Genomic DNA, 144179 nt, shown 5'->3' on the forward strand with positions numbered 1-144179 from the left:
AAATTTATACTGTGTATATATATATAAAATATAGTCTTTTGTTTGAACATCTCAACTGCCCAACACTGTGGCCTTTAATTTCAAAAGGGGGAACTATACAAAAATGAGGGGGTTAGTTAGACAAAAGTTAAAAGGTACAGTGACTAAAGTGAAATCCCTGCAAGCTGCATGGGCCCTTTTTAAAGACACCATAATAGAGGCCCAACTTCAATGTATACCCCAAATTAAGAAAAACAGTAAAAGAACTAAAAAAGAGCCACCGTGGCTTAACAACCATGTAAAAGAAGCAGTGAGAGATAAAAAGACTTCCTTTAAAAAGTGGAAGTCAAATCCTAGTGAGGCAAATAGAAAGGAGCACAAACACTGCCAACTTAAGTGCAAGAGTGTAATAAGAAAAGCCAAAGAGGAGTTTGAAGAACGGCTAGCCAAAAACTCCAAAGGTAATAACAAAATGTTTTTTAAGTACATCAGAAGCAGGAAGCCTGCTAAATAACCAGTGGGGCCCCTTGATGATCAAAATTCAAAAGGAGCGCTTAAAGATGATAAAGTCATTGCGGAGAAACTAAATGGATTCTTTGCTTCAGTCTTCACGGCTGAGGATGTTAGGGAGATTCCCAAACCTGAGCTGGCTTTTGTAGGTGACAAATCTGAGGAACTGTCACAGATTGAAGTGTCACTAGAGGAGGTTTTGGAATTAATTGATAAACTCAACATTAACAAGTCACTGGGACCAGATGGCATTCACCCAAGAGTTCTGAAAGAACTCAAATGTGAAGTTGCGGAACTATTAACTAAGGTTTGTAACCTGTCCTTTAAATCGGCTTCGGTACCCAATGACTGGAAGTTAGCTAATGTAACGCCAATATTTAAAAAGGGCTCTAGGGGTGATCCCGGCAAATACAGACCGGTAAGTCTAACGTCGGTACCGGGCAAATTAGTTGAAACAATAGTAAAGAATAAAATTGTCAGACTCATAGAAAAACACAAACTCTTGAGCAGTAGTCAACATGGTTTCTGTAAAGGGAAATCGTGTCTTACTAATCTATTAGAGTTCTTTGAAGGGGTCAACAAACATGTGGACAAGGGGGATCCGGTGGACATAGTGTACTTAGATTTCCAGAAAGCCTTTGACAAGGTCCCTCACCAAAGGCTCTTACGTAAATTAAGCTGTCATGGGATAAAAGGAAAGGTCCTTTCATGGATTGAGAACTGGTTAATGGACAGGGAACAAAGGGTAGCAATTAATGGTAAATTCTCAGAATGGAGAGGGGTAACTAGTGGTGTTCCCCAAGGGTCAGTCCTAGGACCAATCCTATTCAATTTATTCATAAATGATCTGGAGAAAGGGGTAAACAGTGAGGTGGCAAAGTTTGCAGATGATACTAAACTACTCAAGATAGTTAAGACCAAAGCAGATTGTGAAGAACTTCAAAAAGATCTCACAAAACTAAGTGATTGGGCAACAAAATGGCAAATGAAATTTAATGTGGATAAATGTAAAGTAATGCACATTGGAAAAAATAACCCCAACTATACATACAACATGATGGGGGCTAATTTAGCTACGAGTCAGGAAAAAGATCTTGGAGTTATCATGGATAGTTCTCTGAAGATGTCCACGCAGTGTGCAGAGGTGGTCAAAAAAGCAAACAGGATGTTAGGAATCATTAAAAAGGGGATAGAGAATAAGACTGAGAATATATTATTGCCCTTATATAAATCCATGGTACGCCCACATCTCGAATACTGTGTACAGATGTGGTCTCCTCACCTCAAAAAAGATATTCTAGCACTAGAAAAGGTTCAGAAAAGAGCAACTAAAATGATTAGGGGTTTAGAGAGGGTCCCATATGAGGAAAGATTAAAGAGGCTAGGACTCTTCAGTTTGGAAAAGAGAAGACTAAGGGGGGACATGATAGAGGTATATAAAATCATGAGTGATGTTGAGAAAGTGGATAAGGAAAAGTTATTTACTTATTCCCATAATACAAGAACTAGGGGTCACCAAATGAAATTAATAGGCAGCAGGTTTAAAACAAATAAAAGGAAGTTCTTCTTCACGCAGCACACAGTCAACTTGTGGAACTCCTTACCTGAGGAGGTTGTGAAGGCTAGGACTATAACAATGTTTAAAAGGGGACTGGATAAATTCATGGTGGCTAAGTCCATAAATGGCTATTAGCCAGGATGGGTAAGAATGGTGTCCCTAGCCCCTGTTCGTCAGAGGATGGAGATGGATGGCAGGAGAGAGATCACTTGATCATTGCCTGTTAGGTTCACTCCCTCAGGGGCACCTGGCATTGGCCACTGTCGGTAGACAGATACTGGGCTAGATGGACCTTTGGTCTGACCCGGTACGGCCTTTCTTATGTTCTTATGTTCTTATGTTTGGTGAACAAAAATTCCCTGGAACCTAACTTTCCCTATTTACATTAATTCTTATGGGGAAATTGGATTCACTTAACAAGTAGCATTTTTCAGGAACATAACTACAACATTAAGTGAAGAGTTACTGTACTTGCCACCATTTAACTCATGTCCTTTTGCTAATAAACTTGTTTCACTTTGAATCTAAACTAACTCAGTGCTGTGTTTGAGTGGAAGTAATTGTTAACTCCAGTTAATGTAGCAAGCTGCTGGGCATGGGCTCTTTAAAGGAGCGAACAAACATTATTATTTATCTGAGTGGTCCAGGAGAGGGCTGGACACTTCAAGGAACACCGCTCTGGGGAAATTCGGGGCTGGGCATGTGTTGGGGTCACTTGGCTAGTAGTAAGCAAGGCTTGAGGAGACCAGAACATGGCTGAGGTGTGACAAGCAGGCTGCTGGAGGCAGAATTGCTTATCACACAGACACTCAGTGTGTGCTTGTACACTGATAGTGAGCTACAGCAGCAGAGCATCTCAAGGCACTTCAGGGTTACAGGAGTAGAGCTGACACAACCTCTCACTGGGCTGGGTTGTGCCCTCAAATGTGACAATAGCTAGCAGAAAAAAATTTCAAAGGATTTTCTAGAACATCTAAACGTTACCCTAGGTCTTCCTCTGTTCTCCAGCCATCATAGCTGGTTCTTGCAAACTTTCAACACTTTTCTGACTAAGGGGTTTGGTTGGGTTCTACCCCATTTAACTTGGCAAAGAATGGCACTTCTACTAACTGTGAAAAATAGCCACTAAAAAGGTGTGAGTAGCACCCCTAAGCTACTGTAGCTCTAGAACAAAAGACTCATGGATGTGGTTTGTTGGGATAGTACAAACCTTGTGAACACCTATAAATCAAAAGAAATTGTAGAAGGTCCTTGGAATAAACTTTCTTTGTCTTAAGGACAACCTGGACCTGAATCAGGACTATTATTCAGAGGCTGTTCTTCAACATCTGGCACCAGCAGCCTGAAACAAGGTGAGTGGAAATAATGAGAGTTCATAATTTGACTGAGTGCCCATCTCATTTTAAAAGAAACACCTTCAGCTGATTGTTCTTTCACTAAACTGCCACCAAGCTGTCTGAACAGAAGATGCCCTGTCAGCATTTCAGCTGTTTCTGTCCAAAATCACTATTTCCAAAACTATCGGAAATGACTCAAGGAACATGATATTATGAGGTTTGTCTAGACTACAATTTCTAGTCAGATCGTAAGTAACACGATTGCAAATGTTAATATGGACCCCTGCAAATCTTTATTCACAAACATTTTTTTCCTTTTCATGGCTCACCCTAGGACTCAGCCATGATAAGGTACAGATGTTGGGGAGTGTCTACATTATAATCATGTTAGTTAACTTGAGTTAACTAGAAATCAGATAACTCAAATTATCATCCCAAAAAATCCTCCTTTCCTTAACAATTATTGTTATACTTCAGCTTACTGTGCACCGTGGAAATGAGCACCAAAACATTAACACATGGATCTAAGGGAGGGAACAATCATTCTGCGTTGGCCAGAAGAAGCCGCTACTGTACTCTGCTGCAGCCCTCTAAACTGATTGGCAGCATCTGCCTTTCAAGGTCTTGGCAAAATGATTTGTTCTAACATACTATGAAGCACAGAGGCACCATCAGAAAACTCACTCTGACTAAGTTTAGCTCATGTATTGATGACTGCATTCATTTCAAATATACCTTATTGGCCTTACGTCCTTTTACAGGCAACTTAACCTTTTGAAGATTATTAACAAGAAACAAAGATAGAGCTCACCATTTCGAATGTAATTAAGTGGTCTATAATGAAGTTCTAGCAGCTCTGAGGAATATATGAACCACCACCTGTGAAGCAGACCTATGCCTCTCCCAGCTTGGGAAAGCCAGGAAAGAATAACTGTGTCCACTGCTAATGGAAATTATCAACCCCTCTTCCAGGGAGGTTACCCTGACAACTCCATTGACAGCACAATAGTCTGCTCTATCCTCTAAAAGCTAATGTAACACAGAAAACTTATTCAGCTATCCTCCCATCTTCAACCTCCCGTTCCTAGACATAATCATTGGGAATGCAATGCAACCAAGCTCCAGCATGTGACACCTGCTGATGTCCTGGGTCCCTCACCAGCATCCTTCAGTCTGGGATAGAATTAACGCCTCGTGGCAACTGACAGAGGACATAGCTCAGTGCTCATACTGGCTGGCCCCTTTGACACAATCAGCCACAAGCTATTGCCGACTCATTTACGTTACTTAGCTGTAGCAGACAGCACAGCACTGCTCCGGCTCCACTAATTCCTCCTCTGGTCTTTCAAAATCTGAGTCCCCACCCTCCAACCACCATCTCATCTCTTTCAGATACCCTAGCTCTCTGTCACAGGGGGGCTGGCCCCTTTATGAGGTGTTAAGGCCCCATTTTCTTTTTCTTCTTGTCTTTTATGATGAAGCAGATTCACTTGCTGAGTCTATGACGCAGGCACTGGACTCTGTAGATAATTCAAGTCTTTCACCTTTCCCAGCATTCTTAAAAAATTGCAAGTTGACTTTTTTATTGGGCCCCATTTGCCTGGGGCTCTTACTAGGTATTGCAGTGAAAACGTTTAAACTTTATATTTTTCATATCTACCCCCTTTCGACGGTATACATTGGCACCTCCCAGGAGATAATCTGCTGTTTCTTGGACTTTGCACGTCCCATGTAATCCATCTTTATGTTTGTTTATTAGAAACAAATGACTATTTAAACCACACTGGCCAGCTAAACTTTTCAATAGAGCCACTTCATTCTTTCTGTCGGGGCCTTGGAGTATATCAGCATTTTCAACTCAAGGCATATTTCACCGAATCTTTCTCCTGTTGTTTCTTTTGCCCATATTTCCTGCCCTTCCTCTCTTAACTCATTTTTAATTAGATTTTAAAACGCCACTTTACTTAAAGGGATCTCTACGTCAACTTGCTCATGTTTGACAGTGCTTTTCCCATTTTGTCTGCCAGCTCATTGCCTGCTACCCCTGCATATGCTGGGATCCATGCTGTTCCGATGATTACACCCAATTGCGTTAATTCTGTTGGTAACAGTAATATTTCATTCAGCATATCATTGCTGCTTGCTGAAATGCAAGGCCCTGTCTGCCTGCAATCGGCTTTTTTAAGGCGAATGAGCCCATTTCAGCCCACCGGTAAGTGACTAACTGCCTAGGTGGCTGGTTGGCAACCAATTGCTTAACAAGTCCGTGGACTGGCTAAAAGGCTACCAGAGTGCACTTGGAGAAAGGTGTGCTGAGGGAGTGGAGCTCCCAGGGAAAGGGGCTTAGGGAGGGACCTTGCGGCAGGAGCCCCAGTCAGAGAGGAGCTGTGTAGTGCTGGGGGAAGAGCTGCAGTCAGGAGGAAGGCCCTGAAGAAGGCCTGGCTCTAGGGAAGGAAGTGAGGCGGGTAAGGGCCTGGGCATGGGATTGATACACTCAGGTGGGACTGATAAACACAGATGGAGCCTGCTTCCCTGCTAAGATCCCAGGGTGAAGGGCTGTCTTGTGTTTCTGGGGAACTTTATTAGTAAGTCAGATGCTCAGAAGGGGGCTCTGTTCAATGCATGAAAGTCCTGGTGAACTTACTGATGACCCACTTTGGGCAAACGAAGGGGAGGGCACAGCTGCAGCACCACAAGGGGCGCATAGGGATGGAATGTGCCTCTTACACTCCTCCGCCATCCCGCCTTCCCATGGTCTCCAGTCCATCCACCTTTCAGTTCCCTCCTCCCAGCCATCTCCTCAGTCGCCTCTGCTAAGCTAGTTGATGAATGGCTCCATTCCACTATCAAGCCCTTTCCCCCCGCCTCAAGGCGAAGTCTGTCCCACTAACCCCCACCTCTGGCTCACTCCTAACATCTAGTTCCTATGCTCTTGCTCTGCGTATTCCCTCCGTTGGCCCTGCTGTGTTCCTTGCCAAAGAGCAGTGCTTTTCTGCTCTCATTCACTCCCATGCTCACAACCCTGGTCAGCAGTTTTCAGCCTGTAGACTAGCAGTTCTCAGCCCCATTGTAATGGGGTCGCCAGGGCTGGTGTTAGACTTGCTGGGGCCCAGGGCCAAAGCCCAAGCCCGAGCCCCACTGCCTGGGGCTGAAGCCCAAGCCTGAGGACTTTAGCCTTTGGTGGTGGGCTCAGGGTTACAGACCCCCTGCCTGAGGCTGAAGCCTTTGGGCTATGGCTTTCCCCTCCTCCACCCAGAGTTGTGGGGCTTTGACTCTGACCCCCCTGCCCAGGGCGGTGGAGTTGGGTTGACTCAGGCTTCGGTTCCCCCATCTTGGGGTCTTGTAGTAATTTTTGTTGTCAGAAAGGGGTCACGGTGCAGTGAAGTTTGAGAACCCCTGAACTAGACAGATAAGGTCATCACTTAGCTAGGCAAGTTTTCCCCACTGCTAAAGAAACTCTAACATCCCTGTCAATTTTCCCAAAGGTCATTAACAAATCATTCCCACCTTTGAGAGAGTTTTAATGGCAGCCACACAGAAACGAAAATCCTTTGATAAAGGGATGATTCTACCCATTATCTGCATCATCATCCCATGCATGAAATGTAGCCAGTCTCAAAGAAAGACCAAGTCCCCACGCAACCTAGGGACTTGCCCTTAACTGTGAAAAACGAGTGATATTGACTTGATTGAAGCTATGAAAAGCTCACAGAACAAACAGAAAAGGACTGAGCGAAGTAGCAAACTTCCTTCTTTCTCACTGGGACATCTTGTGGGATTCCCTACAGCTCAGTATTTTAATATGGAAGGTCACTCTTTGGGGACTTCTGTTTTCCTGTGTTGTTTTCTGTCCTGACCTCTCATTTCCCTTTGCTAGTGTCTTTATCCATGGGCAAACCCCATATTATCTGTCTCATGCCCTGGGCCTCTGCCTGTTTCAAAGGGTGAGTTACAGGAGAGGATGAGGAAAGGGAAAAGATCCCTTCTCCACATAAGATGAGGAAATATCCCCCCCCCCCCAAGAAATAACATCTGGAATATAATTAGAGGAATGTTTGCCATTGCTGTCGGTTTCCTTTATTGTAGCATAACCTTAGCTCATGCAGAGGAAAATAGCACCACCTACTGGTCAATGAATTTATAGTGGTTAAACTTTTAAGGACAGGTATCAGAGGGGTAGCCGTGTTAGTCTGGATCTTTAAAAGCAGCAAAGAATCCTGTGGCACCTTATAGGCTAACAGACATATTGGAGCATGAGCTTTCGTGGGTGAATACCCACTTCATCAGATGCATGTCACAAAGTGGGTATTCACCCAGGAAAACTCATGCTCCAATGTGTCTGTTAGTCTAGAAGGTGCCACAGGACTCTTTGCTGCTTTTAAGGACAGGTTATCTTCCTTCAGCTGCTTTGCAGATTCATGAATATGGAAGGTCCAAGCAGGATGCAAAGTGTACTCTTGTTTACTGGCCTCATTTGTATTGTGAAACTGCTTAACCAGCCCTGTGGTATGTGTGAGAGATCGATCAGTGATTGGGTCATGAAATGATTACGCAGCAAAGATTGATCTTTAATGTGTCGTGTTGGCACATTTTTTGCATTCTTGTCAGACTGTCAATGGGAGCTTTGAGTGTGCAAGGAATGCAGGCCCAGGCCCATTTGATATATCCAGTCTATATAGATATGGAGATAGAAAATGGGCCTGATCCTGCATTGCACTCTATGGCTATGTATAGGCGTCCTAAAGTGAATATAAATGTGATTTACACCCACTTCAAGGCTCCGTTGCATTGTCAGAACTGTATAAAGTCATCTTAGTGTAAATCAGAATCAGGTTCTTTATCTCTCTTTCTGTCTCTAGCTGGAGACGTAGTGTGTGTGAAACATTGATGTGTAAAACAGGCCCAGTTCTGCATTCCTTGCACGTGCAGAGCTCCCATGCACAAGCCAATGGCTGATATATCTGGACAGACGGATATATACTCATACATACAGACGTGCATTTGGGTATGCGATGCTTTATTAACAATGACTGATCTCTCTCCTTTTAGAAATATATCCACACCCGTACATACACTTCTGGATACGGGATGTCACTGGGAGTGGCTGCAAGCTGAGGGTGTTGCCTGGCCAACAGTATGTAGATGACACAGTTCCCACCTCTCGTGCCTGTGTGACAGAAGTGGTGTATTTACTTTGCCCTCCCAGTATCTACCCACCTTACTCACAGGAATAGTCCCACTGGAGTCAATAGGATTACTTGTGTGAGTAAGGTCAGAAGCATTTGGCACACAGTTACAAACTGGGAATTGCTAAGGTAATGAGGAGGGAAAACGAATACTCTAAACTGAACATTGGTCTATGCTAAAAAAGCACTTGCTCTCTTTGGAAAAAACCCTGATCGTTAGCTCTTCAAGTTTGCAGTGTGTTGTGAGTTATTGCGGGTCCACTAATGCAAAGATCTAACCAACTAGGTGGGACATAAAATAATGCATTTAAAGTTCCACACTCCATGCATGTTAGCCAAGTGAAACACGGAGAATAACTGATCTGATCAGTCCGTATATAAAACTCAGCGATTGACTGGAAATTAGTTGCCACTGGAGGTCCCTTCCAGCCCAACATTTCTATGATTTTAATTTGTTAACAAATGCTTTACACTTCTTGGAGAAGGGACGTATACTGCCTCTATTAATGGTTCAGACCCTAACACTGCAGTCCGGATTTAGACTCTCCTGTCTCTGGGTTTCCAGTTTTAATAATAACAACTGAAAGGAATAGTCGGACACCAAAGCCAATTAAAACCCTGCCTGCGGGCCAGATTCAGCCCTGCTGGCTTAGGGAGGTGCAAACTGCAAGTGAATCTGACTCTGTGTCTCCTGGACACTGCAGTAGGCAGTGTTTCCTTAAGAAAAGACCCCTTTACTCTATTCCTGCACAGTAACTCTCCAGCTGGTATGAATTCAATCCAAACCAAAGTATTTTAATGCCATTTGCCAACACAAATGCTGTGGTGTTGACCTAAAACAGGCCTTAGATTTCCAACATTCATCCGTGCAATTAAAATGGTATTCCATCCGTTCCTTTAGAAGCTTATTCTAAAGGTTGGGCTTGAGTCTGAGATGCCCGGTGAGCAAGGGCGTGTGTCCTGGGGGAGAAAACCAGCCTGCGTGGCTGGATGCACATGTGCGAGGTTCAGAGAGGACTTTCAAGATGCAGCAGTGAAGTGTGTTACTCCCAGGAGCTCAGTATTTGGCCCAACATGTTGAATACGAAACAAGGTACCTAGGAGAAAGTTTTCCAGTAAATAACGTGACTTTTCGGAAAAGCGGCGCAGCCAAATATTTCACATTCATAAGGCTCAGTCCAAAAATCTGTTCTGAGTGGATCAGGCTCTGTTGCCTTCAAATGAGGACAGTTCTACATTAGTGAATAATTCAGCAGGACATCAGGGTTACTTATCAATAGGTTCCCTAGTTCTGAGCAGGGGTGGAAAGGAGGAGACATATCCCACGCTGGGACTTTGGGTCAGTACTGATGTAAGGCTCAACTAGAGGGACAGTGTATAACTGTGCTGCCTCAGGGCTGACCGGGAACTCTGAGAGTCAGAGAGTTGCCCTCGTTGCTCCAGGAGAGAGGGGGGAACACAGAAGTAATCTATCAACCTAGTATCTGCTACTGATTTCTTCCTCTCATGACCAGGGCTGGCTGGTGCATGGGCAGAGGCCTGTCTACTCTCCACCCACAGGAGTCACTACCGTTGCTCTCCCCCATGCTTCTCCCCACAGTAAAGGTGAAAGGGACTGTCTTATACAGCCCTTGTACAGGTGCATAAGCTGATTCACTGTTGCATTCTTACAGGGAAGAGCACCTTCTGAACCACCAATTTTTCTCTGGGTCTTTCTTCGAGATCCCCCATCTAAAAGCAGATGAGGGCCAATCCACCTTAATGTGCAGGATGTAGGTAGCCACCATGATTTTGTTTTCTATATACCTACACCTATAACAGCCTAGAAGGCTGCTGTCATGTTGGGAGGGCGGGGGCAGAACAGTCCCAGCCTATTACAGACCCAGGACAAACAATGTGCTGCCTTGTGAAGACTTGTTTTTGTTCTTTCTTCTTTTGTTGTTTCCGTAACCTCAAATAACATTGAGAATGAAGGTGTAAGTTTGCTCTTTGTGCGGGGAAAGCTTGCCACAACCTGACAAGATCAATGCCCATCGTGTCTGTGATGCCATATACATTTTACTGTCTTTGGTTGATCTCTTTCCCTCTAGAGAGACATGCACGGATGGATCTATATTTGTCTCTGGGGATGCCACTGTGGGAGACCACAGGATGATGTCGGGTGTGTTGCCATCGGTATGTATATGATGTGTATTTCTACCTCTCCTCTGACAGTCATGTATAATTGATGGGTAATTCTAGCCCTGGCTGGCAGTCTCTGCGAAATGAGATGATGATTGTGATCTAGTTCAAGTATCCACCCAGCACCACCATAATTAGAGCGCTTCAGAAAAGTAAGGCAAAATATTTCACATTTTTGAAAATTTCCCCTTCCCCATATTCAAAATTTTGGATTTTTTCAGATTTCAATTTCAATCAGCTCAAGAGTCAGTTAAAAGACAGGGGAGGAGGGGAGGATTCCTCCCAAATATAATTGAAAATGTTCCTGATTAAAAAAACAACCCCTCAACAAGTGAAAAATGGGGGCGGATTGCAACCCCAATCGGCATTAAATCACTCTCTGATGGGTGGCGCAGCAGAGAAGTCCAGTGTTTGGTGGGCTCGGACTGCATGTGCCTCTCACTCCCAGAGGCGCTCTCCCTGGAGCAGGCTAGGAGTGTGCTTGTGTCATAACTATAAAGGGAAGGGAACAGCCCTCCTGCGTACAATACTATAAAATCCCTCCTGGCCAGAGACACCAAAATCCTTTTACCTGTAAAGGGTTAAGAAGCTCAGATAACCTGGCTGACACCTGACCCAAAGGACCAATAAGGGGACAAGATACTTTCAAATCTTGGTGGGGGGAAGGCTTTTGTTTTTGTGCTCTTTGTTTTGGGGGTTGTTCGCTCTTGGGACTAAGAGGGACCAAACATCAATCCATGCTCTCCAAATCTTTCTGAACAAGTCTCTCATATTTCAAACTTGTAAGTAACAGCCAGGCAAGGTGTGCTAGTTTTATCTTTGTTGCCTCAACTTGTAAATGTTCCTTTTGCTAGAGGGTTTACCTCTGTTTGCTGTAACCTTGAACCTAAGGCTAGAGGGGGTTCCTCTGGGCTCTTTGAATCTGATTACCCTGTAAAGTTATTTTCCATCTTGATTTTACAGAGATGATTGTTACCTTTCTTTCTTTAATTAAACGCCTTCTTTTAAAGAACCGGATTGAATTTTCCTTGTTTTAAGATCCAAGGGGGTTGGATCTGGACTCACCAGGAATTGGTGGGGGGGAAAGGAAGGGGAATGGTTAATTTCTCCCTGTTTTAAGATCCAAGAGTTTGGATCGGTGTTCACCAGGAAATTGGTGGAGAAGTCTCTCAAGGCTAGCCAGGGAAGGGTTATAGTACTTGGGAGGGAGATATTCTGAGGGGGAGGTAGACAACGTTTCCCAAATGACTCATAAATAATTTGGGTGGTGGCAGCAAAACCAGATCTAAGCTGGTAGTTAAGCTTAGAGGATATCATGCAGGTCCCCACATCTGTACCCTAGAGTTCAGAGTGGGGAAGGAACCTTAACAACTTGTGAAGCTTCCATAGCTGCTGACTGTTCTTTCACCTTTCATTGAATTGAGGAATTCACCTTTCACTGCATTAGTTTAAAGAATTAATCACCCCAGACCCATCGAATAGCCTTTTTCTTCACCTTTTATTTTTTCACAAAAAAAGTTCCATCAAACACAGCTGCTGTTGAAAGTAATATAAATAATTTGCTGCATTGTAAGAGCTGGCTTTATTAAACTAGGGCAAACCATGAAATGTGATATCTTCTACTTTGCTGGATACTATGAAATTTGTCCATGATTTACATAGGACCCCAATGCTTAGCAGAGAAGTGGAGTTTTAATTCCCGAACTATAGCAGGGCAAGTGGCAGGTTTATCTTTCAACAGGGATTACTTAGGGTTTCCCCATGATTGTTCCTGACATGTCACTCATCATATTACAAGCTAATTGTCTGAAGGGGAAAAAAATACCAGGGATAATGGAGAACGTGATATAATTCTCCTCTCTTCTCCCCTGAATAAATCTATCCTACGTTTAGAAGGTGTGTAGGTTAAAAGGCTGCCTTGACAGGCTATCAACAGCCTTACCACATCATATAACAACAGTGAACTTTAAATCTGCCAATTCAGCTACCTTTGAAACTCACAGAGAACCCCAATCCTAATATAAAATCTCCGACAGGTTCACATCTGGGTTCTGTAATTGTCATCTGAAAACAAACAGAGGTATAAATGATAGAGTGACTGGTCATCTCATTGGAATCCTATTACCCCAGCACAGCCTTTTCCAATAATTAAATAATATTGTATTTCTCTCAATATGATCTAGGCCTAAAAAACGTTTATGTTCAGCTTTTAAATTGTATTTTCATAGCCAATTTATTTTGTTTTTAAATATGCTCCTGTGTTCTTGGTTTTTTCCATTTTATTTACTACACCCTGAGTAGGGCTCTGATTTCTCCACGTCCCACCATGATTATGAGCAGAGCTGTTTGCCAGGGATTTGAAATTTGGCGGACTATTCCCCCTGGGCTTATGAACTCACTGTTGTTCGCCTGTTAGTTTGGGGGAGATTAAAAGCAAACTTGAAAGCTGCCAAGAATCACACCCAGCTGCTGATGAACTCTGGAATTCCAACTGCTGTGAGCACGGTAACTAAGCAGAGCTATTCCCTGCATTGCAGAAGAGAGAGAAATGTAATGCTCGGAATGAGATCACCAGGTCAAAATCGTGCTCTGATGGAGTTTCTCCCCCTGCTGCCCCACACTGTCTGTCTGAGGAACAGAGGAGGATTAAGCAGTGGGGCTGCAGTCGTTTATACTGAACTGAGCAAACAGAACTGGCTGCAAATCACTGAATGTTTTTAAGGGACTTGGAGAGGGTTTTTTTTTCTCTCTTTACACATTTGCGTGGATTCAGTGCTTGTGTATGGCAGCAGGTTGACAGGCCTGGAGATTGCTGGCTGCTAGCAGGAATGGCAATAGCAGTTTCCATACAAGCTTCCCCCTTATGTACCTCAACTATCTATTGAGGCAGGGATAGTCACCACAGTCTATTTGGCCCTTGCTCCTCTGTGCTGGGTGCCACCAATGTGCTAATTATGATGGTTGGTGGCTTTTGTAATGCAGACACTGGCTCACCAAGCAGGCATCTGATGGTGCCAGCTTCTGGTCTTGCTGGATTAGGACTGTAAAGCGTATAATTTACTGCCACTCCTTGGAGCCATCTGATACCCCCACCCCCCAAGCTCTGTCACATTTGAAAAACTTTTCAAGTGTCCTTAGACAACCTGAATCTTGAGTTCAAGTAGAAAGAGAAAGACTAAGTGGGGTTCTAGCCTGTTTGTGCCATTCTGGGAGGCAGAAGGCGTGTTATCCAGGATTCCTCCACTGACTTCCTTCTCTTTGTGGTGACCTTTGCTGTGCCTCAGGGTGGATGTTACTCTGCCGCTTGTGAACCCAGCTTCAAGTGCTGCTTGGAGAGTGGTGATGGTGAGGACGGCGATTATGTTAAATGCGCCTTTAGATCTGGGTGCTGATATTTCTGCAACGTTCCCACTCTGGGAGCTAGTGAGAGAGGAAGATCCCTCCCACCAAACACCCCAGTCCACCTTCTTGCTTGTGAGGAGAGAGGGTGAGAGAACTTGGCTGGGTTGCGTTACATTTAAATGATTTTAGGTTAGCTGCTCAGGGATAGATTGTAAACGTCAAGCAAGCACATAGTTCACTCCGCAGGCCAAACACAGCCGAATTGCTGTGTGATTTCTGCAGTGCAGGAAAACCAGAATCAGTCTTTGAATGTTAACTAAGGATGAGACTGAAGTCAGTGGAATTACTTCCGTGAGTAAATGCTCACTGACATGAGGGAAGGTTGCTCAACCTACTCTGAAAAGGTTAGCTGCAAGGATGGCATTGAAATATCTTCAGTTCCTTCTAGACTATGTGTCCCTCATATAGGCTGTATTTGGGTGCTCTCTAGTGGACAGTAAAAGTAATCAAGTGGAAAGCTCTGTTAATGTCCATTTTCTCTAAGCCAACTGATCCACTATCTTAGCTGCATTTCTAATGTCTGCACTGTTTATGTGCTATTTAGGATGGCTAAATTCCAGCTGACCTGCATACAGCACATGGAGAGGATGACAGAGGGGCATAAAACTGCCTTTCATGTGAGCTTGACCTTCTTATACAACCTCCCTCCCCCCACCTCAAAAAAATCATTTCTCCTCTCCCAAATGAAATCAACCAACCAGTTTGAGTTTTTTCTCTCCCTCGTCCCTATTGATGCCCTGCTGCAATGCCGGCTGCTGCTCTGCTGAAATGGACCAGGCCGCCTCCTTCCACTCTGCTCCCTGTCTCCCTCCTGCCTGAAAAAAGCCAGCTGCTCCCTCTGATCTGTCCTGACCTTCCCATTTCCTTGCCAGGTGGGAGGAGGAGAGAAAGATAGGGGGGACATTGTAGAGCCCACACCCCATTTTCCCTTTTGTCCCTCTTCAGAAGGTCCCAGGGTAAAATATTTTAACAGGTGAGTCAAAATTTGTAAGTCCAAAATGTTGATAGAGTTGTAGTAATCGGCTAGATTTCCAAAAGTTCCTCAGTGTTACCTGGGGTAATTCTGGAGATCGCTGTCTGTCCAGTAGTCCACTCTGTTAGAATCCAAAACAGTTCAGAGATACAGGATCGATCCTTGGATCCATTTGTATAGATTCTTATACCATCTTTCCATGGAAATCAATCTGGCAGGTGTTTTTATTCACAGCATAGGCTCTTCCTTTGTTGATTAAATGCAAAGAGTCTGTGAATTTCCATTGTCAAAGACAGTGACCCATGCTTTGAAGTTAACATTCTTGTACATTTCCAAGGCTCCAATCTCCTGTGATGGGTAAACATAATGTAAACACAATGTGATGGCCAGAAACAATCTTTTTTTAGTTTTCATGAAGTTTACACATCCAGTACATTCACTTCTTGACACTAACACACACTTTAATCTAGGGATATCTAAAAACCGGGTATACATAATGTAATGCAATAGTAAACGACAGGTTCTAGATAAGTGAAGACAATACCATTATTTCTTTGATATCCACACATAAATGAATTGGTCCACAGATACAGAACACTTAACATTTATTTGATATTCATCCACAAGTGAATTAGTCTATGACTTTGATCTGAGCTGGCCTGTAAGCATTACACCTATGTCTCAGCTGGACACTGACAGATACATAAGTGGAATCTCTCTGGCTCACTTGTGGATTAATATTGATAAAATAGGTGTTAGCATTTTAAAAAGTGTTTAGCCTCCACTGAGTGCCTGTGAGATGGTGCCTGCATTAATCTTGTCATATCCGTGGTTTTCAGTGTAATGTAGTTTTTGAGCAGTTGTTTTGTGAGCCTCTGCATGGCTGGTTTTACCATGAGGTGAACTGAGGTGGCTGCCTCTGGTGCCAGACTGGGGGCGGGGGGTGCCACTAAGACCCAGAGTGTAGAAAATTGTGTCTGCTGCTGGTGCATATGTATTCTCTCTGCTCTAGATGCACAGAGATGGTGGAATGCTGTGCTGGAGGAGGGAGGGCACAAGAGACATAACAGGCAGGCAGAAGAAAAGGTGAGAGGGAATAACAGAAAGCAGCAGGAGCTGCAGGGAGAGAGAGGAGGAGGAACCTCCTATGTACCTCTCTAGCACCCCTAGGAGCCTGGACTGATTAACACCAGCTTCTCAGGGAGCTTCCTGATTCCTGCTGCTTCCCTGAAGCCACTTGAGGAGAACAGGCAGTCAATGAAGTAGTAGGAGCCAGATATCTTCCCTCACTCAGGCCCTGCTATCAGCCTGCTTATTTGTTCCCTTCATTGAGAGTTGAGAGCCACTATAGCTGGCACAGAGCAACAGTCATGAGTGAAAGAAGAAAATGACCCTCTGGGGCAGCATTCAGAAAAAAAAAGAAAGCAAAGGAAGCTTTTCAATCTCAGCAGGAAGGAGCTCTCCTGAGATACATAGACACAAATGTTCACGGTTAGCCTTCCGTCCCCAGTGAGGATGTGAGTGGTGAGGAGATGCCTGATCTTCCAATTAGTCAGAGTGCAGGTGACCTGGCAGCTACTGCAGCATCCATATCTCCATCTCAAATGGATGTAACCATGCACATTCCTGAAGAAAAGTGTAGATCAGAGAAGAGTGTGGTGGAGGCACAAGAAACAGCTGCTGCTGAGTTTAGTTCCTTAAGTCTAGATGATCCAGGACTGTGGACCTACTTGAGCAGTAGCCTGAGGGACTTCCTTGTACTGCATGGGCCACAGCAAGTGAAAAACTTCATGTTCCCCAAAGACAATGAAAATAGAAGTTTCTATCCAACACATTACTGGCGTAAAATCCCTAATGGTGACAAAGTGGAGAGGCCATGGCTTATGTACTCAAAAACCCAGAATGCTGCATAGTGTTTTTGTTGCAAACTCTTCCAGTCTAATGTTCCAGCCACATTGGGTTCTACAGGAACAAAGAGCTAGAAAAATCTGACTTGAAATCTGGCATGCCATGAGACGGCAGCAAATCACCAGAGAGCATTCCATAGGTGGAAAGAGCTTGAGATGAGACTAAGGTTAAAGGCCACCATAGATGATCAGCATCAAGAGAAGATTGCATCAGAGTCTCTTTACTGGCAAAATGTTCTGAAAAGGCTCATTGCCATTGTGAGAATGCTTGCTACCCAAAACCTAGCACTGCGTGGCACTTCAGATCAGCTGCATGTGCCAAACAATGGAAACGTCCTTAATATTGTGGAGCTGATGGCTGAGTTTGATGCTGTGCTCCAGGAGCATCTAAGAAGAGTCACCTTCCAAGAAATGTACACACACCACTACCTGGGAAAAAACATTCAAAATGAGATCAAAGAGTTACTGGCAAGAAAAGTCAAAGAGAAGATTGTGGCAGATCTGAAGTCAGCAACATATTACTCTGTTATTCTGGACTGCACACCTGACATCAGCCATACGGAACAAATGACTTTAATGGTGCATTTTGTAACAACTTCAGAACCTAGTGAAAATATCTCTGCAATGGTGACTGTCAGAGAGCATTTTCTAAAATTTATTGACATTGATGATACTACAGGAGCTGGTATGACAAATGTGCTTCTTAAAAAGCTGGAAGATACGGGAACTGTGATAGCTGACATGAGAGGTCAGGGCTACGATAATGGTGCCAACATGAGAGGAAAGAACAGAGGAGTGCAGACACGGATCCAAGAGTTAAACCCTCAAGCTTTTTTTGTCCCATGCAGTTCTCATTCATTGAACTTGGTGGTCAGTGATGCAGCATCAGCTTCTAGTGAGGCTGCTGAATTTTTTAATGTAATTCAAAGCATCTACGTATTTTTCTCTGCATCAATTCATTGATGGCAAATTTTGAAGCAACATCTGGGAACATCCTCTCTGACACTGAAACTACTGAGTGTCACACGATGGGAAAGTTGAGTGGAGGCGATAAAGCCCATCAAACACCAAATTGGGAAGATAGATGGTGCTATAGTTGCCATTATGGAGGATAATGTTATGACAGGAACTGTGTGTGGAAGAACAGTGGCTGAGCTAAATGGAATCAGCAGAAACATACATAACTTCAAATTTCTGTGTGGCTTAGTGTTGTCGCATGACATACTGTTTGAAATAAATGTTGTAAGCAAGAGACTCCAAGTTGTTGACCTTGATATATCTGGAACAATGGAATAACTGGACAAAGCAAGTCATACCTATAGTCTTACCGGTCAGATGAGGGATTTCAAAACGTTCTGAAGAGTGCACAGAAGTTGGCAGAGGAACTTCACACTGAAGCTATTTTCCTACCCATTGAGGAATACAAGAGTCACCGAAGAAGAAGACATTTTGATTACGAGGCACGGGATAATCCCATAAGAGACCCCAAACAACAATTCAAAGTTGAATTCTTTAACCAGGTGCTAGATTGTGCAATACAGTCAGTTGAAGAACGTTTCATGCAGCTCAAGGAACACAGCAATATATTTGGGATGTTGTATGATATTCCAAAACTTCTTACTATACCTGAAGAAGACCTACACCAGCAATGCAGGGCACTAGAGACAGTGTGTTGACACATGATGACATGCGTTATATTGATGTGAGTGATTTAGGTGATGAACTGAAAGCCCTTTCAAGATACATTTCAGCAAGATCAACTCCAAAGGCTGTTCTGGAATATATGTGCACAGATAAGATGACCACCCTCTTGCCAAATGCTTTTGTTGCTCTGCGCATACTTCTAACACTTCCTGTAACAGTTGCCAGTGGAGAATGCAGCTTCTCGAAGCTGAAGTTAATAAAAACACATCTACGCTCCACAATGACACAGGAGAGGCTGGTCGGCCTTGCAACCATCTCAATAGCTGGTGATTGGCATAAGGAAAGGCAGTACTGCAGTGTGAGTTAAGAAATGTAATTATTTTGGTTTTTTTTAAAGAAGCTCTCAGGCCAAACCTAAGGCCTACCCTGTAAATAAACCAATGTGAAATGTTAAATCTCTGGAGTGGGATTGATTTATCCCAGAACCCCTCAATGCCAGAGGGAGAAACACTGAGCCCTGATGTGACAAAAGAGATGTGTTGTCACACTGCTTATTGGGAAGTCTAGTGTATGAATGTATTTGGTTTAGTTTAATAGGTGGGTGTAAGGAAAATCAAGCAGGAAAGCAAGAGAATGGCTTGAGGTTAGCCATATCTCAGCAAACACTTGAAGGTCATTAAGAGACAACGCCAGGACAGGAAAAGTCCTGGGAATGCAGAACAACAAAAGGACTACAGTACAGTAACTCCTTGCTTAACGTTGTAGTTATGTTCCTGAAAAATGTGACTTTAAGTGAAATGATGTTAAGCGAATCCAATTTCCCCATAAGAATTAATGTAAACAGAGGGGGTTAGGTTCCAGGGAAATTTTTTTCACCAAACAAAAAACTATACACAGTATAAGTTTTAAACAAACAATTTAATACAGTTCACAGCTGTGATGATTGTGAAGCTTGGTTGAGGTGATGAAGTTAGAGGGTGGAAGAGGGTGGGATATTTCCCAGGGAATGCCTTGCTGCTAAATGATGAACTAGCACTCGGCTGAGCCCTCAAAGGTTAACACATTGTTGTTAATGTAGCCTCTCACACAAGGCAGCACAAACACAAGGGAGGGGAGACAGCATAGCAGACAGAGACAGACACACACCTTGTGTGTGTGGGAGAGAGAGAGATGCACACTGCCCCTTTAAGTAAGCTGACCCACTCTTAAGTGCATTGTCTTTTTAAGTGGATCAGGAAGTTAAGACAGCAGCTGCTGCCCCAAGCTCTCTCTGTCTCTCTCCATCCATGTCCCCACCCTGCTCTATATGGAGAAAGGGTAAGCGGGGTGTAGGAGCAGGGGGAGGGGGACACCCTGACATTAGCTCCTCCCCGCCCCCCGCAGGAGGCTCGGGAAGCAGCTCCAAGGCAGAGGGCAGGAGCAGCACATAGTAGTGGGGAGAGGGACAGCAGAACTGCCTGGCAATTGATAGCCTGCTGGGCAGCTGCTGCACAGGGAACTTAGGGGAGTGGGGAGCTGATGGGGGGGCTTCTGGTCCACCCTGGTTCCAAGCCCCCACCAGCTAGCTCCAATGGGCTGCTCTTCCTGCAAGCAGTGGACAAAGCGATAGGCGGCTGCCAAACGACTTAGAAGAGAGCATTGCACAACTTTAAACGAGCATGTTCCCTATTGGTCAGCAACATAACAACAAAACAACGTTAACTAGGACGACTTTGAGTGAGGAGTTACTGTAGTTTCAAAAGGGACACTGTCTCTCTCAATGCGGGTAGTTGTTTAGGGGAACCAGACTAAGATGCAAGCACCTGCTGGGGTATATGAAGAAGTGAGGCCTGTTTAGGTTACTACCAGGAAGATTGTAGGTAATATGTAATACTGTTGTGCAAAAAAAAAAAGGCAAATATCATTCTGGAATGTTTGTAAGCAAGACATGAGAAGTAATTCTTCCACTCTTCTCAGCACTGATAAGGCCTCAGATGGAGTACTGTGACCAGTTCTGAGCACCGCACTTTGGGAAAGATGTGGAGAAACTGGAGAATGTCTGAAGGAGAGCAACAAAAATGATCATAGGTCTGGAAAACATGACCTATGAGGAAAGATTGAAAAAATTGGGTTTTGTTTAATCTGGAGAAGAGAAGACTGAGGGGGGACAGGATAACATTATTCAGATAAGTAAAAGGGTGCTATAAACAGGAGGATACTATGGGGTGCTGGAACAATTTTTATAGTGGGGGCACTGAGAGCGATTGAACCAAACTATAAACCTTGTTATAAACCACTTCAAGCCAGGCGGTGTGGCAGCACCCATACCTCCAGCACCAATGGGATGACACTTTGTTTTCTTTAACAACTGTGGATAGGACAAGAAGAAATTAGCTTAAATTGTGGCAAGGGAGATTTAGGTTAGACTTGAGGAAAAACGTCTTAGCTATAAAGGTAGTAAAGCACTAGAACAAATTACCTGGAATCTCTGTCACTGGATGTTTTTAAGAACCGGTTAGTCAAACACCTGTCAGGGATGGTCTTGATAATATGTAATGTTACCTCAGTGCAGGAGACTGGACTAGATGACCTATCAAGGTCCCTTCCAGTCCTACATTTCTAAAGCCATGTGTGTGGACTTATTTTACAATTCTTGTTTCTCTAGATGCTTTGCACTGATAAACAAACAATACCTGGTTTAAGAAGACAGTTTGGTTATTATATGCACCACTGGTCACAGACTCCCGAAGTGAAGAATCACAGTCGGACCTGCTGGGTAAGAACAGTTCATACCACAGGGTATTGTAACCCAGGGTCCAGCTCAGGAGTGGGTGAAGCGCAGAATTCCACCTCAGAGAAGGCACGAAGCCAAGAGGGGGTGCACCCACAAAGGTGCAACTAGCCCTGTACCCATGATGCTAATCTGCATATTTGTATAGAATCATAAACCTCAATTTAAAAAAACAGAAGCTGCGGGTGGATTTAGTGCTGGTGAAAGGTGTCAGATTGACAGGCAATGGGAGGGAACAATGTCACTTGCAGGACAGCAGCCTGCTAACCTTTCCACACACATTGCTCTACCAGTATGTCTCCAACCTGACTGGTAGGGACTCAGCCTCTTGGGGCAGCAGGGAGATTTCAAGGCAGATCAACACTAAAAATGCTGCATTGGTGCAGCTGCATGGATGCAGATGTGCTGCTGTAGGCTTAAATGAACTTGCTCCTATGCTGACAGGAAAGCTTCTACCATCGAGGTGGTTAATCCACCTCCCAGAGAGCTGGTAGCTATGCTGACAGGAGAAGATCTCCCGTCGACATAGTATTATCTGCACAGGACGTTAGGTCAGTATAACTATATTGTTCACGCGTGTGGATTTTTCACATCCCTGAGCAGGAGAGAGGTTTAGGGTGAGGTGGGGAATAGGGGGTGGGCGGGGAGCTTGGGGTGTGCAGGGCTGCCATGATGGGGAGAGGTGCCTCTCCCCTGGCCCCAGACCTGGAGCTGCTGCGGTGGGGAAAGATGCTCTTCCCCAGCCCCAGGGCTGCTGCGGGGAAGAGAGGGCTGGGGGGAGTCCTCTCTCCCCACCACAGCCCCGGGGCAGCTGCACCCTAAACACCTCATCTCCAGCCCCACCTCAGAGCCCATACCCCCAGTCGGAGCCCTCACCCCTCCGCACCCCAACCCTCTGCTCCAGTCCTGAGCCTCCTTCTGCACCCTCATCCCTGGCCCCACCCCAAGACCACACCCCCAGCTCGAGCCCTCACTCCCTAACTCCAACCCTCTGCCTCAGCCCTGAGCCTCCTCCCTCATGCTGAACCCTTCATCCCTGGCCCCTCCCCAAGCCCGTAACCCCAGCTGGAGTCCTCACCCCCCAACTCCAACCCTCTGCCCAGTCCTGAGCCCCCTCCCACACTCTGAACTCCTTGGCCCACCCTCGCCACACATCACCTCCATACTGGTGCACATAACAAAATTCATTCTGCAGATGGATGGAAAAAAAATAGAGGGAACATTGCCTGGGAACAGGGGCGGCTCTAGCTTTTTTGCCACCCCAAGCCCGGCAGTCAGGCAGCCTTCGGCGGCTTGCCTGCGGGAGGTCCCCGGTCCCGCGGCTTCGGCTTACCCGCTGCCGAATTGCTCCCGAATCTGTGGGACCAGTGGACCTCCTGCAGGTGCACCGCTGAAGGCTGCTTGACTGCTGCCCTTGCAGGGACCAGCAGGGCGCCCCCTCCCCCGTGGCTTGCCGCCCCAGGCACGTGCTTGGAGCACTGGTGCCTGGAGCTGCCGCTGCCTGGGAATAGTTGCTTATATGTATAGTATGTGTGACTCTCATGGTTTTTTTTTTTTTTGGAGGGAGTGGGGAAGGATGTATGTGTGGTTGGTGTGTTTCTTTGAAAGTGAGACAGTAACGGCTTGATCCTGAAAACATTGACATCCGTTACTAACTTTATTGCCTCGCCAGTATGTATAAGTTTGCAAAATCAGGCCTCAAGTTTTAATAACATATTTTGGGGTTTATTTCATTTCTACAGAAGAACAAAGACTCACCGTACAGTTTGTATTTTCATGAGTTCAGCTACTACTGGTGCCAAGCAAAAGTGCATCTAGGTCAGGATCAAAGTGCTCCTTTTGTGCTGAACTGCAAATAGTTTCAACAGGGCTGAATCACCTGTGCGGGCAATATTCTGCAGCTCATCAGAGGGCAAAGGTGGGGGCATGAAGCCTTCAGTGACAAATCTATTGAGAACAATTCTGACACATTTTAGTTAGTGGATTCTTTTATTAAAGGTAATGACACTGGGTGGCACTATTACTAAGTTTTGTAAAGGCATGCGAGGCAACTAGTTAAAGTACAAAGCGAACAGATGAGCAGCCTAGTTCAGCTTGTGACATGGGAATACTGACAGTTATCCCATTGTCTGGTGAATACTTCCAATATACCAAGACCAAACACAAGCGAGAGGAATTTGTAGAGCAATCCTTTGAACAGCCCACAGCTAAGCTGTAGTCGTGGCCGAGTGGTTAAGGCGATGGACTAGAAATCCATTGGGGTCTCCCCGCGCAGGTTCGAATCCTGCCGACTACGGGTTTCTTTTGGCTCGTTTTCCCGCCTGTAATTTAAGCGAACGCCCCCGTGGGGCAGAGCAGCCGGAAAACAGGCCGGGGGAGCGGGGCCAGCCCAGCACGGAGTCTCCGCGCCGCAGCCGGCTCCTAGCAGGGGAGCGGTCTCGGGGCTCTGCCCGGGCCGGGGCGGCAGGATGCAGGAGGGCGCGGCGCCGGCCGTGCTGGTCACCAGCAGGTGAGGGGCCCGCGGGGCGGGGCACTGTCCCCGGGTCTGCAGCGCCTCGGGGCCAGCGGCCGCTTCCTCCGCCGGGGCGCCTCGCTCCTGCGGCCGCAGCCCCCGCTGGGACACGGCCCCGGGGGGCTGCGGCCTGCGCGGGATCTGCCCCGGCTCCCACCCACCCTGCCGGGGGCTGCAGCGCCCCCATGCTGGAGCCTCCCCCAGGGCGCCCCGCCGGAGCGCTGCCTGCAGCCGCCTCTGTGCCGCCGCGCTGGGGCCTCGGCCGGGCCTGGCTGCCGGGCGCCTCCGGGGAGCCGCGGGCGCCCTGCCGTGCGGGGTGCGTGGGGTTAGGCAGCACTAGCAGGAATCGGCTGGAGCCCTTTCCACCGCCGCCAAGGGGGCACCGGGCAGAGGTGGGGGATGAGCTGAAGGAGATCTGACCGCCCAGCAGGGCTGAATTACCTTCCTCCCCCTGGACATCTACCAGGCCAGCTCCCTGCTCTTGAGCCTTTCCCTTTCCCGGAGAGAAGGGAGGTTGTTAGGCCCTTTGCTGGGATCCAAAGTTACGGGACAAACTCTTGAGCAGCAAAGGTTTCCGCGCTGACACTTGGGTTTTGGGCTCTGCAAGTGGGAAACCCAGAACTGTGGCAACAATCCATCATTTTCTGTGTGCAGCAGGAGGGACTCCCTTTTCATTAGCCTGCCTCTGAATAGCTGTACAGCCAGGCGCAATTTTCTGCAAAAGCCTGTTATGATGCTGGATGGCAATGCCAGCACTGCCTTCTTAGTCAGTGTAAATTAAGCCATTTTAATTTCTGTCCTGCTAGAAATTCTGGATGTGAGATTACAAGTGAAAAATGTGTGGTTTCTCTGCAAGTGTTTGAGGTTCTCTGCGGCTGTAGAGTACAGCTATTTACTGCTATAGAGTAGTGTATAAATTCATTAACATGATTTATTTATAAGCATGGAGCTGGAAAGGGCACAGGCTGCTTTATGGTCGTCTTTGTGGCCGTAGGTAATGCACCTAAAACCATTCTACAAATGTGTGATTAGACAAATAATATTCTGAAAGTGAACATTGCTCACTCTTCAGTAAGAGCCTAATCCTGCCAGGTGCTGAGGGCATTTGGCTGCTTCTCAGTCAAGAGGATAATAATAATAATAATGAATAATATAAATCTAATTTCTTGTTATAAGAAAAGTTTAGAATTTGTAGAATGCAGCAAAAATTGCTGAGTTCCTAAAATTGTGGGATTGGCACGTTTGTTTGCATGCTTGTTGGAGAATGAGTATGTTTCAAGGTACCAATATGTACAAAGTACAGTAGAAATACCATCTTTTTGTTCTGCGTTTGGACAGCACCTCCCACAGTGTGATCCTGATCCATGAGCAGGTATCCTTGTTGCAACCATACAAATAATAAATAAATCTTGAAAATTATGTATAGGAAAAAATCTGCATGTGCTTTTGATAGTACCCATTATCAGATGTGCATATTAGCAGCCTTCATCTTTATTTCTGTTTATATTCTACTGTAAGCTTGGTGATATTTAACTAGGCTGCATGCCTAGCAGCTTGAGCACTGGTCTGGGGGGAGGCCAGAGTTGTGTCAGTATGAAGAACATTATATGTGGTTATATCGTGTCCTACAAAGTCTGGGCAGGATAAAGTGGACGATATATTGGTGCGTATAGACCCCTGACAAGTCTGTGTGGGGGACCAAGGTCTGGTGCATCCCTTGTCCCATAACAAATGATGCCCCTGTTTACTACTCTGAGTAGTAACACTGATGTCAATGGAATGACTCATGGTAAAGTTTAAGCATTTCTCTAACGTTGCAGGTTCAGGGCCTTGGATTGTAAACTTTTCTGGGCAGGGATCGTCTCTTACTCAGTGTAATCATAGAAGGCCGAGCATGGTGGGGCCTCTGGGGGCTACCAAAATTCAATTAATAACAATACTGATAGATCCAAAACGTCCTAGGGACATTCATTTTGAACGTAGGCAATTCAAAAACTCTAAAAGTCGCGTCAGATAATGCATCTTCCTGAATTTCCCTGCCACTTCTTGTGGTTTTAGGACCACAATTTCCTAATTAAAAATAAATAAATAAATAAAATTATCTCTGCTGTTACTGTGGGAGAGGATTGCCCAAATAACAGGGAAACTGCACGTGGGAAACAATGACGATGAAACTGACCACACACAAAGTGCTGTCAAAGGCACAAAGTCAACAAACTGCAAACAAAAATATCATTTCCCTCTCTAAACTCTTTCAGTTATAGTAATCTTAGCTGTTAAAAAGCCCAAAAATCAGTGTGATTTTTTTTTTGGGTGGATAGTCCTTTAAGAAATCTGATTCAGTAACTCTTGTAGTTAAACTAGTGTTTTGAACCCAATACATTTGAAGTCAGTTGCTATCTTCATATACAAGAGTGTTGACAAGCTGCTAGATTTCATTCTAGACAAAAGGGTTGTTCCATGGACTGAGGAAGCTGGAATAATAGTGAATGGTTTGTCAGTACATTTTCCTTTTCTTATTGTTGGGGGTGGGGAGAGGGAGAACAGATTGCTTTATGAATCTGCAATATAGAGATGTGTGTAAGGATTTGCTACCAGAAACAGGAACTTAGTCAAAACTACCAGCCTGCTGAAGTGTTGACTAATTCTTACTGCCGCAATCTGAGTGAGTAAGCATTTGGGGAGTGTTGTCTCTAACGTAAATCTATATTTAAAACAAAACAGATTTTACTGTCAGATGTCCCTTACTCAGCATTGTTGGCTGCCACTGCTGGAGAAGACACTCCAAATAACAGCCGTAATTTATATGTGAGTGAAGCAATCTTGTGTGCAAACATATAAGCAGTATGGGCAAAATTCTGTTTTCTTACATCAGGACAACCCTGGTAAAGTCAATGAACCAGTGTAACTGAGAACAGAATTTGGCTTGATTTTAAAATGAGTCTCTACCAGTGTTCAGAGAAAGAAAAGGGAATTTGGACAAGACAGAATACCACATAAAGCATATAACATTAGTTACCTAGGGTGGTGAAATCCTGGCCTCAATGAAGTCAGTGAGGCTAGGATCATGTTCCTTTTCAACACAATCTGCAAAGAAGGGTGGGTGAGAAATTGGGCTAGTGTGCTTGTTTGTTTTTTTATGATTTATAAAGAAACCTCAGGTTTTTTTGTTTAAAAAAAATCAACTTGGTTTTTACATTAGAAATTATGTCTTGTCTTCTCGGTATCAGTATCTAAAGATACAGTATCTAACTCATCAGTATCTAAAGAACTAGTTCTATTATGACATCACATAAAAGCACACAGGGAAACCTGACATGTTGAGAGGGGGAGGGATTTATGGTTAGATTATTTAAAACTATTTGCTTTCTGTTTTTTTTAAGCACATTTAAAACTGAAATACCTAAGTACTGTACACAACCTTACATTAAGAACATTTTGACACTAAAATATTGTTAATTTTTTTATATTAAACGTTCTTAATTTATTTTGGCAAACTGAGATAAAGCTGCTCATCGTCTCATTAACATAGCTTTCTTTTGCCTATGACATGATCCCTTGTTCATTAACTTTTAGGACGGTGGGTAATCTTTCACTGTACACTCTTATCTGAAATATCATTACTGCTGCCATCTGGGTCTTTGCCTACGTAGCATTTACTTGGTAAAATACTTCTCTGTATAATACCTATGCTTTTCTTTTGTTTTTTAAAGTTACATTGGAAAACTAATCATGCTATTTCTAGCATCAACTTTGGATGCTTACACTCATGGTATTGCTGGTTTCTGTACAGCACTTTGGCATAATTGAAAAGTGTTATCAAAATGATTTTCAAATGTAGGGCCAGATCCTCAGCTGATGTACATTGGTATATCTCTATGGCAGTCAAGGAAGCTACAGCAATTTACACCAGCTGAGGATGTGCTCCATGTATTTTTTTTTTAATGCATTGTGCATACACTTAGTGATACAGCACATACGCATCTAGCCATTCTTTTTTTCCCTTCTGAATTACAGTGACTTACTTAGGGCTTGTTTAGATTTGAAAAACTACAGTAGCAGAGCTTAAGCACTTCAGTGTAGACTCTCACTACAGCAGTGGTCCTCACACTTTTTCCATTGTGCCCCCCCATACACACACCTATAACGGAACCTGTCTGCCCCCATTCCCCCAAGCTGCAGCTGGGAGCAGGGCTAGAGCCGGGGCCAGAGCTGTGGCTGGGGCCGGAGCTTGGGCAGAGCGGGGCTGAGTGGTTCTCCCTCCCTGGCCTTTGTGGAGGCTGGCCCTGGCCCCGCCATCCTCCCCCCTCTCTCCCACCCAATGTTTCTCTGCACCCCGCTAGGGAGGTGCGTGCCCCACAGTTTGGGGACCACTGCACTACAGCGATGGGAGGGATTCTCCCATTGGCATAGTTAATCCACCTCCCCAAGAGGCAGCAGCTAGGTCAACAGAAGAAGTCTTCCATCGACCTAGCACTGTCTACACTAGGGGTTAGGTTGGCTTAACTGTGTCGCTGGGGCTGTTTGGATTTTTCACACTTCTGAGCAACGTAGCTGGGTTGACTTAACATTTGAGTGTAACCTGGCCTTAGAATTATTGCATGTTGACCTACACGTAGGTACAGCTTTTCTGGGGCTATCCAAACAGCCGGAACGTAGCACCCTGGTGTATGCTCTGGAATTTGTAATGTTAAGGAAAATACTGTACTGCACTATTTAGTGTACTACTCTTCCCCCTAAACCTCCCTCCATTAATCCTTAACCATACTCCACAAAGATCTCCACAAGGATCTCGAGAGCTCTATCATATTCACATTAGAGAAAGGAAGCTGATTGGCTAGGGCACTTATCTGGGGCTCAGGACATCCAAATTCAATTCCCTTCTCTGCCACAGACTTCATGTGTGACCTGGGCAAGTCACTTTGTCTCTCTGTGCCTCCCTAAGGATAAAATGGGGAGAATATCTCCTAGGGGTGTTGGGAGGGTATAGACTGAGAGGCACGCAGATACTACGTTAATGGGGCCATATGAGTACCTAAAGTAAATAACTGTCTGTTACTTAATCTGTCTAAAATATCTTACACTTGCCTTTCATCCTAATGGCTAGGAGATCAAAGTACACATTGGTATTGACCTACCACTGAAAGGTAGACACATCTGAGGTAGCAACTGTTTAACTAAGCACGGCAACAATGTACAATGATTAGAACAGGAAGAGGAACGATACTCTTATTGGAAAGTGAATTGGAACGTCTTTTATGTCAGGTGCATGCCTGGTATCCTCACTGCTCCTATTTGCATTTGAAAAAGGTGCCGTGGTAACTCAAGATGGTCACTGTGGTTCTATTTGGAAGGCGAGTTTCTTTTACCTGGGAATAAACAACTTATATTAATAATATCTAGCATCAGCCCAGCTGAAGTTTGAATCAGTTTCTGATTAGCTGGTAGTTCTCAATGCTCTTCTTCATCTCAGCTGCCTAGTTCACTTCATGAGCTACTGCACGATTCCAGTGATCTGAAGAAACCTCTGAAGCACGTAAATCGATCAGTGTAATAAGAGGGAGGGAGACACTTGGAAAGAAGCAAAAAGAACTATAAAATGTGACCTGTTTCCAAACACATGGCCATACTTAAAACAGAGGCCAAGTTTGCAAGTCCCAGACACAGCTGTTGTTTTAAAACCTACCAAGCAATGTGTAATCCAGTTCTTCTGCAGGCCCAAGCTCGATCAAAACACTAACTTGTCAGTAGGTCTGGCTTTCTGATTTGTGGACCCCATGTAAAGACACGGCCCCAAGCTGTCAGAAAGGGAATGGGCTGGCTGACGAACTGCACAGTTGAGGCTTCGTCTTCATTGCTGAAAGGGAGGTGTGTGTGTGTCTGGTCTACACTAGAAAATTAGATCAACTCAGCGTGAAGAATCCACATAACCACATCCAAGCCAACCTAACCCTTGGTGTAGACAGTGCTAGGCTGACGGAAGAATTTTTCTGTTGACCTAATTACTGCCTTTCGGAGAGTGGATTAAATACAGTGAGGGGAAAATCCTTCCCATCACTGGAGTGAGTGTCTACACTGAAGCGGTACCGCGGTGCAGCTGCACAATTTAAAGTGTAGACATAGCTTGGGTGTGTGTTTTACAGTGAGATAGCTATTGTGCAATAGTTATGTCACTGAAAAATCTTAGTAGAGACAAGGCACAAGTTTGACTGCCAGGTAGCTAGGTGAGGTCAGCGCTGTACTCCCCACCCGTGGTTGACCTTCCCTAGTTGCCATGGTAAAACTACAGTGCTTTGCCTCCATAGCTGGTGCACGTTAGTTATCCCATGATAACAACACACCTTTTTTTATCTGTAAAGACAAAACCTTAGAATCTGATTCTCTCTTTGGCTCTCAAGCACATGTTCACATTGTGTCTCAGGCTTTCCCTGCTTTCAAGCAGATGCCTGTTTTTTCTCTCCGTGTTCCTTATTCCCTCCTTACTCAGGCAGAACTCTCCAGGTGAAATCCTGGCCCCTTGAAGTTAGTGGCAAAGCTCCCATCAACTTCAGTAAGGCCAGGATTTAACCTTCAGCTGTTACTGTGGACTTTGCCTGAGGACTGAGTGTTGCATAGGTCTTGTGAATTTTAGCCAGATGCAGCTCTGCTTATACCTCGAGGTATAAAATCCAGGGCTCCTATTCTCCTGCCCCAGAATATGAGTAACTTTCACTGTAGTTGTAGAATAAATATAAAATTAGAGAATGAAAGTTAGCTCAAGTTGGTTAAAGGAATATGTGTTATAAAGAAAGGCCATGAAAGTAATGAGTTATAAGGCGAGAAGGAATGAAGTAGGGAGGATGTCTGGTTCAAAGAATCACTAATGAAAAAAGGGGAAATTTCTAAAAAGAAGGGCTCTGACTGATAGGGATCACTGCAGAGGCTTTAAATAAGACAAAGAGAATTTGTTGTAAAAAGAGCCATAGTGGGCTTTCCCACCCCACATACCAGTGTTATCTAAGAACTGTTGGTGAGCAAGAAGAGGGGAAGAAATAGGGAGGGAAGGGCTGAGGAAGAAACACTGTTGTAAATCTTGCCTGGATTAAGACTGGAAATAAAAGTGAACTGTCTCGAATTGGTTTTTAGCTGAAGTCAGTAATTGGCAATGACATCGCCTGTTTGTTAAGGGGTATAAAAAGTAAACTCTTAAAAGGTTCATTACTACCGCCTGCTTGACCATGTTGGGTCTAAGCACCACTGGGCTTAGCTCTTTTGTAAGTATCTTGATCAAATTCTTATAAATGTTTTGCTACTGTTTGGATGCAGTAAATTGCATATTAATTTTTGCTTATTATTTGGGCTTTTTATGCCTGTTTAGAGCAATTGGCCTTTGGATCCAATAAAGGAATTTATGGTTAAATTAGTGTCATGATAATATCCTGCATAAATAATAAATAATTTCAACAGTAGTCAGTGGAAGTTATGTGTATACCAGAGAGGAGGATCAGGCCTGGAGATCCACTCCTGTAATTCACCGTGGCAACAAACAACCTTTGCAGCAATAATAATTTTGGTTGCTTTGGCCCCCGTGGTGTTTGTAAAGAAAAAGTGTTCTAAGATATCTGAGGGTTCAAAGCCGGCAATGACACTTTAGCCAAAGAGGCTGAGGCTGATGGTCCTTTCTCCATCTCATCTGTGAGTGGGGCATGCAGAAGGTGAGCAAATGGCAGGTAGTTCATTTGTGCACATTTAGGCAATGTGGCCGTGAAAATCGGTAGACCTGTTTGTAGTGATTTGAATGCTATGAAAAGTGGTTTTGCTTTGGTTAATAGGTGTTGCTGTTCCTTGCAAAGGGTGCATACATTTTAAATAAGAAACAGAATAATACAAGGTACAATAGAAGGAATTTCTCAGCAGAACAGAGGATGATTAACCTTTTTACAGATAACCTCAAATAGTATAAAGTGGAAATTTACATTTAATATATATTTAAATGGGACTTAGGTGCTTCTGAAATGGGAGTTAGATGCTGACCTGCATCTTTACGCACCTAAATACCTTTGAAAATATGACCCTTAGGCTAAAATCCTGTGGAGGTTCGCAACCTATTGGAGAAGTTTATTTTGGCTGCAGCAAATTTAAAGTTTGCGATTAAAAATGAATGCAAAATACTTTTCAGTCTTGATGCTGAATTGTATAGGTTTTGCAGTCTATCTTGTTAAGCTTAGTATAGTCAGTGCTACTTTAAATACTTATATATTACATAAGCAACATTTGTTATTTCTTTCATAGCATAGTTGATGGTGTCATATTTTCACTAAATAGCAATGGTTTAAGGACTAAATTTAATTTCAGCTCCAAAGCCTATTAAAATGGAAGTCTTTTCATTGAATTCAGTGGACCTTTGATCAAGTGTTCTTTGAGGCAATCAGTAAAGGTGTTTGTGTCAGTGCTGACTATATTTGAACCGACTTTTTGTTTCTGTTTGTAGGCAAGTTCAGAATGCTCACACAGGGATAGATTTGTCAGTGCCAAAGTACCAGGAAATCCGTGGGAAGATGATGTCCGGCCATGTGGAATATCACATTGTAGCTGTTACCCGACTGGCTGCATTCAAATCAGCAAAACATAAACCTGAAGATGTGGTTCAGTTTATGGTAAGTAGTTAATCAATGCTGTGTTTGATAAAGAAATCTTTTGGTTTTTTTCCCCCTCTGTCAGCGTTCATTATTCTTATACTGTTGTAACACTACATGTTTGATCATATTCATAATCTTTAGTATGACAGTATAGTCTGGGCTGTTACAGAAATAACAAAACTTTGCAATACTTTGCTAGATACGCTGGAGGGTAGGGATAGGATACAGAGGGACCTAGACAAATTAGAGGATTGGGCCAAAAGAAATCTAATGAGGTTCAGCAAGGACAAGTGCGGAGTCCTGCACTTAAGACGGAAGAATCCCATGCACTGCTACAGACTAGGGACCGAATGGGTAGGCAGCAGTTCTGCAGAAAAGGACCTAGGGGTTACAGTGGACGAGAAGCTGAATATGAGTCAACAGTGTGCCCTTGTTATCAAGAAGGCTAATGGCATTTTGGGCTGTCTAAGTAGGGGCATTGCCAGCAGATCGAGGGATGTGATCATTCCCCTCTATTTGGCATTGGTGAGGCCTCATCTGGAGTACTGTGTCCAGTTTTGGGCCCCACACTACAAAAAGAATGTGGAAAAATTGGAAAGAGTCCAGCGGAGGGCAACAAAAATGATTAAGGGGCTGAAGCACATGACTTATGAGGAGAGGCTGAGGGAACTGGGATTGTTTAGTCTGCAGAAGAGAAGAATGAGGGGGGATTTGATAGCTTCTTTCAACTACCTGAGAGGGGGTTCCAAAGAGGATGGATCTAGACTGTTCTCAGTGGTAGCAGATGACAGAATAAGAAGTAATGGTCTCAAGTTGCAGTGGGGAAGGTTTAGGTTGGATATTAGGAACAACTTTTTCACTAGGAGGGTGGTGAAGCACTGGAATGGGTTACCGAGGGAGGTGGTAGAATCTCCTTCCTTAGAGGTTTTTAAGGTCAGGCTTGACGAAGCCCTGGCTGGGATGATTTAGTTGGGGATTGGTCCTGCTTTGAGCAGGGGGTTGGACTAGATGACCTCCTGAGGTCCCTTCCAACCCTGATATTCTATGATTCTATGATCTATAATTGTGCTTTTCAGCCAAACATTTCAAAGCACTTTACAAAAGTAGATGAATATTATCTCCACATAAGTCATGGAGCACAGAGATTTCCCATCTTATCTTCAACATCTTCTGAGGCTACCTATGCTCCCCAAGCTATTCTTGCTAAGTAATAATGTGATTTCTTGAATTTAATATGTACCCTACGGTGAGATTGGTCTAATTCCCTGTTTATTGTTAGTCATCCTGGCATTTCACCCTTCCTGGGGAAGTCATAAAGTAAACCTGATTTATAGGAATGGAATTTTATCCTATGAAATATGTTTTCCTCAGTTGTCCCTGACTTTGTTGGAAAATAGTTTGAGCATGTGGAAGTAATTTTAAACCTTGAGTTTGTAGGGTGGTAGGGTATGTGCTTCACATTGGTTTACTGTTGTTATTTGTATTACCATAGCACCTTGGACATAGTCGTAGACTAGGACTCCATTGTGCTAGATACTGTACAGACACAGAACAAAAAGATGGTTCCTGCTCCACGGAGCTGACAATCTAAGTATAGGACAGGCAGAGGAGTAAGATGAAACATTATGGGTCAGCATGACAGGCAGTGGTCTCGGCACACCAGCAGTCTAACCATTGTCAAGTTTTTTTGTAGACATCATGGCAAAGAAGAGTTTTGAGAAGGTTTTGAAGAAGGATAATGAGGTGGCTTTGTACATGTTTGTGAGGAGCGCCTCCCAAACATCTGACCAGAGGGAAGGCGGAGAGAGTTGTAGGAGGGGATGGTGGAAAAGGAGTGAGCCAAAGGGCAGGAGAAGGTCACATTGTATATTGTCAGTTTTCTCTTGGCAGAAAATGTTAAGATCCCGTGAGAGGGAGAAGTAGAGGCTGGAGGAGGGAAGGGTTTGAGAAGTGAGTCAAAGGCGTGAACAGCAGCTGGGATTGCAGGTGTGATATTCAGTTGAGTTGGAGAAGTAGAGTTGCATAGTTCAGAAGATGGCAGAACTGAAAGAGACGAATGAATTAGTCATGGAGGAAGTCAACTGGTTTCAGGATTTCTGCCAGAGACGCTCTGCAGCACGAGAGCAGGAGCAGAGGAAACAGATGTCGGGTTGGCAGGGAAAACCCTTTTGTAACGCTGATACACCCTGGTTGTCGGCGGGCGGGATCGAACCTGGGATCTCTGGAGCTTAAATGCATGAGCCTCTACTTCTATGATGAGATAACTGGCTCTGTGGATATGGGGAAAGCAGTGGACGTGACATATCTGGATTTTAGCAAAGCTTTTGATACGGTCTCCCACAGTATTCTCGCCAGCAAGTTAAAAAAGTATGGATTGGATGAATAGACTATAAGGTGGATAGAAAGCTGGCTAGATTGTCGGGCTCAACAGGTAGTGATCAACGGCTTGATGTCTAGTTGGCAGCTGGTATCAAGCGGAGTACCCCAGGAGTTGGTCCTGGGGCTGGTTTTGTTCAACATCTTTATTAATGATCTGGATGATGGGATGGATTGCACCCTCAGCAAGTTCGCAGATGACACTAGGCTGAGGGGAGAGGTAGCTATGCTGGAGGGTAGGGATAGGGTTCAGAGTGACCTAGACAAATTAGAGGATTGGGTCAAAAGAAATCTGATGAGGTTCAACAAGGACAAGTGCAGAGTCCTGCACTTAAGACGAAAGAATCCCATGCGTAGCTACAGGCTGGGGACCGACTGGCTAAACAGCAGTTCTGCAGAAAGTGACCTGGGGATTACAGTGGATGAGAAGGTGGATATGACTCAGCAGTGTGCCCTTGTGCCAAGAAGGCTAATGGCATATTGGGCTGCATTAGTAGGAGCATTGCCAGCGGATTGAGGGAAGTGATTATTCCCCTCTATTCAGCACTGGTGAGGTCACATCTGGAGTATTGCGTCCATCTTTGGGCTCCCCACTACAGAAAGGATATGGACAAATTGGAAAGTCCAACAGAGGACAACAAAATTGATCAGGGGGCTGGGGCACATGATTTACGAGGAGAGGCTGAGGGAACTGGGCTTGTTTAATCTGCAGAAGAGAAGAGTGAGGGGGGATTTAATAGCAGCCTTCAACTACCTGAAGGAGGGTTCCAAAGAGGATGGAGCTCAGCTGTTCTCAGTGGTGGCAGATGACAGAACAAGGAGCATTGGTTTCAATTTGCAGTGGGGGAGTTCTAGGTTGGATATTAGGAAACACTATTTCATTGGAAGGGTGGTGAAGCACTGGAATGGGTTACCTAGGGAGGTGGTGCAATCTCCATCCTTAGAGGTTTTTAAGGTCTGGCTTGACAAAGCCCTGGCTGGGATGATTTCTTTGGGATTGGGCCTGCTTTGAGCAGGGGGTTGGACTACATTGACCTCCTGAGGCCTCTTCCAATCCTAATCTTCTATGATTCTACTGCATGAGCTAAAAGTCATATAGCTGTTAGCTAAGGCTGTAGAGCAGACTCATTAATCTCTCTCTCTAAGTGGTCTTGGTGCCATTAGAGGGGACAGAACACCACACCCAGGAGGTGTGTGGGTTACACTTGCAATGGGAGAGAGAGGCAAAAGACTCAAGGGTGGAGGAGAGTGAAGCATGGAGAGAATCGATAACAATATCAGTGGAAGAGACTAGGGAGGGAGGGCTGAGAGCAAATGAGAAGTCATCAACGCTGATAGACTGGAAGGCACAGAAAGGCTGAGTGGCCGGGCGTGAGGGAAAGGGCTGATGGGAGATGTTGAAAGAGATTAGGTGATGGTCAGAGAGGTGGACCTTAGCGAAAGAGGGCAGAGACTGGTAAAGACTATGTTGAGTGAAGAGCCCTTTTTGTGAGTGAGAGAGAGCTGAACAAGAACTACAGGTCAAATTAAGAGGTGTGGGCGAGGAAACATACAGATAGGGGGTTGGATGGCTCATCAGCATGGGGTTGAAGTCACCAAGGATGAGTGTGGGAGATTGTGAGGAGAGGGGGAGAGCGAGAGAGAGAGAGCAAGGAATCAAAATCTGAGAAGAAGGCTGACGGCGAGGAGTTGGGCAATGGTAGATGACAGTGACATGGAGGGGGGAGAAACAGTGAGAAAGGGGAAGAGAGAAGGTTTGGAAGCAGCAGAAACAGGAGAGGAGAAGCCCTACATTCCCACCACCATCTGATGTAAGGTGGGGCCTGTGAGAGAAGAAGAGGCCTCTATAAGAGAGTGCAGCTGCAGTGTCAGATGGAGGGGTGCAAGTCTCTGTGAGAACCAAGAACTGGAGGGAGAGAGATATGAAGAGATAGTGGATGGTTGTGATTTTTTTAGCGATGGAATGGGCAACGGGGTGGAGGTGGCGGCGGCATGCATAACAGAGATGTCAGTTTTCCGTCATATCCATGGGAGATCATATTGAATTAAGTTTAAGTATCTTTGGGGTCCATTGTAGTAAATGAATGGCTTATGTATTATTGTGGGCCAGGTTTGTATGTAACCTCTCAAAGGGAGAGATGTGAGACCTGGGGTTCTATATGGAACAATGTGCCAGACAAGAATGAACTTTTGGAACAAAAATTAAGTGGTTTTCCTGGGGAATATCTAGGGGGAGGTGAATGCAAATTCCCCACCTCCAATTATGCAAACCCCCAGCTTTTTGAAGCTACATCATGGGGAGGAGGCTGTTATCTTCTGATCACAGCTCCATGAGGGCAAGATCAAAGACCCAAGCTATATAAATGAAAGACTGAACTATTCATGGTAGTTCTGGTTCTGAATCTGAGACAGTTATGAACTTATCACCCAGTTGTGGGTTTTGAAGGAATGATATCTACCAGAGCCCGAGGCAGGAGTTGGGGTGACCTCTGATAAGCTTTTTAGCATGTTTGCAGGTTCTTTTATTGTTTTTAATATGTTTTCTCTGTAATGCTTCCACCTTAACAATAAATGTACTTGCTTAGAAAGAACTCTAACTGCAGGAAGTACACTGCTTTGAAGAGAAAGCAAAGCGCAGACACTGGCCTGTTTTGGCAGTGTGGCTTGCTGGGAATATCATATTGTAGGCAGTGAACTGCGCATCCTTGTAAAACCCCTGGTTGGGAGGGAGAGATATGCGGGTCTCTGCTCAAGACAGAAGCAGTCAGCCTAGAGTGGGTCCTTCAGAGGACCACAGAGGGATTGGTGCAGATGCCCTGAACTGTGACAGTGGGGTAACAGTTTTTTATTGACTTGTTCTACAAGATATACTGTGTGCATATAATCAAAAGACCTATTTCACTTACAAACGTGAAATACTCTAGCCCTGCCATTTCTTTGATTTGAACAATATAGCTTTACCTATTAACCTGCAGTTTGCATGTGTGTGCGTTTGCATAGCATTTGGTATCAGTACATTTAAAATGCAGTGTTCATATTGAGTATCAGCACGAACAGTTCGCTTCCAAGATGAGTCTTCAAATCAGAGTCTTTGTGAATCTGAAGTTATTTAAACACTTCCATTTGTAAAGCACTGCAGATTGTAGTGTGGGCTGTAGATAAGCATTAACCTTGGGGTCACACTTGCTAAACTAAAGAAAAACTCAGCTGTGTTTCCTTTTAAAGTTCGGAATGTTCTCAGTATATAGAAACAATGGAGTTGCTTTATTTTTAAAACTGAATCGTAGCTGCCATTGAGAAGGTAAAGCTTAATTATTGCACACAAACTGCTATTTTCTGGGACGGTGATACACCGGCTTCTCTTATCTCAAATGTGTTTCTAGTGCTCACACCTGGTCTTTTCAGAAGTAAGTCCTCCACTGCCCACTCTCTTTTTAGAACGCACCCAGCCATTGACGTTTTGTGTTATGTATCAGCCTAATACTCAGTGTAATTACTTATTAGTTCACAATTTAATTTGCTGATGAAGTTTATTAAATGCTAAAATAACCCTGCCCTTACTGTCTTGTTCTCTTACATACAAAATGCAGCTTTATTATGTGTGCACCACACACACTAATACAGGGGTCGGCAACCTTTCAGAAGTGGTGGGACGAGTCTTCATTTATTCACTCTAATTTAAGGTTTTGCGTGCCAGTCATACATTTTAATGTTTTTAGATGGTCTCTTTCTATAACTCTATAACTAAACTATTGGTGTATGTAAAGTAAATAAGGTTTTTAAAATATTTAAGAAGCTTAATTTAAAATTAAATTAAAATGCAGAGCCCCCTGGACCGGTGGCCAGGACCTGGATAGTGTGAGTGCCACTGAAAATCAGCTCACGTGCCGCCTTCGGCACGCATGCCCCTGCACTAATCGTTCTCTGTCTCTCTCTCTGTATGTATATTTTATCTGTGCATGCATGCAAATTTTGGCCTAAAGATCTCCTTGTGACTTGGTATCCCATCTGTGAATGGGGGATAATATTTCCCCACTTTAGAGGGATGTTATGAAGATAAGTTCATCGTTTGTGGAGCACTCAAATACTAGGTGATAAATGCAGCTGAAAAGCCCCTGGGGTAATAAAACAATTCCACACTCAGTGCAGCAGTTGGTTGGTGTGCAGTAAATAAGACGTGGGGCCACATGTTGCTGAAAAGAAATATTGAGCCTCATCCTATTTGCACTTAATGAGGCAGGATGGAAAATATAGCATGTGAACATGTAACTGTATCATAATACTGAGGCACAAGATTGCAGGGACAACCTTAATTACATCTTAACTTCTTATCTTTTGAGTGCTTGACTTTGCAACCTGGGACTGAAATCTCTGTCAAAAGAGATTGTTTGTTTGTTTTCTCTTGTGTCCTTTCAAAGGCTGCAATTGTTTCAATTCAAAGGCCACAATGCCAGGCCTCCATTTCCCTGTAGTATGAAGAAGTGCTTTTTAAAAATGGAAAACACAGTTCAAATGTGCATACTGTAAAATACTATAAAATGAAGAGTAGTACTCAGAAAGCTGTTGGGCAGTGAGCTAAGGATACACCATGTCTTCTGCACTCTGAAATCCTTGTGAACAAAAAGCACAAGAGCATGAGTTTGGGACAAGGGCTTTGTTGTGGTGTGTGCCTGTCCTCTAGTGCCCTCTGCTGACCTAATGAGGCCCTGCAGGCACTCCCTGCTTCAGGGCCCCTTAACAACTCCACACCCCTAAAGGGGGATGTAAGACAAAATTCCCCTGACTGGGGTACTACTTTATTAAAGCCAAATAACCTTGAAATAAGGTCTGTCCCCGTGGGATCGGGCTGCCCAGCCCTCCTCCTTCTTGGGGCTTGTAGTTTCAGTCCTGGGCTCTCTGGCCAGAAGTCTCTCCCTTTGGGCTCAGGGTTGCACAGCCCCCCTCCTTGTGGCCTGTGGTCTCTGGGAGTTCCTCTGTTTTGGAGAGGTGGTTTCTCTGAGAACAATTCCCTGAAACTGAGCCCTGAAGGCCTTTTATCAGGCCCAAATGCATTTTATTCAATTAACTGCCCACACAGGCTCTTTAAATTAGCTTCTCACAGTAGCGGGGACCGGGGGGCGGTACTTAACTTCACATACATCTTGATGACTTCACTGGGATTCCTCATGTGTATCACTTGTAGGGTTGGAGCCAAAGTTTCAGTCTCCACCTTGAACTTCCGGGCAGTTTTCTGACTCTTCCAGCTATTTCAGCATGTTTTTATTCCTGATAAATGTATTTATGTGTTTCTAGCAACAAAATCCTTCTTCCTAAAGTGCATGCTGTCTTTTCAGAATGAATGTTGTAAATAGGACCCCTGTCATGCAAATACGTTTTTGCTTAGTTTTATTCACATGAGTAGTCTCTTTGAAGTTGATTAGCCAGAGTCTTAGATGGTGTGAATTAGTATAATTCTATTTAAGCCAGTTATGCCAGTTTACACCATCTGAGAATCTGGCCAAAGGATACTACTCGCATGAGTAAAGTTAAGCACTTGTATAAGTGTTTGCAGAATCGGGGCCTAGAAGAATCATAGGTAATAGGAAAAAATCATTTGAACCACATATTACAGATTCATAGTATTGATTTTTATTTATTTGCTAGAATAAAAAAAGATATTTAATTATGAGTTTGGTACATGATAGACTATTCCAGCAGAGGGCACTTAACCACTGTCTCAGATTATTTTGTATGGTGTAATAACATGCAGACTTTCAGGTAGCAAATTAATATGCTTGGGATAGAGTATTTAGTACATTCTGTGTGCTGTATTGCACATTATGGTTGGTTGTTGTGGGAAGCCCACAGGGATTTTCAGTGGTTTAATTAGTAACATTGTACAAGGGTGCACATTTGCTCTAAATTCAATAGTGTAATTAAACACAAATTGAGATTTATGAAAAATGTGTACATTTGGTTTGCATAGGAAGATTGACATTGTCTGGGGTGAAGAGAAAAAAAGTAATTAAGTTTTTTTTTGTCTCATCCCAATGCTCAGTTTTGAATTTGAGTATAATATTGGGGGGGGGCAGTTCTGTGAATTAGTTGCTCTTTCATATTAGTTTAATAAATTAACTTGCTACTCATTACAATTAATTCTACATTTGACATATTGTGCACATCATTGAAGAGCAATATCTGTTCTTGTGGAGAAGAAACAAGGAAACTTCTGTCCCTACTCTGTCTATACTGCAGAACCTATGCCACAGCCCCCAGTGTAGATGCAACATATGCCAACAGAAGGAGGAGTTCTGCCGGTAAAGTGTAACCCTTCTACCAGCGGCCTTAGGCAGCAACAAGGGACAGGTCCTTATTTTAGGGGATTCTCTGCAGTTTCTTAATTTTTGGCTCGAATGTCCACCAAGTGATCACTACCTATAACCATTCTGAGTACCTTTGCTAGGCAAATCTGTACCCGCTTGCAAGCACAGACGTTTAAACAAACAAACTTCATTGTGGGGGAGGGGAGGGTGTGGAGGAGAAAAGGGAAAGGCTAGGTTGACTGGGACAAATATTTACAATTTCTCACCTTCCACCACCATTTACCCCAGGGTGCATAAGTCACCGTCACAAACAATTGGACCCTGAATGACTGATGCAGTTTGTTCTGCCTTCCAGCCTCCCACTCTCAGTTCATGGTTCCCCAGCTTCCACACTTACCGTTTGTGATTCCAAGAGTTCAGGAAAATCAGAATCCCTGTTTTGTAGACAGCTCTGGGGCTCTACCAGCCCTCCTGCTTTATTGATTTCAGCACCTAGGACAGGCAGACCTCACCCGAGTCGCTAAGCTGACACAGACTGTTGCTACAAATTCCTCTGCTCTCGCTTTAGTGCACTCTGTTGCTCTCACTCTGCTGCTAGAAGCTGTGACCTGTGGGTGAAACCAACTGCTGCTTTTCTTTGCCTACCGGGTGCTATGGCTGGGACCAGCTCCAACTTTGCTTTGGCTGCTTCTCAGATGACCAGAACTGCGGCTGGGCTCTGGCCTCTGCTTGCCACTGGTAGGAACCTTTGGTGGGCTCTGCTCACATAAGGCAATGATGGGTCTTAGCACAGCAATTTCAGATACAAGGGTTTCAGTGCTTTTAAGAATCCATCAGAGTCCCTACCACCTAACAAGGTGTTCCCAGCACAGCATGTCCAGCCTTTGTACTTCTATCCCCTGGGTCTGTCTGTCCCTGGCCTCTTACCCCACCCCGGAAAACATTCGTTTAATCAGGGTGATTCCTACCCAGTCATTTTCCAGGCTTTGTGCAGGTGGGGTCCCAACAGGGTAATCTCAAAAATTATGGGCCCCAAGTACAAAACTTGGATCAAATTATACCCCTGTGTCCACAAACTACCTGTTTATATGTAAATGAGATACTATCGCAGTTGACACCCCTTGCTGTCCAGCAGATGAGGTATTGCCTTACTCAGTCTTCTTTTTCGGTCTGAAGTAAATGTAGAGCAACAACTATCGTTTTACATTAAGATGGTTAAGCCAGATAATGGTGTCTGCAGTAGCAGAGTGTATTGCTGTGATGCCTCCTTTGTATTTGTGGGTATTGAGTTGTTGTATGTTCCATGGTCTTTTCTGTGTGACCACAGTCGCATGCTGGAGAGTCTTTAATTTTCCATTTGTGCAGCAAGTATCTGCCATGGTTTGTGTGGATATGGTTTAGGGTTACCCAAGAGCTTCATGGGAGACCAAAGCCAAGGATCTTCCGCACCGGGTCTTTCACAAGGTGTTTATTTGTGACTTCCTGGGAACGTCATTCGGCTTTCCAGGCTTCATCAGGGTTGAAGTTGCATTGTTGAAGGTTAAATGCCTGGGTCCAAAAGGGCTTACGTGACTTCAGGCGGTGGTGAGGGATATTGTTAAGGTCCCAGTGGATGGGAAGATGTTAGTTTTCTATGATCCACTGGAATTCCCAAAGGGTTGCGACATTGCGGTGAATGGTTGGGGGAGCAATGTGTGACAGCACTGGCACCCATGGTGTTGGGTCGACTTGAGGGTTTCAGTGATGCACTACATTGCAGTGTTCAGTTGGACATCAACAAGTTGAGTATGGCTACTTTTGGTCCATACCGGTGCATAGTACTAAGGACCATCGCTGATGTCCATGACACTGATGCTCCTCAGCTTGTGCTTGCCACTTTCTTGACCAGGTTGACCCTTGGTCTTCGCCACTCAGTGAGCTCCCCTTGCTCTTCAGCAGATGGCATCAGAGAGCTCACTCAATTACCTCCCTTCTCTCATAGGCTTCAGGCCACAGAGTTTACAATAGGAACACCACCTCCCCAAGCAGCTGATAGGCGCCCTCCTCTGTTGGTATAGCTGCATCTACTCTGGTAAGCTAGAGGGTGGGGTTTTCTACATACCCTCTGACTGACATAACTATGCCGGTATAAATTTTAAGTGTAGACCAGGCCTCTCTCTCACACTCACATGATTTTGGAAGGGATTCTGGTATGAAACCCTCTCCTGCACGCTTGCGGCACTTACAGGGTGACCAGACACCAAGTGTGAAAAATTGGGACGGGGTGGGGGGTAATAGGAGCCTATATAAGAAAAAGACCCAAAAATCGGGACATTTGGTCACCCTAGACACTTAGCTAAGGATTAATGTGTAGTGATTCCAGAATACCAGTGTGGCCATTCCTTCTTCCTTTCACTTCTCTGCTGATGCTATTTATCGAAAGGAGTATCCTTCTGTCCTTGGTACCTCTAGTACCTGGGTGCTCTTGTGCATTTAGATCCCATCTACAGACCTGCCCCTGCAGTGCTCATAGGAAGTGAGTCTAAAATCCTATTCAGTCACTCCTCTGGGCTTCCTGGTGTATTCTGTCAACTCTTCTTGTCTTGTTTAGATTACATGTTCTTTGGGGTAGGACTAGTAGGGTTTCATTATTCAGCACCAAGCACATTGTGAGCACTATTCAAATAATAAATAATAATATAAAACTTTTTAAACTCACCATCCTGCTGGATGATTGTTCCAAGCTGCAGCATAATATTAACCTGAGGTTGTTATTACATAAGTGTCCTTGGTAAATCTCAGTTTTGGTTCCTTTCTGCTTCTGTGCTTTGCTTCTGCGGACTTTCTTTTATCCTGGTGCCAGTTACAAATGTTTCATCCTCCTTCCTGTACCCTGAGGCATGGAGCCTGATTCTCCTCTCATTTATTCCAATGTAAATTGAGAGTCAGTCCTTTGAAGTCATTGGAGTTACATGGGTGTAGAACTAGTAATAAATTGCAGGAGAATGAGGTGCAAAGGGGTTGGACTGCAGAAGAGGAGCTGGTGAATAATTGCTAGACAAGTACAGCATTACTTTTTTTAGTTACTTCAAACTCTCTAATTGCATCTATTCACATAGATTCATAGATATTTTTTTTAAGGCCAAAAGGGGCCATTATAACCATCTACCCTGACCTCTTGCATAACCATTCACCCATTCATTCCTGCATCAAGCCCATAATTTCTCTTTGAATTAGAGCATATCTTTTAGAAAGAATTCTTGTCTTGAATTAAACACTTCAAGTGATGAAGAATCCATCAGATCACTAGATAAGTTGTTCCAGTCATTAATTACCATCACTGTAAAAAATATATGTCTTATTTCTAGTCCGGCTTCCAAGCATTGGCTCTTGTGATGCCTTTTCTGCTAAATTAAAGAGCCCTCTACCACCTGAGATCTTCTCCCTATGTAGGTACTTAACAGACTCATAGATTCTAAGGCCAAAATAGACCATGGTGATCATCTAGTCTGACCTCCCGTGTAGCACAGGCCATAGAACTTCCCTCAAATAATTCCTAGAGCAGATTTTTTAGAAAAACATCCAGTCGTGATTTAAAAATTGTCAGTGATGGAGAATCCACCACGACCCTTGGTAAATTGTTCCAATGGTCAGTTACTCCTACTGTTAAAAAATTACATCTTATTTCCAGTCAGAATTTGTCTGGCTTCAACTTCCAGTCATTGGATCATGTTTAAACCTTTCTTTGCTAGATTGAGGAGCCCATTATTAAATATTTGTTCCTCATGTAGATACTTACAGACTGTAATCAAGGGACTCCTTAATTGTCTATTTTGTTATGCTAAATCGATTGAGCTCTTTGAGTCTGTCACTATAAGACATGTTTTCTAATCCTTTTATTGTTCTTTTGGCTCTTCTTTGAACTCTCTCTAATGTATCAACATCCTTCTTGTATTGTGAGCACCAGAACTGGGCACAGTATTCCAGCAGCAGCGATCACACCAGTGCCAAATACAGAGGTAAAGTAACCTCTCTGCTCCAACTTGTGATTCCTACTTACGTATTCCACGATTGCATTAGCCATTTCGTCCATAGCGTCGTACTGGGAGCTCATGTTCACTTGATGACCCCCAAATCTTTTTTCAGAGTCATTGCTTCCCAATAGAGGTAGTGACAAGTTCTGAGGTTCTGTGCTGGTTATCAGGTACATTAGCAAATGCGGAAGACACTCAGGCACCAACAGCATAGAGCAGCTACCTACCAAATCTGCCTTAAAGAGAAGCAGCAATCTGGGAATAAGATCCCTGCAGCTTTTTCCATTAGAATGCTAGCCTGGAGAGGTTCCTGCTTCCTGACCTCTCTCAGGGCAGGCAGCAAAGAGTCGGTTTGTAGCTGAATATTAGGGGCCTGTGCTTTCAAAGAAGAATCTCTCGAGTTCTGATCCTCGATGTGTGCAACTAGCTGATGCCCATGCTGTCTGACTGAATACTGTGCTGGATTTTTATTTCATTACAGTAGGGGATCACAGTGATGCTGTGTGGTGAACTACAAAGATGACAAGCTGACACCAGGCCAGATGGAAAGCTTTTTGGTACTGCATATTTTACACTGAGGCATCCAGGGGAAATGTTTCATGGAGCAGAACTCCCTGCATGTTTGCGGTCTGTTCATAAACTAATCCAACATGCATGTTTCATTACAGGTCTCTAAGAAGTACAGTGAGATTGACGAGTTTTACCAAAAGCTGATTGCCCACTACCCAGAGGCATCTCTTCCACCATTACCCAGGAAAGCTCTGTTTGTCGGGGAATCTGATATCCGAGAACGAAGAGTGGTGTTCAATGACATCATGAGGCTCATCGCCAAAGATTTGGAACTAGCAACAAGTCCTGAATTACTGGAATTCTTAGGTAACTAAAATAATTATATTACGCGCACACAATACACACACACACACACACACACACACAAACCTGTTAAAACGATATTAAGTCAAGCACTCAAAAGTTAGAAAATACTAGAATTAAGGTCTCCTGTGCAACCTTAATTCAGTCCCCCTTGTGCATATGCATTATGGTACAATCTTTAATGACATGATCACATGCTATTTTTTCCTTGCCTCATTGCACAGGATGGGCCTGCTCTGGAGATGAATGAGGGCTGTGTATCGAAGGAAGCTATTGTCTATAGATCTTGCTTTATTTGTTGCTGACGTTGGAAGATGTGTAGTGGAAGAAGCAGGGGACTGCAAGAAAAGAAAGGATGGTCTCATGATTCAGGCAGTTGAATGCTGTCCTGGAGAATTGGATTTTGCTCCTGCCCCTGCCGCAGGGTTCCTGTGTGATCGGGACAAGCCACTTAAAGCAGTCTTTTCACAAGTGGTCACTAATTGTGTGCTCCTCATTTTCTGGATGCCTGACTTGAGATACTGAGGTCTGATTTGCAGAAATGGAGAGCACTCACAGCTGCAACTGAAGTCAATGGGAGCTGTGCCATGAACATATAAAATGCTGTATAATGCTCTGAAAAACCGAGCCCTAGGCATCTCAGATTGGGCATCCAATATTAGTGAATGCTTTTGACTCTGATCTCTCTGTGCCTCAGTTCCCCATCTGTAAACGGAGGATAATACACCCACTTTCCTCGCAGAGGTGTTGTGAAAATCAATTAATTAATGTTTGTGAAGCACATGGATTCTACAGCGATAAATGCCATAGGAAAGCCCATGAGGAAATTAATAATTCTGTCTTCATGGTAGGATTTGAATAGTGTGCAATAAATAAGGTCTGGGAACACACACTGAACAATGAGGAGAAAAGACAATATTGAATAGCTGCTCACTAAATGAATGAAGCAGAGGGTCTTGTGGAAAAAATAGGATGTGACCAAATAATTAAAGCCTGTATCATAATGCATACTCATAAGGGGTTGCACAGGTAATCTTAATTCTGGCATTTGACATTGCAACCTTAATAATCTTATAACACAGTATTTTTGTGTGTAATTTTCTAGGTTTTTTTAAAAAGCAAACTGGAAAAAATTAATTCCATCATGTGGCATCAGATTGACACCCACTTGGATTATCGGAAGAGTTGGAACCTTTACATCCACTGCACAGACATTTTCCACTTGAGCTAACAGAGTAACTGATAGCAGTAGTAGGCCCTTATCCTCTGGACCAGCACTAGAGGGGGATGCAACACTTTGGCAGAGGCGTTCACAGATATTTTCTGGCAGCAGAGGAATGATGAGACTTGGGAAGTTTGGGCTGTGTATGTCAGCGTCTCTGCGTATCTGTGTGTTCTCATTGGTACATCTTGAAGTAAATTAATTACCATATTATATATAACAAATTCCCACAGAGTTTTAAAACTGCATCTGAGTAGCCTATTGTGAAAATGGAATAAATAAAATAATGAATAAATAAAATCCACCATTCTACTGTTTCTCCCACGTGCTCCCAGAGATGTCTTGCGTACCCCCAGGAGTATGTGTACCACAGTTTGGGAACCTCTGTTCTAGTGGGCACAGTCTCTTCTACCCATTTTAGATTTTTATTTATATGTGCGAATTGAAGAATTGCACCACATACTTATCTCAACTTCATTTTTCATGCAGTCCAGGATTGTACTTTTAGTTTTCACTCTCTGATGGGGTTTGACCTGAGAGCAGCCCAGATATGTTAAGTCAGTATCAAATATTTCAGATCTAGAGGTGCATAATGGCATGTGAGCGGATAGAGGGAACTAACTCTGCCGTCCAGATGGCTGGATATAGTTGACAATAGCTGATTGTAAAGCTAGGAACACATTCTCCAAGCCTAACTATTGGGAACAAGTGGAAGAAATTGACAAAGAAAAGTATGGCTGTGAGTTTAAATTGGCATGCTCAATTCTTGATGCATTGTTGTTTTTCGCAGGGACAAAATCTACTAGTGTCATTGACTTGAAAGGTAAAAATGTTCCTGAGGAGGAGGAGGAAGATGAAGAAAATGAAGAGTTAGATTTCTTCAAAGAGGAGAGGACATCCGACATAATCCCTCGGTTTGGGTTAGTAAAAGATCAAGATGCCAAAAAAGAGGAGGAAGAGGAGGAAGAAGATGTAGATCCTCTTGGCATAATCAGGTATGACTATTTCCTCTGTTTATGCCATTTTACGTAGAGTATATGGGCCAGGTTTCACTTACACTATTGAAGTGGGAGTTGCAACAGTATAAACCCAGTGTGGAAGCATTTTTATTATGGTGTCCACGTGTGGGCTTTCCCGTTCTTCTTCCTGACTCCGAAGAGCTCATATGCGCCTGAGCATAAGCAACAGTATCTGGAGACTCTGAATAATTAAATCAAGACCTAATTAGGTAAACAAACCTAGATACCTACTTATCTTGTAATTCTAAGGCAATTATTTTCTTTATTTAAATCTGAAATCCCTCACTAATTCCCAAAACCACTTCTAAATTGCAACAGAAACCCTGCGGCTAAATTGGCTTACCTCTGTCGCCAGGATTGTCAGCAGTGCCCAACTTGAGATAATTTAAAGGATCTTCAAAAAAAACAGGAGTACTTGTGGCACCTTAAAGACTAACAAATTTATTTTAGCATGAGCTTTCGTGAGCTAAAGCTCACTTCTTCGGATGCATAGAATGGAACACACAGACAGGAGATATTTAGACATACAGAGAACATGAAAAGGTGGAAGTATGCATACAATCAGAAAATGCTAAGCACCCTCCTCTGAAAATCATGCTCTTTTAAGGTGCATCAAGTCAGACACCCAAAATCACCAGTTACTTCTGAAAATCTTGGCTTAGGACTTTAATACTGCTCTGAACTGGTTCCTCTCTAGGATGGCGACATGGTATGGACCGTTCCTTTTACTTCTCGCACTTAAATCTGAAAGTGATTTAACCTAAGGTCATTCCCAAGCCTGGGTCTCCCACGCTGCAGTCGGGCCAAGCAGAAATGTTTAATTCTGGAAGCATGTTTTAGAGCTCATTGCCACTATTAGAACAAGTTGCAATTACTAACTTTCAGACATTGTTCTTTTTACTTAATGTATTTCATTTCTTGCTTGTCATTAGAATATTTTAACTTTTACTCATTTAGCAATTGAACAGGTTCTTTGCCAAGTATCCAAATTATTTCTTGTTTTTTTTTTTAAAGATGGATTTTAAAAAAATGGTTAAATTACTGTTTACAGTGAGACTCTAGGTATAGCAATACTTCCCACAAAATGATCCTCAGCTGGTGAACTTACAAAAGAAGCTACAAAAGAAGCTGTCCTTTTTTGGATAGGAAAATGATCTTTTGAGTTAGAAAATGTATTGTTGGATTTCCCACTTATACCAAAGATAAGCTGCAAAGAATTCACAGTGCCAAAACAAACAAAAAGTTTGCTTTTCTGTTCTGCGGTGGTTTGACATGCATCTAAATGTCTGAATCTTTGGATCTCTTTAGTGTATTGAGAGATGACCAGATCTGGCACTTAATCCCCATTTAGCTTCCTGTTCAACACTTCCTAACAAAGTAACATTCTTGCTAAAATCAGTGGAGTTTTGTCTAAGTAAGAGCAAATAAGGCACTTAAAAATATGTACTCAGCTACAGTGGGAATCTCTGTATTGTCGATGAATTTTTTTTTAAAATCAAATGCTTTGAACAGTAAACTCAAGTTTGACAGGTGGCTGTTCTGGCATCCAGCTAATCTTGTTCTTTTTCTTTTAAAATGTTGTGCACAAAGCACCAATATTAAGGGTGTTACAAAAGCCAGAAATTTAAAGTTGAAATGATCCGCCTGAATCTGATCTTATGCTGCTGCTGCACTGGTGTAACTCCCCCAGCTTCAGAGGAAGTAACTCCCATTTGATACCAAGGAAATGGAGATCAGAACCAGGCCTCATGTCTTGAGCAGCTCCTTTTGTGCCTGCACTACTGATCTTGTGCTATAGATCTTTATTTATTATTTATTTGTATTACTGTGGTATTTAGAAGCCCAGGACCCCATTGTGCGTAGCGCTGTACAAAAACATAAATAGGTGCTGAACCCTGGCTTCAGGCACTCTGCCATAATTAAATTTCACAGTAACATCTCAAGTAAAATGGCCTGGTTTTTACCACTATAAAATATATAAATACCAGCCAGTTACTCCCCTCCCCCACAGAAATAACATCTGTACATGTTGATAGCCTGTAGATACACCTTTTACAATCTCCCACTGTTCTGGGTCTCCTGTGAATGAACTATGTAAGGTCCAGAAAGAAAACCCAGTTCCTGAGATGAAGGCAGATCTTTAGCCTTAACTCTGGAGTTTTCTGCCCTTTGTCGGTTGTAATGTTTTATCTGCACATGTGAATGTAAAGGCCCAGTTGGCTCTGGAGCAGTTATGATCTATAGTGTAAATGTACAAGTTACTTTTTCAGAGGTGGATTTTGCAAACTTCCTAGATAACACTGGCTTCTTCATATATTAGGGGAAATTATCATAGAACTGGAAGGGACCTTGAAAACTGTTATCATGTCCCCTCTCAGTCTTCTCTTCTCCATACTAAATAAACACAGTTTTTTCAATCTTCACTCACAGGTCATGTTTTCTAGATCTTTAATCATTTTTGTTGCTCTTCTCTGGACTTTCTCCAATGTGTCCACATCTTTCCTGAAATGTGGCACACAGAACTGGACACAATACTCCAGTTGAGGCCTAATCAGCGCAGAGTAGAGTGGAAGAATTATGTCTCGTGTCTTGCTTACAACACTCATGCTAATACATCCCAGAATGATGTTTGCTTTTTTTGCAACAGTGTTACACTGTTGACTCATAGTTAGCTTGTGATCCACTATGACCCCCCCAGATCCCTTTTTGCAGTACTCCTTCCTAGGCAGTCATTTCCCATTTTGTATGTGTGCAACTGATTTGTTTCTTCACAAGTGGAGTACTTTGCATTTGTTCTTATTGAATTTCATCCTATTTACTTCAGACCATTACTCCTGTTTGTCCAGATCATTTTGAATTTTAATCCTATCCTCCAAAGCACTTGCAACCCCTCCCAGCTTGGTATAGTCCACAAACTTTATAAGTGTACTCTCTATGCCATTATCTAAATCATTGAGGAAGATATTGAACAGAACCGGACCCAGAACTGATCTCTGCGGGACCTCACTCATTATGCCCTTGCAGCATAACTGTGAACCACTGTTAACTACTCTCTGGGAACAATTTTCTAACCAGTTATGCACCCACTTTATGGTAGCTCCATCTAGGTTGCATTTCCCTAGTTTGTTTATGAGAAAGTCATGCAAGACAGTATCAAAAGCCTTACTAAAGTCAAGATATACCACATCTACTGCTTCCCCCCATCTGCAAGGCTTGTTACCCTGTCCAAGAAAGCTGTCAGGTTGGTTTGACATGATATGTTTTTGACAAAACCATGCTGAGTGTTATTTATTATCTTCTAGATGTTTGCAAATTGATTGCTTAATTATTTGCTCCATTATCTTTCTGGGTAAAGAAGTTAAGCTGATGGGTCTGTAATTCCCCAGATTGTCCTTATTTACCTTTTTATAGATGGGCACTATATTTGCCCTTTTCCAGTTTTCTGGAAAATGTCTTCCATGACATTTCAAAGATAATTGCTAATCACATCTTGTTTTTTATTTATTGAATAGAACAGAGGCTTGAGTACCATAAACTCTGTCAATATACCTGCCACGAAGGAGCAGAAAAAGCCTAGGTTACAAGCAAGCAGCTCAAACCATCCTAAAAGTGTTAAACTATGTCTAGACCTCAGAAACACTCCCCCTTGCATTCTCCCCCCTCTCCCTCGCCCCGTGAATTCAGTTGTATTTGGTCCTATGTTAGCAGTTTGTTATGTGTCTTTGGTAGGGTGACCATATTTTCCCAAAGGGAAAATCGGACACCCCCAGGCTGGCCCAAGCCCTCCCTGAGGTCACCCAGCCCCAATGCTCTTGGGCTGGCCCAAGCCATCCCTCAGCCTGCATGTGAACCCCCCCATCTGATCCCCCCTACTTACCCACCTGCGACTCCCCAACCTGGTCCAAGCACCCAACTGCCTGCCTGTGATCCCCCTGTCATCCTCTCCACCCTCCTGGGACTGGTTTGACCCCCACTTCTCCCCTGTGCAGGGCTGGTGGTCCGAGCCCCTCCACCACCTGCCTGCAGGGCTGGTGGTCTGAGCCACTCCTCCCCCCCGCCCGCATTGCCTGCCTGCGCATGGGGCTGCCGGAGGACCCCTTGTCCCCCTGCATGTGGGGCAGGCTGGCCAGCCCGATCCGCTCTTCCTAGCCCTCCCTCCAGTGCCGGGCTGGCATTGTCATGATCCCCCATTCCTCCACTCCCCACTAGGGCTCCCACGTGCGAGGTGAAACGCTGCTCACAGCCCGCTCCCACTGCCCCCTCTGCCCGGGGGAGCAGAGAGCACAGCAGGTGCATGGAGGAGGGAGGGCACGCCCGGCCCTGGCTTCTCCCCCATGCAAGGTGGGAGCTGATGGCAGCACAGCAGGTGCAGCAGCAGGAACAGGGGGAGTGGTGGAGTCTGGGCTGCTCTTGGCCGTGCTGTCACTGCCCATCCCTGGCACTGCCTCTGGAGAAGGCTGCAAGTGAGATTCCGTCATGGGCGTGAGCTGGCGAGAGCAAAGGGTGGCGGCAGGGCCGCTTGCTGCCCCCCACTGCTGGCTCCGTGCTGCGATCCCAGCAAATACAGGACAATTGGCCCATATTTAACAAAAAGTCAGGCTATCTGGAAGAATGCTTAAATACGAGACTGTCCCGTTAAAAACAGGACATCTGGTCACCCTAGTCTTTGGGCCGTGGATAGCAATGTGTATGATCTCTCCTCTGAATCCAGTTGAACTCTCCCACATCAGCAACGACCCTGCTGCTCTGTCCCATTCTCTTCTGCCAGGGCACTATCATTAGGAACTGGGGCCCAGGCAGCAAGGAAAGGGGAAGGCCCATGTTACAAGGTGGTTGTTTAAATGTACTTTGGACAAGAAAAACAAGCAAAGGAGAACGCCGTTCAAATGCTGTATTTTCCTAGCGTGCAGTTGTAGGGCAGCCTGTACATCCAGGCACACAGCTGTGAAGCCTTTAGAGTTCTAAACAGGCAGATCTTTATTTGCTGTCAGTTGTTGAGTCACCAGTGAAGGTCGCAAACCATGCTTGGACATCACCGCTGCCAAGTGACACAAATATTTGTGCTGTTTCCAATCCAGTTGCTGTCGGAACTGCAACTTACAAACCCCATTAAACAACCCTTCCGTTCCTCCTGTCCATTCCGTCCTCTTGTGAAACATTTTAGGGCAACAACCTGAAGAGATTTTCAAATTGGAGATAGTGGCTTGGTGCCATAGCTCTTTTTTTTTTTTAAACTGCGGCGTGTGTATTGCTGATCCGGAGAGGGGCTGAGCCACTCCCCTTTAAGCCAGCTTCCTTTGGCTTTATTTGGAGCCTCAGTTCTCAGCCTCATGAGATCAGTTCTAAAAAATCTTTGATTAAATGTTTTTTTGGATAGGCTCCCCTGCTGTTTTTAAACATCGGGCATAGCATTTCTGTTCCCTTTCAAACCTAGTAGATAGGAGGAGCATGGGAGAGGTGCTCTCATTCCTCTAGGAATTTTATTGCTGTAGTTTATCTGTATGTCTGTTGATACAGATTGATCTGTATTTTAACTGTGTTCATTTCTTGGATACCCCCTAGATTCAGATCCCGTCATGGGCTTCCCCTTTCCGTCTGCATCAAAACTGAGGACCTTAAAGGCTTTGCACAGCCTGACTCCCACCTGTTTCATCACCTTCTGTTCCTTGTTTGTCTTTCTTTGCTACATAACTTTTTGCCCCCATTATGGACTCCTCCCACTGTTTGTTTCCCTGTCGCCTCCTGGGCCTGGATCCCACTCCCTGATGCGGGCTGTCATTCTTGTACATTGTCCCTGCTTTAAGACACTTTGTCCTAGAGACCGATAAACCCTCTGGGGGAGGATAGTGTAGATATTGTAGAAGTATCTAAGTTGGAGTTTGTTGCAATAGGTATCTCTGCTTTTGAAAAGATTGCCATGAGATCTTCAGTGGATCCTATTCCTTGTTTTTAATATTTGAAACAATAAAATTTGCCACACAGTTTCTGTGTGTATAAGGGTGGGGGGTGGGAAGATTATTTAAAAACAAACAAGCAAATCCTGCTTTAGAGCAAAACAGAGTTGAGCTAATAAGCCACATGCTAAACCCCATGGCGCCCTCACTCCACTTCTGGCACTGCTTCGTCACTCAATGATTGCTGCAAGAGTCAGAAAGGGATTTTTCCTGTCCAAGCAGAGCATGATGTAATTGGTGTGGAGTGCTATACAGGGAGACTGGATGGCTCAGGGAGTGGGTAATGGGTTATAGATAGGGCCCTACCAAATTTACGTCTCTGAAAAATGCATCATAGACTGTGAAAGCTGGTTTCCCCCATGAAAGCGGGTCTTTTGTGTGCTTTTACTCTGTACTCTACAGATTTCACAGGGGAAAGCAGTGTTTCTCAAATAAGGGGTGCTGACCCAAAAGGGAGTTGTAGGGGGCGTGGGGTCGCAAGGTTATTTTAGGGGGGGGTGGTATTACCATCCTTACTTCTGTGCTGTTTTCAGAGCTGGGGGGCTGGAGAATGGCAGCTGCTGACTGAGGGCCCAGCTCTACAGGCTGCAGTGCAGAAGTAAAGGTGGCAACCCCATACCCTGCCATCCTTACTTCTGTGCTGCTGCTGGCAGTGGCTCTGCCTTCAGAGCTGGCAGTTCCGCCGCCAGCAGCAGCGCAGAAGTAAGGGTGGCAGTACTGCAACCCCGCCTACAATAACCTTGCGACCCTCCCCCCACAACTCCTTTTTGGGTCAGGACCTCTACAATTACAACACCATGACATTTCAGATTTAAATAGCTGAAATCACGACATTAACAATTTAAAAAATCCTATGACTGTGAAATTGACCAGAGGGGACCCTGAATTTGGTAGGGCCCTAGTTATAGAACCTTTCCTCTGTGGGTCCTCTCAATCAGAAGAACCAACCATCATCTATAACTCATGCTCCCTGTAATGGTTTCTTCCTCAGTATAAATATTCTCCCTGAAGGTCACAGCTCAAGACTGGTTAGGCACTTGGATTTGAATTTGGGAGTTCCTGACTCCCACTCCCATGTTCCATCCACTGCTGCTCATTCAGGATATCAAATTTGGCAGCCAAATGCAAAAAGAAAAATAGTGAATAGGCATTCTGAATTGGATGCCAGAGCTCTCAAATTGGCATTGAGGTGCTAACCATGTAGCAAAATGTCTGCTCTATGATAATTTAGGAACCTAAAATTGGTCTCTGTGTATTCCTTTTTTTTCAGATATAATTAATGGCTTTCCTATTCCTGGAACAAATTTCAGTTTTTCCTCTGTCAGTGAGGGACCAATATCGGAGCAAGCTTTTAGTGAGGGCACATTCTGCTGCTGCATGTGCATCTCTTGAGCTATTGTTAAATTTCTGGTTATAAAAAATCATCTGGTCATTATTTCCCAGGCTCTGGGGAGAATTGCTGTTGTAGTCTTAAGCAGTTGCCATATTTTAGCACAGTGGTATGTGCATTTCATAGATGGATAGAGTTATTCCAAATTTATGTATATAATTAAAGTTTGTAAAGCACTTCAAGATCCTTTGGGAAGGAATTTAAGTAAATTATTTTTAGTATGCTTCATTTTCCTTCTGATTAGACCCCAGAATATATTTGGTAGTGCTTATAAATAGGTTATATAAACACCAAAATTACTTTCTCATCCCAGAGGATTACAAAGAGCTATGCAAGTTTAAACGGCACTCTGTATAGCGTGATCTCTTCATCCAGAATAAAAATGCAGCTACTTCTGGGGTAAAACTCAGTGATTGTTTACTACTTTATAGCACCACCACACTGCAGCCTAGAAAAATTAGTGGAGAATACCTTATCCAAGGGAAATGCTGGGAGAATTGTAGGTAGATGTAATAGAAGTATCTAAGTTGGAATTTGCTGCAGTAGGTACCTCTGCTTTTGAAAAAATTGCCATGAGATCTTCAGTGGATCCTATTCCTTGTTTGTAATATTTTAATATATAAAACAATAAAATTTGCCACCCACTTTGTGTATAAAAGAATTGCAGAGAACCAAATAATACCAGTTAATAAAACTGCAATAATATTGCTACTAGTTTGAACAGACTGTTAAATAATTTCTATAATCTTTTTGGCAAACCTCTCTGTTGTTTTCCCTCATTCTATGGTTCTTTCTTCTTATTTAACAATAATATAGAGAGTCACCTGTAGCCATGTAGAACAAAACATAACATGAAAGTCAAGCAGAAGCTACAGAAAACAGCCTTGCAAGCATAGAGAACAAGTCTTAGGCTAAGTGATGTAAATATGTAGAAAGCAGCAGATTCCTTAAAAACTGTGCAGGGTAATTTCACAGCTAAACAAAATCCAAAGTCCCTTTATACTCCAGCTTTGTTATGAGAGCCAAGCATGATGTAATTGGGCAGCTTTTAGACATACTTTGTCTCATGGGCTTTAGCATAATGGGTTGACTCAAGCCCTCAATTAGAATTAAAAAAAAAAAAGCATTATCTCATTGATTAGCCTGATGTCTGTACTGAGCCACAGGAAATGTTTAATCAATAGATCTAGGGAACTGCTTTGTAGCTGAGACAAATTGCTAATAGGGGATGAATTTCAGTTACCTGTTTTCTATTTAATGAGTTTAAATGAATCATTTGCTTTGAAAGAAGCCTGTTTGTGGGAAAGCAACAAAGAATCCTGTGGCACCTTATAGACTAACAGACGTTTTGCAGCATGAGCTTTCGTGGGTGAATACCCACTTCTTCGGATACTTCGGATGTTTGTGGGAGTGAATGTTCCTTCAGTTTAAATACCTGTGGCAAATCTTGCATCTCCATCCATCTGAATCAGTGGTCCCCAACCTTTTTGACTGGCAGGCGCCAGCCGAAGGACCACTGCGGCGGTGATGCCTCTCGATGACGCCGCTTGCCGTCGACAAGCGACGTCATTGAGAGGCGTTGCTGCCGAAATTCGGGAGCGACGCCTCTCGATGACGTCACTTGTCGGCGGCAAGCGTCGTCATTGAGAGGTGTCGCCACCAAAATGCCGCTGAAATTCGGCAGCATTTCGGTGGGTGCTCTCCCGGGGGCCAGGACGCGGCCGCATTAAGATGGCGCCCACGGGCACGGCGTTGGGGACCACTGATCTGAACAATTAAGCGCCCAACCCAACAGACTGAACCTTGGTTCTATGTCTCCATTGGTTGGTTCTATGTGATGTTGTTGCAAAAAAAGCAAACATGATTCTGGGATGCATTAACAGGTGTGTTGTGAGCAAGACATGAGAAGTCATTCTTTTGCTCTACTCTGTGCTGGTTAGGCCTCAACTGGAGTATTGTGTCCAGTTCTAGGCACCGCATTTCAAGAAAGATGGAGAAATTGGAGAGGGTCCAGAGAAGAGGAACAAGAATGATTAAAGGTCTTTAGAACATCACCTATGCAGGAAGGCTGAAAGAATTGGGTTTGTTTAGTCTGGAAAAGAGAAGACTGAGAGGGGACATGATAGCAGGTTTCAGGTATCTAAAAGGGTGTCATAAGGAGGAGGGAGAAAACTTGTTCACCTTAGCCTCTAAGGATAGAACAAGAAGCAATGGGCTTAAACTGCAGCAAGGGAGGTTTAGGTTGGACATTAGGAAAAGTTTCCTAACTGTCAGGGTGGTTAAACACTGGAATAAATTGCCTAGGGAGGTTGTGGAATCTCCATCTCTGGAGATATTTAAGAGTAGGTTAGATGAATGTCTATCCGGGATGGTCTAGACAGTATTTGGTCCTGCCATGAGGGCAGGGGACTGGACTGAGTGCAGGGCAGGGGACTGGACTCTATGACCTCTCGAGGTCCCTTCCAGTCCTAGAATCTATTAATCCTGTCCCAACATACCTGCTACAAAGATATTTACCCTATTTTTAAGGACCAAAGAATTGGCCATTGCAAAATGATTTTTGGGAGCAAACCATAAAACATGTCCAGAAGTGCCATTAATTGTCTGGTATAACTATACAGTTATTAGCTGGTGCAAGTTAAAGCAGTCTAGGATCAGATTCTCCTGTGGTAATTGGATTGATCTGTAGTCTGGTAACACACTATGGAATTTTTCACATCTAGACTGCCAGCTCAAGGAGGAAGAATGGCCTTGTAAAAGTACAGAATTTAAAGTACAGATCTGGGAATTGGCAAATGTAGGTTCTGCTCCTGGATCTGGCACAGGGTGATCTTGGGTAAGTCATTTAACAGCTGTATGCCTTGGTTTCCCAATGGGAAAACAGAGGTTAATACTTACTTTGTAGGTGGGTTTGTGAGCTGAATTCAGCTCTGCCAAAAGCTTTGAGATCCTGTAATGGAAGGCACTCTAGAAATGCAAAATCAACTCCAGGCTGTTATTAACGATGATGAAGGGCATTGAAGTTCATGGGAATCTTTCCATTAACTTCAGTGGGTTTTTGGAATAACCTCCAAATGCTTTTTCATGTTGAGCGGAATATCTACAACGAACGGCCAGCCTCTGTCCAGATCCTAGTAGACGGGAGTGACTGTCATCGAAAACTCCTGCAGCCATGACTAACCCCCCCCCGTGGCAGTCTCAGGAGAGAGGACAAGGACTGATCATGTGTGAAGCAAGTTCAGGGTTGAGGAAGCTTGCCTAGTAGCAGGCTGTGCTAGATGCCCTCCTGTGACAGGACGGGACTCACCACTGCGGCGCCTCCTGCTGGCTGTCCTGGAGATCAGCTGTGTACCCCAGTGCGCCCTCTTCTGGTGATGTCTCACCACCATTGCTTCTGCTCCAGAGACCCATGTCACTCCCAGGACCGCAGCGTCTTGTTCAGGACACAGCCCTCCGGCTGTGCCACACTCTGTGTTCCCTCCCCGTTTCAGGGGACAGTATCGCAGGCCCTCAGTCCAGCCACTTCCTCAGTGGCAAGTGGGAGTTGGGACCCAGGCCTGCCCACTACTCCAGGTCCTGGCCCAGGGACCCTGCAGATGGCCGTTACTTGCAGAGCCCCCTGCAACTGCTCAGTAGATTTCCCTGGGCCACTTCCCCACAGCCGCAGCATTCCCTTTGCCCTTGCCTCAGGGCCTCAGCCTGCAAATGTCTGCAGCCCACCAGGAGCTGCCTTTAGCTCTCTGGGTCTCTGCCTGCAGCACTGCTCTGTCCAGGGTGCTTGCTGCCTTCAGCCTGTAAGGGAGCTAGTCCACCTCTCTCCTCAAGCTCCGGGGAGTGACTGAAAGTTCTCTGTTCTGCAGCCCTTCTTATATGGGCCAGCCCATCCCTGATTGGCTGCTTCTCGCAGCTCCTCTCGGATTGGCTGCCTCCTGTGCAGCCTCCCAAGGGCTCTATTAACCCCTTAGAGCCCAGTGTGCGGCAGGCACCCCATCACACTTTCTAATAGTTCAAGATGTTTCGTGGGCACTAAAAGGAAAAATAAGTACATAAATGAAAAAGCCTGCAGGTGGAATTTTAAGGCTTTTATTCTAACATTTGATTAACTATAGCTGGGAATATAAGTAGGACTTAAGTAGGACTTAAGATAAGAAGCAGTGGACCAAGTGCACAGATTGAAATCATTTGCTAAAATCCCTCACATAAATAACTAAATTCTTGAAACAACAGTCCATTTATTTGAATCTGTACTAGGTTTTCTATCTCCAGTGCTGCTTTCCCTCGCAACTCTGCTGTTAGCCAAACATGGTAGCTAAACTGGTTGGAGCAGCCAAGTAGAGAGATGATTTCCAAACCGATTCTGTGCTCTCCTTTGTTGAAACTGCAAATATTTTTGTTGGGAATAATGTTTACTTAGGAGAGTCTTGAAAGCTTCCTTGAACACACAGCACTGCCTCTTGACCTCACAATAACTTTACAAGATTATCTCAATCCATTTGCTAAAGAGGTCTTGTTTTTCAATTCTGTGACAGGTTTGTTGCTCGGCTATACTTTTTGCATGAGCCAGACCTGAGCGTAATGAGCTTGTCATAGAAGTTCTTGTTCGAGTACCACTTGAAAATGAGGTTTAAGCTCCTAAATCAGTTAGGCATTGTAATGCTGAGCACAAGTAAGGCCTAGATACCTTTTAAGAATCTAGGCCTTGAGGTCCAAATCCAGCTCCCACTGAGTCTTTCCATTTATTTCAAGGGCAATTAGATTTGACCCTCTATTGTTATTATTTATTACTTGTATTCCAGTAATACTTAGAGGCCCCACTGTGCTAGGCTCTGTACAAATATTATAAACAAGCAGTCCCTTCCCAAAAGAGTTTATGAATTAAGTAGAGAGGCAAGGTGGTCCAGTGTGTGCTGGGGGCACTAACCTGGGACTCTGGAGAACTGGTTTTAGAGCTGGATGGAGAAAGATATTTCCATTTCATAGAGGATTTTGCTATTTTATATTTACAAAAAAAATTACATTCTCAGCAAAAGGGGATGGATGTGGGGTCCCTGACTTGCGGGCAATCTGCTCCAGAGCTGCAGACCTGGTCAGCCTGGGCTCCTCAGTCTGGGCTGCTGAGAAGCCAGGCAAGCAAGCTAGCAGGAAACCAGCCAGCTTCCCATAAGAACCTTGGCTGGTTTCTAGAGAAACTTTGTCTGAATCAAACCATCTCTGTTGAATGTTTTGATTTCAGTAGGCCATTCCACTGAAAAACTGCATAGTTAGTATTTTTCCAACCAGTTCTAAATGGTTTCAATTCTCTGCTCTGTCACAGACTTCCTTTGTGACTGTGGGCAAGTCACTGAGCCCCTCTGTACCTCAGTTCTTGTCATGGGGTGTGCACCCCACACAAGCCTAAAGGAGTTAAGGTGGATAGTTGGGCCAATTAATTGCCTAGGCTGCACCTGGAGGAGGAGCCATGGGGCAAGGACTAATTACAGATGAGGCTTATCTGCACAGGAAGAGGAGGGGCCTGTATAAAACCCAGCGGCTGAGGGCAGATGGGAGCTGCAGAGAGTGAGGCTGTGGTCACTTTCAGGGTTAGAGAGAAGGCAAGGTAGGAAATAGCCCAGTGATACAGCAGTGAGGTTCAGGACTGTGCAGACCTTGGCTGCTTGTTGTAGGGTCTCTGGGCTGGAACCCAGTGTAAAGAGTGGGCCTGGGTTCCCGAAGTGGCACCATTAAGTGGGGGGGGGTGAATGAGAAAGCTGCCTAGGTCAGTGGGCCCCAAGACACTTTGGTATCCTAGAAAGGAAGGACTACAGTGACTTGGCCAGAGAGCCAAGCCACAGAGCGGGTGAAGCCGAGCCCTGAGAGAGTGAGACCCAGGGAGAGTGACAGAGTCCAACTGCAAGAAAGGGCATCGGCCTGGCAGAGCTAATCCCAAGACATGACCAGAAGGAGGTGCTACAGCTGTGAGTAGGGCACCCTCTGACCGTTCCCCATGTGTAAAATGGGAACAGTACGTTCCTACCTCCCAGGGATGCTCTGAGGATAAATACATCAAAGGCTGAGGCACTCAGATGCTATGATAATGGGGTCAGATGAGGAGGTAAGCTAGATAGAAGTGGTAATTATTTACATTTATGCGGGGAAGTTTGAATTTTGATCAGAAACACTTCAGCTTACGGATCTGGATATGGAAATTTTGTTGATTTTTAGCAGAAGTTCATATAATTTACCCTGAATTACTGACATGGCAAGAATAACCGCTAAAGCAAAAACTAAATGGTGTATTTGTTTTTTACATCTTTGCTCTTTTTGTCATCAGTATTTATTCCAGATAAGGTTGGTTCATTACATCAGGGTAGAATAATTATGTACTTTCTTTACTGCACAGTGCCTTTCGTCCAAAGGATTGCCAGGCATTTTATGATCATTAGTTAATTTATAGCACTGCTGTGAGTAACAGTAGACAAACATTATTGGGCCAGATTCTCCACTGATGTAAATTTGCATTGGCTGTACTGGCTGGGCACCAAGTTACACCAGCTGTGGATCTGGCCCATTATCTCGGTTTTGCAGGTGAGTAAACTGAGGCACTGAAAAGTCAAACTACTTGCCCAGGTTCACACACTGAGGGCTTGGCTACACTGGAGAGTTGCAGCGCTGGTGGAGGCTTTCCAGCGCTGCAACTTAGTAACTGTCCACACCTGCAAGGCATATCCCTGGCTGCAGCGCTGGCTGTACACCTGGTCTGCTTGGGGTGTAACGAGTGCAGCGCTGGTGATGCAGCGCTGCTCGTCAAGTGTGGCCACACACCAGCGCTGTTATTGGCCTCCAGGGTATTAGGAGATATCCCAGAATGCTTTTAATTAAATTACTCTCTTTGTTTTGTTATGCAGCCTCTCTTTGTTTTGTTGTGAACTCGGGGCTCCGGGAGCCGCTTATCTTAAAAACAAACACAGCTCCTGTTTGCTGTGATCAGTCTGTACCTGACTGTGAACAATCAAGTGAGATAACCCACTACCTTGCTGTGAATGAGGCAGGCAGGGGGATGAATGTCCACAGCTAGTGTTTGCTTGAGGAGAGAAACAGTACGGCGGGGATGAGGGGGAGAAAGGGAGTCTGTTGGAGCAGCTGCTTATCTGGTCTGCAGGCTATTTGCAGTTAAGAGTGAATGAGGGGTGAAGGAAATGTTCAGATTTTGCAAGGCAGGGAGCTGACACACAGTGTCGGCTCCAAAAATCCACACTCTCTCTCTCCCCCTCTTCCTGTCACACTCCACCCCACCCCCCTCTTTTGAAAAGCACGTTGCTGCCACTTGAATGCTGGGATAGCTGCCCATAATGCACCGCTCCCAACAGTGCTGCAAATGCTGCAAATGTGGCCACACTGCAGCGCTGGTAGCTGTGAGTGTGGCCACACACCAGCGCTTTCCCTACACAGCTGTACGAACACAGCTGTAACTCCCAGCGCTGCACACCTGCAAGTGTAGCCGAGCCCTGAGTCAGCAACAAGGAGCTCTTCCTGAGCAGGCCCACACACCGCCGCAGGCCTCTTTCCACCTCACTCCCCAATGGAGAGATTGCTTGGGATTCAAATGCTTATGGTTTGTATCTGTGGGTCCATGAAAACCTATTTGTGCTCCCTGTCACACACACATGCTTCCTGTTGGATCTACTCCCTTCCCCACCCCCACCAAATCCTTATCCCCAAATGAAGGAAAGGGGGAGGGGAGAGCCTGCAGTGAGAGACCGTAGCACACCATCAGTTAGCTATGTGGGAGCAAGGGGAAAATCCTGTAATAAATCATATAGCTGAATCAGACGCATGTTGTATAAAATAATGATTCTCTGGGCATATGGAACCATAGAGGCCTTGCTGATCTGATCTGTCTCCAGTCTCTGCAAAGTGCTGCTGGAATAGTAAGTGTTACTGCACATTATCTGATCCTGCGGAGGTTATTGTCGATAGAAAATATGTTTAGAAATTGTGTTTTAGGAACTGTGCCATGAAAAACAGGCATAGCATAAAATACAACCTACAGCTGTTCCTTTCTGATGTGTTAAACAAAACTCTGTGTGGGCTCTGTTGGAGCTAAGATGGAAATTTTTTGCTTTTCCCTTCCCAGAGTGTGACTTCTTCCTATCCAGATTTATTATTTGATTATACAGTAGGAATTGATCTATAGAGAGGACAATAAATCTATTCTGACTTTGAGAGGTTAATTACGAACTATAGTGTGGATATTCATTTTTCTTTTTGAAAGCAGTGATGATTACTATATATGCCCTTTTTAACCGTGGTTTTGATCTTTTCACGTTAAACTGAGACTCCTGTCTGGGACTTGATGGCTCTCAGCCATCAGGAAAGGGATACGGAGCCCAGTATGGTAACGTTGTGTGTTTCAAGCTAGCCCAGGCCCAGTGACAGATATTCATTACAAAGCACCGTAGCAGGTTACACACTTAGCAGAAGAGAGGCCAAGGGGTGGCTGAAGCAGACTGCTAAAGTGGTCCATTCTGGTTAGCACTGAGAAGGCTGGTGGAGCAGTATGGGAAGTTTGTACTGTCTGTGCCAATGAGGTATCTATTCAATGAATGAATAAGACAGTCTCTGGGTCTGTCCTTTGAGTGTTTTACAACCATGCTAAATTAACTTTAAAAATACTAGTCTGCTTTGGAAAGCACCAATAATATATTGCAGCTGGAGCACACAGCACACCTGGGAGGTAGTTCATGCTATTGTTATTGTAGAGGTGAGTAACAGTCACCAAGATAGTGACCTGTCCAAGATCTCACAGGAGTCCGTGGTGGAGCTGGGGGTCTGATGACTAGACAGACATTTTGAGACTATTGTGTTATGTTCTGTCAAGGGGTTGAAGGTTGGGTTCAGACTTCAGATGCACTTAGGCCTGAGTTCAACAAAATGCTTAACTCTAAGCATGTGCTTAAGTGCTTTGCTGAACAGGAATGAACTTAAATACATATTCAAAGGCCTTAATGCTGGTGAAGACTGGGCCCTCTTGTACATGTCATTCACTTTGTAATAAAAGTTGCTGTTTGCAGCACTCTGTCATCAGTACTAACCCTTCTGTGGAGGCATTGATGGTGCCTCACTCATTACCTGGAGAAAATGTGGGCGCAGTGGCCAAGTGGAGAGAGGAAGCAAGGAGGCTAGTCTAGTAGCAGCAGTCCTGGCTGGAGAATGCAGTACTGCCATAACCCATTACATTGTGGAGCACTGACATTTGGGTCTCATTCTTAAGGCTTGTCTACACAGGGTATTCATGGGGAAATTAGTGTGAAATAGCTAGGATGTGAATTTAAAGCACAGTGGATTTTCCAACTAAGTCTCCATGTGGACACTCATTCCACACTTAGTGCCTTTGTGCAGTTTAGGTTGAATTATTTAAAGGCCTGATCTTGCCAGGTGCAGAGGGCAATCAGAATTTCACCAAATAGGGTCCTATGACTCTATCTAGCAGCCAATTATCCAACGATTGTGATTCCATATACAAACCTCATGTGCCCATGTCCTGAAATTATTTACATGCAAAATGCAAAGGTTTGTGGGTTGAGAAATCAGAACACTTAGTGTCGGGGTCATGAATATATGAATGTAATTCTAAAAGCAATGAGTCAGTGAGTTGTGTTGACTATTTCAATCCTTTCCTATGCCAAGAGAGGAAAATGATAAGCTGTCCTCCCTGCATGGGCAGAGTTAAGGAGGGTGGATGTGTCGACTTATCTCTGTATTTCCTCAGTTTTGAACATGTGAGGGAGACTTTTTCCCCTCTGACATGAATTGGTGCATCTATACATGCAATCTTAATTAAATCTTGTGTGTGAGAAATAGAATTTTATTCTTGCATTGGTTTCATTCATGACATTAGGGGCCCACATACAAATTATTTCTAGGATCCATTGCACGGATATTAATTTTTTTAAGTTCTCACTTTTGAAAAGCTATTAAATACACATTACAAAAGCAGCTTGTTCAGATGATCTCTTGGCTGGCAGGGAGCCAGTAGTTGGTGACCAACCACCAGTGTGTGCTGTTCTGTCTACATTCATGCCATCACTTAGCTCCTACAGTGTTCCGGTGTGTCTTGCTTTATTTTGTTTCCTGCAGAGCCATTACTGGGTTTTGGCAATTGGTTCATTTTATCTAGTGGCACAGCAGGCAAAACAACAAAGAAGAAAACTGACCCATCTGAAAAGTATGTAGTTGAGGCGAGGGCAGGGAAGACTAGTCTAAGCCAGGTGCTTCCTGGGGCCATATCATCAACTAGTCATGGTATTATACCTTTTAAATGGTGTAATTTTGTCCACATATGCTACCTAGCTGTTGCTGGAATTTGCCCACTGCCTTAGTAACCAGCATATGTTTTGCTAATAACAATGTACTGAGATGCGGTGTAACCGGGGAAGTTTTAGACTGGAGCATCCCTTGTACTTTGCCAGAGGTCTCTTAGGATGGGGGTGGGACTGTGTATATACCAGGCCCAGAGGAGTGGATATCTTGAGACCAGACATGCCAAACCCACAAAAAACCTGCAGAAATTGGACTTGGTTTTGGCTTAATTGGCTTGTGAGTGGCTTGTTGGATAGTTTTTGGCTTGTAGCTTGTTTGGCTTGTAGCTTGTTGCTTGTTGCTTCTTTTTTTTTGATCAGCTCCCGACAAGCAGGGGAAATGGGGGGCAAGGAGGGGCAAGAGGGGGAGAGAGTCAGGGGTGCACAGTGGGCCCACCACAGTCCCAGACTGCACGCCGGGGGGGGAATCTAGTCAGATAGAGTGTTGGGGTTCTTAGGAATTGGCTTGTTTTGGCCTTGTTTTGAAATGGGATTTGCTTTATTTTTGGCTTATTGTGAAAGTCGGGGTGCTTATTTACCGCATGAAACTGGGCAACTGTGCTTGAGACATGATTTTCCAAGGAACTTCGAAAGTGAGGGTTGGGGCAGGGGGAGTAGAAGGAAACAGGCTTCTCTGCTCACTTTGTACACACAAAATCAGAGCGCTGCCCATGCACCTGGTTCTCATGTCTGCTCAGCATTTGGATGCAGTAGTGATGGAGCACGCTTCACAGCGAATTCAGTTGAGGCAGCAGCACAGTGGGAATCTTGTCTCTTATGCCAGTGAACACAGCGAGTAATGGAGTCGCTGACTGGCATGTGCAGCAGGATCCACTGTGGACTGCCAGGAGATGAAGTGCACTGGATGATTAGGCAGCATGAAATTAAACCCCTGCAAAGCAGTTTCTAAATGATTAAGCGCTGCTCTTCCGTAAGAATAGCCTCCTGTATTTAGGGCTTGATGTTCAGAGGTGTTGGATTCCTGCAGCTCCTATTGCTTTCGCTTAGAATTGTAGGTATTTAGCACGTCTGAAAATCAGGCCCTGGGTTAATTTCACATTAAAATAAATTCCTTGATTGAGTGGTTCTGAAAAATTATTCAAATATGACTCTAAACTAGAAACAACTGTTATCAGTTTTTCACTATTTCATTGTTCAAGGAACGGGTCACTAACACCAGAAATGATTGCTGTTTGCATTCATCATAACTAATTTTTAGAAGCTATAGTAATCCTGCTCACTGATATTCAAGGTTTCATTACATTTGATACCATAAATGCACACATGTGGAGACCTCTGAATTTCAGATTTTCCCAACCACTATCACATTTTCCAGCAGTGATATGTGACATACAAAGTGAAATCTAAAGAGGTGCCAGGCAGAGCCAAGTCAGAGAGAGATTGCCCTATGTTTAGATTTAATATATTACTATAAGCTGTTTATTTGTGGAACCTTGCTCTCTCTTTTTGTGTCTGCTGCTCTGACCCTCTCCGGTACACAGTGAATACACATTTATTAGGTAAGGCCTTTTACATTCTCTCCATATCAACCTAATTGACATAGATCAAAAAGCTGCTCAGGACATTTGAAAGAGGAGGACATAAAGTGTGAGGTTGGTTGGATTTCATTACGTTAGTCACTCCTATTTCCTTGTATATTATTTTTTTTCATGGTTAGCTATGTATACAGCATGTGCACAGCGCTTTGCAGATGTGAGATGTAGTCCTTGCTCTACTGTCTAAAGGCCCACACCTCGGACAGTTATTGATGGATGTTAATTAATGGATCTGTGTTTGGGATTAAAACATTTGTGAATAACTCCTGTGTAGAGTTGGGCCTACAGCTGGCTGAGACTTTTTTTTTTGGATGAAACAGGTTTTCATCAGAAAATGCCAGCTCATTGAAAATGAAACTTTTTGCAGGAAAGAGTCTGTTCTGTTGAAGCTTTCCTCTGGAAGGTTTCTCAGATCCAGGGTGGAATTTTTGGTCAGAGAGAGAGACCCCAGAAAACCAATAGCTAAGTGTTAAGGCACTCACCTGGGATATGGGGAATCCAAGGTCAGGTCTCTACTCTGCCTTATTCAGAGGAGGGACTTGAACCAGCTGCAGAGGAGCACCAAGAAGGCTACACCTGAGTGGCTTTGGCCACAACAGCACCCCTGCTGCCCAGAGAAGGTGGACCGAGAGCTTCTGTTCTCCCTGCCTCATAAGGCAAGAACAAAGGTTTGGACATATTCAGTATACTATGTCAGACTTTATGTCAGTTACCTTTATCAACCAAATTTGTAATCTCATTAAAAAACAATATCATGTTTATCTGACAAGACTTATTTTCCATAAAACCATGCTGATTGGTATTAATTATGGGACCATCCTTTTAATTCTTTACTGATTGCATCCCTTATCAGCCTTTCCATGATTTTATCCTGGATTGATATCAAGCTAACCAGTGTAAAGATAACCATGTTGTACCATTTAACCTTGTTACATATTGGCACAATATTAGCTTTTTAAAAAATGATTCCTCTGGAACTTACCCAGAATTCAAAACATTGTTAAAATATCAACATCAGTGGTTCAGAAGGCTTCTTGGCCAATTCTTTTAAAACTCCTGGATACAGTTTATCCAGCCCTACAGATTTGAAAAATTTTAACTATAGCAGCTGCTGTTTTAATATCAATCCTAGTTACAGTTGCAATAGAAAGTATTTCATTATCACTATATGCTGTGAATGTGTCATCCTGATATATTTTGAAATTTTTATCTTGTTAGCCTTAACCTTTAAAACCTTGTTTTAGCCTATTCCAAATGTCTGGACTGGTCTAGGAGATCCAGAAAGATGAGAAAATATTGCATACCTGGCAATTTTCTTCCTTTGAGATCTCGTATACCAGTCCAGGTTCCTTCCCTGTGTAAATTAGTGCTTGTGAAGATTAAAATCAGAGTTGTCATGGAACTATTCATATTTATGGTTAAAGATATTGGTTATTGTATATCAACAAAAATAGTTTCACTACAGTCTGTTGGAGATCTGCTTTCAAATGACATAGGAGTGTAGCATCATTAAAAGCTAAGGGCCAGATTTTCTGAAGAGCTCTGTATCCAATCATCAGGGATCTACAACTCATCCTGGACAACGATCCCTCACTTTCACAGGCCTTGGGTGGCAGGCCAGTCCTCACCCACAGACAATCTACCAACCTGAAGCATATTCTCACCAGTAACTGCACACTGCACCATAGTAACTCTAACTCGGGAACCAATCCATGCAACAAACCTCGATAACAACTCTGCCCACAAATCTACACCAGTGACACCATCACAGGACCTAACCAGATCAGCCACACCATCACCGGTTCATTCGCCTGCACGTCCACCAATGTAATATACACCATCATATGCCAGCAATGCCCCTCTGCTATGTACATCAGCCAAACTGGACAGTCCCTACGGAAAAGGATAAATGGACACAAATCAGATATTAGGAATGGCAATATACAAAAACCTGTAGAACACTTCAGTCTCCCTGGACACACAATAGCAGATTTAAAGATAGCCATCCTGCAGCAAAAAAACTTCAGGCCCAGACTTCAAAGAGAAACTGCTGAGCTTCAGTTCATCTGCACAAAGACTGTGAATGGCTAGCCAACTACAAAAGCAGTTTCTCCTCCCTTGGTTTTCACATCTCAATTACTAGAAGAGGGCCTCATCCTCCCTGATTGAACTAACCTCGTTATCTCTAGCCTGCTTCTTGCTTGCATATATATACCTGCTCCTGGAAATTTCCACTACATGCATCCAATGAAGTGGGTATTCACCCACGAAAGCTCATGTTCCAATACGTCTGTCAGTCTATAAGGTGCCACAGGACTCTTTGCTGCTTTTACAGTATCCGGTAGTTTCCATTCAGAACAGTAGAAAGTCCTGGGTGAGTGTTCCAAAAAACCTGGCCATGTATTTAGGTTCCTAAATGGGAGCTGAACTCTTGTAAAACTTGCCCTTAATGATTTGTCCCCAGCTGTTGGTTGGTTGGAACTGTATAATTCAAGAGCAGCCTGGTCCGCAGATCTCAGAGAAGGAAATTTTCCCTACTTGATAATTTTCTCATTTAAAATTGTTTTCAAAACGAGGGAACTTTTCTACCTTTTTATAACTTCTTCTCTTGCTTTTTGAGACCCTGAAAGCATTTCAATCACTATTAACTGATTTTTCTGCCCTGGCGTCTGCAGGAAAAGACTGACGACTCTTTGAGGTAAACTTGCCCTACAGTAAGCGCTTGTCAGCATTGCTTAGTGCTGAGCAGTCACTCTGGGTGAGCTGGCTGGCTTAGATTTCCCATTCGGCACCCCTCCTCCCAGGCAGATGAGAATGACCCTTTTGTCTTGTCTGTTATCATACAGCTTTGGAAAGTGAACACTTGGACTAGAGAGAGAGCAGCAGCAGACATTTTGTTTTCTGTGTGAACCAATGTGCCAGAGGCTCTTTGTTTTATAGCAGTGGTTTAAGCTGAAGAAGTGTTAGTATAGTACCACTTCAGCTGTTCAAGCCTGTTTTCTAAATGGAGATTGAGATGCAGGTTTATATTAATTAGCTTTTTCCTTCAAATTATGAATTCAAGTGCTAGTCCTAACTTGTTAATGTGATTCTTTCATATATTACTGGAACTTTTTGTTTCCTGCCTGTATTTTGGGAAAAATCATCACCCAGATTTTCAAACTGTGTTAACAATCCGGGCCTGTTTGTTCACTAATTTGCAATTGTGTGTGCAGTCTCAGTAATTGTGTTCACAAATATACATGCATGCAGGTCTGAAAATCTGGTCCTACGGGTTAGGAGTGGCCCTGATACAGCTCTTGAAGTCACTTGTGTGAGTTCCCAAGGAGCTACACCATGATCCTGATGTGAGCTCCTTAGGTCTCAGGCCTGTTATCTTTCTAAGGGCTGAGACCAGGAATTTAGGCTGTAATTCACTATGATCATCTCAACAAGTCTGCCTTCAGTTCAGCACCTGCTGTCTTGTTTTCTCAGGGGCAATGACAGGCTTAACCAGTGATCAGACAGCCAGCTTTCTAAAACTGTGTTGGGCCCAGGATATCGGTGACACCAGACCCTGCCAGAACAACAGATGCAAAACCTGCAGTCACATCTCCCTGCACAAGACTTAAGAACATAAGAACGGCCGTACCGGGTCAGACCAAAGGTCCATCTAGCCCAGTATCTGTCTACCGACAGTGGCCAATGCCAGGTGCCCCAGAGGGAGTGAACCTAACAGGCAATGATCAAGTGATCTCTCTCCTGCCATCCATCTCCATCCTCTGACGAACAGAGGCTAGGGACACCATTCTTACCCATCCTTTCAGGATCCAAGAGTCCTACTGGATGTACCTCATCCAGTGCACTAAATGCCCCAGTAACAATTGTGTGAGTGAACAAGACGATCACTATGCTATCGCATGAGCTCACACAAAAAATTGATACAAGATAAAAAAAACACTGCATCACCTGTGGGTGAACACTTTTCACAAAGTGCTCACTCTTTATCTGACCTATTAGTCCCTATCCTCAAAGGAAACCTGCACAACACCTTCTAAAGATGAGCCTTGCAGCCTAAATTCATAATGTTGCGAGACACTAAAAATCACTGGCTGAATAGACACACTGGATTTGTGGCTTAAGATAGCAATCTGTAACCCACTAACTCCCTCCCTCTCTCCCCCCAGTTCCCTCCTCCTTTGACTGAAGAGGTGATAATGGGCCACTTCTGTTCCACCTTGTATTAGCTGTGACCCTCTGAGCACATTTCCCAGACCTGAAAAAGAGTTTTGTGTAAGCGCGAAAGGTTGAGGCTACAGCTACACTAGAGCACTTACCGCACTGATAGTGCTGTCTACACTGTCACTTAGGTTGATGTATCTTATGTCACTCCGGGGTGTGGGTTATTCACACCCCTGAGTTATATCGAAGTAACCTGTAGACATAAGTTATACCAAAGTAACCTGTAGACAAAAGTCTGTCTCTCCCAACAGAAATTGCTCCAATAAAAGATAATACCTCACCCACCTTGTCTCTATAAACTGCAGATGGAAATAATAGTTCCCATAAAAATGGATTTAGAATTTGGCCCTTAATGCTTACACAGATGAGTTTTATGTACAGGGTTTTATACAACAAAAAGTTTTTAATATTGTTGAGTCTTTTTTGAAGCTCATAATCTTCAAAATGCCTTCGCCTGATCTCTGAGAATGTTCAGTGGCCTAATTAGTATTACACTTATGGAACAAAATAGGGGTGAAATCGGTAAGGTCAGAACTTTAATAAGGGTATGTAGAAATTATTCTGAAAACCTATTAAATTGAACATCAAATATCTTAGCTTTAGGGATTTTTTTGGGACCACCTTATAGCAGAGGTAACATTTTGTGTTCAATCCCATAGAATGTTCCCATGAAACTATATCATGCTTCAGCGCTCCAGGACCCTTTCCAAATGAGTGTCAGTTTTCTAAGGGCCAGTGACCAGTGAGTGGCATGGCTGATACCAGCTCTATTAGCATTGGAACCTGTAAGCAACTGAAAGAGGTGCAGAGAGCCAAAGTGCAAGTATTTGCTCAGCCTTTGTGCAGAGAGGTCATCACATAGCATGAAGAAATACAGTGCTCAGCATTTCCGCCTGAACTGGGAGCACGGCTGTGTAGGGAGAAGTGGATGTGTGATAGGACGGGGCCGAGCATAGGGGCGTAAGTGCTTTCCAAGAAATGTAAACGATATGGGTAAGAGCCATTTTTAGAAGTGTCCATTAATCCTACCGCCAATCAGATGCAGTATTCAAATAACCTTCAGGTACCAGATACCAAGGTGATGAGTGTAAATGTAGATAGATGAGCGGCGTGAAGGAGAAATTAATAACTGAGGCAACCCTGGGGTCCAGACATAGAAATGCTTCTGAAGGTTCCCAAGGATGGAAGAGCCAGCCCAAAAGTGTGTGTGTGGGGTGGGGGGGGGGGGGGCAAGCGCCCCATCTCTTCCACCCAAGGCCCTGCCCATGGCCAAGCTGCAAGCTGGGGGGGGGGGAGTCGAGAGCAGCCCCTGGCCCGTGTCCTCACCCAACAGGCCCCCTGCCCAGGGCAAGTGGAGGTTCCACAGCGCAGCTTCCCACTGCTGCCTGCGCGGCTCTTACCATGGATGGGCTGTGGCCACCCCAGTCAGAGCCGGGACCAGGTAAGAGCCACGGGGAGCTGTGGATCCTCCTGCTCTGGGCAGGGGGAGGGAGCAGAGACATTGCCTGGCTGGGGGAGGGCTCAGAGGGAAGAGGAAGGGTGGAGCACCTGCCAAACCAGGCCCGTCCACTTTCAAAAAGTGGGAGGGCCATGGCCTCCTGGGCCCTCCTATTCCGACGCCCCGAAGGTTCCCATGGCACTTTGCTCTCCCAGCCGGCTGCTTCATTCCTCATGACACATGCTGGGTACAATGCTGCTTTTAACCACTCTCTGTTCGCCTCAGCTGACCTCACTTGTTGGGTCATGAGTGACAGAGCCATCTTACTGGCAACTCCTTGTTCTGCACTCTTGTAAGACTGAGCCCTGGATTTGTAGTGGTGCATCATTTATACACTCATGTTTTCCCCCTCAAAATAATCTTATTGCTATTGCAGGGGGTGGCATGAAACCGGCCAGCTAAATACAGAACTGTGGGAATCTTTTCTGGTTTAGATTCTGCTATCAAGAAATCCATGTTGCTGGTAAACATGAATTGCTTGGCAGTACAATTCTGGTGTCCTTAGAAGGGTAGTAAGGGGAAGCAGATCCATCATGAAGAAATAGCCTTTTCTTGTTCATCCTGGTGACGTTTAGAAAATGTGGCAAGTCACTTTCTGTGCTCTCAGTCCTGGGCCTTGCAACGGTCCAGTGATGTATTCTGGCAAGACTAAAAATGACCGAGTGTAACTGGGATAGTTTCGATTGCTAGACTAAACAGAGGATTATCAACAAGTCTTTGCAGTTCAGTTCATTTTCTTTAATACACTATTCAGTGTGACAGCGTTATTCTGGCTCTACTCCCTTCCCCTGCAATTTCCCGCCACTACGATGCTCTTAAATGCCGATACTCTCAGAGCCAGATCATGAAGCCCTTCCTCATCTGCTGACTTTCAAAGGGACAGCTTGTGTAAGTACCTGCTTTCCATTGGCGGTAAGGGGTTCGCAATCTCAGCCTTGGAATGTTACAGCTGGGATTTCCTAAGGAGCTGAAGGGAGTTAGGTGCCCAAATCCCAATGATATTTTGGCATCTAAATCCCTTAGGTTCTGTTGAGAATTCCAGCCTGCATGTTCAGAGGTTGTAAGGTGCTAAGACCCATCAACTTCCATTGACTTTATCTGAGGGAGTTCAAACGGCTCTCCGTTGCCACTGACTTTAGTGCACTTGATGCCTTGCAGGAGTTGCTTTCACCAGCTTCCAAGTCAAACTTTTTTTAAAGAAAAGCAGCAATAACCTATTTCTCCCATGCCAGTGACGGCTTGGGCACAAATACGAAGTGAATGGAACTCTGCTGATTTACACCAGCTGAGGATATGGCCCAGAAAAGGTGTGTACCATCTAATTTGTTCAGGAGGAAATAATCATTTTCTGGAAGCTTCCTAATGATCCTCTTATCCCTTGGAGCCAGGGGCTCTCTTCAGATCAGAAGTAAGACACATTGATGGGGCAGTGTTTGGAAGCGCTGTGCAGTACCTGTTTTGAGGCTACAAAAATCTTCACTCTCCGCAGCTGTTAAGCCAGTACTTAATAACTGAGCACTAAAATCTATTTTTAAAATAGGAAAATCCCAGCACAAATGCACAAGTGCAAAAAGATGCAAAAAGAAAACATAACATCCAACTGGCTAAGGAAATTTCTCTCTGTAGCAACACACCTGATTTTTCATCTTCATTCCTGCTGTAATATTTGAAGATCACTTATATGGAGATTTAAGGTATATTTTACTTTTGTGCCATGTAAGCAATTGCAGGATAGAGAAGAGCTGCCTCCAGAAATCTGCCTCGGGATGTTTTAATGTTAGAATTTAAAATGTGCATCTCTCCAGTGTTTGCCTTCTTAAAATCATAACGGAACAAGTTGCTTGGCAATAATAGCTGAAATGGGACTAGGTAAATGAATGAGGTGGATGGATGAATGGTTGCATCTAGTCAAATAAAGGGAAAAACTGAGGCTGAGGGGCATGAAAGAAAGGATTACGGAAACCATGCTGCAGAACTATGCAGCTTTTACTATACAGACTATCAGCTTGGATCAGGCAGAGAGGTGACTGGATAGAAATTTACACATGAACTCCACTATCTACTCACCTGTGTCCTAAGGGTGACCATGCTGTTAGAAGGCTTGCGTATTTGGAGAAAAACAGGCTTTTTGTAACTTGGGAAAGAGAAGTTAACAGATCTGGCCGTCAATCTTAGGTACCTATATGACCCCCAGCTCTGTAGTATCTGAGCACCTCAGTCTTTAATGTATTTATCTTCAACACTGCTGTGAGGTAGGAAAGTGCTATTATCTCCATTTTGCAGATGGGGAGCTGACACATAGAGAGATTAAGTGTCTTGCTCATGGTCACACAGGAAGTTTGAGGCTGAACAGGGTATTGAGTCCAGGTCTCTAGCTAACACCCTAAGCACAGGAAGACCCCTGCCCCAAACCACTGTAGCAACTGAGCACCAAAACACAAACTGAATTTGTTGCCATTTTGAATTGTTTAGCAAGCTGTTTAGCAATTGCTTCCTTGTCATTTCCCGTCAGTGTGGTACATTTCCAAAACATTCAGTGATTAAGCATTACATATTGATCTTGTGTAGTCATTTAAAGTGCATCTTATGCTGTTGCTAAGAGACGAAGCAACAACAGGAACGTGCTATTCACCAGGGCTTATGTTCTGTTGATAATGAAAAGTAACCAGACTCTGCTTACCCTTTGTGTGTGGCTGTAATCTGGTGAGTATTTTACTGGCCTGTTTAACATGACTGGAATGCACTTGTAATCTCTTTGACTTTATTGCCTTGTTTTTTTGATGGCAATAGCATTTTAAATGCTGATAATTGGTTTTACTATAGACTGAAACCTGACCTTGTACTGGGTAAAGAAGAAGAGCAGATCTTTTAGTGCAAAAAGTGCCTGTTGGGGGTGCAGCACTGGTACCTTGCGAGGACGTGACTGTTACACTTGTAGATCCAAATATCAGGAGATTCTGTGCAAATTGTTAGATGCCCTAATGACTAGGCATTCCCTTGTTTTGAATTAAATTCTCTCATCCAAAGATTTCCTCTTAGCCTCCCGTTTTCTCTGGCTCCCCACATGCCAACTTCTCTCTTGAATTTTCCCCTTTGTTACTTCAGGCTGCACTGCTGTAATATGTAGTACCTAACTGTGAAGGCCGCCTTAAAGCTCCAGCTAATACAGAGCATGGCTGCCCATCTTCTGAGTGGGTCAGTGGGTTGTGAGCATGTCACAGTTGTGCTTCTCGCTCTGTCGTGGATGTCTCTAAATGTTTGAGTGAGATTGCTACAGAGACTAAAAGGATGTGGGCTCATGGGCCTGCCTGTCCCTCAGCTAAAGGTGGTGCAGATCCTGGAGAATCCCCCAATGTAGTATGCCCACTGATGTGGGTGAGTTTGCAGTGATAAAGTATCTGCTACCTTCTCTTCACCCATGAGGTACACAGTGGCCAAATGGGTCCCCGCCACTCTGTGGCTATCAAGCCATTCCCTTCCTCTCCCCTCTATTTCAATGGTGCTGAACTGTATTCAGGAGTCTACCATTCTTATTCCCAGATGAATGAAAAGTCCTGAAAAGGAGGAGAAAATTGCAACTAAATGTGATAATATTGTAGTTTTTAATATATATCTTACTTCCATTTCTGGCTGAATTCCTTGATAGTTCTTGTAACGTAAGAAATATCAGCTGAATTTCTTTCTTGTTTCTTGTACTTTTAGATCTAAAAAACCTAAGAAGCCCGCGCCTCCTGCAGCCAAGGAAGACAAGCCCAAGTTAACCATTTTCGATGAGGAAGTAGATCCTGAGGAAGGATTATTTGGCCCAGTAAAAGATTTTTCATATTCCAGTTCCAAGAAGAACACGTCAGCGAAAGAGAGTAAATATGTTCCATTCTCCATTATGTACAGTTAGGTTGTGGTCCCTAAAGCTTCTATAAGGCTCTTGTATTTAAAATGGAATGGTGCAGCGGATGAAACTTGGGTTTTGACGCAAGAATGTTGGGCCAGACCTTCAGCTGTAAATTAGCTAGAAGTGGAAATAAATATGACTTGCAGTTGCAATATCCATACACTGTTGGACTTTAGCTTTTCAGTTGTTATGGATCTGTAGTTGTTGTCTAGCTTATGTTGATGGGTGAGTAGAGCCAGTAGCTCCTGCTAGTGCAATGTATCAAGAATGTATTTTTACTTCGGATGTGGAAGACTTTTTGTAAACATTAATTTTCTGTAGGACGTTTCCTTTCAGCCGCACAACTTGATTCCCCTGCTAACAGTCATGGTGGTGTTGTAGTTGAAGCTTGACTAAACCTTTCTGATGATTCAATCTTTAGGTCTGAAATTATTTGAGGATCCAGACCTCGGTGGGACTGTTAAACTAGGCGACTCTCTACTGCTGCCAACGGCCTGTGAGAACAAGGACTATGCGCTAAGTACCAGCCTCAAAGAGGACACAGAGGAACTATTGAGGTATTCCTCTAAAACGGGTCGTGTGGTAATGATGTCCACTAGGCATTCTTGAGCAGGAAGCAATTTAGATCCCAAGGCCACAAACTCCAGGGCAAAGCTTAAAAAACATTCTGTGCTGAAAGTGGATTGACATTCGTACTAACCAAGACAAGGGCAGACATTTGTTTAAAAGTTTGAAAATCAAACACAAACCATCTTTACTAAAGCTTAACAATAATGGGCACTGACAAACGGTAGCATCTTTACTTTTTCAAGGTGCTTTACAAATAATCCTCAGGAGGGTAGATGGGTGGGTCAGTTCTCCATTTTCCAAATGTGGAAGTGAAGGCAGAGGAGTATCTTGTCCAAGGGCAAAGATGAACTCTGTTTCGGAACTGAGATTAGAATTTAGGTGCTCAATGCTCGGACACTGCTCAAGCCACTGGACTCGGCTGCCTTTTTATTTAAACAGTGTCTCTTATGACATGTATTTATATTTTGATCAGAACGATGCAAGATCTGGATTATCAGGAGGCTCTGAGGTAGGAGGAAGCATTCATGAACATGCCTTCCCTCTATCTAAAGTACTTAATGTGGCCCCAGGTACCACAGTATCTGGGTGCCTCTCAATTTAATGTATTTATCCTCGCAGTACTCCTGTTGAGGCAGTTTTGCTGCTCCGTTCATTCCCACATTATAAATAGGGAATTAAGGCTCAGAGAAAATAAGCTCCCACGGGAAGTGTATGGCAGTGCAAGGAGTTGAATGTGGGTCTCCTGAGTCCCAGGCCGGCCCCTTAACTGCGGGATCACCTATTTGCTCATGCTATCAGTTGCTATCCAGCTTTTTAGTATCCTACTTTAGTAACCAGTCCTGAGTAGAGACAAAATATTCTGATGTGTGGTCTTAATCCCTTGGAGCTGGTAGTTTTGCAGCCTCTATTGTTTATACAAAATGCCTTAGTACTAACATATCACGGCAGAAATACCTGGCTTAGTTTATGCAGAGGTTAAGTTAGGTTATATGCCATCTCCTCTTACACTTTGGGGGCACATCTGATATTTACAAGACATGATGTGGCAAGACATAACTCGATTTACTGAGGTGGCATGTTGGGAGTGAACACACACATACATACACAGCTTTTCATGTCTGCTTTATCCTGTGCTAATAATCTAGGCATAAAACGCTTGACCCAAATTGTTCATATAACTAGAACAAAAATGCCTTATTTAGTGCAGTTCCCCCATTAGCCATGAAAGCAATGGAAAGAGCCTGACCATTTGTCGTATTAATGCATTTCAAATTATGCAGGCTTCCCTGCTTAGTCACAGTGAAAGAGGCCCCTGAAGCCCGCTGTTTGACTGGCAGATCAGGCCATTACATAGATTTGGTGTTGAAGAAGATAGCAACAGTTGATCAATTGCCAGAGCTGGTGATAATGAAAAAAGAGGTAGCAGATACTAATTCTTTAAGTTATGACTGATTTTTTTCCCTGAATTGTCACAGTGCCAGTATCAATGCCTTCAGTAGCTGGCAATGCCAACATTCAGTTGGAAACGAGTAGGTGAAGCCCAGCAGAAAATCAAGTGTGTGACCCAACTGGAAAATGGCACGGGAATCATTCTTGCTCTAGAGACAAATCTTATCCCTGGAAGGGATGTAGAAAGATAGTGCCCTATGGACATAGCAGAGAGCAGGTAAACTGAACTGAGAGAAATAGCAGGAGTAAGGAAGAGCTATTGGAGGACGAGAAATAATGAAGGATGGAAATTAGCAGAGGACCTAAAAAAGATAGAACATGGGGAGAAAGAAATGTTGGAGTCTGATTTTGGACATGATGGGAAGCAAAATAGAACACGGATGATGTGAGGTGCCAGATGAGCTCCTGCTGGCTTAACCTAGTGGAATTCTTCTTTTCACCCCACTGAGAATATATCTGTGAAGCCAGAAGACTTGCAGCTTAGCTTTCACAAGTAGTCACTGATTATGGGTACCTCAATTTTTGATGCCGAACTAGTGATACTTGTGGCCTGATTTCCAGAAGCACAGATTATCTGCAGCTCCCATTGCATTCCACTGCACTTCTGAAAATCCAGCCCCAAGTTGTTGCAAGTTGGGTGCCCAAAACTGGGGCCCCTAACAGCAGTGGGATTTTTGTTGTTGTTGTTGTTGACAAAATTTGTGTTAGTGTTCGAGGAACTGATATCTGTGTAAGATCTAATGAAGGGTCAAATACTGAATTATTTAAACAGCAAAGTCCAGAGACCACTCAGTGCACAAGTGATTTTAAACTTAATCCCCATCCCATCCCATTAGTTCCAGAATTCCAGATACATCAACAAGCATTGCGTCCCAGCTACTGCGAGCCTTGCTGGAACTGGCATAATGGGGTAGGGACAGAGGAGGCCAGACAGGGATCTTAATATGTCTCTCTCCAAATCCATGTGGGACATAAAATATTTTTTAAAGGGACCTTCCTGAGCCTTCCCCCAAATCATTGTGCCCCAGCGGGGATAGGGGAGTCTCTGTGACATCACAACCCAGAGCATCACTTTGGAAAAAGAAACTCCACGGGATGGGATATGAAATAGTGGGAAGTACGGTGGAGAAAGAAAGGGGAGGAGAGGTTAAAAACCATGAGGTGAACAGCTCTTTTATCCTTGTTGTTTAGTGCATGCGGCACACAAAATACACTTAATACTGATCTGCAAGTCACCTTCGAAAAAGACATAGTTGTCTCATCATATTATATATACGTGAAGCCCTTTTGAAAACCCATTTTACAGAGCTTAAATGCAGGGCCTAAAACCATCTGCAAGTGCCCCTTGAAATGAAAAATGGAGCAGAGGAAGCCTGAAATCAAGTGAGCACCATAACTTAAGTGAAGTCCTGAAGTCAAGATCCTTGCAAATAGCTGCCTTAGATCAAACAGATGCACTTAATGTTGGATAGTATGATTAAGGGATATACTGTACTAAGCACAAGCATAAGTGAAGTATGACTGTATTCTAAAACCTGTGAATACAAACAAAATGTCCTGATTTCCCCCTTGTAGTAGTAACCACTAACTGACATTATGTGGAGGACAGCTCACACATGCATGTCCAGTGGTGGAGTACACAAGACCTTGCCAGTACATGTCCACTTAGCTGAGATTAGATTTTAGCCCTAAATTGACTTGTTGTACAGTCTTGGGGTGTGTTCTCTTGTGAACACCAAGGGATTTATCCACATAACTTTCCCATGAATCAAGAGAACAGCAGATCCCTTGTTTTATGCTTTATTACATTAGGTGAGTAAACCCAATCCCCTCTGTATATGTATGTAGCTAAATGGACTCCACTGGGAAACCCCCTTTGAGGTTTCTACTACCTCCAGATGCTGTTCCACAAGGATTGTGTGTCATAGTCAGATTATTGTTAATATGGAAAATGATTATGATTTAAAGAGATTAATAGCTCCCATCCCACTGGGGGCTTTGGTCCCAGAGGGCAGCTGCTACTTTCTCCTCCTGTGTAGCAGTAGCTCCTAGTAAAAGTAGATTGGCTCCTCCTCCTCCTTCCACTCACTTTCACAGGCCTCTAACATAGGGGTGGGAAAACTTTTTGGCTCAAGGGCCACATCTGGGAATAGAAATTGTATGGCGAGCCATGAATGCTCACAAAACTGGAGTTGGGTGCAGGAGGGGGTGAGGGCTCTCTGGTTGGAGGTTCGGGCTCTAGGGTGGGGCCAGAAATGAGGAGTTCAGGGTGCGGGAGGGGGCTCCAGGCTGGGAGTGGGGTGCAGGGAGGAGATGAAGGCTCTGGCTGGGGGTGCGGGCTCTGGGGTGGGGGTGTTTGAGGAGTAGGAGGGTGCTCTGGGCTGGGATCAAGGGTTTGGAGGATGTAAGGGGGATCAGGGCAGGAAGTTGGGGCATGGGGAGAGGCTCAGGGGTGCAGGCTCCGGCGGCACTTACCTCAAGTGGCTCCTGGAAGCAGCGGCCATGTCCCTCCTCTGGCTCTTATGTGGATCTGCGGCCAGGTGGCTCTGCACGCTGCCCCATCTGCAGGTGCTGCCCCTGCAGCTCCCATTAGCCTGAGATCCCAGCCAATAGGAGCTGCGGGGGCGGCGCTTGGGATGGGGGCAGCATGCAGAGCGGAGCCCCCTGGCTGAGCCGGAGCAGGGCCATGCCGCTGCTTCCGGGAGCCACATGGAGTGGCCCCTGACCCTGCTTCCCGGCCTGAGCACCGGAGCGGGGCAAGCCCCAGACCCCACTCCCCAGCAGGAGCTTGAGGGCCAGATTAAAATGGCTGATGGGCCGGATCCACTGTAGTTTGCCCACCCCTGATTGAAATAATTTTCCACACACAACAAAATCCCCCTGTCCACTCCAACACAGCTCCTCCCTACCATGCATATGTGTTGCTCTTATTAAAGGAATTCCTCTGAGGTGAGCTTTCCTGGAATCAGCAAGTGTGTGTGGTGGTGATGGGGAACCTTGATGAGATACCTTCCCCTGGGTTCTGGCACTGTGGCTTCATTCACGCTTTCCTGCCTTCCGGGGCTTACAAGTGCACTGGAGGCCTGAAATCTCATAATCCCAGGGTCCTGCAGGGCAACACACTCTCGGTAGCCCCAGAATGTATAGGAGGCTATGGCAAATGAAATTCAGTGTTGATAAATGCAAAGTAATGCACATTGGAAAACAATGGTGGGATCTAAATTAGCTGTTACTACTCAGAGAGATCTTGGAGTCATTGTGGATAGTTGTCTGAAAACATCCACTCAATGTACAGCAGCAGTCAAAAAAGCTAACTGAATGTTGGGAATCATTAAGAAAGGGATAGATAATAAGACAGAAAATATCATATTGCCTCTATATTAGGGCTGTCAATTAATCGCAGTTAACTCACATGATTAACTCAAAAATTAATCACGATTAATCGCACTGTTAAACAATAGAATATCAATTGAAATGTATTGAATATTTTTGGATGTTTTTCTACATTTTCAAATATATTAATTTCTATTACAACACAATACAAAGTGTACAGTGCTCACTTTGTTGTTTTTATTACAAATATTTGCACTGTAAAAATGATAAACAAAACAAATAGTATTTTTCAGTTCAGCTCATACAAGTACTGTAGTGCAATCTCTTTATCAGGAAAGTGCAATTTACAAATGTAGATTTTGTTTTTGTTACATAACTGCTCTCAAAAACAAAACAGTGTAAAACTTTAGTCTACAAGTCCACTCAGTCCTATTTCTTGTTCAGCCAATCGCTAAGACAAACAAGTTTGTTTACATTTACAGGAGATGCTGCTGCCTGCTTCTTATTTACAATGTCACCAGAAAGTGAGAACAGGCATTTGCATGGCACTTTTATAGCACTTTTTGCATGGCACTGCAAGGTATTTATGTGCCAGATATGCTAACCATTCGTATGCCCCTTCATGCTTCAGCCACCATTCCAGAGGATATGCTTCCATGCTGATGATACTCATTAAAAAATAATGTGTTAATTAAATTTGTGACTGAACTCCTTTGGGGAGAACTGTATGTCTTTGGCTCTGTTTTACCTGCATTCTGCCATATATTTCGTGTTATAGCAGTCTCAGATGATGACCCAGCACATATTCATTTTAAGAACACTTTCACTGCAGATTTGACAAAACGCAAACAAGATAACAATGTGAGATTTCTAAAAATAGCTACAGCACTCGACCCCAGGTTTAAGAATCTGAAGTGCCTTCCAAAATCTGAGGGGGACGAGGTGTGGAGCATGCTTTCAGAAGTCTTAAAAGAGCAACACTCAGATGTGGAAAGTACAGACCCCGAACCACCAAAAAAGAAAATCAATTTTCTGCTGGTGGTATCTGACTCAGATGATGAAAATGAACATGCATCGGTCAGCTCTGCTTTGGATTGTTATTGAGCAGAACCCATCATCAGCATGGACACGTCCTCTGGAATGGTTATTGAAGATGAAGGGACATATGAATCTTTAGCGCATCTGGCACGTAAATATCTTGCGATGCCGGCTACAACAGTGCCATGCAAATGTCTGTTCTCACTTTCAGGTGACATTGTAAACAAGAAGCAGGCAACATTATCTCCTGCAAATTGTAACCAAGTTTGTTTGTCTGAGCGATTGGCTGAAGTAGGACTGAGTGGACTTGTAGGCTCTAAAGTTTTACATTGTTTTATTTTTCAATAGAGTTATTTTTTGTACATAATTCTACATTTGTCAGTTCAACTTTCATGATGAGGCGATTGCACTACAGTACTTGTATGAGGTGAACTGAAAAATACTATTTCTTTTGTTTTTTACTGTGAAAATATTTGTAATAAAAAATAAATATAAAGTGAGCACTGTACACTTTGTATTCTGTGTTGCAGTAATTGAAATCAATATATTTGAAAATGTAGAAAAACATCAAAAAATATTTAAATAAATGGTATTCCATTATTTTTTAACAATGCAATGAATCATGCAATTAATTGCAATTAATTTTTTTAATCGCTTGACAGCCCTAATCTATATAAATCCATGGTACGCCCACATCTTGAATACTGTATGCAGATGTGGTCGCCCCATCTCAGAAAAGATATATTGGAATTGGAAAAGGTACAGAAAAGGTCTGCAAAATGATTAGGGTTATGGAACAGCTTCCATATGAGGAGAGAGTAATAAAACTGGGACTTTTCAGCTTGGAAAATTAACTAAAGAGGGATATATAATAGAGATCTATAAAATCGTGACTGGAATGGAGAAAGTAAATAAGGAAGTGTTAGTTACTCTCTCATAATACAAGAACTAGGGGTCATCAAATGAAATTAATAAGCAGAAGGGTTAAAACAAACAAAAGGAAGTATTTTTTCACACAATGCACAGTCAGCCTGTAGCACTCCTTGCCAGAGGATGTTGTGAAGGTCAAAACTATAACAGGGTTCAAAAAAGAGCTAGATAAATTCACGGAGGATAGGTCCATCAATGGCTATTAGCGAGGAGGGGCAGGGATGGTGTCTCTAGCCTCTGTTTGCCAGAAGCTGGGAGTGGGTGACAGGGGATGGATCACCTCATGATTACCTGTTCTGTTCATTCCCTCTGGGGCACCTGGCATTGGCCACTGTCGGAAGATGGGATACTGGGCTAGATGGTCTGACCCAGTATGGCCACTCTTATGAAAATGAATGCAACTGCTGTGGCCAGATCCAGCAATGAGGTATAGTTCCATCATGCCCAGCTGCCACCACCAAAAATGGAAGGTCATCATCCTTTCCCTTCCAGAATACGCACTGCAAGGGGTAACAGGGTGTAGCATGCCCCATGGCTCATCCCTCTCCAGCATGAGGGCAGAGGGAAGGAGCCCAGGCTATCATGGATGATCCTACTCGGTGATACAAGATTGCTGATTTGTGGGTGCAAATGGGTTGGGTGAAATTTACTGAACCCAGATTCTTAGTATTAGGTTTGGGGATGGCCCTAGGTCCAGTTGCTGCTTATAATACCCAGCACCTACAGTTTTCATCTGGCTATCCATAGTTCTGATACTTGGCACTAGGGCTCTTTCTATTTCATATTAAAATTCACAAGATTGTTTTAATGTTTCCTTTTGTTCCTAGTCACTGCTTTAATGTCAGTCTAATAACTCTTCATCTGATTTAGTGCTCCATCTTATGCAAGTAATAGTAGGCTTACACACCAAGCCATGCTCGATTTGTGTTGCTAAAACTTTCAAGCTATGATATCTCAGCTTCCATTTGTTTCATGCATCAGCCTAGTGACTCATTCTGCAGATGTGCAGATTCATGCACCAGGCAAAGCGTGGCGCAGTCTTAATGCAATCAACTTCCTACACCTCATTAATCTAAATTGTGACTATCCAGTATGACGAATAACATTTTTGATGTGGGGGAGGGAACTCAGTATGTTTTCCTGAGAACGTTGTGTTGGGACTGTCGCCTGAAGCGCTGCAAGATTGAAATGTTATGTAGACACATCCTACATCAGTGGAAGGGGTTTTTCAATCAATGTAGGTAATCCACCTCTCGGAGCTAGGTTGACGGAAGAATTCTTCCATTGGCCTCGCTGTATCTACAGTGGAGGTTTGGTCGACCTAACTAGGTTACACAAGGTGCAAAATTTTTCATTGCCCTGAGGAATGTAGCTCGGTCAGTCTAATATTTAGCCATAGACCAGGCTGTAGATGGGGCAAGATGGACAGTCTGTTCTCATGGAACTTCCAGCACAATTTCCAGCTCAAAAAGATTCCCATTATCTCTGGCTAAAGCATGCAGCCCTTTGTTGCTTATCTGATCCAAGTGGAAACGTTTGTGATTCTTTCACCACTAACATCATTTTGTATTATTTATTAATCATGTTTATTACAGTAGTGTCCAGGGACCAACCAAGAGTGGGTCCCACTGCACTAGGCACTGTACAGATATAGTAGTAGATGGTCTCTGCCCTGAAGAGCTTGCAGTCTAAATAGACAAGACAGACTCCAGGTGGAGGAAAGGGCTTATAAATTAATGGAGATATCCTATCTCCTAGAATTGGAACAGACCCTGAAGGGTCATTGAGTCCAGCCCCCTGCCTTCTCTAGCAGGACCAAGTACTGATTTTGCCCTGGATCCCTAAGTGGCCCCCTCAAGGATTGAACTCACAAGCCTGGGTTTAGCAGGCCAATGCTCAAACCACTGAGCTATCCCTCTATAACATATGAACAGACAGCTGAATTTGTTATAAGCCTTTTATTTTTAATAGGAGATACTTTTTTTATGCCAGGAAAAAAAATGCTATTTTCCATTACTACTTAGAATCTGCACTGTAGTTGAATCAGCACATTATTATGACAAGAATTTCAAACGCTACAGTGCTCCTTTTCCAAGAGAAGTCAGACTTTGGGAGAAGAATTCATTAGGTGGATATCTGTGCCCTATAATCTTTTAAACAAATGTTTTCATGTGAGAAGAGCTCTGCTGTTGCTAGGTTTCATTTTTTCCCCAGCTGGAAGTTAAATGTGATAGTTATACATGGTATATTTACTTGCCAAGAAATGTAAGTCCTTGGTTCCACCTTGACCTAAGGCATTTTATGTTGTTGTTAACCGTGTCTTTCATGATCAAGCAACAAAGCATCAGACATCCTGACTTGCACAACAGCACTGAAAGTGGCTTGTGAGACAAAGATCGCACATTATGTACTATGTGCTCTGTAAAAGATCTCTAGCTAACCCATGTCTTTCAAAATCTAGGACTACCAGTTCATAGACCTGTTTGAAACTGAACTGTTCTCCAGTATCAGGTTCTGGGTTTTTTTTAAAATTATTATTTCTATTAAGCAGCATTTTGAGGCCATATATTGTTTGGTGTTTTAGGACTGTGCAATAAACATTTTAGCTGCTATGACTAAAGCTAACTGAGATTTTAAAGTGCAACTCCAGATTTCTGAAAATCACAATAACCAACCAGGTTAATGGCCAATGGCCTGCGTATCCCTGCCTTCTAGGGGACAGAATGTCTGACCTTGACAAATGCTACACCTAATGGAGAGCAAGGTGAGTAATAGCTTTCATTGGACCAACTGTTGGTGAAACAGACAAGCTTTCGAACTACAAAGGAGGACCTGCATAAGGTAACCAGACGTCCAGTTTTTAAGCCTTCTTCCAGGTGTTCCAACTTTTAGTTAAATACGGGCAAATTGTCCTGTATTTTCTGGGATCGCAGCACAGAGCCAGCAGAGGGGGCCAGCAAGCAGCCATGCTCCCCCCTAGCGCACGCTGGCACCGGAATCTCCCTCGCTGCCTCCTCCAGCGGCAGCAGTGTTAGGGATGGGCAGTGAGAGTGCGCCCAGGAGCAGCCCGGACTCTGCTGCTCCTCCCCCTCCCCCCGTTCCTGTTGCTGCTCCTGTCCCACCGCCCCCCTTGCCTACTGGGCAGCACTCCCGCCGCGCCGCCGTCAGCTCCCGCCTTGCACGGGTGCAAAGCCAGAGCACAGGGTGCCCCCCCTCCGCCTGGGGCAGCTTGCGGATGAGGGGGTCCCCGCTTACCTGTGGTGGGAGGATCCCTGCTCTCCCGGGTGGAGGGGCTCTGCTGGCCCCATGGCAGGAGGAGCAAGCTGTGAGCAGCATTTCACCTCGCAGCTGACCCCCTCGCACGTGGAACCTCTAGTGGGGCGCAGAGGAACGTGTGGCGAGGGCAGTGCCAACACCAGCCCTGCACTGGAGGGAGGGCTGCAGAGAGCAGGCCGGCCTGCCCCATGTGCAGGGGGACCTCAGGCAGCCCCATGCGTGCGGTGGGGGGGCTCGGACCACTAGCCCTGCAGGCGGGCAACAGGGGAGGTTTGGCCCACCAGCCATGTGGCCGTGCATGCAGCGAGGGTAGTGGGGGGGGGGCGGGGAGCTTGGACCAGGTGTGGTGGGGGGGTTGCAGGCTGGCGGTGCAGTGGCTTGGACGGGGGGTTGTCGCAGGCAGGTAGTGGGGTGACTTGAGTCGGCCCCAATCACCAGTGGGGAGGGGGACCTCAGGCTGGCCCCGTGTGGGAGGGAGACAGGGAGGGCTCAGGGAGGCCCAAGCGTGGGAGGACTGAGGGACCTCAAGGAGGGCTTGGGCTAGCCCAGGAGTGTCCCATTTTCCCTTGGGGAAAATATGGTCACCCTTGACCTACAGGACTTGAAGGGGAACTCTGTGAGGCCTGGTCTACACTACACGTTTAAACCGGTTTTAGGAGCGTTAAACCGATTTAACGCCACACCTGTCCACACTAAGAGGCCCTTTATATAAAGGGCTCTTTAAACCGGTTTCTGTACTCCTCCCCAACGAGAGGAGTAGCGCTAATATCGGTATTACCATATCGGATTAGGTTTAGTGTGGCCGCAAATCGACAGTATTGGCCTCCGGGCGATATCCCACAGTGCACCACTGACCGCTCTGGACAGCAATCAGAACTCGGATGCAGTGGCCAGGTAGACAGGAAAAGCCCCGCGAACTTTTGAATATCATTTCCTGTTTGCCCAGCGTGGCGCTCCGATCAGCACGGGTGGCAATGCAGTCCGAAATCAAAATCCAAAAAGAGCTCCAGCATGGACCGTACGGATGTGATCGCTGTATGGGCAGACAAATCTGTTCTATCAGAGCTCCGTTACAGAAGACGAAATTCCAAAGCATTTTAAAAAAATCTCCAGACAGAGGCCACAGCAGGGACTCAGCACGCTGCTGCGTGACAAACATAACGGAAAGCCAAAGAATCAAATGGACGCTCATGGAGGGAGGGAGGGGGGACTGAGGACTCAAGCTATCCCACAGTTCCTGCAGTCTCCGAAAAGCATTTGCATTCTTGGCTGAGCTCCCAATGCCTGTAGTGTCAAACACATTGTCCGCGGTGGTTCAGGGCATAGCTCGTCAATTTACCCCCCTCACCCACCCCCAGAAGTAAAAGGGAAAAAAATCCTCTCTTGACTCTTTTAAATGTCACCCTATGTTTGCTGAATGCTGCTGATAGACGCGATGCTGCAGCAGTCAACGGCAGCATCCTTGCCCCCCCCCATGGGTGGCTGATGGTACAATATGGCTGATATCCATGATCATCATCAGCCTTGTGGCAGACGGTGCAGTGCAAAAGGACTGGTATCTGTTCTCATCATCAGCCCGTGAGTGCTCCTGGCTGGCCTCGTGAGGTTGGCTGGGAGTGCCTGGGTAAAAAACTCCTGATCATTCCCAGTAGATGGTACAGAACGGCTGGTAACCGTCTTCATCATAGCAACAGGGGGCTGAGCTCCATCAGCCTCTGCCTTTCATGTGTAAAGAAAAGATTCTGTTCTGCCTCAACTATCATAGCAGCGGGATGCTGGGCTCCTCTCCCCCACACTGCTTAATGTCCTGTCTGGACTATCATAGTGGCTGGAGGCTGCCTTCCCCTCATTTTATCTCACTAACAAGTCACTGTTTCTTATTCCTGCATTCTTTATTACTTCATCACACAAATGGTGGTCACTGCAACAGTAGCCCAGGAAGGCTGGGGGAGGAGGGAATCAACAGGTGAGGTTGTTGCAGGGGCACCCCCTGTGAATGGCATACAGCTCATCATTTCTGCGGGATCTGACATGGAGTAGCTGTGCTCTCTGGTTCTCTGATACACTGCTTCTCTAGTACACTTGCCCCATATTCTAGGCAGGACTGATTCTATTTTTAGATACCATAAAGGAGGGATTGACTTGGGGAGTCATTCCCATTTTTGTCTTTTGCGCCCCCGGCCGATCTCAGCCAGGGGCACCTATGACAGCAGCAGATGGTGCAGCACAAAAGGACTGGTAACCATCATCTCATTGCCAATTTACAATAGCATGGTAGATGGTACAGAACGGCTGATAACCATCTCTGCTATCGTGCAAAAGCAAATGAATGCTGCTGTGTAGCGCTGCTGAATCGCCTCTGTCAGCGGCATCTAGTACACATACGGTGACAGTGACAAGAGGCAAAACAGGCTCCATGGTTGCCATGCTATGGCGTCTGCCAGGGCAATCCAGGGAAAAAGGGCGCGAAATGATTGTCTGCTGTTGCTTTCCCGGAGGAAGGAATGACTGACGACATTTACCCAGAACCACCCGCGACAATAATTTTTGCCCCATCAGGCACTGGGATCTCAACCCAGAATTCCAATGGGCGGGGGAGACTGCGGGAACTATGGGATAGCTACGGGATAGCTACCCACAGTGCAACGCTCCAGAAATCGATGCTAGCCTCGGACCGTGGACGCACACCACCGATTTAATGTGCTTAGTGTGGCCGCGTGCACTCGATTTTATGCAATCTGTTTTACTAAACCGGTTTATGTAAAATTGGAATAATCCCGTAGTGTAGACGTACCCTGAAGCTCGACAGCTTGTCTGTTTCACCAGCAGAAGTTGGTCCAATGCATCTCTCACATCCTGGGACCAACCCGGCTACAACAACACTGAAAGCACCTAGTTGAGCCTTTACATTTGTGGTTTGAGGTCCTGGAATCTATACCTGATCTCTCTGTGTGCATTGTGTAAGGCCAGAGCTTTGTCACTCTAGGCTGCTGATTCACTCAGTATTTGTGCAGTGGGGGAGGAAGGGATAGAATTATTACTTATTACATAGTGTACTAGAGAACAAGGAATCTGTCCTGGGGATATGTGGCAGCAGTTTGATCTCTGGTTCAATATCACACAGGAATTTTTCAATGGACTCTAATACAAACATGATTAAGGGCTGACATGACAAATTCTGGAGAGGATATTAAGGTGAAAACCCAGAGCCAAGTGCTTGGCTTGGGTAGCTGGGCTGGGTGTTTGGAAGGTGCATGGGAGAGGGAGGAGAACCCCACCATCAACATCAGGCACAAAGTGCCTGTGCAACCACTCCATAGAGGCTCCTATCAAAAATAACCCCCGTGGGCTGTCTAGCCTCACCCAGATCCATTCCTCATCCCCTACCTCTCACCTATGCTTTGCCATGCAGCAAGATTATATGGAGCAAGGTGTCACACCATAGAGGGGATCACCTTCCCCTCCCTCCCTATTCATCCTTCCCCTGGCACAGCAGAACCCCACCTGAGCCATGAAGGCAGAGGAAAGGGTCTGAATATTCCCCTAATGGGTAAAATTTATCCCTGGAACAACTCTGACTTCAGTGAAATTACATCAAGGATGTGTAGAGCTTTACTGAAGGATGACAGAGGGCGGTTGTGTAGCTTGGGGACATGGTTACTGACTAGATGCATCTGAAGGAATTGTTTAGGGTATCCAAAGGATTAAGGTGTGATGAGGTGAAATTAACAAAAAAAATAAAATATGCCAAGTATCAGGAAATGTTTCCTCACACTCATAGCCTTTTAGCCGAGGGAATAGTCTTCCAGGTGACAGGCTAGAGGCTCAGTCCCGTGAGAGATTTTTAAGATCAGACTTGACAAAGCACCAGAGGGCGCCCTGTATGAAACAGTCCTGCCCTGAGCACTAGGGCACTGATGCTCTTAAACTCATTCTTAACTCTAACAAATGGGATTACTCACTTGCTTAAAGTTCAGCACGTGCTAAAGTGCTTGGCTGAATCATGCTCGAAAAGGTCTGTTCCATCTCTGACTTTTGTAATTGTTCTACCCTGAGTTGAACTGAAAGGGATTTTATTTAAAAAAAAAAGAGAGAGAAATAAAATAATAATTAAAAAAACACTGCACGTCTCAGTAACCTTGCCTAGCGTCACGGATCCTTCTCCTATCCCCTCTGGTATTCAGGGGTGTTTACTTCAGATTATAAAATCTGTGGTTTTGAAACAACTTGGCAGAGACTTGTAAGTTGATAGCCAATTGCCTGGACATTTGTTCATACTGTCTGAACTCTGTTAAGCTAAGTATTGACTAGACCATGGCAATGGTGAACACTGATGCCAGCTTAATTAATTTTTCAGTACCATGCCATCTATTTGGCGTCTGGGAATCCCAGTTTATGGCATCAACTGGCTAGCCTAGGAGTGAGCGAGACCAAGGTGAATCTTTGGTCCCTCTGATTCAGTGCAGATGAAAAAGTTGCAAATTTCTTCTTTTAAATTTTCTTTTCGAAAGCTTTTTATGTTTGTTATTTGAAACTATTTCTGATTTAAAAGAAAAAAACGTTTTTTGCATGCTTTAATAATTTGCCTTCTGAGATGCTGGACGGCTACAAATGACTGAGCATATTTGCTATGTTAATAATTCAAACGATACTTTGCATCTTGAGCACAGGCACAGCTAGGGAGTGGAAAAGGCAGCTGGCTGGACACCTGGCTAGAGCTAATGAAACTGAGGTGAAACTGGCTTCACTAATTTGCCTGGGACAGTAGGGGAAAATTTTCAGAAACACTTCAGTGACTTAGAATCTGAGGTCCCATTGTCTTTCAGTGAGGCTTAGGATGCCAAGTGCTGGCCCAGATATTTTAAGGCAGTTAGGCGTTGCTGTGCTCAGTGTGGCAATGCCTTACTGATTTAGGAGCCTAAATCCTATTGACCATCAATGGGATTTTGGCTTCCAAGTGCCTAAGTCACTTCTGAAAATGAGATTTAGGCTCCTAAATCAGTTAGGCATTGTGACGCTGAGTACGGTAATGCCTAAATACTTTAAAAAATCGAGCATGTCACTCTTGAAACTGGAATGTAGGCACCTAAATCACTTAGATGGTTTTGAAAATTTTACCTTAGGACTTTTGATCAAAACAAGGACATCCGCTCACCCTATGCCCATGTGTCTCCTGCAGTCAGAGGAAATAGATAGTGGAGGATACACTTCCCAGTTTTAGTACATGCTCCAGAGGATAGTGAAAAACCCCAAGATCACTTTGAGATATTCCTGGAAGTCAAGTCCTTGTCTACCCTGAAGTTAGCAATCAGCTCTGTGTGTATGTGAGCAACACTCAACACGGCTAGTTAAATATCTTATCCTACTTCTTCCCTCATTATTACAGATGAACAACTCTGTTTTTGTCAATTTGGATGACAGCCCAAACCCTTCTTGTTTGCACACGCAGTATATTAAGGTGTGTTGTTTTGATTTAACACAGGAAAATATAATCCAATGCCTAAGGGAAAATAATTGGCGCAAGCCTTGATGTACCATAGTCTTTCCCTGTCCTTTACATTTTTGTGGGTTGTATATTTCTGGTTCATTTGTTCCATTGTAATGTGTGAACACAGGGCCTCTTTTTCCTTATGGCCTAAGCATATTAATGCAGAAAATTTATTATTTAATTGTGGCCGGCTTCAGAATTTAATTCAGTCAAAATGAAAGAGAATTGTCATTGTGCAAAGGGCTACCTCTAGGAATGGGACTCACCCTGGGGCTAGCAGGCAGATTATTACAGAAAACACATGTGGACGTTGAGAAATGGGGTAAGAGGAGACCCATCCTTTGTAAATTTTACAGGAAATTTGCTGATTAATTTTTTAAAAAGTCATACGGGATAAAGTTCTTTTCCATGTTTATAATCAAAGATGAAGACAGTAAAACCCAGGGCATGATAAATATTAGTTGTTGGTTGGTTGGTTCTGTGGTATTGCCCACAATGTGCTAGGTAGTTTTCAGACAGACAAGATGATATAGTTCAGGGGTGGCCAACCTGAGCCTGAGAAGGAGCCAAAATTTACCAATGTACATTGCCAAAGAGCCACAGTAATATGTCAGCAGCCCCCCATCCACTCCCCAGCGCCTCCCGCCTGCCGGCAGCCCCCAACAATCAGCGCCTACTCCCCCTCCCCCCACAATCAACTGTTTCATATGCGCAGGAGGCTAAGGAGGGGGAGGAGCGAGGGCATGGCAGGCTCAGGGGAAGGAGCAGGGGCCTTGGGGGGAAGGGTTGGAGTGGGGGCAGGGCTTGGGGCAGAGCAGGGGGTTGAGCAGTGAGCACCCCACAGCACACTGGAAAGTTAGCATCTGTAGCTCCAGCCTCAGAGTCAGTGCCTAGGTAAGGAGCCTCACATTAACCTCTGAAGCACCGCACGCGGCTCCGGAGCCATAGCTTGGCCACCCCTGATATAGTTCTTGACCTGAAGCTCACAATCTGAGGCCCCGGTCTGCAGACAACAATGTATGTGTTTGACTGAAGGATGGGCAGGCAGACAACGTGGAGGAAAGGGGAGCAGTACCTCCATAGGGTGCTTTTGAACTGGTGGGTCACTGGTGGAGTTGAGCAAATTTTTTCAAACTAATAGTTTATTTGACCAAAACTGTAGTTTTGGTTGACCTGAAACTATTCACAAATTGGACATGAATATTTTCAGTCATTCACAAAACAACCAGAAGTGGAGGTGGTGCTGCTTCACTCTTCCCTCCACATATAACCTTTATCTCATTGGTTAGGGCACCCACAGTGGATGTTGGAGACCCATGTTGAGACCCAAAATGAACTTTTTTGACTAATCAAAATGTGTATTAATTTCAGATTTGATTGAACCCAAACCAATTTTTTGGAACCGTCACTGTACTAAAAATCATTTGCCCAGCTTTAGCTGCAACTCCTACCGGGACATGGAAGGCAATCAGGGAGGCTGCAAGGCATTGAAAATGTTGTTATGATCTAAAGCAGAGAAAATAAATTTTCCAGAATTATTTCATGGTTAGCAACACCTTCCAAGTTTGTGAGGTCAAATGTAGTTGTGTTATATAGGTTTATCATTTGTACACTTTTACTCGTCCAGTAAATGTAAGGGGGTTGTCAAAATGTTTGACTTCAAATAAGAGGCCAAGTTCTGACAACTTTAAAAGGCTGAAAAACACTTGTTAAATAGAAAAGTCAAGGTGCTACTTAGCCATTGCATGGTCCAAATGACGTTAAGTTCAACTAGATTCACTCTACGCCAGTGGTTTTCAACCTGTGGTCCCCAGACCACTGGGGTCCGCAGACTATGTCTAATATTTCCAAAGGGTCTGCACCTCCATTTGAAATTTTTTAGGGGTCCGCAAATGAAGACAGGTTGAAAACCACTCCTCTGGGCAGTGCAGTCAGAAATTCTATGTTGTATCTTTTAGGAAAGGCAAACTAATACTATTTCTGCTAGTAGTAATAATGATGAGGGAGTTCTTTGTGTACCTGGTATTTTAAAATTCAAATATTTACAGAATTGTAACTGTGATGGATGATGTGATGAGAGAAGCGTCTCAGATTTGTTGACTCTTCTTTTGTTATCGCCTATGTTGAATAATGGCCACAGTGCCTTGAGATTTCCAGAATAAACTGCTTCTTTGGTTACGGAACACCTCAGCTTTGCTTTGCATTTAATAGCCTGCAAATGGCTCCTTTATTGCTCTGGTGTGCTTAGTAGAGAGAATTATTAAATCTCTGCTAGGGGGCACCTGTAAATAAATATATAAGGGGTGAAATCTCAGCCCTGTTGAAGTCAGTGGGAGTTTTACCATTGGTATCAATGGAGCCAGGATTTCACCCAGTATACCCCAAAGCCACCAGCTAGCACAAGAGGAGCAGATATGTGATGGGGAAAATATGAACAACAAAGAATAAATAACATTACAGGGAGCCAAAATACCTGCTAATTGATCTGAGATAAGGGCCAAATCCAAGGCTCTAGTCCCCACCCAACTAGCCCAGAGTCTGAAAAGGGATACAATTAAAAGGAACTTTGCCCACCCCAGGCAGTAAAGTGGCTGCAGAGCTGCTCCGCCAAACCCAGTCCAGCCGCCAGTGCCACAGCATTAGCGGGAGGACCAGAGAATCCACACAGAAGAGAAGAGACTGGCTTTGCCCCTTCCCCTATCCCCATCTTCACTTTGCTCTGTGCATATTGCTCTTGGGGAGCCATTGCTGCAGAGAGGGGTGCACCCTCTCAGTCTAGCACTACCCAGTGCATGGCAGAACTTCCCCCATCCTGTTGCCAAAGGGGTGGGGGGACGCTTTCCAGCTGCAGCTTTCAGAATGATCGAAGATGGGATTTTTCAAAGAGCGCTGACCCTGCTCCCATGTTTTACCATTGACTTCAACGGCAGTAGAGTTAGACCAATGCAGAGTGCTTTATCCCACCCTGAAATCTCACACTAATACCTATGTCTTTCAATCCCGCCAAACAATATAAATGCCCTTAATTGATTTTAATTTTCCCTTGTATGTTTTGATGTTGTTTGAATATTATTTGATTAGAAAGTTGGGAAAAGTTACCCTAAAAAAGCATAGTCCACACAGACCAAAGGAGCCTTCTGTTTCACAGGAGCATGTGTGAGCAAGCCATTCTGTGGTTAACTTTATCCAGATCAGCATTAGCAGCTAGACTTGTAGTTCATCTTGTTCGTCGGAGAAGCAGAGCTGGGCAGGAAAGTGTTTGCCTGTCCTGTGAAAAAAGTTGAGATTTCAAAAATATTTTCCCATTTCAAATTGAGGCCAAAAATCAATCTCAAACTTCTGTGAACAGGAAAAAAAAATCAGTTTGGGTCAATGGAAAGCTTTTGTTTCAATTTCAATTTTTTAAACTTTTTCTTTACATTAACTTGCATTTCTAAATAAAAAGTCATTTCAAATTTAAAAAAATGGAACTTTTCATTTAGTGTCTCATTTTACTGTTTTCTGTGATAATTTCAAAGTTTCCAGAATTTTCAGAATGGGAAATTGGTTGAAATCAACCCTTTCCCATGAAGTTTCAGTTTCAGTGAATTGGCATTTTCTGAGGAAAAATATTTTTGGTCAAAAATTCCCAATCAGCTCCAATGAGGAGTCACGTGTGCATTTGTGTTTTTCTTTTCTTTCCTTAGGGTTGAAGAGGATTTAGAGAGGCTCTGGAGCGTGAGTTCCAAGCCAAAACCCAGGCTGCCACGTAAACCGGCATTGCTTAAGAAGCCATTAATCACCACTAAGAACAATGTTAGTCCAGTCCCTCCAGCAAAGCCGAAAGAAGACAAGATTCAAACCATGGACGAGGTAGACATTCTCCAGTACATTCAGGACAATGAATCTATCAGCAACCAAGACATGAGTCTCTTTTGAAGAGTCTATTTCTTTTTTGTCTTCCAAGGCTGCCTTATCCAAGCGCCATTGACCTCGTATGTGAGGGAGGCAGGAGTTAGCTCGCATCCTTCATTGTCACTACATTTGTCAACTTGTCATGATTAGGAGAGCAGCAAGTCTGATTTTTTCTCAAGCTCTAAGTGGTAAAGAGTTTGTGTTTCTACACAGTGCAATTATGGTCTAATGTTGCCTTATATTTTCAGGGTTTTTTTTAAGAGGTGTAGAAAATATACAATACTATAGATTCTGTGTACATCAGTCATGTCAAATTATTGTAACATTAATATAGCATAGCTTTGGGTAACTGACTACTAGACCGAAAGGGCGAGAGCAAACAGCATAGGCTACAAGCATGAATACAGTCTAGTTGGGGCCCTCTTCACACCATTAGCTGAATAAGAGACCGTATGTTTCAATTAACTGGAAATGTAATCCTTCTCTTGTCCATCCTTGTAGCAACCTGCCCTCCCTTGCTGTCATTTCAGTGAGATGCAGCCAGTTAATACTTCTGTGGATACACTAAAATCAACCTCCTTTGTAGTTCAGAGAGAGATTAAAATCCCACGTTCCTGACCGTTCTTCCCCTATTCAGGCACTCATTGAGCCCCAGAGAAAGTTGTCCCTACCCCCAGTATCGATACAGCCATATAGTGTCGATCATACACAAATTCCAGCTCAGGGGAGATCTAGCACAATAGTGAAACAGGGCTAGACACTGCAAATCTACATACAGATTTTCCGACTACGGCTAGTCAGCACAGGAACATGGTGCAGAGTTAGCGGATGACTGGAGCTGTATTTCAGGCCATCTGTAGATGCACAGACACTGAAATGTTTAGGAAGTTTGGGTCTTTTTCCTGATCTAAACTTCAAGGCTTGGGCCCCTATGAAGACATGGGAGTGGAATGATGCGAAATGGGGGTCCCTTTGGTATCTGATTAATTTTTCTAGCCAGGCAAGAGCAACTTTGGGGTGATAAAAGACATTTTAAAAAAAAATCTGAATATTTTGGTGAAATTTCAGTGCCTGTGAAAAGTAAGAAATTAACCCAGCACCTCAAGGTCTCCAGCAGTGAAATGCTAGTATATTTAAGCCATGTCACACACCCCAAATCTGCCTTTTTAATGCGTAACATAATAAAAAGCCTATAAAGCACTTTAACATATATTTTTAATAATTACCATGTTCTCTATTAATAATTTTCTCTTTATTCCAAAAGATAATGTATTAAGTACATTTTTGTTTACGAAACAAAAAAATCAATATTAGATTTGAACCATGTAAAATAAGATTCACTATAATAAAATGACATGCTAACCGGTAAGTACTGTTGTTCTTTCTTATATCCTGATGAGAGTTGAAAGTTGGGTTCTAATTACCTAAGCTGTGATGAATGGTCAATTTTTATTCCCTTCTGAGTGCAGTAAAATATGTGTATAAATAAGAAAATATTGAAGCCTGGTTCAGATAAAGCTTGCTGATGGATACAGAAGTCTATCTATGGTTCTTATATGGCTTCCATTAGTTTCTGAGCAAAATATTTAATTAGCCTCCACAAACTTCTTTTCCTCGCCTGCACATTATAGTGATCTCTGCCCAAGAAGCCCTGGAATGCGATTCCTTTGGAGGACATGCTCAGTTGAGACATAATATTGACTTGGTGTGCAACAGAATGTAGTAAGACGAGTGTGGAATGGATTTTATTAACACGATTGAGCTGCTTGTGAATGATTTTGTGACTATACTCATCTAGGCACGTGTGTGTGTATAATTCTCTGTTGAATTCTCTGGAAATTTTGTTTAGTGACAATTGTGAATCCTTTTGACTAGTGACTTTTCAGGGTTTGTCTGATGACTTCTGGCTATGTAGAGTTGGCAACAAACTCAAAAAAAAAAAAAAGTTAAGGTCCCTTTGACTTCAGTGGAAGAAGAGTTAAGCCATTGCGGAGCATTTTTTAAAATGCCACCCTATGGCTTCCTGTAATTATATTATTAGAAGCTACCATGAACGTTACTTGGCTAGGAGGGGTGAATAACTAATCACAGATTTCCCAAGTATCTCTTCACTGTTGCAAGAAAAGTCATTGTCTTAGAGCTATTTAGGAATAAATTCCAGTAGAGTAACCCCTAAATAAAATTTCTGCAATCAAAGAATGTCCTTTTTCAACAGGATGCTCAAGGATTCTGGAGTCAGGTTTTTCAGGAAGACTTGGTGTTCTCCAGCTTTTCACTAATAAAAACAATACACGAGAGTAGCATACCATGCCTCCTGTTAAGAAACACAAGGCTAGCTGATGTGTCTGTTCACTAAAGTGATGGTGGACAGGCAATTGTTTAGATGGTAGCATACTCAGTCTAATGAGTAGTGAAACCAAATCTGGACAATACCTGAAACCTACAACCATTTCAACACATGGTGGTAAAAATCTAGGGCTAAATCATCAGCTAGCATAAATCAGCAAAGCCCCATAGAAATCATTGATGCTATGCTACTTTATGGCCCCTGAAGATCTGCCTCCTACTTTCTTTCTGTGAAAAATGTGTCTAGAAAAATCTAATTTTTAGAATCTCATGTAGATCATTAGCAGCTTTGTGGTTGCCAGTCAATCTGACCTGATCTAAACAGATGGGATGTGACTAGTCTGATAGTCTTGGGTCTATGATAATGGGTGAAATCTGATGACAAGATGTAATTGAACACGTATGCCTGCCTGATATATGTAGGCTGTTACAAAAACCTGATTTCCCTTTAAGAACCAAGGTTGGGATCCTGAAATGATTGGGTTGTTAAATGTTTCTATTGCAAGATGTGCTTCATCCTCTTTTAAATGTTTATTAAAATCTTTCACAAAGCTATCTGTGCTCTATATTTACCCAAATAGCACATTTCTTATTGCTCCTATCATTTATGTTCGCTCTTAGAGTTTCTTGGGCATTGTCACTAATGATCCCATAGATTATTTTGTTGGTGGTAATTATTAATGCCAATAATTTCACCTCAAAAGAGCTAACAATAATTTCTCATTATGTTAGCAATCACCCCTTGGCCAGGCATGCCAAGGATCCCAGATATACATTGCTGACCTTGAACAAGAAAGTCTCAAGGCTTTTGTGGTTTATTTCCCTATTTATTGTTTTGGGCTCCTGCACCTTTCTTAGCTTATCTTTTTTCTTTAACCTCTATGTGCTGCGTCTGGCTATAGTTGTAGTTTTCAATAGTTTTTGAACTTTAAAAGTATGAGCCTGTATCACGTGAAATAAGGGAGCAACCTCTTTACCTGGCAGCAATGACAGGCTTTTATCCTTTTGTGGATCAGCCATTAGAGGGAGACAAAAATAACACTGGTTTCAGAGCAGTAGCCATGTTAGTCTGTATCAGCAAAAACAATGAGGAGTCTTTGAGGCACCCTTAGAGACTAACAAGTTTATTTGGGCATAAGCGTTCGTGGGCTAGAACCCACTTCATCAGATGCATGGAGTGAAAAATACAGTAAGCAGAATGTATATTATAGCACATGAAAATATGGGAGTTGTCTTACCAAGTGGGGGGGTCATTACTAACGAACCAATTCAATTAAGGTGGAAGTGGCCTATTCTCAACAGTTGACAAGAAGGGGTAAATACCAAGGGAGGGGAAATTACTTTTGTAGTGCTAACAAGGCCAATGCAAATAACACTGTGCTAGTGTGGATTACACTGGTTCAATCCCACTCATCCACTCCATAGATTTAAGTGCCTTCACACTGAGCCCAAATAGCTCTTTATCAGGGAAAAATCCAGAGACGGGACAGGAAATTCCCATAGAGGCAGACATTTTAGATCCTGTATTAAAACAAAACACAGCCATGCTCACAGGACCATGAGGAAACTTGTCAGTCTTGCAACAGTTCCCCAGGTTCTCATACTGTATATTATTTCATCAAACTATATGATGAGATAAACACAATGATACTGACTCATTTCTTTACAGTGTGGTAATTGCGGGATTGACTTAGCCTTCCAGATATTGACCATGCAACAGCTATGCCTGTCAGGGCTTCACACAGTAATGATATTGAATGAAGTCTATACCATTTGTATTTCACACTGCTCCTTTATCCATTTCTATTTTATGTGCTTTTCCACTTTCGGTTTGACCCGGGAATAGCCTGTCAGGGTTTTTATAATGATACCCAATGAAGTGTGTGGATTTGTATTTAACGCTGTGACTTTTGCTCTATTCTATTTCTAGCTAATTACTAGCTTTCTGAAAGAAGTGCATGTTTCATGACTCACCCACCTTCTGAGGTGAGAGACAGTAAAAAAATGTGAGTGTAGTAGAAAAAGTCAATGTTTTCCTCTCCTGGGAAGACCTGTATTTTAATACTACTACTTTGGAATTCTACAGCAGAGAACCCCAAAGGGTCTCAGACATACAAACACTAACAAACTTAGCATTACAACACCCCTATGAAGCAGGTAACTATTGTTATTACTATAATTTGTGTTACAGTAGCACCTGTTAATAATGGGGTCTCATTGCATTAGGCACTCTACAAACACAGAGCTGAGAAAGAAAAAGAACTGAAGAATTTATAATCTAAATCAGGGGTCGGCAACCTCTGGCACTCAGCTCGCCAGGGTAAGCATCTGGCAGGCCGGGCCAGTTTGTTTACCTGCCGCGACGGCAGGTTCGGCGGACCGCGGCTCCCACTGGCCGCGGTTCACCGTCCCAGGCCAATGGGGGCGGCGGGAAGAGGCGCGGGCGAGTGATGTGCTGGCCACGGCTTCCCGCCGCCCCCATTAGCCTGAGATCGGCGGGTAGTGTTCGATGTATTTGGGATCGATGTATCGCGTCTCATCTGGACACGATAAATCAATCTGCTAATCGACGCCCATACTCCACCTCGGCAGGAGGAGTAAGCGCAGTCGACGGGGAGCCGCGGCAGTCAACTCGCCGCCGTGAGGACGGCCAGGTAAGTCGAACTAAGATACTTCGACTTCATCTACCCAATAGTGTCGCTGAAGTTGCGTATCTTAGTTCGAACCCCTCTCCCCCCCAGTGTAGACCAGCCCTAAGAGCTGACAGATTACTACAACTCTGTCACCTTTAAAACCATAGACTGTAACTCATTCGTGTATATGTTTGCCACACTTTAATTCTCTCATTTCTTTTTCCTGGTGTATAAATCTTTAGTTGGTTTATTACAGGATTGGTTCCAAGCATTGTTTTTGGTGAGAGATCTAAGGTACATTGACCTGGGGTAAGTGACTGGTCTCTTGGGACTGGAAGCAACCTGAATATTTTATGATCTTTGGGGTATAGCAACCAACTGTCACTAAGGAATCCTGTGGCACCTTATAGACTAACAGACGTTTTGCAGCATGAGCTTTCGTGGGTGAATACCCACTTCTTCGGATGTTGCATCCGAAGAAGTGGGTATTCACCCACGAAAGCTCATGCTGCAAAACGTCTGTTAGTCTATAAGGTGCCACAGGATTCTTTGCTGCTTCTACAGAACCAGACTAACACGGCTACCCCTCTGATACTTAACTGTCACTAAGTCCAGCTTGCCTGGGTGGCAAGATAGATTGGAATGTCCAAGGGGGCTGTCTGTGACTCCAGGGTAAGATGGTTATAGTCCTTTGGGGGTTCACGCTAGTTACTGCATTGGAGAAATATAATTATAGAAAACACAACCCAGGCCATTTGGGATCCGTGTCCTGCCTCTTGACAGTCTGCCCTGAAGATGTCACTCACGGCTGTGAACCACTGCAGACAGCATGACAGGGCTCATTCCCTCAGACAGAAAGTCAGTGGCTGAGCTGGATGGAGGCTTGGGAAGCGTGAGGCTATCTGTTCGCTAATCTGAATAATGATAACACTCTCTCCCAGCCATTTTTGATGCGACATATGAGGTTCCCGTTAGGTTGGAGGACTTGGCTACAGACATTCCTATCACATGCATATGGCGAATCTTAAGCATTATCCCAGCTGAGTAATTTTGCCTACAGCTGGCCGTAATGTTGTTTCCTTAAGGCTGCCATGTGGCTGTAATGTGAGAAGGATAAACATTGCTAGTAGCTTCAATGGGTTGTACACAAACTGTTATAGGTTGTGGAGGCATTTGCTGGAACTCTGCCAATACAATAGTGTTGAGCCTGTTCTGTGCATGTGCCTGGAGTCATTTCCAGACACTGACTGTCCAGCCAAAAATATACTGGCAGGCAGCAGGTACAGGAGGGATTTCTTTCTTGTCTATCCATTCAGACAAAAGAATGGTGTGTCATTAGCTTGTCATGGATGAAGTGCAATGCTGTCTCTCAGACCGAGGGAAGAGATTGTGTCATCTCCTCTATGAAATCCCCTCCAAATATAGCTCCCTCTCTATCTGCTGCTTGCTCATCTTCATAGCAAAAACTTGTTAAAAGGTCTGAGGTCCTCCAAAAGCTTCTTGCAAAATGGGCCTTTGTAAGTCATCCAGGAGCAAAAGGGGAAAAACGTAGAGCTGGGTGGGAAATGGTTTTTCTATCCTGGGACAATTATCGATGATATAAAAATGTTTGAGTCCCCAAAAGGGACAAAAAGTTGAAATCTTGATAATTTAGTGAACCAAAACTCAAAAAATATTTCAGTTTGGGTCGATCTCAGTGTTTCAAGTTTGATTTTGATCTTTTAATTTATTGTATTTTTTTTTAAATAAACTTACATTTGGAAATGAAAAGTCATTTCAAATGGAAAAAACAGAACTTTTTTTTTCAAAAATGTTGAAATGGGATTTTTCAACTATTTCAAAACTGTTCAGAATGTTTCCAAAATGGGAAATCTGTCACCCTTTCCTGCAAAATGTTGTGGTTTTGATGAATCAAACACATGTTGTTGAAAAATTCCCGACCACCTCTAGAAAAAATGTCATTGTACCCAGCAGTGAGTATTGCCTGAAGCATCCACGGGGGAGATGGATTAGATTGTCTCCTATGGGGGCTTTCCCCAGTAGGGGACTGTATGCTGCACTATTAGACTCTCAGAATCTGATGGTCAGTTACCACAAACATCCCTGTATGCCGCTCTGGCAGCATAAAGGAACCTTCAAAAGCAGCCTCCTAAGGCTGCCCCCCCTGCACAGCAGCCTCCCAGCCAGCACACATCTAGCATTAAGGCTCTATGCCAGCTCTGCTCTCAGCCCAGGTACATAGCTGGAGGGCATCCCTAGGAAAGCAGGGTTAGAGCAGTCCCTGTGCCAGGCCCAGAACAGGGAATGCAAAGATCGCATAAAACCACCTCTACGCCTATCTCTCCATCTCTGCACCATGCTCAAGAACGGAGGAACGACTGAGAATGTGGCCCTCAGAACTAAACTCTCCCTTCGGGGTGGGGTATCTCATTCCATGAAGAAAGAGGGGTTTGCCCCAAAACTCTGAAAACTGCTAAGAAGTGAACATACATTCTCTGGCTGTTGAATATTTACAGCCAAGCATACATTAGCCCAGGGGTCGGCAACCTTTCAGAAGTGGTGTGCCGAGTTTTCATTTATTCACTCTAATTTAAGGTTCCATGTGCCAGTAATACATTTTAATGTTTTTAGAAGGTCTCTTTCTATAAGTCTATAATATATAACTAAACTATTGTTGTATGTAAAGTAAATAAGGTTTTTAAAATGTTTAAGAAGCTTCATTTAAAATTAAATTAAAATGCAGAGTCCCCTGGACTGGTGGTCAGGACCTGGGCAGTGTGAGTGCCACTGAAAATCAGCTTGCGTGACGCCTTCGGCACCCGTGCCATAGATTGCCTACCCCTGCATTAGCTGCAGGGTTAGGTGGGTGAGGAACTTATCATCACAAACACTAGGGATACATTTGATCCTGTGTTTGTTATGGGCATTTTGTTAATTAACCACACATCAATTATAACATTTCTGTGTTAGGATGACACAGGGTATACAAGAAATACCAGGAGAAAGGGTGGTAGGCAGCCACTCAATGGAGGCTGTGCAGTGATTACATGAAAGGGAAAGGAGACAATACAATGTAATAGCCAGTAGGTGTTGCTCTGCAGTTTTTAAAATGCACATTAAGATTAGTGTCATTGGGTCTGCTGATGGTCAACTTCTTAGAAAGGGGCTCTCATTTTTATCGAGAGCTGTTTGTACTAGGTTCAATTTGTCTTGGTCTTTTAAAGAAAAATCATAAGTGTGGGCATTTGAGAAGAACCGTATCTTTTAACTCCATTGCTTTACATTCGATTGAGTTAGCAGAGTATTTTGGAAGCCCTGAATGGTGAATTCTTTAATAATGATAACAGGGACTACACCATCTAATGAGTACAGCTGGTGTATGTGATTTACATGGGATGCTCCCTCTTTTATTTACACTATCATAGATGAACACGTCCAAAAATAAAAATGATCGATCCTTTGTGTAAACTCCATAATAGAGACCGCCCTCTATGACTTCATTTCTTAAAATGATAGCTCCTTTTTGCCGAATTTACAATAAATAGCACTCAATGTCACCACCTGCTGGCAGAATAATACCTAGCACTTTTCATCAGTAGATCGCAAAGCACTTTACAAAGGAGTTAAGTATCATTATCCCCATTTACAGATAGGGAATAAATTTGGTCCAGCTCTTCAAAGATATTAAGGCACCTAACACCCATTGAGATGAGTGGGAGTTAGGCCCTGCATACCTTTGAGCCTCTGGGCCTACATCACTCCAATGATAAAATAGCATTGAAACGGATTGTTAAAATCTTTTACAGTCTAGACATTTAACTAGGAAACCATCCCAAGGGCACTACACCTACATAAAATCTTGTATATAAAAATATTTTGCGTTTATATGGTGTCTTCTAGCAGAGGATCTCAAGGGAGTCCACAGACATTAATTGAGCTTTGCAAAACCCTTTTGGTATGCTAAATGTGATTTTACCAGATGGGGAAACTGAGGCACAGGGAGCTCCTTGGGCCACCCATTCTCCACCCCCACTCGTTGAAATAAGTCTAATTTGTTGGATGAATGCCATCGCCTTCTCAGTTTGTTTTGTAAAATAAAAAGTCTTGGGGATTTAAGACAGCAACTCTTAGTTCAGTAGAGAATTGTAGTGAAGTCAGTGAGAGTTGCTGGGTGCTCAGTACTTCTGAATAGCTGGGAACTTATTTAGGCATTTAAAATACTGTTTAGGAGCCTAACTAGAGACACCCATTTTTTAAAAAGTCTTGGCCTATGTACTTAACTGAATCCCACATATTTTAAAAAAACCTGTGAGTGCCACTGAAAATCTGGGCTGGGCTCTCCTAGTCATGTTCCCCAAGAAGGTAAAAAGCAGCTACTCCAAACACAGCGGGAGCTCTTGGCTCATTGTTTGATTTTTCATGTTGTAAGCAAAAAATCCCAGAAACTCTGTCTTACCCAACCAGATTCAATAAATACAATGTGCTCTCGGCAACCAGCTCCATAGTACAAAATTCACACTCAGAGTACTCAGAGTCTGGAAATCAGTTAGATGGGTTTGTTCAGACAGAAGCTAGTAGGGAGACCTGTTTCACTGAACATATCCCTATAGATGTGTATTCCTGGGCGTCTAACACACACATGCCTGTACCGGTGTCAGCTGGATTCAGTACAGTGAGATAAAGAGGGAAAGGGAGATAATATAGGAGGTTCAGCCTCCAGGTTCCATACATCCTCTGCCACCTTTATACTTTGAATTTTATAGCTAGGAAGTGGAAATGGTTGGTGGTGGGAGTGGAGGGGCGGATGCAGAAATGGGGAGGGAGCTGTTCCAGCATAAAAGTTAAATTTGTCAGGCAGAATTGCTACTACCTGCGGGTTGGACTGGGCATGTGTATTGTGTAAGATCCATTGCTTCCAGACAGCCACATGTCTAAGTGGGACTTCTTGCCCCAATTCAGCAAGTGCCTCGTCACCTGAGTAATCCTATTTATATCAAGGGGACTGCTCATGTGAGTGAGGATTTGCAGGATGGCAGAATAAACTTGATATGGGAGACAATGGTTTAGGAACCTAAATCTGTGTTTAAGGATTTGGAGCACCTCTGGCTGTTCGCAGCAACATAGTGCTACCAGCTTAGAGTTACAGCGAGAAAATGGCGATAATGACCATAGCAACGAACAGACGGAGGAGGCTTTGGCACACAGACTCTATGGGCCCTGCCATCCTGCTCCCCTGAAGACACCAAACCCAGACAACTTCAATGATATCGGGACTCAGAAGGAGAAACTAATTTGCTTGAAGTGCAGCTAATGTGCTGCGGCAACCATCAGCTCACTTGTGTTTGGCTTTTTTTTAATGAGTGTAACTACTGCTGCCTGACTTACCCGGCCTGGTTGTAGACTCTCAAATACTAGTGCATTGCAGTGACGGAGGAAGCTTCATCTTGAAGAGCTTTGCAGAGCGGTGACTTGCTGGCTGCTTTTTTAAAGTGGAGACTCATCTACGTGAAAGTCTCTTTATCACTAAATATCATTCTGGTCTGGCCAAGACAAAATGGTCTAGTGATCAGAACATGGGCTTGGGAGACGGGACTAAATTCTGTCTTGGGCCAGTCACTTATCACTTCTGTTAATTAGTGCTCCCAAATGTAAAAGACTGATATTTCTCTGTTTCGGAGAGGTGTTGTGAAATACTTGTACTGTTTAGTGCGCTGAGATTCTGAGATGAAATAGGCTATGTAAGTGCAAAGTATTATTAGGTTATTAGTAGGGCCCTACCAAATTCACCTCTATGAAAAGCACGTCATGGACTGTGAAATCTGGTCTTTTGTGTCCTTTTACCCTATATACAGATTTCACGGGGGAGACCAGCATTTCTCAAATTGGGGGTCCTGTCCCAAAGAGAGTTGCGGGGGGGGGGGTGTTGTCACAAGGTTATTGGGGGGGAGGAGGTGCCACGATATTGCCACCCTTTCTTCTACACTGCCTTCAGAGCTGGGATGCTGGAGAGCAGCAGCTGTTGGTCGGGTGCCCAGCTCTGAAGGCAGCACCCCCCAGCAGACGCACAGTGTAGCCTGATTTGGGGTGGGTTAGTAGGGTCAGTGGAGTTTATCCACTTAATTTAGTTTTATTTGATAGTTAAATTTCTAATTAATTAGTAATATTAATAATAATTAATATATATTAATAATATGGGTATGGCTTGCCAATATGTGTGATCAGAAGATAAAGTTCATCTTGAATCAGGCTTCACAGAATTTATACAAGGAGTTTCGGGGTATATGACAGGAACTTACACTGAGACAGAAATAGTCATCAAGACCTTTTATTAAAATCAATGAAACAATAAGTAAATGTAAAAATGTTAAAAGCAGTTTGAGATTACAAAGTTACAAAATATCACAGTTCTCCAGACAGCTAAAGGTCTCCAGACATTTGCGTAGGTTTTTGTTCTATTATTACCTTTCTGAGTAAGGGTCCTAAAGGTTGCCTTCAGCGTCACGCAGGATGTTGACCTGGGTGTCTAACCTAAATGTCTATCTTGCATTTCAGCTATTGCAAAAATCCATGATCTATAAAGCCTATTCCATACTTTTATCAAAAAGACATTTTATACAGACCAACAGATTAATCCTCAGGGCTACAACAGAAGTAAGCATGGCAATGTCATACCATGCGACCCTTGCTTCTGCGCTGCTGCCTTCAGAGCTGGGAGGCTGGAGAGTGGCGGCTGCTGACTGAGGGCCCAGCTCTGCAGGCAGCAGTGCAGAAGCAAGGGTGGCAATACCATACCCTGCCTTTCTTACTTCTGTGCTGCTGCTGGTGGCAGCTCTGCCTTCAGAGCTGGGCTCCTGTCGAGCAGCTGCCACTCTCCAGCTGTCCAGCTCTGAAGCCAGCACCACCGCCAGCAGCAGCACAGAAGTAAGGGTAACAGTACTACAACCCCCGCTACAATAACCTTGCAACCCTCTCCTCCCCTCCCCCCCATCTCCTTTTTGGGTCAGGACCCCTACGATTACAACAATGTGAAATTTCAGATTTCAATTGCTGAAATCATGAAATTTACGATATTTAAAATCCTATGACCATGAAATTGACCAAAATGGATGGTGAATTTGGTAGGGCCCTAGTTATTAGGGCTTGATTTCTGATCAACATGCATCAGGATGTGGAAACAGCACAATGTGACTGCAGACAAGTTTAGGGAGACAGTCACAAGATTTAAGCTAAGAAATGCCCAAATTTGAACACGTGAAGGGGAGGGGTGTATCTTCAAGAACGTATTGATATGAGATGCTGAGATGCTATGCGGATGCACTAAGCTGGATGGACCATGATCTCGTGAAGAATGGTGGTGGAACAAGGAGGTGCAGAAAGCAGTAAGAAATAGGAGACAAGTCAGAAAGGTGAGGGAAAATGATCCTTCAGAAGAAGCAGTTGCCGCTGTGACAGATATGGCAATTTCCTGCAATATCCTTGGGAGACATTATTGAACTAAATTTAAGTATCTTTGGGTCCATTGTATTAATGAATGGTTTATGTATAATAGTGGATGGAGATTATATGTACTCTCTCAAGGGGGGAGATGTGACAGATGTGATACCGGCGGAATATCTAGGGGGAGATGAGTGCAAATTTCCCACCTCCAGTTACACAAAAACCCATCCTTTTGAAGCTACACCCTCAGGAGTGAGCCACTGTCTGCTGACCACCTGTTACATGAGGCCAAGACCAAAGACCCAAGCTATATAAAGGAGAGACTGAACTCATGGTTTTTCTGGTTCTGAATCTGAGACAGTAACCCTGTTGTGGGTTTTGAAGGAACGATACCCACCAGAGCCTGAGGTTGGAGTTGGGGTGACCTCTAGTAAGCTTTCTAGCATGGGTGTAGGTTCTTTCATTGTTGTTAATATGTCTCTGTAATGCTTTTACCTTAAAAATAAATGTGCTTGATTAAAAGGAGATGTGTGGTAACTCATAACTGCTGGCAATTACACTGTTTATAGCCTTCAGAGAGAAAGCAAAGCACAGACATGGGCCTTTTAGGCAGTCTGGGGAACTCAATATGTAGCCTGGGAAAAAACCCTGGTCAGGAGAGAACAAGACATGAGTCTCTGCCCAAGAGAGATGAGGGCTGAGGAGCCAGGAGCTTAGAATGAGTGCCCTTGAGGGACTATGGAAGGGGACTAAAGATGCAGTTGCCCTGTACTGTGACAGCCACTTACAGGGCTTCCAAGCAAGCACTTAGAAAAGTGAGACACCTAGCTTTAGATAAGCTGCATAATGAGTTGAACAACTGCCGTACACTTAGATGTGATTGGGAGGACAAGAAACAAAAGGAAGTAAGACAGATTGAATATGCCATTCATAAAGGACGCAGGGGGCAGATTGCTTGTGTCAGGATACGCAGTACATGGGCAATGGAGTGAATACTATTAGGGTCTGCTTAATGAGGAGAACCCTTTATATGCCACACTACCATTGTGGGAACCAATAATCACAGATGTCGACTGGTGAGAAGCAGACGTCACTGCTGAAGAGGGCACCTGGGAAAGCAGCAGGTCTGAATGAAGTCATAGAGGAAATGATCAAGGAGAGAGGTTAATTTACGGGGGGTCATATGAGTCCTGCATGCACTGTGACAGAGAAGGAAATCCCAAGAGCCTAGAGAAAGTCAACACTGGTACCAATATATAAATAAAATGGTGACCTACACAACTGTTCAAAGCAGGAGGGAATTAAGTTGCTGTTCCACTTCATTAAACAGAGAGACTAATAGATAGTCACATTTGTCAAATAGGGGAGCAGTTTGGCTTTGGGATGACAAGATGCTAGAATGCTGGTGGAAAAGAAGCTGGAGGGAAACACTGAGCATGGATGGGCTTTCACTGATTTGGAGAAAGCTTTTGACAAAATACCTAGGCGACTGCCTCTGCTATCATTCTATGGGGGTTCTGGAGGCCCTTGTCCAGATGGTGATGGGTTATCTGATGGGTCTATGACAAAAGTGCAGATGCCCTTTCAAGGTGAAAGTTTCAAGGTGAAGGTTGGACCCCATGAGGGATCAGCGCTTAGTCCATTACTAATCATAATTGTGATGGACTTCATGAATAAGCAAACCCAAATGGAAGATGATAAATAGTTGATCTATTCAGACAATATTGCACTAATGGCTGATAGTGAGGAAGATTTGGTCCAGGTGACTGATGTCTGGAGGCGGGAACTAACAAACTGTGGCCTCAAAATGAATAAAGAAAAGACTGAAGTCATGTGGGTGACATGCGCGGAACCAAGACAGATGAATATCCACATTGAGAGCTTGTGCCTAAATCAGGTTTCTGCATTTAAGCAGGGACTGGTTAACAAGTGGAGAGATCAACGGAGAACAGTAAGCAAGGCTGCTGAGTGGGGGGGGGGGGGAATCAAGTGCAAGATAAGTGAAGTGATTTATGATAAACAGATGCCCAGACTACTTAAGGGACAACTATACTAAATCACGGTAAGACCAGCTCTTCTGTACGGATCAGAGACATGGTCGATCAAAGAGAGGCACTTGAGAAGATTGAAAGCCACTGAAATAAGATGTTTCAGGGCAGTCAGGGGAGATGAAATTGCTGGACCACTTGTGGAATGATGAAATCAGGAGTGAGACCAAGGTCTTCAGACTCAGAGAAGCTGCAAGAAAGGAGGCTGAGATGGTGTGGGCATGTGCAAAGGATAGATTAAGGGAATCCTGTTTGAGAATACAGTTTATGGGTGGAGAACAAGAGCACGGCCAAGAAAACAGTGGCTAGACTGTATGTGGGGGGATGGAGAGGATCTGGAACTGGCATTGGACCACAAGCCTGGAGAAGATGGTGTGATCCGTGGTGCCTGGGGCAGCCCTCACTGGAAATGCCCAGGTCAGGACATGCTGCAAAAGGGAGAGCAGATACTCCCAAAACTGGTGGGTAACACCGAAGTTAAACACCCTGACCAGTCACAACCTGTGCTCCTGATTCCTCACCATGGTTAACAAGAAGAAAAAAAGAAATCACACAGCCTCCCCCTTATTACATTCCAGTTCTCTGGCTCCCAGTCAGCATCTAGGTCCAGTACAATGAGAAGTTATTTTTAAAAAACTCTGCTCACATGTACAAAATGTTCTTCTGACCCCAAAGGATCAGCACATTACCAGGTCAGTATAGGTTTGGATCTTCCCCAAAATACCACACTGCAGCCAATCCTTTAGTGTCTAAAACTAAAGGTTTTTATAAAGAGGAAAAAAAGAACAAGAAGAGAAAAATTAAATGGTAGAACAGTCACATACATACAAAGACTTCAAAGTCCATATATCAGGTTTCTAGCAGTACTGGTGAGTTTGCTGGCTTCAAAGTCCCCCTGGAATACATCCACAGGTCATTCAGCCCTTTGTTCAGAGCTTCAGTTTGTAGCAAAGTTCCTCCAGAGGTAAGAGGCAGGATTGAAGACAAAATGGAGAAGATGCAGCTGTCTTTTATAGTCTTTTGCCATGTGGCCTGTGCTTCCTTTATTTCAAACACAAGCTGCCCAGCACATGGCTTGGAAGCTTTTTCTGTCCATAGGTATGCCCCGGCATGCCTTGCTGAGTCATAAGGTGTATCCTTCGCCTTCTCTCAATGGGTCTATTGTATAGCTGATGGTCCTTAATGAGCCATCAAGCAGGCTAGGCAGTGCTGATGCCAAACTCTCTGGGGATGTCACCCAGAAGCATAGCACAAGTTTGAAATATAGACATACATACATATCTATAACTCATAATGCAAAGGAGATATAAACACATAAACAAGATGATCATATCTGGCAAATTATAACATTTTTGCAGATATCTTACATGGCATATCTGGCAACATATTGAGGGGATGGGAACCCCCAAAACTAATGTATAGTCTCAAATCAATTCTGTTCACATCTTTAAGAACATGGCTGTTTTATTCTGAAACGATGAAGAAAAAGACAAAGCATGTGAAACACTCTACCCTAATAAATATAAGAGGCGAGAAACCTGCATGTTAAAAGGTACCGTGCTTACATCTTCAAGTAGTTGAACTTCTCCTTCCCCAGAGAAGACAAATTCTGTTATGAGTGTATGTCTCTTGGATTATAAATATGTTCACTACAAACAGAACTTACCTACACACAGTATATTAGATTTTAATGTAAAGGGACAGTAGATGCATTATATCCATATTTTTATCTGCTTCTAACAAATGCCATTTCTTTACTGTGTAAATGATTATATCCTTTATTAAATGAATGTTTTGTGCAGAGACCGAAGAGGTTGGGAATGTCTCTTGCTGCTTTGCAAATACCCGTGAACTGAATACAAAGCACTCCCCCTTCTTCTTTTAATATCAGTGCCTTTGATAAATTCCTTAATAGACAGTCACCCGGTTCCCCCACAGGAGAGATAAGAGTGTGCATATAATGGCGACACGAAGCAAACGATTAAAGAGGCCAAAAGGAAAATATTCTCAGAGCTGCGGTTTTGACACAGTGGAATTTCCAACAATGAATCTTGACTCTAAGAAATAATGTGTTCTGGCAGCTGGTGACACATGATAAGCAGCTGCTAGCCCTTTGAATGGGTGGAAATGCCATCTACCTAGTGTACAAGGCAATGTATGAATGGTGATGGTAGTGCCTTCATTTGTGAACCTGCCTTTTGTCCTTCCCAAGTCAAAATATATATAAACACAAACTATTGCATTAAGACTTGGCTATGTTTAAACTTACTGACACCAACTTGACATTTAAAGAAAATATAATGGAAATAGGACCCTTAAAAGAACCTGAAACCTGCTATTGCTTTAAAAATATCTCCATAGATATTTTGATTTTACAGGGATTAAGATGTGGTTTATGTGCCTCAAACAATTATTTGGCGTCTCCTTCACTACATGATAGTGGGGGAAATTGTCATTTTACTTAGTTAAAGAATCTGGTAATGAGTTTAAGAACAAAGGGTCTGATCCTAATCTCTCTCACACAGGGTTTGCACAAGTGTAACTGTTGGGTTACTTGTAGTTCATATTGCCAACATGAGGGAAGTCAGAATCAAACCCAAAGCAATTTTGTGCGGCTAAAGCTTAAGGTGCCTATGATTTGCAGTATTATGAGATTGGAGCTCCAAGGATTGGCTTAGAGGATATTGACCATTGTTCATTTTCTCCTGTGGCCAACTTTCATTTCCCTTAAATATAGCTATGGAGAGGGAAGTGAAATGGCTTTTCACATGTTCCCCTGCCCTTCAGGGTAAAATTGCAAGTTTAGAGGCCAGATTAAAAGATCCAGTAAATTGGCTCAATAAATGGGCATTCCTGCTGATACTGAGAACTTTCAGAATGGCTTGCTGCTTTTGGCCAACTCCGCCATTAATCCTAAACTATCAAACTAAAGACTGCGGGGCTGCATCACCACTGGTAGCACTTTGAAAGAGAAGAAGGGCTGAGAACATGATGAGGCTAGTTTATCATCTTTCATACAACTGTGTGTTAATCCTGCTGGCTGCAGCGAAGAAGCCATCTTTGCCTTTTTCTACCCTTTCTTCCTCTTCCACGCACAGGAAGACACTTGACATGAAATCATGGCTTTGTTGGGGCAAAACTTCCACTGTTCTCAGTGGAGCCAGGATTTCACTCCAGAAGAGCCATTTCCAAACCCACTCCAGGCCTGATCCCTGAAGTTAGTTGTATGTCGCCACAAGGAATGCTGACAGCAGAATAACAAATCCAGGTCACAGGAGGCCACTAACTGCTTTGTGACAAGGCCTTATAGCCAGGCCATAGGCTAGGGACTGTTTTGTTGCAGATTTGAATGTAGCCAGGTCTAGTACCTGAGATTTTGATCAGTAGTTTTGCATTCCTCTCCAGACTACCAAACCCTGGGGTATATAAAGCATGCTTCTCAGTTAATTTCTCCAAGGATCTCAGAGCATTTTACCAACATTAATTAATTAATCCTCAAAACAACACAGCAAAGCAGGATGGCCCGTAATGCCATTTGACTGGGCCCTATAGATGCACATTTGAAGCTTAAATGATGCTGCGCTTTAAGGCAGAGGGCAAATTTAAGTTTGAACTTTCAGTAGCTGATCCTTTGCTGGAATAAATCACCATAACTCCATTGATGTCAATGGAGCTATGCCAATTTACACCAGCTGAGCATGTAAAGTGATGGTTAAGGGCCTCATTTCTGAACTCCTAAGAGCTTGATTTCTTAGCCTTAATGTTGCAGTAAAGGTTTCTTTATTAGCTATTGTTTCTAGACTCCCTGTTCTGATTTTGCTTTTGTCACACTGGAAATGCACCATGCCAGGGTGACTGAAATATCAGAGACACAAGGTGGGTGAGGTAATAACTTTTATTGGACTTTTGTTGGTGAGCGAGACAAGCTTTTGAGCTTACACAGAACTCAAATATCAGAGTGAATTCTCTCTCTCTACAAATTATTTTTGTTTTAAAAAAAGTATGTTGAAACAAAATCTTGTGACAAAAAGTACCCTCAAGAATAATGGGAAGTATAGATCTATCATTGCAAGTAACAGATTTTGATGTGCAAGTGCACATAGATCTGATTCTCTCTTGGGTTCTTGCTGATGGTCAGAAATTGCTCCTATTGTGTTTCTGTGGTTTGTGACATAGTAGAAATCGCAATGAGAGATTTATATCCACTCTGGGCACATCGGTTATCATATATGTGCCAGATTTCAGGCTCTAAATTTGACTGGTTTCATAATTGTTATAATCTGATGAGAAAAGGTCTCTGGATTCTAAATGACATCCAGTAAAAGGAAACTGGAGTGATTAGTCACGAAACTATAGGGCCTGATTCGATGCAGTCACTCAACACTATCAGAGGGGTAGCCGTGTTAGTCTGGATCTGTAAAAGCAGCAAAGAGTCCTGTGGCACCTTATAGACTAACAGACGTATTGGAGCATGAGCTTTTGTGGGTGAATACCCACTTCGTCGGATGCCATGAAAGCTCATGCTCCAAAATGTCTGTTAGTCTATAAGGTGGCACAGGACTCTTTGCTACTCAACACTATGTGGGCTAAGACCCTTCGCTAAAGAATTATGTGTATATTAGAGAAGGAAATTTCAGAGCACTTTATAGAAATATCTTTCTCTGTTTCAGTATTTCAACAGGTCTCTTGTCTCTCTTGGCAGGTTCCCATCTTAATAATACTTACCAGTAAGGCTTTATTCACCCCTTAGATGGTGAAAAAAAATCAAACTCTATATGAAAGTTTTGAACATTTTGTCATTGTGTAAAGAAACAAACACATACTGTGTCTACAATTATTTTCATTTTAGGTTAAGGAAAAGCAACAAGGAAGAACAAAGGTAAGTCTTCTCTTTTACATGCTATGGCAACTCTGAAAATGACAGCTGAACTTTGCAGTTAGGTAAAGAACTTGTAAACGTAAAGGTGTGGTGCAAAGAAAAAGCTGCATCAACTTCATAGCCACATACACACCAGAATCATTTGTAAGTTCTACAATTTCCCTTTACATTTGCTTTGGTTAATTAGTGTTCTGAGCAATGTCGGTATATATGTAAATAGCTAACAGATAAAGTGCCAGTAGGTGGCACTCAAGAATTGTAGCACGTTCCTAAGTTTTGTAGGACCAAATAAACTAGTTGTTGTGCATTGGAAATGGCTTCCTCTCTGCAGCTCTTTACATCAGCTCTTAACAGTAAGCTGATGTTTTAACCACTGTTTAACTTTTCTCAAATTATAGAACTTAACCGTGAAAAATTCTAATTTCTAGTGTTTTCTAACTAGAAAGCAGATTTTTTTTTCAATCTTCAGGGCTGATTCCACAGAAAAAGCCTGTGTAGACTTCTTGACTATATTCTTTGCATAAATTACGCTAAGGAAGAATAATTTCTGTCATTACAGTGAGATAAGCAAAGTTTTACATTTCTAGTGTGTTATTCTTCTCCCTCCACCCAACCCCTCCACCTCCCACACACACTTTTGCTCCTATCAACAAGACAGCCTCTGCTATTCAGGTAGATGTCTTCTTTCTTTCTTTCAAAATCAAACCCCAGGACATTCATGGCAACATTTGCAGGGTCACAACATTCTTATACAAAAGAGAAGAGAACAGCCATGACTTGTTCACAGTCTATATGTAGTAAAGTGGTCATCAAGTGATCATCAATACTCAGAGTATTATGTGTTGGAGCAATGCTCCGCTCCTTCCTTCCTTCCTTCCTTCGTGTTTAGCTAGTGGTTGTTTCTCCCCACTTTGTTGTGATGTAGTTATATAAAGCAGCAAGTTCCCCGCTTTCACTCCTGTGAGTAGCCTTATTTTTGTTGTACTGAGCAGCACCTTTACAAAATATAGGGAGAAGATTTCTGAGAGTAAAGGGCTCCTTAATCTAGCAGACAAATGCTGGTGGTTCATGGACCATGGTTTACGAACCAGTTACCGTTCTAGATTATTGAGACAGAGAACGGCTGAAAGTTCTGCTCAGCTATCTTTCCTTCCAGTGCAGTGTGATTGTCACTACATGAGACCTAGCCACATTTTGTCTACAGATCCCCGGGGGATGTAGTTTTAGAACATGGTTATTGTGTGAGTGCAGACTGTGCCAGTGACTGCCTTGTTTTTCCTACACTTCCCTACACTGACTCAGACCCAAATCGAGATCTCATAAAAAATGGTTCCCAAACAAGACATTTCCAGGAACTGCCCGTTAGCTCCCATGGGTCAAATAATGACATTACAAGAATATATTTGTAGTCACCATGTTGAAAGGTGACTGGCAAAGCCACTTGGAAAGGGTCAAACTTTATGTTATTTAGTAACTTGTGGCCTATGGGTAAAAGAGCTGTTTCCCATTACATGACCCATTTCTCATAAATTCTAGCTTGAAGCACTTATTTTCTTGTGTTTCTGTCAGGCTTTTATTTCTGTATGTACAGTTTGGAGTAATGATGACTAACAGGCTAGGCCACCTAGTTGTGTCCTCAGTTGGCCTGATTTGGATTCACACTAGTTTTACACTGGATATCTACATTGACTTAAATGGAGTTGATCCTGATTTACATCAGCATGAGAGCAGAATGAGCTCCTGAGTCATTAAATTAGCAGAAAGAGCATTGAACGCAGCACTGGATCTACTTTTTTAATATGGCTCCTTCCATAGCCTTGGCCTCAGTTTTCTCCATCTATACAATGGAGAATGTAACATCTACCTACCGTACAAAGGGGTTATGAGGACTAATTAGCAGATGTTTGTAAAGTGGGGTGGGGTTTTTTTATGTTTATTTTTCTTTTTCCTGAAGTTGAACCATGTAGCTGCTGCTTAGGGCCACAGTCTGTGTCTCCTAGAACACATAAGAAATAAGTGAGGTTTACTAAGCTCCATGCATGGCTACCTATGCAGTTATACAGAATAAAGAAGGCAAATATAGGCCCCACCCTCCTCCCATAGAAGTCAATGGCAAAACTCACCTTGACAAAACTTGGAGCAGGATTGGGCCTAAAAAGTCTAACTCCTCACTGTCCACTTCTATAATTTACTCTCCGGTTGCCTTGACGTAGGAACCCTATTCGCCCTCCTTCTACATCCACTACTGCCCCCCACCCCCCACCGCAATCCCCTCTGCAGTTAAGTGAGCACTCACCTGGGAACAAAATCCCTTTTCACTGGACATGCCATCCAACTTCCCGTGTTTTCTTGGCTCACCAGATTCTTGCCCCATATATCACTGCCATCAGCTAATCTGCCTCCAGAAGAGCTTTCCCTTCCACACTCCAAACTGTTGCTATCTCAACACCCTGATGGGAAAGGAAATCTTTGTTTGAGGTATGGGATCGGCACTTGGGGATGTGTAATATCCCAGACTACAATGGGTGCCAGAATGGATCCCATTCAAAAGTGGCACTGTGCCAACACCCAGTCCAGCAGCAGATGGGCTTGGAGTTCCATTAGGTTCATGTGAGAATGATGCAGTGGGGAATCATCAGCTGACTAGCCAGCCTATTATATTGAAACCAGGACCAACCCCCCCACTGAAATAATCAGCAGGGTCACCCCCAGCCCAGAGAATAGACCCCAGAATTGCAAATCAGCTATGGGCATGTTCAAGATGATGGGACCAGATCTGCAGTTAGGGATGGACTTAGCAAAACACTTAAGCACATGCATAACTTTAAGCCTTTGATTTAATCCCATTGACGTCAATAGGAGCTAACCATGTGACTGAGTGCTTTACTGAAGTAGGACCTTAACTTGCAACTGGGACTTCCTAGTAAAACTTGGGTGCCTGCTAATTGACCCCAAGTGTCTAACTTCCTGCATCTGATACGTCACTGTAAAACTGTGCTGCAGAGTACAAAATTACATTGGCTGTATTCTGGCTTTTCAATGACTTTTTCATGTCAGAGTAACCAGCCATCCCTATTTTAAGGGGCATCCTCTATTTGATGACTAATCCTACATCAAGGATGTGGTTTGGCCTTTATTTCATCACAGGTCATGCAAAGGGTCAAACACTATAATCCAAAGAGAGAAAGCCGCACGAGGAAGCAGCGGAGATGGCTATGAAGACAATGGAAGAACAATAGCTAGACAGTACAGGGACACATCTGTGCAAAGGTGAGAAAGACCAGCCAGGAGAGACCGAGAAATGCTGACCGGTGGAGTTTTACTAGTGATTTGTTGTGTAGGAAACTTTCCCAAGATGTATTTCAGGGTATTGCATGTTCCATAGATATATATGGCAGCAGTTCCAATAGCCAAGAGTGGTTAATAAATATAATGCTTTCTCCCTCTTCTTTTCTCTGACCTTCAGATCAAGCACTAGCCCAGCAAAGACAGTGAAAGAGAGGGTAAGAAGAGCATTTTTGGCAACAGCAACCTCTTAATGTGCCACTTTTAATGGTAGTAATAAGTACACATAATCCCAGGAGCTATACACATCTTTTCACAGGGAGGCTAATTTGCATCTCCCTTGGATCTCCCACCCTAATTATCCTTTTTTTTTTTTTTTTTGCTTTATTTATTGTTGGGATGAGTACTAAGGCATTTCCTCTGCCAAAAGAGAGGCTGAATGACTATCACCACTTGATTACTGAACTGGGCCGCATTTGAGCACGCCAGTTACCAAGATTCCTGGAAGGCGAGTGCCGAGCAGGAAGTGAAGCGCCGGGGGCACAAAGCTGTGGCTTTGAATGGCTTGAATGTTGTTTTTTTTTCTGCCATAGTTCTCACAGCATTTTGTAAACTGCAACCGAGAATTGCTAGCTGTTACTTGTGCATGCCTGGATGGAGTCAAAATAGCAAAGGCTGGAGACTGGAGTCATAATAAGGCAGCCTTTATCTGTGAAGTATTTTACAAACATTAAGGGCTTATTCGTGCCAGGTAGGCACATGCCTGGAAAGGGGGGTGGGGGTGGGAAGCACTCTGGGAAGGAGTCCAATTCTTCCTGGAGTTTCCATAGTGATGTGCTGACAATATATTACTAAGGTCTTCTGGGAAAAGGGTGCATTGGCTTGAAAAGAAGAGGGGAGGCTTGAGAGCCTATTCATTGTTTTCAGAGTTGCTTTGTCCTCCATAACTTAAGAGGGGAGGGCACCAGAAATTGGCAGCCAAACATAGATTAGGCTTGTGCGGGAAATGTTCCTGTAAAACATACCAAGTGTCTGAATAGACTGCACAGCAGCCAGTATATAGAGCTTGGAGAGGGTTGGGGTGAAGAGCTTCTTGAGGGTCTGGGTAGATACCCCCATCCTGGTGGAGCGTGACTCTCTCTCCATGGCTGGCTAGCACATGGGGGAGTGCAAAGGCCACACCTACTGTCTGTTGCTTTTGGAGTGGCTTGTATTATGGGGGTGGTGCTAGGAGAGAGCAGTCTGTGTTGGGGGGGCAGAACATTGGGGACTGTGATTGATTTTTGGGGTGGGGGGGGCATGGCTTCAGTTCTAGAGCATGGCCCAGACACAATCTGTCCCTTCACAATATACCCATGAGGTAGCACTGAAAAGTTAAGTGACTTGACCAGGATCCCACCGGAAGGCGGCCACAGAGCCAGGGAAAACCCCAGGTCTCCTGACACCCAATCCTGTGCCTTGACCACAAATTCATCCTTCCTGTAATAAGTGTGGTAGTGTCCAAACACGACTGTGAGAAATGTGTCCAGCATAAGTTACCCAGAGGCAGCTGAGTCAGTGTGTGACAAGAAACCACACTCATTCTGACTGGCCTCATGGCTGTACTGTAAATGAGAACTGCTTTCAGTTTCATTAAGGACCAGCCAATCGTTTGCTCATTTACTGATGGTGGGTTTTACTGAGGGGAAGGACAGGGTCCAAAATGTTTGTCATGGAAACAGAGATAAAGGGCAAAGTGTTACAGCATCTTATCATCCAGCTGCCGCGAGGTACAGCTGAGTGCTACTAGCCAGAGAGAAGAGACCCCAGGATCTGCAGCAGAGAGGCTAAAAACAGCATGAGATTGTGTTTGTGTGGAGGGCACCTGGGAAGAAAGCCAGGAATTGGGAGGGGTCATTCAAATGGTTGCCAATTAGGACATCCCGACAAGGGTGAATTAGCTCAGCTTTTGGAATATTTAGATTTGATCAACTCAGGATGGACCCTTGCCAAGGGAAATGAGTAACAATTATGGAAAGTCATATGGCTTCCATAAGAGCAGGAAAGGCAAAGATAAATTCTAAGGTTGTTCAGTCCCCCCTGCTGAACACCCATTGACAGAAGGCTATGGGGTCACCACAGTTACCTTTAGCAACCAAATCTGTGCTCTCAAAGAAAAGAACTAGTGTGGCGCTACCGAAATCAAAGAACCCTTGTGGAATTCTCCCTGGGGGTATTAACATCAATGACTTGCTTCTGGGAATCATTTTGTTAGTCTGTTTACTCACGACAACCTGACCTGAACATGAGTCCATCAATTTCCACTCCACTCTCATTCAGCTACGTGTACCAAACCTGAAAGAGCAATTGCTGGAGTGAGTGGCCAAGGAAGCTGCATCCACCCTCCACATCTGAGGATGAGCTTTCCAGGTGAGGCATATCTGCTGGGGAGCTTGCTCTACTGCCACCTGTGTGGTGACTAGGGCGAGGACGTCAGTTACTGCAGCCCCAAGTGTGCATCTTTTTAAAGCAACAAGCACTTACCGATGGAAAGAGGTTGAGTGCCTAGATAGGCCTTGAGGTTTCAAAGACATCAGTTTATGAGTGAATCCGCGGCGGCTGAGTGCTTTCACATGCATTCTAATGTAAAGGCTGCCTGTTAGCACAGCTCTTCTCATATAAAGCTGTCTGCCCTCTGCATTCAAATCCCACACTGTTTATCAGCGAATACTCAGCGTGCTTATTTCCTGTGAAGTAAGGTGAACAATTTGATTAACACTTACAAATTGAATTTCAGCTTGTGCAAAATGGACTCTCAATCGGAGCTGAGGATTAATATAGAGCCTTTTCCTTTTCAAGGTTTTCTTTTTGGCTAGCTTTACTTTCTTTGCATGTCTGTGGCCTGCATGTTTGAACAGGCAGCAACTGTTTTCAGGCAACTCTGGCACATGCTGTACTGAGCTGGTCTTTGTTTTCTGTGCCCAGGTGTTAACTTATGTATCTTGCATTCATTACAATGCACAGGGCTCAAAGCTGTGAGTTGAGAGTGCTCAGCTCCAGGCAGGATAGAACACGTTGTGTCTTAAGGGAGAACAGATTAATGCACTTCTACTGTCACAACCAGCACCCACATAAACTGGGGGGTGGCGGGTGGACACACACACACAAAAATGTAAGTTTTCGGAAATAATTAGACAGACCATACATCCTGATATTGGCTTCCCTAACCTCTCATAGGGGCCACAGTTGGAGGGGAGGAAGGGATGATGGGGGGAAGAATTGTGATCAATCTGCAAAAATGTAAAGGACGAAGCGTCATCCCAATCATATTCCCCTGACCTTTCTAACCCACTATACCCCAAGCTCATTATCCTGACACCTGCCCAAGTCACTTTCTTTCCTGGTCCCAACACCCAACACCACAGTGGGATTGCTGGGGGCAGTTCTTGTGTAGGTTGGATTTGCAGGAATTTCCTCAGGGGCCTGAGTGTATGGACATTTCTCTGGGCCTCCTGTAGGAAAAGATTCTTCTCAGACCAAGGACTGAAGTTCGGAGCTGCAAAGTTACTTTCTTCCCTGTCTTTGAGCCCAGACCCCCTTAGTACTAAGCTCCCACAGCATCCGAACTTCCATACACCCAACTCTGAAGTCTCTCTCCACTCAAGATCCATTCTCAAGTCTCTTCCACGTTTGCAAGTGCAGGATCCTTCCAGGATCATCCTGCTGTTTGGTTCTCAAAATACTTCATTTTGCGCTCTACTATGAAGGCCTCCATGGAGAACGGATGAGCCACAAAAGACCAAAGGGAGGGAGCCACTGGAATACATTAGTTTTTATATGACATGCGTGTATAAGTAAAAGCAGGAAATTCTCATTTTACTTATTCTAGCTCAGGCCTGCACAACTCGTAAAGCGGCGAGGGCCACATTACTCCAAAGAAAACAGCTGAGGGCTGAAACCCCCCAGCCCAGTGGAAACACACACCCCAGCACCTCCCAGCCCCGCGGAAACACCCTGCCCCAGCACCGCCCAGCCCTGCAGAAACAAACCTTCCTTCCCCAGTGCCGCCCCACCGAAACAGCTGTGGGCCAAAAAGGAAGGTTGGGGGTGGGGAGGTGATACTTTATTTTAAATCAACCAGGGGCTCCCAGCTGAAGAGGTGGCTGGGAGCCCTCAGGGGCAAATTAAAGGGCCTGGGGCTCCGGCGGCTGGGGGAACCGGAGCTTTCCGGGGCTGGGGCAGGGATTTAAAGGGCCCAGAGCTCCTGCCGCTGAGGGGAGCCCGAGCCCTTTAAATCCCAGCCCCAGCCCATCCGCTGGGAATCTCTGTGGGCAGCCCAGAGCCCTTTGATTCCCGGCCGCGGCTGGGATTTTAAGGGCTCTGGGCTGCCCGCAGAGCGCCATGTGGGCGGGATTTAGAATCCCCCCACGGGCCGCACAGTGAGCCTCCGCGGGCCGCATCTTGTGCAGGCCTGTTCTAGCTATTAAGATGTCCCTGGAGGTTTGGGTTGGATGCAGGGCTCATAGGCAGATCACAGCAGGCTGACATGCCCACTCGCAGAAGTTAATGTTGCTCAGAGCATCAATAACAACTTTTGCTAAGTTCTTTGTCACCCACATTAATGGGGTTACATAAGGAAAGATGAGGGCACAGTCATTGGTAATAGCAACAGTGTCATGGGCTGTCACTGCTAAGGAGGGAATGGGGGTACAAATGGGCAAACATTCTTCATGCCGTCTATGCCGTCCTTTGCACCTTCCATCCCTATAGGCAAAAGTACGATCAGATGGAAGCGGCAAATATTCTAGGTGAAGTTTTCCCCTTTCCCATTTCTTTTAATGGCAGATAAACGTTTTGGGCGATTTCCTCTAGAAATAGAACTGCAATACCAAGGCTGTTTATTAAGCCTCGCTCATTTTCTAGTTACTCTAGGACAACTGAGGAATATACTTTAGGGACCAACTAAACCAACCCCCATTTGCAGAGGGATGGGCAAGATGATCCACGTGGTCTTTACCATCTGTAAACTCCCGTGATTCATTTGAAATTGAAAGAGCATTTTCATTGCTTTATAAAATGCAAACAAAATGTTCCCTAAAATGCCATGTGGATGGCCGCACTAGCAAAATTCCTATGCTCAATCAGTCAGCAATCATTTTATTCAGAAACGCTCAGCAAGCAAAAAACATGAAGGTAGAACTTTAAAAAAAATGCATAAAGATGTGGCCTTGGCCAAGGGTGCTTTTGAAGACATTTGAACTATGCTGTAGGAAATGAGCCTGCATTAGCAGGGACATGGACATGGGCTAAAATTTTTAGACGTGCCTAAATCCCATTTTCAAAATAAGCTTGGGTTCTTAGCACTCCTATTGACTCAGAGCCTAAGTCTCTTAGATGCTTTTGAAAATTTTATCCTAATGATTTAATAAGTGTTTTCCATCTTTAATGTTTAAGCTTCTTGTGGAAGTCAAGAGTAATAGGCCATTGGAATAACTTAGGTCTGGATGTGGTGGATTCCCCATCACTTGCAATCTTTAAATCAAGATTAGATGTCTTTCTAAAAGCGATACTTTAGTTCAAGCACAAATTATTAGGCTTGTTGCAGGAAATACTGGGTGAAATTTAATGATCTTTGTAAAACAGAAGATCAGACTAGATGATCAAAATGGTTCCTTCTATCAGTAAATTCTATGAACTCCCATTGATTTCCAAGGGCCAAGTTTACCTTATAGTGCATAGATATAATGACTAAAGCAACCAATTTTTCAGTTAAATATTTTCGCGAGGGGGCAGTGAGTGAAGAGTGGACACACACAACACATTCTGAGAGCATACACAGTCATCAATGTAATTACCATAATTGTTCTCAGGGAACATGACTCCATTTCAGATAACAGGTAGTTTCATATAACGTAGGTTTGGATAATCCAGGTCTCTGTGTAATACACAAAGGGGTAGCCATTATATTCACTCATATATTCTTTATTGTATTGCCTCACATAGTTAAAGCAGACACATAATATTGGCCATAAATATAGAATCATGAAGGCTTGGGAGATAAGAGATCACACGAGTCCTAACTGTAAAAGACAAATGTATCACTTGAGTCCAGCTACTGTAACTAACCCACGGCTCTTGCCATTTACCAATCTTGGACAAAGCGACCTTAAATAATCTGTTTGGAGACTCCTGTTTTCAAAAGTCCTGATGTAAATCCAGATTAACACCTCTGAAGCCAGTGGAAATGAGACCTGAATCAGGTCCAAAGAGACTGAGGTGTCTGATATTTTGCCATGTGATGATCTGGTTACCTTCTGAGAGCATATGAAACTCAGGCTCCTGTTTACCTGAGCTATTGAGAACTGATTTGACAGAGTTGACCCACCTGTAAGCATTACTGGGAGATAACCTGCAATGCTAAACTTCCACAGGAAACTCTCCCAAAGGAGGACTAAGAATGTCACATCTTTCTACTATCATTTCATGAGTCCAGGAGCCCACTTGAATTGTTTTGCAACTAATTAGCAGACTGGGCTACTGGCAAGATGCAACGATATCTGCCAGCTGTGTTTGGAAGAGTGATCAGTGTGGACATTTTTGGTACAAGTGGGTTTTTATTCATGGGATTTATTTGCGGTAGCAGAAGAAGAGTGGTGAGAAACTGTCCAGAGAGTTTCTGCCTTATGGTACAAAAAGCAGTCACCCTTTCAATTAGCAATTAAACTAATATTGCTACAAATGCCAATTTCTGGCTTAAGCTTGATGCGGATGGCTGTATATTGCCCTTGTCTTATACGTTAGTTTCAGAACTAATGCTTTCATCTCACCGAGATTATTTTACTGTAATGCTCAGTTCTGATTTTATGGATGCCCTACCGTGCTTGGAAATAGTCAGTTTTCCATTCAGTTATTAAAACTCGTAAGAGTGTCCTGTAAGCAATGTAAACAATGAGAAGATTGGAAAAGGCTCTTGCTAATCAGTAAATTGCTTATGATCATATTGAAACCTTACACCAGCGAACACAGTCAATTGATGCAGCACAAAACTCAATATTCCGTATGAAATTTCAGTGTGACACTACACCCTCATATTCTTCATCGAGATATTGTTATGATGTGAGTGTGGCATAATTATGATGTATTTTGTGCAGGATAAGGCAGGTGAGATATCATTGGAAAGCGTATGTTTTACTGAATATGATTATCCTATTTGTATGCATGTATCATTTCTGAATCGGAAGTTAGGAATATTGAGTATGTATCAATTACAAGCGTGTTTGCACTGGGGACCACCCACCAGACAGAATGCAATCAGTGTAGATGGCTTGCTGTGAGGAAGAGCCATTAAAGAGAACAATAGGTCTCAGAAGATGTTCATCATCCACAGAGAAGTCTTCCTGGGGACACTACAAACAGCCTTTGAGTTATGGCTGCCAGGGTCATGTGATCAAGTCACACCATGATAATGCTAGTATTTTTCCAAAGATGGGGGTTGGGGGGGGGGATCACAATGGAAGATAAAGGAGTCCCACCATATGTAAAACCTCTTTAAGGCAGGGGAGTGATATAATCAGCGTTTGTTCTTCACTGCATCCCCGCCCAAGATGACTGCTGTAAACATCTAAGAAACAAAGACTGAATGAGGACAGAAGGACTGAGCTCAGGCTGGAAGGTCGTCTAGCCTGTGAATGAAATATCTGAAGATTTAAGCTGCAGGCAAGTGCAGCTGGCCTTAAAGAATCTCTGCAATCTGCCTAAAACAACATTTAGGGTGAGAAATTACTACTCCTAACCAGTTTCTTTAGTATCTTAAGCTAAGATTGTGGTTTTGTTTTATTTGCTGGGTAATCTGCTTTGATCTGTTTGCTATCCCTTATAATCTCTTAAAATCTATCTTTTGTAGTTAATAAACTTGTTTTGTCTAAAACCCAGTGTGTAGAATTCATAACTGGGAAGCAAAATGCTGTTGCATATCTCTCTCCAAATTGAGGGAGGAGGTGAATTTCATGAGCTTACAGCAGGGGTGGGCAAACTTTTTGGCCCGAGGACCAGATCTGGCAACTGAAATTGTATGGCGGGCCATGAATGCTCACAAAATTGGGGCTGGGGTGCGGGAGAGGGTTAGGGCTCTTCTTGGGGGTGCAGGCTTGGGGGGGGCAGAAATGAGGAGCTCAGGGTGCATGAGGGGGCTCTGGGCTGGGGTGGGGGTGTGTGAAGGCTCCAGCTGGGAGTGTGGGCTCTGGGGTGCGACTAGGGATGAAGGGTTTGGGATGCAGGAGGGTGCTCCGGGCTGGGATCAAGTAGTTTGGAGGGCAGGAGGGGGATCAGGGCTGAGGCAGGGGGTTGGGGTGTGGGGAGAGGCTCAGGGGTGCAGGCTCCAAGCGGTGCTTACCTCAAGCGGCTCCCGGAAGCAGTGGCATGTCCCTTGTCCGGCTCCTATGCAGAGGCGCAGCCAGGCAGCGCTACACGTTGTCCCGTCTGCAGGCACCACCCCTGCAGCTCCCATTTGAGCGCCAGAGGGGGCCATTGGAGTGCGTAGGAGCTGGAGCGGGGCCATGCAGCTGCTTCCAGGAGCCATGTGGAGCAGCTCCCGACCCTGCTCCCTGGCTGGTGTGCTGGAGCGGGGCCATGCTGCTGCTTCCGGGAGCTGCAGAATATTAAGCAATATGACTTAACGTGTCACTCATTAACAGCTGTGTGTGGTTCAGTCATGTACACCAATCAGTTAATCACAATCTCTGGCGGTGGTGGAGTGTGGCTGCCGCTACGGCAGACTCCCTGCCTACCCTGCCCCCACACCGCTCCCGGAAGCGGCAACTGCAGCCCTGGGGATGGAGGATGGGGGTCTCCCTCCGTGCACTGCTTCTGTCTGCAAGCACTGCCACTACAGTTCCCATTGGCTGGGAGAGCTTGGGGGGGGGTGCTTGCAGAGAGGGGCAGCATACAGCACCACGTGCCACACGCCCCCCCCCCCCACGCCAGGGTCCGCAAGGATGCGTTGGCCCCTTCCGGGAGTGGTGTGGGGCCGAGGTAGGCAGGAAGCCTGCCTTAGCCTCATTGTGCTCGTCACCGACCAGAAGCCTCCCAGAGCCAGCACGCCATATCCCCTCCTGCACCCCAAGTCCCACCCTGAGCCCCCTCCCAGAGCCAGCACCCCAAATCCCCTCCTGCAACCAAACCCCCAGCCCTGAGCCTCCTTCTGGAGCCAGCACCCCATAACCCCTTCTGCACCCCGATCTCTCTACTGCACCCCAAGCCCCAGCCCTGACCCCCTCCCAGAGCCAGCATCCTGTAACCCCTCCCGCACCCCAACACTCCGCCCCAGCCCGGCGCCCCCTTCTGCACCCAAACTCCCTCCTAGAGCTTGCAGCCCTCACCCCCTCCTGCACCCCAATCCCCTGCCCCAGGCTCAGCCCGGAGCCCCCTCTCACACTACGAACCCCAGCCCAGAGCCCGCACCCCCTCCCAAACCTCTGCCCCAGCCCGGTGAAAGTGAGTGAGGGTGGGGGAGAATGAGCAACAGAGAGTAGGGGGATGGGGGGTAGCAGGGTGGGGCTTTGGGGATGGGGCAGGGCTTTGGGGAAGGGGCGGGGTAGATCCTGGGTTGCCCTTAGGTTCAAAAAGTGATCTTGGGCGTAAAAAGGTTGGAGACCACTGACTTACATTGTTACAGTTGTAGTAGAAGAGTCAGTATTCATCTGACTCCTAATAAATGAGTCCAGTACATGTGTCAGGGAAGATAGACATTCTCTATGAAGTGTATTTCAATGCTGAACATCCAGCCACCACCCACCGAGGCTCAGATTTGAAAATCTGAATTTTGTTTTCTTTTCCTCAACAGAAGACAAGGACATTAAGACTAGGTCAAGGCCACTTCTTGTTATTAAGAAGAGAGATTTATTGGGCCAGATTTATCCACTGGATTCACAGAATCATAGAATCTCAGGGTTGGAAGGGACCTCAGGAGGTCATCTAGTCCAACCCCCTGCTCAAAGCAGGACCAAACCCAACTAAGTCATCCCAGCCAGGGCTTTGTCAAGCCTGACCTTAAAAACCTCTAAGGAAGGAGATTCCACCACCTCCCTAGGTAACCCATTCCAGTTCTTCACCACCCTACTAGTGAAAAAGTTTTTCCTAATATCCAACCTAAACCTACCCCTCTGCAACTTGAGACCATTACTCCTTGTTCTGTCATCTTCTACCACTGAGAACAGTCTAGATCCATCCTCTTTGGAACCCCCTTTCAGGTAGTTGAAAGCAGCTATCAAATCCCCCCTCATTCTTCTCTTCTGCAGACTAAACAATCCCAGTTCCCTCAGCCTCTCCTCATAAGTCATGTGCTCCAGCCCCCTAATCATTTTTGTTGCCCTCCGCTGGACTCTCTCCAATTTATCCACATCCTTCTTGTAGTGTGGGGCCCAAAACTGGACACAGTACTCCAAATGAGGCCTCACCAGTGCTGAGTAGAGGGGAATGATCACATCCCTTGATCTGCTGGAAATGCCCCTACTTATACAACCCAAAATGCCATTAGCCTTCTTGGCAACAAGGGCACACTGTTGACTCATATTCAGCTTTTCGTCCACCGTAACCCCTAGGTCCTTTTCTGCAGAACTGCTGCCCAGCCATTCGGTCCCTAGTCTGTAGCAGTGCATGGGATTCTTCCGTCCTAAGTGCAGGACTCTGCACTTGTCCTTGTTGAACCTCATCATATTTCTTGTGGCCCAATCCTCTAATTTGTCTAGGTCCCTCTCTATCCTATCCCTACCCTCCAGCGTATCAACCACTCCTCCCAGTTTAGTGTCATCTGCAACTTGCTAAGGGTGCAGTCCACACCATCCTCCAGATCGTTAATGAAGATATTGAATAAAACCGGCCCCAGCACCGACCCTTGGGGCACTCCACTTGATACCGGCTGCCAACTAGACATGGAACCATTGATCACTACCCGTTGAGCCCGACCATCTAGCCAGTTTTCTATCCACCTTACCGTCCATTCATCCAGCCCATACTTCTTTAACTTGCTGGCAAGAATACTGTGGGAGACTGTATCAAAAGCTTTGCTAAAGTCCAGAAATAGTACAGCCACTGCTTTCCCCTCATCCACAGAGCCGGTTATCTCATCATAGAAGGCAATTAGGTTAGTCAGGCATGACTTGCCCTTGGTGAATCCATGCTGACTGTTCCTGATCACTTTCTCCTCCTTTAAGTGGTTCAGGATTGATTCCTTGAGGACCTGTTCCATGATTTTTCCAGGGACTGAGGTGAGACTGACTGGCCTGTAGTTCCCTGGATCTTCCTTCTTCCCTTTTTTAAAGATGGGCACTACATTAGCTTTTTTCCAGTCATCCGGGACCTCCCCCGATCGCCATGATTTTTCAAAGATAATGGCCAATGGCTCTGCAATCTCATCGGCCAACTCCTTTAGCACCCTCGGATGCAGTGCATCCGGCCCCATGGACTTGTGCTCATCCAGCTTTCCTAAATAGTCACGAACTACTTCTTTCTCCACAGAGAGCTGGTCACCTCCTCCCCATACCGTGCTGCAGAGTGCAGCTGTCTGGGAGCTGACCTTGTCTGTGAAGACAGAGGCAAAAAAAGCATTGAGTACACTAGCTTTCTCCACATCCTCTGTCACTAGGTTCCCTCCCTCATTCAGCAAGGGGCCCACACTTTCCTTGACTTTCTTCCTGTTGCTAACATACCTAAAGAAACCCTTCTTGTTACTCCTAACATCTCCGGCTAGCTGCAACTCCAAGTGTGATTTGGCCTTCCTGATTTCACACCTGCATGCCTGAACAATACTTTTATACTCCTCCCTGGTTATTTGTCCAATCTTCCACTTCTTGTAAGCTGTTCTTTTGTGTTTAAGACGAGCAAGGATTTCACTGTTAAGCCAAGCTGGTCGCCTGCCATATTTACTTTTCTTCCTACACATCGGGATGGTTTGTTCCTGCAACCTCAATAAGGTTTCTTTGAAATACAGCCAGCTTTCCTTGACTCCTTTCCCCGTCATGTTATTCTCCCAGGGGACCTTGCCCATCAGTTCCCTGAGGGAGTCAAAATCTGCTTTTCTGAAGTCCAGGGTCTCTGTTCTACTGCTTTCCCTTTTTCCTTGTGTCAGGATCCTGAACTCGACCATCTCATGGTCACTGCCTCCCAGGTTCCCATCCACTATTGCTTCCTCTACTATTTCTTCCCTGTTTGTGAGCAGCAGGTCAAGAAGAGCTTTTCCCCTGGTTGGTTCCTCCAGCACTTGCACCAGAAAATTGTCCCCTACACTTTCCAGAAACTTCCTAGATTGTCTGTGCACTGCTGTATTGCTCTCCCAGCAGATATCGGGGTGATTAAAGTCACCCATGAGAACCAGGGCCTGTGATCTAGCAACTTCTGTTAGTTGCTGGAAGAAAGCCTCGTCCACCTCATCCCCCTGGTCCGGTGGTCTGTAGCAGACTCCCACCACGACATTACCCTTGTTGTTCATACTTCTAAATTTAATCCAGAGACACTCAGGTTTTTCTGCAGTTTCATACTGGAGCTCTGAGCAGTCATACTGCTCTCTTACGTACAACGCAACTCCCCCAACTTTTCTGCCCTGCCTGTCCTTCCTGAACAGTTTATATCCATCCATGACAGTACTCCAATCATGTGAGTTATCCCACCAAGTCTCTGTTATCCCACCAAGTCTCTGTTATTCCAATTCCCTGACTGTGCCAGGACTTCTAGTTCTCCCTGCTTGTTCCCCAGGCTTCTTGCATTTGTGTATAGGCACTTAAGATAACCCACTGATTGTCCCGCTTTCTCAGTCTGAGACAGGAGATCTCCCCTCTTGCAGTCTCCTGCTTGTGCTTCCTCCCAGTATCCCACTTCCCCACTTACCTCGGGGCTTTGGTCTCCTTCCCCCGGTGAACCTAGTTTAAAGCCCTCCTCACTAGGTTAGCCAGCCTGCTTGCAAAGATGCTCTTCCCTCTCTTTGTGAGGTGGAGCCCGTCTCTGCCTAGCAATCCTTCTTCTTGGAAGACCATCCCATGGTCAAAGAATCCAAACCCTTCTCTCCGACACCATCTGCGTAGCCATTCGTTGATTTCCACGATTCGACGGTCTCTACCCTGGCCTTTTCCTGCCACAGGGAGGATAGACGAGAACACCACTTGCGCCTCAAACTCCTTTATCCTTCTTCCCAGAGCCACGTAGTCTGCAGTGATCTGCTCAAGGTCATTCTTGGCAGTATCATTGGTGCCCACGTGGAGAAGCAGGAAGGGGTAGCGATCTGAGGGCTTGATAAGTCTCGGCAGTCTCTCCGTCACATCGTGAATCCTAGCCCCTGGCAAGCAGCACACCTCTCGGTTTTCCTGGTCAGGGCGGCAGATAGATGACTCAGTCCCCCTGAGGAGAGAGTCCCCGACCACCACAACCCTCCTCCTCCTCCTCTTGGGAGTGGTGGTCGTGGAACCCCCATCCCTAGGACGGTGCATCTCATGCCTTCCAATCAGTGGAGTCTCCTTCTGCTCTGTTCCCTCAGGTGTATCATCCACTCCACTCTCTGCACTAGTACCTGTGGAGAGCTTAGCCAGGGATAAATCAGGCCCAAATTTGTTTAGTGGCTTATGAGAGGAAATGGAGAGTCTGCTGTTCAAAGTTTTCAGTGGCATTTTTTTGTTTGAGCCAATGCCAAAACCTAGGCCGACGCTCTTCCTGAAGAACAGCATAGAGATGAACAGCTTTAGCGGAAGATGCATCATTCTGAAAACATTTGCTAAACTGCAGTAACAGCTGTCCCTTTAACATAGCTTTGCTTGATGTCACAGGGCCTTGTGATGGGGTGTTTACTTCACACACATTGTGAAAGGTTTAATACGGGCCGGAGAGGCTGATTAACTAGCCTTCATATGTCTGAGAGTGGGCCAGGACTCATTAGAAATAAAGCCCAGCTTGCGGGAGAGGAGGGTTTGACTCCATAAAGAGTTGGGTGAGCCCAACTGGGGGAAGAAGACCCAGAGGACAGGGGGTGGGAAGTGCCCTCTCGCTGGGAAAAAACCTGAAATGAAGGCTGAGGGTATGTCTACATTGCAGTTAGACACCCGTGGCTGGGCTCTGCTAGCTGTCTCTGGCTCGCAGGGCTCAGGCTAAGGGGCTATTTAACTGTGATGTAGATGTTTGGGCTCAGGCTTCAGCCTCCCACGTCACAGGGTTCTAGAACCCAGGCTCCAGCCTGAGCCTGACCATCTATACTGCGCTTAACAGCCCCTTAGCCCGAGCCGCTGGCATAGACCAGCTGTGGGTGTCTAATTACGGTGTAGACATAAGGAGCTGGGCACTGTAAAGTGGCCTGGCTGGAGGGCCAGGAAACTTCTATGCCCAGAATAGGCCAAAAGCAGGTTGGGGAAACTGAGGCAAAAGTTGTTGCAGCACTACAGTTTATTGGGATGTGGCAACTTGTCCATAGGCCTGCAGGAGCCAGAGGAATGAGCTACGTGGGAGTTGCTGTGAGTATGAACTCTTAAAGGTAAATTTATAGAAGAGGAATTTACGTTGGAGATCTTTGCTTGAGATTAGCAACCCTCATCGTTAAATCAGGGCAATGAATTTGTGTCCCATATCCGATCCCCCAGCTGCCAGGCAAACACACAACTTCCTGGAGCCAGGAGGGAAAGACAGACCTTTGCTTCTATTCTGCTTAATTTCTGTCTTACACCCAACACTGTGATAGCTGAGTAGATAATCCTCTGCTACTAAAAAAATCCCCTTTATCCTCAGCCGCCCCAATCCTATATATTCGATGCTTCTTAAAAACCCTTTCTTAATAGTCATATTTTCTCTCCTCACTCGAAGAACATAAATTGTTACAAAACGAGTGGCTTTTTAATCACCCAGCGATGACCCAGAAAGCCTCCTGCCACAGTTATTTATATCCTTGTTACTTTAGATAGGATTCTAATATGGATATCTGCATTGTCCCCTCCCAAAATATCCCTATTGTCTAGCATTGCTAATACATTGCTAATAATAATAGTGTGTTTCACAGGGGGATGGAGGTTTCTCATACATACAGGGTGACAGTTCCAAAAGAACAAAGGTTGGCATAACTCTGCTCCCATTGACGCCAATGGTAGAACGCCCATTGACTTCAATGCTGAGTGCTTTTTGAAATCTCAGCCAGGCTATAAAATGCTATTTTTGGATTTTTAAAATGAAAAACACTGTATAAATACAAGGGATTGTTATTAGAAGCCGCCCTGCCTACCTTTTCTCATGCAGCTGCATTTTTTCCAGAAACATTTTAATACACATCTAAACAGAAACTTTTTAATTTTGCATTGAATAAGCTTCCTCGGTTTGTTTACAACCAGTGAGCCTTTGTTTTCCTGACAATTGGCCAACCTAATTTAAATGATTGGAAAGAACACGCAAACATTATTTTGAATTTCTTTGAAAGATTGTGAGCACGCCAAGCAATATTTAAGAGCACTTCTGCCACTAGCTTTTAGGAGGACGCGCATCACAGTAAAATGAATGGATTCGAATTTTTAAAAAAAAAATCTTTAGCTAGATTGGAAAATGTACTAAAAAGGAAGAAACATCTTGAAAGAGAAAAAAAGATGGATCAGATCTGAAAAGGCCAGCTACTGCTTCTACAATTGTAAGAAGGGCTGATTTCCCTCCAAGCCTGTAATTCGCCTCTTCCTTTGGCTACGGTTATGACTAAAGGGAAGGCAACCATCCAAAATGAGTTTCATCTCGCTGGATTAAATGGGCTCAAAAGAAGGCTCCAGCTGCATTCATGAAATTGTAATTCCACATGCTGCAGGGGTTTCAGACATAGTACAAGGAATTGGTATATTCTCTGTGGAGTCTCACTACAGCTCCTTGCACACGTTTTGATTACTTCATAAAAGCAAATCCCCGTGACCCCAGAAATTACCCTGCCCAAGTAAAATGGTGCATTTATAAAACTGCACAATAAATACGTCATTAAAGCAACGTGGTTGTACACAGGCTCAGTTTCTAGTGTATTGAGGGATGGTCATATTAGCTGCTTAGATCTTGCCTGCACTGGGGAATTTTTCTGCTGTTGCTAATACCAATTCAGCTGAGCTCTAGAATAGATGGAACGCTGGCTGCCAGCACCACGTCCCACACTATGGTGCTGATTCAGCAAGGTATTTAAGCATATATGCAATGTTACGCAAATGAGTACTCCCATTATTTAAAGTTAGCCACACACGTAGGCCCTGCTTCAGAAACGTACCTATGTTCATTAGACTTGCTCCCAGATTGGTTAGGTGGCATGCTGGAGAGGCTGCACTGGTGGGTTTACGAATCGGGGGAACTGGGTTCCGATCAGCTATACAAAGCACAGTCAATTCTTCTGCAGTGGATAAGAGAGCGTGGAATGAGTCCAAAAGTAGAACTTTAGCAGGGGTTGCTGGTGCCTTCATGGCCCATAACATGCTACCAGCACCATTCCTGCTTCCTGGTCTCTGCTGATAACAGGTGGGAGGCCGAGCAGCAGTTCTGTTGGGTTTTAAGAGGGTTTCCAATGTGGGGACTGATGAGCTCCAGTCAGATGCATCTTTCTGTGGTCAGTGCATCACTTGGCCTCTTACACATGTTGGTCTCCCACCCATGCTATATACATCATTAACTGTGTTTAATTATTGGTATTATTTTGCTGCATTTACATTAAGGTCTGATCCTCTAGTTTAGTTCACATGCGTTGGCTGCAATGGAAGTTTTGAGTGAAGGACTTCAGGATCAGGCCCTATATGCTCTAGGGTGACCAGGTGTCCGGTTTTTGACTGGAACACCTGATCACTGACTGGGCCGATGACTGTCTGGTTGGCGGCATTGCTCAGCGGGGTTGGCAGGCTGCCTGCCAGCCTTTGCGCCACACAGCTCCTGGGAAGCAGCCGGCATGTCCTGCCTTTGGCTCCTATGCATCGGGGCAGCCAGGGGGCTCCACACACTACCCCTACCCCAAGCACCACCCCCACAGCTCCCATTGGCCAGGCACCCCAGCCAATGGGAGCTGCTGGGGTGGCACCTGCGGACAGGGCAGCGTGCAGAGCCACCTGGCCACACCTCTGCATAAGAGCAGGAGCGGGGACATGCTGCTGCTTCCAGGAACCACCTGAGGTAAGCACCTCCCGGAGCCTGCATCCCTCACCTCATCTCATGCCCCAACTCCCAGCCCCAGCCCTGATCCCCCCCGTCACCTTCCAAACCCCTCAGTCCCAGCCCGGAGCATCCTCCTGCACTCCAAACCCTCATCCCCAGCCCCACTCCAGAGCCCAGACCCCTCACGCCCCCCTGTGCCCCTACCCCAGCCCTGATCCCCCGTCTGCACTCCAAACCAATTGGTCCCAGCCTGGAGCACCCTCCTGGACCCCAAATCCCTCATTCCCAGCCCCACATCAGAGTCTGCACCCCCAGCCAGAGACCTCACCCCCCCCCAACCCCCTGCCCCAGCCTGGATCCTCCTCCCACACCCTGAACCCCTCATTAATGGCCCCACTCCAGAACCCACACCCCCAGCCTAGAGCCTATACCTCCTTCCACACCCCAACCCTCTGCCTCAGCCCAGAGCCCCCTCCCATACTCCAAACTCCTTGGCTCCATCCCTCAGCCTGGAGGCCCCTCCTGCACCCCAAACCCCTCATCTTTGGCACCACCCCAGAGTCCACAACCGGAGCCTTCACTCCCTCTTGCATCCCAACCCACTGCCTCAGCTCGGCGCCCCCTCCCGCACTCTGAACTCCTCGTTTCTGTCCCCACCCCCATGCCCGCACCTCCATCCCCCTGAGCCAGCCCAGTGAAAATGAGTGAGCGAGTGTGAGTCGGGACAGCGAGCGACGGGGAGGGGGAGCTGGAGTGAACGGGGAGGGGGCGGAGAAGGGGTGGGGCATGGGCAGGGCAAGGATGTTGGGTTTTGTGCGAGTAGAAAGTTGGCTCATTCACAGCCTTAACTTAAACCATTACAAAGCTGTTCCTTTTGTTGAGGATCACCACACTGAAAGTGCAATACTGGATGAAGCCATTGAATGAGAAATGACAGTGAGTTGAATTACTTGACTCTAAAGGAAGAGAGATAAGAAAAATAATGCACAATAAGCACGAGCAAAGATACCACTTTTCCTGCATTAACAATAACTTCTTGACAAACACTCTCATTTTGAAGATTTCCAGATTCTCTTTTAGTTTGTAGAGGATTTTCAGACTCTTACGGGATGCAGCAAGCTGTGAAGAGATGGGTGTGTAACCCAGTGACGTGGGCCTGGGGGCTGTTCCTGGCTCTTTCCTTGACTCTGTGCATTTGAGCGGGACAAAGCATCAGTCCTCAGTCAGGAAAAGTGCATGGCCCTCTTATGCCGTTAGCTACAAAGTAGGGTGACCACATTTCCTTAAGCTGAAAACAGGACACTGGAGAAGTGCTCAGGGGAATTTACAAAAAAGATAAGGTAGTTTCATATATTTTATCTATATGTTCATATATTCTTTTTAGTTTCATATATTTTACTTACAATTCAGTAGTTACTGGCATTGTTCCTTGTTTTGCTGCTGTTCTGCAGGGTGTGAAGCCACACAGGCCTGCCCCAAGCCCTGCTAGGTGTTGCTGCTGGCCCAAGCACCACTGCATGGGGCTGGCACGAGCTGCCTGGCATTGCCGCTGGCATGAGCTCTGCCACAGGGGTCAGGGCCTGGCATCACCACTTGCCCCCCCCAAAAAAAACATTCCTAGGTGCCCACCCCACAATTTGAAAACTTCTGGTTTATGATGTTAAGTCACCACTTAATTGATCTAAATGCTTTTTTATTTTTTACTGTATCCTGGACGATCTGAATAATAAAAAAAAATGATTTTCTTATGAGTAGAATAGTCTATTCTGAATAGCATACAAGTCATCAGTCGGCAAGAGCAAATGGGACATATGCCCAGTTTTGTCCCCAAAATCGTGACATCTGGGACAGAGCTTAAAAAGGGGACTGTCCCAGCCAAAATGAGACGTATGGTCACTCTACTAGAAAAACACTTTTAAATAAAGGTTCAAGCCAGATATTAATAGCTCATTTGTAACCCTCCTTTGAAAGTAACTTTTGCCACAGAGAAATACCGCAAAAGATCTAGTTTGTGACTAAATTTCCTTTTAACATAATTGTGAATATTGCAACGGCAAGTATTTATTTCTAATAAAACCGAAAGCTTCTTTCTTTAGAATTAAGCTAGTTTTTTAATCTCTTGTGTAATGCAAAAATCCATAATTGTTTTTCTTCTGACAAATTGTCGTCATGGAAATTACTCCATAGAAAAAGGTTGAGAGGAAATAATCTCTTGAGGAAGATTGCTGCTTGAAAAGCATATATTAATTATAATAATTTGATCAAAAGCATAAAGTGCTCAATCTAAGAACCTATGCAAGTATAATAATTCAATTCAAGAGCTCGATCTTTCTCTGCTGTTCAAATCTGCTACTCTATTGCTAGAAATCTATTACTAATTAATCTGCTAGTACAGTTTTCCAGGACATGACCCAGTCGGCCACTGAAAGCACTTTGCAAAGGAGACGTCGACGCATTTGCTGTCTAGTGAAATCTGGACCATTGATCTCACCTTTTCTTTTTCATTTGATGATAAAACCAGTTTTCACTGGATATAATATTCTTCATCACGTCCTTTCTTAAATTACTGAGGTGCTGCTGTTTAATGGGCTGCTTAATGAAGTGGCTTCACTTCTGCAATGGGTGAGTTGTCTATATGGGACTGATCTGGACCTCACTGAAGTAAATGGGAGTCTTTCCATTAACTTCAATGTGTTGTAGATCAGGCCCCATATTTCCAGGTGAAAAACTTCGTTTGCACAGAATTGTGAATAGATATGTTGTTGAAAATGTTTTCATTTTTAAAGTATGGAAATCTAGAGTTAAGGTTAAAGGAAAAAAACCCTGGACATTTTAGAACAAACAAATACCTGACAGTCTGGAAAGGTTTTTAATTTAACCTTAGCTCTGTTCACTTCCTCTTGTTTAATCTTTTACTAAAGGTTGTGACATGAAAGAAAATTTCAGTCTTCTGTGCTGTGTCTGTAACTATATATGTAACTACTATGGTATGCTGGGCCCCTCATAATACAGATAAACAGGGACTATGCTATCATTTAACTTATCTGTCCCTCAGTTTGCCCATCTGTAAAATGGGTTTACTGTTATTTTACCCCTGTCTAGTTTTTAATGCCATGCTCCATCACCATAATATCTGAACACTTATACAATGCCTTTCATCCAAGACTGTCAGCACGCTATACAAACAGTAAATCTCTGAATACCCAGGAGAAATTTGTAATTATTCTGCTCATTTCTAAGATGGATATAGTGAGGTATAGAGCTGTTAAGGAACTTTCCTATGATTACATAGATAGTCACTGGTAGAGCTGGGACTAGAACCCAGGATAGCAAAGCCCAGTTCCCTGCTCTAACTCACTCCCTTAATTAATTGTAAAATGGTTTGAGGTCGCTGTGTGATTCATACTATATAAATATGAAGTACTATACTAATAGGAAAGCTCTGGCAACTAATAAATTGGAGGAGAAGGTGGGGGAAAGACAAATACAGCTAGAAAAAATATGAAATATAGATGAACAAAAAAATGAAAAATAAGCTTGAAGTATCCTGGGAGAGCAGTATTAACTGGAGAGACCTGAATGCATATTATAATGTACGCTGCAGACAGAGACAGAAAAGATTATTCTGTGAAGGAATGATAGTGGGGAAATATAGTCTAAAAATAACAGAATAGCTGAGTTATTAGACCATTATTTATCTGGCTTGAGGACTGAAAAGTGCAGACTTTTACGTAAACTGGTGATAAGATTTACAGGGAAAGACGCTGGAGAACTAGGAAGTCTGCAGAGAAAGCCTTTGACAATTTAGAGCCTCTTGGTATTGACAAGGCATTAAGTGCAGACAACATCCGTCCCAAAGTGCAAAAGGAAGTGGGGTGGTAACGGAAGCATTGGCAGGATTTTCCAAGGTCAGACACTGCAGAAGAGAATCATTACACTGATGAGGGGATAGGACAATATTAGCTTAAGCAAATAAATAGCACTAAATGAAAGGCCCAGGGACATAACAGCAGCAGCTTCTAAGTTTGATTTAGTTTCTATTTGATATTAGCTGTGGGGAAGTTTTAAAGGAACAAATTAGGAAGTGTATGAAACAATTTCTAATTGAGAATAAGGAGAGAGTAGATCCAAGTATCTGTTAAAACAAGTGGCCTTCATTCAGCAAAGCAGGACAGGATTTAGGCACATTCTGAAGTCCCATTGAAGTCAATGGGGCATTTGCACATGTTTAAAGTTAAGCACGTACTTAAGTGCTTTCCCGAATCAGGGCCAGTGATAGTTATGAATTTAGCCCTTTCACGAACCAATCCTGATTTCAGTGAATGTATTCATTATTGATAAGTAATCACCAAATATATTCATTTATGGTTCTCATACTGGTGGTTTTGTTATTTATGTTAGGTGACTGGTCACCTAAATCATATGTTGTTGTTTCAGCTCCCTGACTGGATGGTTGAAACTTTTTGAATGCAAGGATAACAAATAATGAACTTTCCTAATGATTTTTGGATGAATAATTTGTACTAAAATTGCTCGGACTCGTAAATACTCAGTAGCCATATGAATAATCAAGAATAACAAATACAATATCCCCAGGAGTCACAGGGATCCAAACTCAGCATTTTTATTCAAAACTTTGTTTTTCTACTCGACCAGCCCTAATAAAAAGGATCATTTCAGAAAAGGAAGTACAGGCATCCCTGACACGCTGGTGCGTTGTGTGTGTGTGTTTGTTTCTTTTCTTTTTAAGATATAACCATTGTAAAAGAGTGGCTTTGATTTTCAGAAAGCTGGACATAGATAAGAAGACTACATTTAAGCTGAAACAAACTGATTAGCAGGGTTTTATGAGCAAAAGTGCTTGGGTGATCACTATTTCATTTCTTACGGTATGTCTACATTGCAGTGCAAGCCCAGGGTTAGAACTCTGGCTCAAGCCTAACCCTTTTCCATCTTCACACACATTGCATTCCCCCAGGGCTTGGACCCCAGGGAGGGTGGAGGGTTTGAGTCTGAGTTAAGCTGGGACCCAGGGTTCAAGCCCTATTGCTTTTCAGTGTAGACACAGCCACACTGGACTCATGGTTGGGAGTCTGCCAAAAATATTCCACAATCCCATGGGCTGACTCACTGTCTTTGTCGTCTGGTCAGTCAAGATTGGTGGACAGTCAAGTTTTCCCAATTCCCACACTGCACCCAACGGGCTAGAGCAGCACATTTTGGGAGGGCATTAAGAAGCCTGGGATTATGGGTGGTTAGACTCTGGCCTGCACAGTGCAGTGTAGACACTGGAGCCCCAGGTTGGGACCTGGGGTTCAACAGTTCCTAACCTGGGGTTACAAATGAGTGTAGATACTCAAGCCCTAGGTTAACAAACCCAGGGCCTGCTAACTCGAGGTCTGCTAACCCTGGGCTTACATTGCAGTGTAGACATATCCATAAACTCCTAGAGTGTTGGAAATCCTGCTTTTAGTACAGGACTAAGTATATTATGCAGCTGAGAGGCCATAATTCAGTAAGACACTTAGGGTATGTCTACACTGCAATTAGTCACCTGCGGCCAGCCCCTGGCTTAGGGGCTTGGAATAAAGGGCTGTTTAACTGTGGTGTAGATGTTTGGGCTCACACTGGACCCGGGGATCTAGAACCCTGCAAAGTGGAAGGATTCCAGAGCTCGGGCTGCAGCCCAAACGTCTACATAGCCCCATAGCCTAAACCCCTGTGATCCAGGGTGCCTGGGGTAGCCTTGACTGGAAATGCCAAGGTCAGGGCATGCTGCAAAAAGGAGAGCAAATACTCCCAAGACTGGTGGGTAACACTGAAGTTAATCTCCCCGACTAGTCCCAAACTGCTCCCGATTCCCCACACTGGTTATCAAGAAGCAAAAAAAGAAATCATACAGCCCCTTTCATTGCATTCCAGTTCTCTGGCTCCCAGTCAGCACCTAGGTCCTGTAAGGTGAGGAGTTATTTAAAAATTCTGCTCACTATACAAAATGTTCTTCTGAGCCCCTAAGGGCCAACCTCATTGCCAGGTCAATTTTAGGTTGGATCTTACCCAAAATACCACGCTGGCAACCAATCCTTTTGCATCTAAAACTAAAGGTTTATTATAAAGGAAAAAGAAGAGAGTTAAATGGTAAAGCAGTCACAAACATACAAAGACTTCAAAGTCATATATGAGCTTCTTAGTGGTATTAGTGAGTTTTCTGCCCGGAAAGTCCCTCTGGAACACATCCATTGGATGGGTCATTCAGTCCTTTGTTCAGTGCTTCAGTCTTCAAAAAAGGTAAGAAGGACGATTGAAGACAAGATGGGGATGATGCAGTTGCCTTTTATAGTCTTTTGCCAGGTGGCTGGTACTTCCTCTATTCCAAACACAAACTCCTAGCACATGGCATTGAAAGGCCTTGGAGTTCTCTCCAGAGGCAGGCCCCTGCACGCCTTGCTGAGTCATAAGGTGTAGTCCCTGGCCCTTTCAATGGATTCACTGTACAGTTGATGTCCCTTGGTGGGCCATCAAGCAGGCCTAGTGCTGATGCCAATCTGTCTGGGGGTGTCACCCAGAAACACAGCACAAGTCTGGAAATACAGATAAATCATACATAGCTGTAACTCATAATACAAAGGTGATACAAACATATAAACAAGATTATTATACTTGGCAAATTATAACATTTTTCACAGATACTTTACACAGCGTATCTGGCACAACTCACTGCAATTTTACAATATTGTTATTCATAATGTCCTAAAGTGTCCTCCAGATTCCATACAGCATCACAGCCCCTTAGCCCGAGTCAGCTGACACGGGCTAGCCATGAGTGTTTAACTACGGTGTAGACATACCCTTAAGCACATCTGTAACTTCAAGCATGTGTGTTAGTCCCTGTGAATTCAAAGTTAGGCAGATGCCTACGTATGTTGCTGAATTGGGGCCATAATAAGGAAATACGGAAAATCCAAATAAGCTGCATAAAGTACTTTCAGTGCAAAAATGCCAAATATAAAATCTGCCCTGAGATGTCACAAAGAAACTCTGAACTGAGGTTGCTGTAGGGTTCTAGTGAGCCCAAGTTGTCGGGTGGTTATAGAAAGGCATTAAGACTTATGACCGATGGGTTCTATTCTTGATTTGTTATTGTCTCACTGTGTGGCCTCTGCTAGTAGCTTAACTTCTCTGTGTCTTTCTTTATTCTTTCTTTACTTCTGTAAAATGGGTTTGGCTAGATTTATAGTTCCTAAAT

General features: G+C 44.3%; 1 protein-coding gene and 1 non-coding gene across 4 annotated transcripts; both read left to right on the top strand.

Annotated features, from left to right (window-relative positions):
• Positions 1 to 23661: 23661 nt before the first annotated feature.
• TRNAS-AGA lies at positions 23662 to 23743 on the top strand. Its single transcript has one exon. It is a non-coding gene; the product is annotated as a tRNA-Ser (tRNA).
• Positions 23744 to 23802: 59 nt separating this feature from the next.
• On the top strand, positions 23803 to 98569 carry HS1BP3 (HCLS1 binding protein 3). Of its 3 annotated transcripts, none has more exons than XM_045011567.1 (7): positions 23803 to 23956; positions 32430 to 32595; positions 45937 to 46144; positions 48154 to 48358; positions 77041 to 77198; positions 77652 to 77787; positions 97001 to 98569. In XM_045011567.1, exons 1-7 carry the CDS (start codon positions 23916 to 23918, stop codon positions 97230 to 97232), a joined length of 1146 nt encoding a protein of 381 aa, XP_044867502.1. In that variant the 5' UTR covers positions 23803 to 23915; the 3' UTR covers positions 97233 to 98569. The 3 variants fall into 3 exon arrangements, with proteins under 3 accessions (XP_044867502.1, XP_044867504.1, XP_044867503.1); XM_045011569.1 differs by lacking the exon at positions 23803 to 23956 and adding an exon at positions 24244 to 24351; XM_045011568.1 differs by lacking the exon at positions 23803 to 23956 and adding an exon at positions 26702 to 26767.
• Positions 98570 to 144179: the final 45610 nt, after the last annotated feature.

The sequence above is a fragment of the Mauremys mutica genome, chromosome 3 (genome assembly GCF_020497125.1).
Source record: "Mauremys mutica isolate MM-2020 ecotype Southern chromosome 3, ASM2049712v1, whole genome shotgun sequence".
NCBI lineage: Eukaryota > Metazoa > Chordata > Testudines > Geoemydidae > Mauremys > Mauremys mutica.

Bases quoted from the DNA above. Each gene is read 5' to 3' on its own strand.
- HS1BP3 (XM_045011567.1), top strand. From the start codon at position 23,916: ATGCAGGAGGGCGCGGCGCCGGCCGTGCTGGTCACCAGCAG. The intron at 77,199-77,651 runs GTAAATATGTTC...TTCAATCTTTAG, and splicing joins GAACACGTCAGCGAAAGAGA to GTCTGAAATTATTTGAGGAT. The intron at 77,788-97,000 runs GTATTCCTCTAA...TTCTTTCCTTAG, and splicing joins GACACAGAGGAACTATTGAG to GGTTGAAGAGGATTTAGAGA.